Source organism: Eublepharis macularius, chromosome 4, assembly GCF_028583425.1.
Source record: "Eublepharis macularius isolate TG4126 chromosome 4, MPM_Emac_v1.0, whole genome shotgun sequence".
NCBI classification, from domain to species: domain Eukaryota; kingdom Metazoa; phylum Chordata; class Lepidosauria; order Squamata; family Eublepharidae; genus Eublepharis; species Eublepharis macularius.
Window position 1 is genome coordinate 151639895 of NC_072793.1, and position 111894 is coordinate 151751788.

The 111894-nt window shown below is 44.8% G+C and overlaps 3 protein-coding genes across 5 annotated transcripts; 2 read left to right on the plus strand and 1 right to left on the minus strand.

The window, feature by feature from the left end:
- Positions 1 to 650: 650 nt before the first annotated feature.
- LOC129329209 (peroxisomal acyl-coenzyme A oxidase 2-like) lies at positions 651 to 46054 on the plus strand. Its single transcript, XM_054978667.1, has 15 exons — positions 651 to 733; positions 2021 to 2200; positions 6777 to 6939; positions 10709 to 10860; positions 12979 to 13086; positions 13957 to 14076; positions 15065 to 15180; positions 16099 to 16271; positions 17371 to 17533; positions 18980 to 19170; positions 19719 to 19880; positions 21699 to 21804; positions 24168 to 24385; positions 42838 to 42970; positions 44794 to 46054. The coding sequence occupies exons 2-15, from the start codon at positions 2041 to 2043 to the stop codon at positions 44854 to 44856; spliced, it is 2028 nt and encodes a 675-aa protein (XP_054834642.1). The 5' UTR covers positions 651 to 733; positions 2021 to 2040; the 3' UTR covers positions 44857 to 46054.
- A 3578-nt stretch (positions 46055 to 49632) lies between these two features.
- On the plus strand, positions 49633 to 80451 carry LOC129326958 (peroxisomal acyl-coenzyme A oxidase 2-like). Of its 3 annotated transcripts, XM_054975294.1 has the most exons (16): positions 49633 to 49817; positions 50581 to 50832; positions 52605 to 52783; positions 56230 to 56392; positions 58308 to 58459; positions 60542 to 60649; positions 62172 to 62291; positions 63262 to 63377; positions 64323 to 64495; positions 65640 to 65802; positions 67648 to 67838; positions 68430 to 68591; positions 70044 to 70149; positions 74197 to 74414; positions 76195 to 76327; positions 79166 to 80451. In XM_054975294.1, the coding sequence occupies exons 3-16, from the start codon at positions 52624 to 52626 to the stop codon at positions 79226 to 79228; spliced, it is 2028 nt and encodes a 675-aa protein (XP_054831269.1). In that variant the 5' UTR covers positions 49633 to 49817; positions 50581 to 50832; positions 52605 to 52623; the 3' UTR covers positions 79229 to 80451. The 3 variants fall into 3 exon arrangements, with proteins under 3 accessions (XP_054831269.1, XP_054831268.1, XP_054831267.1); XM_054975293.1 differs by lacking the exon at positions 50581 to 50832 and having other exon boundaries at positions 49633 to 49821; XM_054975292.1 differs by lacking the exon at positions 50581 to 50832.
- A 2665-nt stretch (positions 80452 to 83116) lies between these two features.
- KCTD6 (potassium channel tetramerization domain containing 6) lies at positions 83117 to 107169 on the minus strand. The gene is made up of 3 exons (XM_054975295.1): positions 107101 to 107169; positions 86718 to 86824; positions 83117 to 84860 (listed from the first exon to the last, which is right to left on the minus strand). The coding sequence occupies exons 2-3, from the start codon at positions 86742 to 86744 to the stop codon at positions 84174 to 84176; spliced, it is 714 nt and encodes a 237-aa protein (XP_054831270.1). The 5' UTR covers positions 86745 to 86824; positions 107101 to 107169; the 3' UTR covers positions 83117 to 84173.
- Between the last annotated feature and the right edge of the window lie 4725 nt (positions 107170 to 111894).

Sequence of the window (111894 nt, forward strand, 5' to 3'; positions counted from 1 at the left end):
GTGGCTAGGGACACAATATGGGAGTGTACAGTCAGTTTGGCGAGATCTCAGGTAAAAATCTAGAGTATCTGTGAGGATCTATGCTTTTGAACAACATTTTTATGGCATGGCAGCACCATGAAGCAGGGGATACATGTTTGTTTTGGAGCTGCCTATACAGTAAGACATGATCCACAATATGGCAGGGTTATTTTGTTTCAAAGTAAATGTCATATGAATTCATGAGGATCTGTGCCACATTTTTTTGGATCTGTGTTTTTTATGTTTCAGTCTGTGCACCTGGCTGTGATATGTCATTTGATGTTTCATTTGTGGTGTCCTGTTTAAAAAACTACAGGATCCGTGAGGATCTGAGTGGATCGTGGTTTTACTTTCTTCCCCAGAAAACATCCCAACAACTTGTAAACAGAAAGTACAGCCAAAAAGATCCCACCCAAAACGCGCCTCGCTTTGCAGCCCCGACACAGGCAATCCAATTACTTGCCCGAAGCGTAACTGACGGGCCCAAAGAGACCCCGCCCTTGGACTCTCTGCTCCACATAAGTGCAGACCGCCGCTTCCTACTCCCCTGCTCCCTCCCCTATCGTCGTGTAAAAGCGAAGCGACCAATTGAAACAGGAATCCAGGAGGAGAGCTCCGCAGGTCCCCCGTTGCCTCGCAAGGGTGTTCTCCCGAGTTGTGCGTTCGGCCGGCTCCGAAGCTTCCCGGGAGTGCCGTTTGTGAGAAGCGGCAGGTAGGCGAGTTTGTTCCCTGCCTTTATGAATGAAGGAATGGCTTGCCCTAGGGGGCTGGTTGCAGTCCTAAGCGCAGTTTCCTGGGACGGAGTTCCATTGATTAACGAAGGATTTCGTAGCCTAGGATTTGCCCCCCAACTGTAGCATTAGGCATCACTCCGGGCCAAGCTACACATGACGAATGACACTTGAACGGCAAGTGGATTGAGTGGAGCGCAAGTGAACAGGGAGAAATACACTTGCCATTCAAGTGTCATTTGTCATGTGTAGCTTGGCCCTCAGTCTGGCACTTTATAGTGAGAGTAAAGAAGAAATTTTGAGGCCACCACCATTAGTGCAACGTTTCATAGAGAAATGTCAAGGGGAGGGGGAGTTCCATTTTACAGTGTTGTGTGTAGCAGGAAAGGGTGCCAAGGGCAACATTCAGAAGGAACTGTTACAAAAGGAGACATTCTGGATTTATCAGTTGGACACCTTGGCTCCCTGGGGGCTCAGTAAAGGGTGGGATATATCATGTTATATTTAAACTTGTTGGGATTTTGCCTTGCTGATAGCACTATATCTTTCAGGCACATGAGAGTCGGTAATTGCTTTGATCAGCTGGAAAAAGCAAAAACTCATCATCGGGTAGCAATTTTCCCCAGACCAGTTTGGCTAGGGATCCTGACGGTGTTTTGCCATCTTTTGGGCATGGAGCAGGGGTCACTGAGGGTGTGGGGAGGATAGTTGCAAATGTCCTACATTGTGCAGGGGGTTGGACTAGATGACCCTTGAGGTACCTTCCAGCTGTATGATTCTATGATTCTTAAAATGTGATTAACATCAGTTCGTGGTAAAGTATGTGGCTGTCAATAGAAGCTGCATTCCTTAGGAGATGGAGTGAGTATGGTTTGGCTTAGTACACCTGATCATACCTTGTATTAATAAGACCAGACATTGAAATGTGTGTATATATGGACTGCCCTCTAACAATTCTTCACCGTTCTCCATGTTGTACAAACTTTGTCCATTGGCCAATGCCCCTGCATTTTATCTATCTTTATTTCCTATGCAATTATATCTAACCTTCCCTCATTATTCCAGCCAGTTTTCACTTGCTTATATCTCAAGAAACTCCATCAGTTATTTGATAATGTAATCATGCTGTAGTCACAATTCATTCCAGTCCTTGTTTTTCTCCAGTCCCCTTCTATATTTTAGAGTGATTTTTTTTCTTCTTTGTGAGACATCAGAAGATATTCAGATAAAACAGTAAAATAGCCGTATTGATGCTGTCACTGTTCCAGGTGTCCTTTGACTGTTTAAAATGGCCTTGCGGAATGTCAACAAGCATTTGTGGAATTCCAGTGGACAAGACGTGAACCCTGATCTTGACATTGAAAGGAAAACTGCCTCCTTCAGTGTAGAGAGGCTTACCAACATCCTGGATGGAGGTGCTGAAAACACCCAGATCCGGCGGGCAGTAGGTAAGTACGCAAATCCGAAGGAATTTAGCGTCTGCTTGATGGAATCTCACTTGCCAGTTAACCTCTCCTCCTTTGCAGTGATGTACCATGAAATATTTTTCAAGCTGAATAATTATTTTTATTGGCAGCAGCAAGCAAAGAAAGGCAACAGCCAAAAGCTAGAAGTTAAAATGTGGGTTATTGTATTCCACGCAGTGTGCTGAGGGACTGTGGCTCAGTAGTAGTTTTTTTTTTTAATTTATAAATTTTTATGTATTAGTACAACACAAAAAAAAACAAACATGAGAGAAAAAGGGGGGGAGAAAAAAAACAGTGCTGGCTACAAAAACGCTTGGCAAATCTATACATAGGTATCTATAAAAGATTTACAAATATCTACATATAAGTCCATACACAGTTGCCTTCTGTATGCGATACGTTCAAATGTTGATGAGTTTATAAGGTCTTCAATCCAGTGATTTAGAGGAGGTGGGCTTTTGTCTTTCCAATGCTGAAGTATAAATCTTTTAGCATCTGTAAGGGCACAGAGGGTCCATTTCTGTTGACCATTGATTAGATTCCAAAAGACAAGCAAGTAATTTAACAGAGCATTTAACAGCCTCAAAAATAAATGAGTTTTCTAATACAACATTAATATGAGTAATGACTTCCTCCCAAAAGGGCTGAATGACAGAACATGACCAAAGCATATGCTAAGGGATACATTTTGTGAATTACATTGTGCTTAAACCTTTAATAAAAAGATGCTATGGCGTTCAATATACTCTAAACATAATCTTTTGCTGAATAAGTCACAACTTAAGATCCATAGTAGCAACAGGTAGATATTTGGCTTAAGGCCTTATCCCATTGCTTTAGCAAAACTGGACACTCCAGATCATTATTCCATCCATCTCTAAGACTCTGTGTATCATATTTATTAACTGACCTCAAATATTTATATACATTTATTGTAAATTTTACTTTTTGTATTGATTAAATAAGGATCTCCAAAAGTGAGGGAGATTCTGAAGCACTCAAAGGTGCCGTACCATATTTGGACACCAACAAATGTTTCAATTGTAAATATTGCCATTCAGCAGAAGTTGGTAAATCGTATTTGGACCTCAGTTGGAAAAATGACAAAAACTCATCATCAGGTAGCAATTTTCCCCAGGCCAGTTTGGCTAGGGATCGTGACGGTGCCTGCTATCTTCTGGGCATGGAGCAGGGGTCACTGGGGGTGTGGGGAGGGGAGGCAGTTGTAAATTTCCTGCATTGTGCAGGGGGTTGGACTAGATGACCCTTGAGATACCTTCAAACCGTATGATTCTATGATTTTTACCTATCAATTGATCCAATGTAAAAATTCTTTTATCCATCCAAGCCTTCCATAAGAAAGATTTCTTCTCATTTTTAAATCGGGATTTGACCATAAGTGGCTTAGTAGTACAGCACCTAACTTGCATGCAAAAAGTTGCAGGTTCAGTCCCAGTTGCCTCCTGTTAAAAGGATCAGGAAGTAGATGTTGAGCAAGAACCTTTACCTGAAACCCTGGAGAACAGCTGCCAGTCAGAGTAGATAATACTGACCTTGATAGACCAAGGGTCTGACTCAGGAGAAGGCAACTGTGTGTTTGTGTGACTTAAAAGAATTTCTATCACCTCTAAAGAAAACCTTTTACTCATGATTGAAGAAGGTTTTAAAAAATATGTAGGTACTCTACACAGAATTTCGGAATCAAAGTAAACTTTGGCCAGAGGTCTTTAGAGATCAGGTGAAGAAGTTCCAATTCTTATCTCTTCCTGTGGCTCCTGTTGTTGTGCAGTTTAGGTTTGCCACCTATGAGTTGGGAAATGCCTAGAGATTTTGGGGGGTGAAGCCTGAAGAGAACGGAGTTTGGGGAGAGGGACCTCAGCCAGGTATAATGCCATAGAGTCCGCCTTCCAAAGCAGCCATTTTATCCAGGGGAACAGATCTCTGTGACATGAAGATCAGTTGCATTTCGGGGAGGTCTCCAACTACCACCTGGAGGTTGGCAACCCTAATTCTCAGCCACTTGGCCCTTGCCACCTTCCTTCCATGTAGAGAAAATTTCTCAAGTTTGGACATGTTGGTCTCAGAGCCTTGTCCAAAGAACTGGACCCAAACCTAGCAAAGACCCACTGTCCCATGCTTAGAGCAGTCGTAGAAGGCTAAGGGTATTGTAAAAGAATCCTCCCTTTGTTTTTTTTTTTATGAAATTTTTATTGGAATTAGAATCATTTAATTTCACATTACAATCATTTCCTGTTTCAGAATCCTCCCTTTGCATGCGCTCTTAGGTTTAAGGGGCTAATGAGGGCTTTTCCATGAGGCCCCCTAAAATCCTGAGACTGATCCTGATTGCACTTGGCACTATGCATGTAAATTAAAGCAACTGGAATAAGTATGGCTGGACTAATTCATTGTGAGTACGGAAGTTCTGTTTCCTTGGCACAGAAGTTGACATTTATTTCAGTTCAAACTATTTCAGTCAGTCTTGAAATAATAGTGGTCACCAAGAGTGGTTAACTTTAGTAACACATCTGTTGAGTTATTCTCCTCCTTTTCTGTCTGGACTGTAATCCTCTCCATAAACATAGGTAGGATCAGGCCAGGGTGTGGATCAGCCAGAAATTCCCACTAGTGGAAAGGAATTTATGTCTGCAAAGCATGACTTTCTCATTCCCTGGATGGGACACTCATAAGGGGGGAGTTAGAAGTCTGCAGCAAGAGTGGGGGATGGGCAAAAAATTGTCTCTCTTCATCCGTGGAAATAGCACGCTGGATCAAACCCCAAACACTAAGCCACAGTTCGATGCTTGCTTGGAATCCTGATTTTTAGGCAACAAAATTTATTTATCATTTTGTTTACCTCGGACATCACAACAGGTGGCAACCTGTTCCAAACTAAACAGTCCTCAATCTCTACATGTGATGGAGGATTCCTGGCTCATTTGTGACACATTAATGCATGAAGCTGCCTTATACTGAAACAGATAATTGGTCCATCAAGGCCAATATTGTCTCCTCAGATAGGTAGCAGCTCTCCAGGGTCTTAATCTGAGGTCTTTCTCCTCACCTGCTACCTGATCTTTTTAGCTGGAGATGCCAGGGATTGAACCTGGGGCCTTTAGCCTGCCAAGCAGATGCTGTACCACTGAGCCACAGACCCTCCTCTTCCTTGTCACAAACTAAGGCATAGCCTGAATACCACCTCACAAATTTGAGGGAAAGTCTTGGAACATACATTTACGGCCCTGTAAACTAGTGATACACATCATAGCAGAAGTGTGTTCAAGTACTTCTGTCACACTTTAGAATTCCCATCTGTCTTCTGTCTTAAATTGACAAATACTTCCTAAATTATATAGAACTCTACTTGGCAAGTTGGATACAGCAGCACCAGAGACAGAGGAATGGCAAAGGATGAAGCGAATTCCTCCCTTTTGAAGCCACATGTTACAAAGTCCTCAGTTCCCCTGCGTGCCCACTTGTTCTATGTTCAGGCCTTAATTCCTAGGGGCATGTGGGCCCAATTCAGATCAGGACCATGGTACATGGGGAGAGAAAGTTTAAGCCATACCACCCCCTCCACTGCTTTCCCAACTTGAAATGGCCATGGGGGAGCCACTATTTGCCCTGTTGGGAAAACTTACTTGCAGCCATCAGTACATCCAGATTGGATTTGCACACGCCTGGGAAGTAAGTTCCAAGCACAGAACTCTCAACACACGTCTGATCAACATGACCTGTGGTGTATACCTGACGAGCAAGAATTGCTCTCCATGCAGAGTTTCAGCTGAGACCTGGAAGGACGGGGCTGTGTCCATCTTGTGCTTTCCTTTCTACATGATGTTAGTGGAGTTTTGCAAAACTCTATGGGTGAGCACAGGAAAAGAATTGTGTAATCCCCCATTGGACATCACTGATTTTTTTCATCTTTGTGACCAAAAATGGGATAGCAGTACAAAAGTAAGCCACTGAATAACTCAAGAGGAGGAATGCTTCAGTATTCCAATAATTCATTTATTTATACACAATCCAAATTATGGTGGCTAGAGTGATGGCCTAGGATCTGGGCAATCCAGGTTCGATTCCTCGCACTTCCATGGAAGCTTGCTGAATGACCTTTGGCCAGTCACACACTCTCATTCTTCCAGAGGAGTTAGCCGTGTTAGTCTGTAGTAGCAAAATCAAAAAGAGTCCAGTAGCACCTTTAAGACTAACTTGGTTAGTCTTAAAGGTGCTACTGGACACTCCCATTCTGACTTACTTCAGGAGATAGCTGTTACGATAAACTGGGTTTTAATTTATGTGCAAACAACTTTTTACTCCATAATGTTTCTTAAACTTCCTTCATATTTTAAAACAGTGGCTGGTGGGAAGAAGGTGCTGTAGTAGATAAAAATATTCAGAGGAACATTTTACTTCAAATACCCTGTGAACCAAATTGAAGCAGAGGCACTTCCTACAGTAGAGCCACTAGCGGATGTCTGTGCAAATATAAGTCTGCTTGCCAGCTGGAGATTCTTTGGAATGGCTTTATTTTTTTTTTGGTCTTGCATATTTTTAGATGCAGTGCTCCAGAATGACCCCGAATTTAACAGAGAAAAACAGTACTTCCAGAGCCAAAATGAGAGATATGAAGGTGCTGTCAGGCGATCTGTTTACCTGTCCAAGAAAATGGAAGAAATGGGATGGGCTGAAGATGGACTCGAACGGAAATATTGCTTTAGGTGATGTGAAAGAACACTCCCATGCCAAAGGAGGGTGGGGAACCTTTAAAAAATATCACATGCTGTTAAATGATGTTGTCCATCTTAAAGCTTCTGTTTTCAGCTGGACTAGATGAGATGAAGTAGGAATTCTCAGAGAGGAAGAGGTGCCCCCTTCCTGTAGTGTGGGATGCAGTGTAGGAGGGTTGCTGGATCCATACCTTCTTCCTTTTTTACAGCATATGTAACCTCTCTTTGTATGGGTCTATGGGGCTTAGGAAGCAAACATTCATTCAATTGTAAATTTTAAAACACAAACTCAAAAGTGCAGCCATACAGAAACCTTTAACCAACCATGTTTTTGAAAACTACTCAAGGTGAACAGTGCAGCTTGTTGGAGTCCACTAGCTGATAGAGTCCTTGGTCATAATCCTTCCAATTTGAAATAGTTGGAATTAGAGATGGGCGCGAACCACAAAAATACCGAACTATGAGGTTCATGGGTTTTCACAAACCAGGAACCACGAACTGGCACAAACTGGGGCAAAAATGGCCTTCCCACCCCTCGCGGGAGGAGGGGGAGGATGCCAGTGGCCCACAGGGCAAGGTAAGTATGGGGCTGGGGTTGGGGCTGGGGGGGTGGGGTGGGGTGGGGTTTGGGCAGTTTAAAGGGCCTTGGTGCTTGCAAGCGGCAGGTCCCTTTAAACTAACAGTTGGCAGGCGACCGGGGTGGGGGCCTGCCCATTTTGGATGAGGTTCGCTCCCCCTTAAAGAGCATGGTTTGCAGGTTGGGGGAGGTGATTAGAAGGTGGCCTTCAGATGGAGGTCTGCATCTCTCCTATGGTACAAAGGCCTTTAGACGACTTGGGTTGGTTTTCCAGAGAGGCCCATGTTGTGTATTGCTGGAGCTTGAGTCTGAACGAAGGCACCTGAGGCCTACATGGCTATTGGGTGTTTTTGCACTGGTAATGGCCAATCATAACTGTTGCCTTATAATTCAATTGCTGTGCTGTAAATAGTTACTTTGTATATAATTCATGCAAACGAAGGATTCTAACTACTTGCTTTGTATTGGTTGTTGCTAAAAAGGGGTGCGGTTTTCTTAAGTATAAATTGGCTCCTTTTGAGCCTGGTTTCAGTCTGTCTGCTTCCAGTCTTCAATAAAGTTGTTGTTATGAGTTGTTAATTGCAATACTTAATAGCCCATTCCTTGAAAACCATGAGTTGGTCACTGCTGTCTGTGTTCTGCTCAAGTACAAGTCATGGAGCAGAACCACAAGTGACAAAAGGAACAGATTGGACACTTGTCAGCTTCCCTCAAGTTTTGATGGGGAATGTAGGCATCCTGGTCTCGCAGCTTCGCTCTCTGACTGCTGTCCAATGGACTTTTCAACTGTCACTTGTCCAACATTCCGCCAAGCTGCCTACATTTCCCATCAAAACTTGAGGGAAGCTGACAAGTGTTCAATCTGTGCCTTTTGTCACTTGTGGTTCTGCTCATGATCTTTGTGTGGAGCTTCCTCTTGAAGAATGTTCAGAATTGTCAGTTAGTTCCAGTTGTGGCAGCCATGAACCTGTGTCTGACATACTCTCTCAGCCTAATCTTCCTCACACGGCTGTTGTAAATACAAAAAAATAGATGAGGGGAGGAAGGGGGAGACCAAACTTTAATAGATAGAAGAAAGGTGGGAATAACACTTTGACACCCCCCTCCCCGGTACTTAACTGCTGGATAAGATAGTTGGAAAGTTTTGAAGTGTAATTGGTGCATTAATGATACTAAACTGCCATTTTTCATCTAAGGTCAAATCCACATTCACCCATTACCCGCATGTTTATCAGATATCTTCCGTTTGCCTCCAATCCGCGATTTTTTCCTCTTCGTTCACATTCCTGCTTCCAATCCGTCTTTCGCGTGCGTCCCTCCGGTCACATGGCTGCTCAAAAACTGCTTTTTTGGGCGGGACCTTTTTTTTCCGCCCATTTTTTAAATATTTTTGAGCGCACGTTTCCGTTATTTCAATCTTGCCTTATAAAGAAACATCATTGAAGATAATGATGCCTCTCTTTCCCCCACTGACAGCACTGATGGCTCTCTCCCATTTCTTTTTTGGAAATTTGGAAGCATGTGGGAAGCTTTCATGGGCATTTCCTATGCAGGACAGTTCAGTGCCTGAATTTTACTGAAGTTTCACTTCATTGGAGTGTCATTATTTTGATATTTCATAATTTCGATATTACAGTAATATAAAATAAAAAAAATAAAAAACAGTTAAAAAGGAAGTTTCACGAGTCTGTTCTGAGGATGGATTCACCCCAAAATGATTTTTCAAACTACCAGATTTGATTCAGAAACAGCATAATCAATAAATCCAATGCTATGAAGTCAAAAACAGTCTTTTGCAGACTACGGCGTACTTGCAAGTTGAATCAGCCAATAGGAACTCTCGGAACGGCCGGAGAGACAGGAAGGGGGGTGGTTTTTAAAAAAACCGCATAAATTGCGCATTGGCCCGTTCACGGCCACCATGAAACTCCTGTTGAAAACCTGTGACCACATATTCGGGAGAAATGCGAATGAAATGCGTCTGTTTAATGAGGTAATGTGACCGGCACTCGGGATTGCGTGAGGAATGCGGGGAACATGCAACTTAGAATGAGTAATGTGGATTTGCCCTAAATGTCAAGGATCAATGGATGTTTAGAATGGGTGTTTGAAGGCAGTTATGGGCCAGTTGAGCACCTGTAACCTGAAGCTCCCTGGAGCTATTTTAGAATGGGAAAACAGCACTGAGACAAAGGCCTTAACCCTTCCCACTGTAAACTTGATCAGATTCAGGCCCCCGCAAGCCTGATAATTTAATGTGTAAACTTAAAAAAAACGCCAACACCTGGAACCACCACGGTTTCGTCCAAGAATAGCAGCAGAGTGAAAATGGTGTATCCAGAAATGCAGTCAGGCCAATTTCTGCTAGGCAGCTTTGGGAAGTATTACAGAAGGAGAGAAACTGCTACTGTTGAAATTAAATGAGTTATAAATTTTGTGATAAGGAGATAAACTGGTTGGACTTCCCAGTCAGAGGCAGGCACTGACAGGTATGCTAGTGAGAAAAAATGTTCTGATTATAAGGTCCCCTTATGAGGCTCTCCTTCATATGTTATGTTTTTAGGTACACTCAGAAAAACTGTTTTCTGCAGATTAAGCCATTGGTCAAAGTGCAAGAGCAATGCAAAGTTCTTTCGTGATTAGAGATACACCTAAAAACAAAAAATTAAGGCTTATCCGGCTGCTGCTATACTCCGCCCCCTCCCCTTTTGGTATTGTCTAGATAAACCCAATGCATGAATTGATGTGCATTTTTGGTTCTTACCAGCAAAGCAACATGCAGTGTATGTTGGACCGTGCATTGGATTTGTCTAGATGTGGGCCTCCCTGTGGCATCTCAAAGGGCAGTGCAGGAAATAGGGTGCTGGGCTGGATGGACTATTGGTCTGACTGAGCATGGCTACTCTTCTATTCTTATGGCATGGAACACCAGTGTCGTGCTGCCTCTCTTGTAACAATTAGTGTGATAAACGTTTGTAAAGCCAGGCAGCATATAGAAATGCTCGTTGGAGAGGCATGATTGGCAAGCTGTTCCCATTGCTAAGCTGAAATACATTGCTGAGATGCCATTGAAAAGGCAGAAGTGTAACAAGCTCCCCACCGAGCCACTTTACGATTGCTGACTGTATAGACTGTATGCTTGGGGCCAATGTCTGTAATGTAATCTTTATGTCCTTTTGGCAGGGCACTTGGTGATGACTTGGCATTTACTGTGCACAAAGTCTTTATAAAGAGCATTCTGGGGCTGGGCACAGATGAGCAGATCTCCAAGTGGATCCCCTTGGCGAAAAAGCATCACATTGCAGGGACATATGCCCAGACTGAATTGGGACATGGTAAGTATATATGAACCACTTGCAGCTTTCCAGAGCTTTTGCCTACAGATCCATCCAAATGTGTTCGCCTCTTGCACACTCAAAAAGTAAGCATACAGCTCCTCTCTTACCCCAAGAGAATGAAACTGATACAGACCAGGCTGAAAGGAGCAGGATTGTTTCAGAGCTGACACCGAAATGCAGTCATTCTAGCAAGGAAGCATCTCCCAGTCCTGTGGCCTGCTTGGCATAGCAGTTTTGCCAGCCCTGATATAAACAAAAAATTGAGGAGTATTGCAGTACTCCTCTGATATAAATGCATTGACCTGCTGAGAAAATAAAACCAATGGCAGTGCTCTGAAATCCAGTTTTACTGAACTGCTTTTGAGGGTGGTTGTGAAGATTAATTGCATGCCTTATAGCTTTAGGAGGTAGATAATGGTTCTTGCTGTGCATTTTTTTACCCTGACCTTTTTCCAGGGAGCTCAGGGAGATGGACACGATTGTCTTCTCCTCTGTTTAATCCTCACTGTAAAACCAACGCTTTAAAACCATGTGGATGCCCACGTGTGGTACAATCACTGTGCTATATCAACCACTCACACCAGGATGTTCCTGTGTGGTCAAAACTGTCCTTGGAGGTGAATGATTGCTGGAGTGCAAAAGTAGTGCAGCATCTGGCATGTGGATAAAGCCCAGATAGATTCAGCTGAAAGATGCTGCTTGGATTCACTGGAGTTGATCTGTGGGCAGAAGGATTTCATCCCATGGAGCACGACTTTCTCACCTCATCATGAGCATTTCAGCGGGCACTTTGGGCTGCATTGGGAAGGGGGTGGCGAGGGAGTGATGTCCTGCTCACAGAAATCTTCCCACCCAGAAAAAAATCCAAGCCAGCGGTTTGCCCAAAGGCATCATGGGAATGTTCTGGTTTTGAAGGGGAAACTGGAATTTGACTCCACCTCTCCTGGATTCTAGTCTTACATTCTAACCATTATACAATACTGTCTGCACATTTTTGGAGGAGTAAAAGACAGAGAACTGTTTCGCATCGCTTGATAACGCATCCCTGGCTAATTGGGTTACTTCCAGGGTGTTAACTGCCACCGTTGAAAAAGTAATGTCAGATGATGAGGAAAGCTGTGTGTTTAATTTGTGGGGAAGGCTCATTAACATGTAAATTAGTATTATGTAGTGGATAAATTATTTGAATTGGACCAAAGTATCTGCATTCAAATTTCTGTTTACATGGAATGTCATATGGAGTGGAAGGAGATGTAACTTTTTTAAAACACTGAGAACACCCTTATTCGACTACCTCTTGTGTATTTTTGTATCCTTGGTGCTGGGACGAGGTCTGAAAAACCAGTTCTATAAGCTAGCTGTTGGGAGGACACCTATTGGCTAACACCAGTAACGTCATTCCCATTCTTCTCTACCCACCCCGAGCCAGTCTCCAGAACAGTCTCCAGAATGTTTCTATGCCACCCCTCCAGAAAAACTGCTTGAGGTGACTCACCCAACCAAATTAAAACTGACCCAGTCAGCAGGTTTTTTTAAAAAAAAAAAACTTGTCCGAGTCTTGCAGCTATCAAAATAACAGCATATCAGCAGAAAACAATGTAAAGGTTGCTTAAGGCCACCATAAAAGAAGACAGAACACAGTCCAGAGAGCTCAGTGGTTTCTTTATGCTGCAGAAGCTCAAGAGTGGGTTTTGTTGTTTTTTTGGTGTTTTGTGAGATGCATTACTCTTGGCGACTAATCCCTGAAAAGATGCAGTCAGAAACTCACTACTAGGAAATGTTCACTCATGTTTGACCATTTTTGCACAAACATTCAGGAAAACCTCTGTAAAAATCAAGCTGGTGAATGAGGTCCAGGGTAGATGGGATCAGATGCACACTGAGTGATTTTTCAGTGGCTCCAACCCTGGTCATTGTTCAACATCAGAGAATGCAGCATAAAGCTACTTTGAACTGAGATGCCTCCTAGGGTGCAGCTCGAAAGAAGTTAGCCCCTGTCCTGGTGAGCATCCGGGCAGGAGGGATTGTGGATCTTGCTAGTGGCTGCTGAATCAGCTGTTGGTCCTGGAACACTCTGAGAAGTTGAGTCTGTCTCAACTTTTTGTTTCTGTTAAGGAACATACCTTCGGGGTTTGGAGACCATGGCCACTTTTGATGTCACCACTCAGGAGTTCATCCTCAACACCCCAAAGATCTCTGCCATGAAGTGGTGGCCAGGAGACTGTAAGTTTCAAATGTATTCAATGTTCCCATTGTTAGTATGGTTTTCTTGGTTTGCTTGTTTCTCCAGTGCTTGGGAAGTGTTATAACTTTATAAATATCAAAGTGGAGCTTTATCAAAATAGAAGGTCAGAATTCTTATGGAGCAGTGATGGCCAATGTCTGTGGGTTGCTCTGTTTGGATTTTCTGCTGTCTTTTGGGCAGGGGCTGTTTCCAAGTTCCTTTTAGCACAGTTCCAGGGTCCTCCCATGCACCCATGAACACACGCGTGCACACATGAAACTGCCGTATTCTGAATCAGATCCATGCCTATTCTGACTGATAGCAGCTCACCAGGGTTTCAGATTGAGGTCTTTCACATCATGCACCACCTGGATCCTTTGAAATGGAGAAGGCAGAGATTGAACCTGGGACCTTCTATATGCAGAGCAGATGCCATACCACTGAGCCACAGACCCACCCTTGCCCCATTTTCTGTGCCTGTTGAAGCTGAATGTTCTGGGAGATTTATCTTCTCCCTCCTCCCATGAAACAACACAAATTAGAAACTTTGGTGCCACTTGGGCTGAGTCATAAATATCCCTTTTGCTGGGTGTGGGTTTCCTAGTTCCGGAATTTTATCAGGACATTTAGTTGTTTCTTGGCCTCTGTCAAGAAACACGGGGATAACGGTAGCCGTTCAGCATCATTCTTTTAGTCAGGTTAGCTCTCTAAGCCCGTTATAAATCCCTTGGTCTCCTCTTTCTAATTACCAGCTTGCATGACTGCTTCAACTGCGAAGCTCTTGACTAGGGTACTGAGGTGTGAAAATGCTGACTCTCTTTTTAAGCAAAGTATGTCTTCTTTCCTGCCCCCTTGCCTCTGCGTTGCAGTGGGGAGAACAGCGACTCATGCAGTGGTTTTTGCGCAGCTTTACCTCAAAGGAAAGTGTTATGGGATGCATCCCTTCATGGTGCAGATCCGCAGCCTCCGAGATCACTCGCCAGCTCCAGGTGACTGACACCACAGTGTCCTAAAACCATCCCTTTCATCCTTTCAGTGCAATCCTAAGAAGAGTTATTCCAGTCTAAACCCATTAAAATCAATGAGCTTAGGTTGGAGTGACTCTTCTTAGGATTGTGGTGCTCAGCCACCAGAATGCTGCACTCTGTCTCCAACACCACTTTCTGTGTTTGTGCGGTGTGAGTGCAGAATGCACACTGCACTATTGTCAAATAGTAGTGCCATAACATTTGGCTAGAACCCACCCTTGGAAAATGCAGCTAAACCTTGTAAAGCTCTTCTAGGACCAGGAATCTGGCCTAAAACATCAAAAAGGGCCCTTTTTCTCCAGATTGGCTTCCTTCATGTTCAGTAAAGCATGTCTCTTGGAAACAGCAGTCTAAAGTGATCACCTAACTGTAGCTATAACTGCTCTGCATGCTGTTTCAATCTGCAAGCTCCATAGCTTATTGGATCTGATGCTCTTAGAGCTGATCCACATTGATCAAAAATCCTTGTGGCAGCCATGAGGAATTTATAGACTGGGAGTTCCCTGCTGGGAACTGAATTTCTCAGCAGCACAGGCCTGATTTGGATCCAAACCATGAGGCCCAAGGAGAGGGGATTTAAATTCCCCCCTCCCCGCACCATTTTCCCAACCTGAAATGGCCCAGGGAGCTGTTCTTTTCCCCACAGGGGAAATGTAAGGTGTACTGAGGGCTATACATGAGTTTCCCCAGTGGCGTAAATAGGGGCTCTCAGGGGCCATTGCAAGTCAGGAAAAACAGCAGAGCTTAAACTCCTCCTCTATCCATGACATGGTCCCCACCTGAACTGGGGTCATGCTGGTCTGGGAATTCAGACCCTAACAGGGAACTCTTACTACATGTTGGATAGCAATATGTCTGGCAGTTACAAGGTCTTATATCCTGTGGAATGGTGTTGGGTGTGACGTAACACTTAGATTTACATAATCTGTGTGTTTTGTTTCTTCCTCAGGAGTAACCGTAGGGGACATCGGTCCCAAAATGAACTTTGAGCAGACTGACAACGGCTACCTCTTGTTGAAGAATGTTCGGATTCCAAAGGAAAACATGCTGGCCCGGTTCTCTCAGGTGCCCTTGGGCAGGGGAAGCAAAGGCCTCTGGCAGGCAATGTTCACATTCGGGGCAGAATTTCACATGGAATCTGTCATCTGGCCAAGAATTGGGATAGCTTGTGAAGATTCCTGCAATCTTCCTTAAAGTACCAAGAGTCTAGTCCTCACGGTTGCAAAGCGACATTTGAAGTCCTGTAGGCAGCATCTTGCAAAAGCTTCAGATGGTTACAGACTAGTGTCTTGGCACACTGGCTACCTTGTGCAACATTCTCCAATCATCTGCCTTACCCACACACTGCTGCTGCCCTTACCCTTCCTTGCAAAACTCTACAAATCTAGTTTCTGAAAGAATCCAGTATGTCAGCTTTTGCATATTTAGATAGCAATATTATATGCAAATAACAGATCAAAACATGTTTATGTGCCTGTTTAATTCTTTTGATGCTGTATGTTGTGCACTCTCCCACCCCTAGAGCTGAGTCACCTTTTATTTTCCGCTTGTAGTATCACTCCCACAAGTGATGCCTGTGCATGTCCCAAGAGAATGTGTTGTAGAGTCACGTATAGATGGTACTGCATTTATGAATCATGAAAATGTTATGCATTCAGAACCAGGCACGGCCGTTGCTTAGAAGGTCTGATTGGCTGAAAGATAGCAGGTTGAAGACATTCACTGTATGCTTACGTATGGCTGAAGAAGACAGACGTTGGCTTTCTTTTCAGATGCTGCCTTTATCTTGCTTTCTTCTCTAGAGTAATTAATTGCAATCATCCAGGTTATCATTAGATTTTGTAAGTTCAACAGAGGACTTTGCTGCTTTTCAGTGCACATCTGTTTCCCCTCCCTTTTGTGTTTTTCTTTGTAGTTTCCTCCTCACGTTGTTGCCTTTCATCATTTTCCTATTCAACCCCCACATCTCCCCACGAATTCCAGGTTCTGTCCGATGGCCAGTACATCAAACGAGGATCTGAAAAGATTAACTACTTGACTATGATTATGGTCCGTGTGGACATTATCCATGATGAAGTTGTAAACACTCTGATGAAGGCTTGCACTATCGCTGTCCGATATTCCGTGGTGCGCCGGCAGTCAGAGTTAAAGCCTGGGTATGGTACGCGAAGAGGGTCTAGCCCGCTAGAAGGATGTGTAATTTTCTGCTGTTGTGGTTGTTCCTATTCTCTCTTCTCCATTTGGAAAAAAAAACTCCTTGTTGATCTTAACACCAGTTTGCTTTCCTCCCTCAATTCATTTGACTTGGATGGGGAAGGAAACTTCTTACTGAGCTGATGAAGCTGCAATTATTTGATCTTGAGCAGGCAGCTGGAAAAAGACCTGGGATCTTTTTTCTTTCTATCTAACAATAATTATCTTGGCATTTGGAGCAGCATATGTGACTAACCTCTCCTTAGCTCCATGTTGTCCTCACAACACCCATAATATACATCTTTGTCCAGAAGTCGGAGGCCCATGGATCAGTGGCATAGGATCTGCTTTGCATACAGAAGGCCCCAGGTTCAATCCCTAGTATCTCCAGGTAAAAGGAACAGGTAGTCAGTGATGTGAAAGACCTCCACCTGAGACACAGGAGAGCCACTGCCAGTTTTGAATAGACAGTACTGTCTTTGATGGACCAATGGCCTGATTTAGTATAAGGCACCTTCAACTGTGTTCAAGTTGGTACGTTATAGGAAACCAAGTCCTTCACCTGGGCACTGTTTCCCCATCATTGTCACTTAGCAACCTTGCCCCACCCCTTTCTAAGAGAGGACTACTTGTATGCTTGTTTTTAAGGAGCTACAAACTGTATCTGGTGCTTTCCACCTCATTTTGGTGCAGAAAGTTATTTGCCTGAAATAGCCCCCACATGAACAGTAACAGCAGGGGGAAGGAGGCTAGTTCTGAAAGGCAATTCTCCACTGGGGTTTCACATAGGATGGTGCTGTTTCAAACAAGTGGCTCCCTATGGGCAAGTAAGTGGTAAGAGTCACCATCATGATAAACAGTGATTGGAGAATTTTCCTATGCAGGATATCCTATCGGTTGGCTGTTCTTTCGGTTAGGAAGCTGGGATTGGTCAGTCTCCCAAGCTTTGAAGCATTGCAGCATAAGTCCCTTCTGCCTGCAAAGGAAATCTGCAGCTCTTTCAGCCAACGATTGCCATTCATCGTTCCGTCTCTGACAACCCATCGAACTGTCTTCCCACAGGGACCCAGAGCCCAAGATTCTGGACTATCAGACCCAGCAACAGAAGCTGCTGCCTCAGCTGGCCACAGCCTATGCCTTCCACTTTGTGTGTGACTACTTGCAGGAAATCTTCAACAGAGGCTATGCAGAAACTAAAGAAGGAAAATTTGATTTACTACCAGAGGTAATGTGAAGGGAAAGCAGCATCCTGTTACCCTTGGAAAGCTGGACAAGAATGACTTACCTTGTCCATTGGGGGCAATAAATTACGCAGGTGTGTTTGTGCGGCTTGAAAGATCCCATGAGAATTGTCAGGCTTTGTTTCATCTGTTCCCCTCTTCATCCATTGCAGAAGTGGTCCTCTGCTGTGTAGTGATTTTCAAGGTGCTTCTTGACTCATTAACAGACACTGATCTTGCCTGAGTGAAAGCTCCTAGCACCAGAGGAATGTGCTCCACAGCAGAGGGCTGCCTCCACAACACAGTGGAAGGGAAGCAAGGCATAGGATCCAAGTTCTTGCTTTTGAAGAGGTAACTTTTTTGTTCTTGTGCTGGCGCAGATAAGTTTAAAAGCACAAGAGTAATCTGAGGTGGTGGATCAGTTTCTTAGAGCATGCCTTTTTAACTGTTAAAAATTAAACATGCAGGCAAGTTTAATTTCAGTTGACTGTGTGGACTGCCTGTGCAGTGATGCTGTGCTCCAGGGTATGTGGGATGATGGCCACACTCAGTTGTCATACACAATCACCGTTAAATTGACATGTGCCTAATCCTGGGTAGTGTCAGGCTTGCATGTGTGCCTCCTTCCTTCCCTCTCCTTACTCATGTAGAGAATTACAAAGGAATCCCAGATAGAAGCAACTCGCAGTTCTCCATGATGCATGAATGTATGGGGCAAGGAGGGGACTAAAGGGGTTCTTAATCTTTTTTGTGTCATGGACCCCTTTAGCTGTCTGTTGCAGCCTATGGACCCCTTCTCAGAATAGTGTTCGTAAATGCATAAAATACCTAATTTCAGTTAGATTCATGAAAATAAAGATGTAAAATTTTCCCTACCAAGTTCAAGGACCCCCTGAAATCTAAGGGTGAGGCTTTATTGTGGGAGGTTAATTCCAGTTAATGCACATGCTTGTTTTTGTATGTTAAGGTTAACCAAAGTTAGTTTCAAAGATTTCTTCATTACTCTGCGCACAAGGAGGGAGGAGCAAGGCAAAAGTTCGCAAAAAGCCAGATTTGTGTACCTCTTGATTTAACATTGATTTCATGTAACATTTGAACACATCTTGTATGAAAGCTGTGGCTGTGGTTTTGGCTGCTGCAAACCTGCAAGTCATCAGTGATGTTCAGTCAACAGTTGCTGCACATGGAAAGCATTAATAGCAGTAGCGATGATGATGATGATAACATTTTTTAGAGTTGTCGGTGAGTCTGGGGGACTTTTAAAAGTACTTGATTTTTGTTGGATCCTGTCGAATTTTATTATTTATTTATAGTCTGTTTTCTCACAGTAGGAAGGTAGAGCCTTTTGACTGTAAGCAGAGAAACTATACCAATAGGAGAATGTTGTTGAAGGGAGCCTTTATAGCTTCTCATTCAAGAAATGCTGAAATGTCTTTTTGCTCTTGTCACAGCTTCATGCGCTCGCTTCTGGCATTAAAGTGATCACCACAGACTACAGCTCAGCAGGTGTAGAGGTGTGTCGGAGAGCCTGTGGGGGACACGGGTATTCTCTCCTCAGTGGCCTGCCTTCATTGTACACTAAACTGGTTGCATCATGCACTTATGAAGGGGAAAACACTGTTCTCCTCCTGCAGACAGCCAGGTAAATTCATTGAAATCTCTGCTGTCAGAACATTTGTTGTCTGTCTTCTATGAGGGAAGGGAAAGCTGTACTTTGGCTGAGACTAAAACATCACACAAGCTCCAAGGATTTGTAATATTTAGGAAGGAAAGTTACATAAATAGTTCTTGTTTTTTCTGTAAGAGTTGGGATGGAAATTGGGATTAACAAAAGTATATAATGAGGTAATAAGTGCGTACTTCTAAACCATGAGCTTCTATAGTATTGCAATCTTTCTCTGTGTAGCAGAATACTAATTTCTCCTTAATAAAGAAGATTAGAAATTTCCTGTTCCCAAAGAAACACAAGTATTTCCCAAGAATTCTGCTTTAGAGTGTGTATACGACAGTCATGGCTTGCAGGTTCTTATATGTCCGTTCTCATCCTCCTTTACTAAGAAATTACCCAATTATCTATATTATCAGCTTAGAGTCTTACCTGCATGCCTGCTTTTTTAAAGAGTTATGCTTTCGAACATACTTTCGAGCTGGTGAGGTGAAAAATGATGTGACTTGTTAATCTGCCATCAGATTTTTGGTTAAATGCCTTGGGATAGCAAAGAGTGGACAACCCATTCCTTCATCAGCTGCCTACTTGTCTTCCACGGTCTCTGAGAAGTGCCAAGCCCAGGAAAAAAGAGATTTCTTCAATCCAGATGTTTACACTGAAGCATATAAGCAGAGAGCCTTCAGGTGGGTTTAAAGACATCCTGTCTGTGTTTGTGTTTGGGCCCATCCTGTTCTAATGGCACAGGGATCCGTGACACACCAGCAGAGCAAGAGTTGTGTAATGAGGAGTGGGGGTGGCCTTTGAACTATGCTACTGTCTCTCTATGTAACTGACTTCACGGGATAGTTGTGAAGGCTGAGTCGCTGCCCAGGCCCCTTGGAGAGTCAGGCAGGTTATTCCTGGAGTTAATAATGAATGTTAAAGGGACCATTGTTGTGTTTTATTTTTGTTAACGCTAGTTAAAGAAAAGCAAACAAAAACTGAGGCATAAGAAAACTTCCACCTGTATATCACCAACTAATCCAAATAAAAAGTGTTTGAACAAAGCTCAGCCATACTCTTTAGCATAGGAGAAGAGGGCCGGTGCATTGAGACCAACTATCTAAAACATCTCTTTATGTGCCTAACTACTTTGAACTTTGTAGCAAGGAGACAGTCAACAAGTGTCCCCTCTAAGGCTTCCTTCCTTCACTTTACCCTTGTCACAACTCTGTGAAGTATGTTAGTTGAATGGGAAACATCTCCTCAGTCAGACTTGAACGTAGATCTCAAACTGAACATGGAAGCCTGTAAAACCACTGGTGCAAGTTGTCTGTGGTGATCTGGCCTTGCCAGAAGACAAGCTGCTGATTTCTGAGAGTCAGGGAGAGGCTGCTGATGGGCATTGTGCTTAGACATGTGAGACCCATGTTCAGTTGTCAGTCGCATTGGCTGGTCACACTTTTGTCAGTTTGACTGGCCTCATATAGCTGTGTTGAGCCTAAAGGCTATTCTGAACTGCTTAGAGGCAAAAAGGACACAAAAATGAGCTGGTGTGGTCTAATGGATGGAGCGTTGGACAAGGACTAGGGGAGTGGTTCAAATCCACACTAAGCCATAAAGCTCACTGGGTACCTTGTGGGGGTTGCTTGTGGGGGGCAGTTCTGTGGAGATTACTGTACGCTTGGCCTGGTGATCACATGCACCAGATGAAAGTGGCAGAGTTCTGAGGTGGTAGGCTAAATCATGCTACTTTAGACAGGGTGCACCAAATCTTGAATTCTCAATTTTAATTTCCTTTAAAATCCCTATGAGTAGAAAAGTAGCACTTCAGAGAAAATTTTAATGCAGCCCTCTCTCACACATGATGGCCTTTTTTGTAACTTTTGTGAGAGTCTTCTGCATTGCGGGAGCATTCACCACTGGTATCAGCCAGAAGTGATACCATCTAGAATTCTACCACCTCATTCTGCTCTCTGTATATGCTGGGCTTCTCTTTCTACTGCGATGGGCCTAAAAAAGGAAACAAATTACAAATATGTTTGAGAGTTGTTATGGGCAGTTTTATATGCCTCACACATTTTTTGTCAGACTGTGGTTTATTAAAAGTTGCAATCCAGACTATCTCTTGCAATTAGACATGAGTCCATTGGTTTCAAAAGATTTTACTGAATATAAACAACCATTATAGTCCACTGGCCAAGATGCAATATCTTAGCTGGTACACGTGTATTGTTACGAATGAAGGAAAAGGTTAAGGTACAGAGTAGCATAGCTTATCAAATCCCATCCTCCCCCCACAGTTCTCAAAACAAACGGCTTGAAGCTGAGAGAGTGAAACTTTCCCAAGGCTGGAAAGACTGTAGTCAAAACATTCCTCTTCTTTGAGATAACTGTTACTGGACTGCTTATCACCTGCAAAAGAAGAGCTTAAAACACTGACAGGATTAAAATGGACTCTCTCTGGTTAGATCACACAAGGAACTTATGTCAGACCTGACATTTTTCACCTCTGCTTCCAGGAAGGTAGAAAATGCGGCAATCAAACTTCAGACTCTGATTCAGTCGGGAACGGCACAGCATGAAGCATGGAACTTGTGCTCTGTACAACTGGCGCAGGCTGCTATGGTTGGTAATACTTTTGTTGCATCGCTCACTTTTATTACATCCCATTCCAAGCATGTCAACCAAATATTAATAAGCTTGTTTTAAGAGTTACAACCAGTCCTATCATGGCGAATTAGATTTACCTCTCCAACAATGAATTACTTTGGTAAATATTAATACTATTGAGGTCAGGACACTGTAGCACAGGTAGACCAGGTACAGCTTAGATTTCAAAGTATTTAGAGTATTTTAAATGTTAACTTATACAAGGTTTTCCTTTTCAGTCTGGACCATGTAGATCTGATGTTTTTATGGTGCAAGATAAAAAGTGAGATGTCTGCTTTCTGGGGACTCAGGGATTAGTTCGTGCCTGCATGTCCATCATTTTCCTCCTGCCCTTGTTTAATATAGGCTCGGCAGCTGACTATGCAAACTGCTTCAGGTGGAAGAACAGTGTGTTTGTGTTGTCCTTGGATAAATGTTGGGGGGCAGGGTTGGTGATGTTGAGATCTGTGAATCGCCACAATGGGCCATTCACACATGCAAGCCATCACTAGTGGTTGCATTCCTCCAGTTACAAGCCTGAAAGTGTGAACTTTCTCTTAACAGGGTCACTAGGCCAAGCTGGTTGCACTCCTGCATCAAGCAAAGAGCCTTAGGCAGTAAAGCTCATTCGGTCATTGTACAGGGCAAGAGCCAACCATTCCTTTGCACGGAAATTTCTGAGCTGATTCCAAGTAGACCAAAAAGCAGAAGAAACAGTCTCTTTGATAGTCAGAACTGGGAAATCCAGCAGTAGTACCCTTGAAGATATATACAACTTGCCCCAGTTGTTAAGAGTGTATAGTGTGGTATAGTGTGGTAAGACCCGTGATAGTATTTCCTGGGCGCATACAAGGATAAAGTTGGCATCTTGATGTTGTATAATATACAATAAAGTTGTATAATATTATTTCATTGAGTCTGCGGTAACAGCCAATAATTTAAACATAGCATCATAAAAAGGAGTAAGAAGCCTCTTCTACCTGAGGTAGAAACTTGCCTTTTTAAAGAAAAAACAAAGAAATATGTGGGTCAGTTGTGAGTAGGGGTGAGCCATCCAGGATTTGGGATTTAGCTTTATAGCCGGATTTATGCCAATTGGGTATAATCTAGCTATGATAGATCACATAAGAGAATCTGAACTCTGCTGGGCCAGATTATTCACCTGCAGGCAGCCACAGCAGGCAGCTGCAACAGAGATGGAGCAGCAGCAAGTGAGAGGCGGTGGCAAGAATGGAAGAAAGCTCCTCGCTGTGGCAGGAGAGCAGGGCGGGGCAGGGGAGGAGGCAGCAAGCAGACTGAATTCCCATCCCGCCCCTTTACCTCCATTCGAGCTCTAAAAGAGCCCTTCAAACTGCTGCTGGCCACCTTTTAAATGCCACAATTCCGGTGAGCCCCACCCTTCCCTTTGCTTCAGCACAGGCTGAGGTTCTTTTACATTGGGGTTCTTTGGTTGGACACTGGTCCTCCTTCACTTCGGCTCTGTTTAAATTTGATGGGAATGGCTTGTTTGGGGCTGGCTTTTGGCCAGGGGTTGCCTTTGCTTAAGATTCCCCTTTGCTTGGAAAACCTTGGAAATGTTTCTCGCATAGGAAACAATGGAAAGTGGCTGAGATCAGCTTATTCAAGGACCCAAAGAACTGGACCCCAGGGTTCAACTTTCCTGGAACTTGGGGGGGTCTTTAGTGGACAGGAAGGAGTACATTCCTTGTAAATTTGGTGGGATTTGCTTGAAAAATTATTCCCCCACCCTCAGCCCCCCCCCCGAGAGTTTTCCCCATTATTTTCCATAGGGAATAGTGGCTGGATAAATTAGGGATTTTCTAACCAGAGTAGAGAATCTTACTCAGATTTCAGGGATACTGAATTTCTTTTGGTATTCTTGAACTCTGGATCCAGCTCACCTGGATCTTTTTTTCATGCGCATTCCTACTTGTGAACATGTCAAAAAGCAGATTTTTCTCTAACTTTCCAATGTATGTGTACATCCAATATAGCCCATTCCTTGATGACTCGGTGTAATCTGATGTTACGGGTTAATTCCTCACAGGCAATAAGTAAGAGCACCCCTACTTCAGTACAAAAGATACATATCTATCAGGTTTCTTTTCAGTCAAAGGACTTTGAAGTCCTTTGAATGGCAGAAAAATAATTTTATTTGGAAAATGACTTTAAAAAAAACACAGCTCTTCTGATATTAATCTTAAATGTTTCTTTAAATTCTCTGTTTGAGTCCTTATTTTACTCCATTATGGCAAATGAGCATAACTGTTTTTAACAGAGGGAGTTATTCTGCACAGAAAACTAAAAGCATCTGTTTGTTTGTTTGTTTGTTTGTTTAGGCTCACAGCCACTACATTGTAGTGCAAAACTTTGTCAAAGCGCTAGAGAAATTTGAGGAAGAATTTCACATCCAGAGGATCCTTAAGCATCTCTGTGACCTCTTTGCATTACATGGGATCTTCTCCAATATGGGTGACTTCCTACAGGCCGGTCACCTGTCTGGGAAGCAAAGCGACATGGTGACCGAATCTTACCTGGGTCTCCTGGCTGTCATTCGGTGAGTTAAATACTCTTCTTGCCCTCCTGCTGAAGAATTTTCCTGGGTCAAATTTTGTCCCATCACAACAATGCCTCCTCCAACTCCAGTTGCTCTCCAAGGCCTCAGGCTAAAATCTTTCCCATTCACACTATGAGTCTCTCTACCCGAGACAACTTACACAAGGACCTTTGGCTCAGTCTTTTTAAACTGTGCTTCCTGGCTAACATTGCATCTCTCTACATTTGAACGTCCTTGTGTAAGATGTCTTGTGTAGAGGCTGTACCTGAGAAGCTCTTAAGTCGGGATCCCAGAAATAGAACCTTGAACCTTCTGCATTCAAATTCTACCATTGTCATATGACAATGAACTAGGACAGTCACTCAGTCAAAGTGCATCCTAGCAGACTTGTAGCTTTCCAGCATTGCCCTTCCTCAGACAAGATACAGATGGTGCTTGTTGCAGGAAGCCCTGCAACAACAGGGAAGGGTCTGAAGCTCAACAGTAGAGCACATGCTTGGTATATAGAAGGTCCCTGGTTCACATGCTGACATTTACATTTGAAAGATCTCAGGTGGCAAGGGAAGGGTCTGATTGGGAACTTGCCGATGGGAACAGACAATACTAGTTATCATGACAGTATAAGACTCAAAACAGACGTGACGAAATACCTAGATTCAACTCGTGTTCTCTTACCTAAAGGTTTGTCGGGAAGTGTAGGCGTCCTTGCAGCTTAAAGTTTAGCATTTACAGAACAGCAGGGAGAGAAGTGCAGGTGTCCTTGCAGCTTAAAGTTTAGCATTTACAGTGCAGGCGTCCTTGCAGCTTAAAGTTTAGCATTTACAGAGCAGCAGGGAGGGAAGTGCAGGCGTGGGACGCCTTTCCTCCCACTCTCAAGGTGCATCACGGCATTTTCCCTTCCCCTCACCCGGCCTGGCCCTGCAGAGTGACGCCTGGCTGCACCGGGAGACTTTAAGCTGCAATGACCCCCGCACTTCCCTCTCTGCTGCTCTGTAAATGCTAAACTTTAAGCTGCAAGGACACCTGCACTTCTCTCCCTGCTGCTCTGTAAATGCTAAACTTTAAGCTGCAAGGACGCCTACACTTCCCGACAAACCTTGAGGTAAGAGAACATGAGTTGAATCTAGGTATTTCATCACGTTTGTTTCGGCTTTAAGTCAGACTCCTACATTTGAGTGGCTTTGAGCCTGGTGTTTATACTTTATATCAAAATGGCATTTTAACTTTGTGGTCAGTTCTTTTGTGTCTCTTGTCACTTATCAAGATCTTGGCTGTTTTTCTCTATTAAACAGGCATCCAAGTATCTATTTTTGAAGGGTTATATCATCCAATTCATATTTTGGAAGGCACGAAAGCCACAGCCCTTCCATTTAATGATGGAAGTAGCTCTATCAGTACCATCGGGGCACTTTAATTTAAAATGGAGCTGTGTAGGCTTTTAAAATAAGAGAGAAATATTCATTTAAAAGCTTTATCAAATCCATTTCAGTAGGGAGGATGCGTATGCCATTGCGCCAGCATCATCAAACACAATGGCATTGATGGATAAAACCCTTTCTATTTGAGTGTCATTAAATTCAGAGCTTTAGGGTTTTCTTGAAAAGGGACACAACTTCTGCGGTGTTGTTTTGTGTTTTGTTCTGTTTGGCAAGAGGGCAAAAGTTAGCCCTGGACTATGTATTGTCGAAGGCTTTCACGGCCGGAGAACGATGGTTGTTGTGGGTTTTCCGGGCTGTATTGCCGTGGTCTTGGCATTGTAGTTCCTGACGTTTCGCCAGCAGCTGTGGCTGGCATCTTCAGAGGTGTAGCACCAAAAGACAGAGATCTCTCAGTGTCACAGTGTGGAAAAGATGTTGGCAGGTCATTTGTATCTACTCAGGAGGGGTGGGGTTGAGCTGAGTCATCCTGTAAGCATTTCCCAGGGTGTGGAATGCTAATGGCGGGAGGCTTCATTGTATCCTGAGGAGGTTCTTTGCACATCAAGCACCAATCCATATGCAAAAGAACCTCCTCAGGATACAGTGAAGCCTCCCGCCATTAGCATTCCACACCCTGGGAAACGCTTACAGGATGACTCAGCTCAACCCCACCCCTCCTGAGTAGATACAAATGACCTGCCAACATCTTTTCCACACTGTGACACTGAGAGATCTCTGTCTTTTGGTGCTACACCTCTGAAGATGCCAGCCACAGCTGCTGGCGAAACGTCAGGAACTACAATGCCAAGACCATGTGTTGCCAAGTAGGCCCCCTCCCCTGCTTTGAAGCCTGCCATGAACTGTGCTAAAGTTTCCTGCATCACTGTTTTACTGCTGCACCAAAGATTGCTTTGCACGTGTGTGTTCTGGTACACGTGTCAGTTTCCTGCCTGCGTGTCAATTACCTTGCTGCCGCTATAGACTGTGTAGTTTACTGACTCCATGTTTGGTTAACTGCACAAAGGACTCTCTTTCTGGGCAGCCCTGCCCTGACCTGTATCTGGACTTCCCAGTGTGTGTTTGGACTCTGTTACAAGTGTGCCCCGTGCCTGCATTGCCATCTGCCACGGACCGTGCCTGTTCCCTGCTTTGGACTGTGTTTTAAAGTGTTGTTCCCGCTGCCTCCATGGAAGCCTGCCTCATATGGGCCCAAGCCGCTGCTAGCAGCCGGGCGCCTGCCGGGGAAACCTCCAGCGAGCCTGGCTAGGCGCTCCCTGGTCAGTTCCCGTCTGGAGCCTCCCGCGGGCCGGTCCCCGAGCTTGCCCTCGCTACCGGGCAGCCTGCTATCCAGCCCCAGCTATGCCCAGCCGGCATCCATGTTCTCAGGCACCCAGAAGACCCAGAGGAAGACTGCTTTGAGAAGCCATTTCGGCGAAGCGGGCACACCACGTCCGCAGCGAGAGCCCCTCGCCCCGCTCTGCATATCTTAGGAGCCGCCCCGGAGAAGGAACTAAGTGCCGACCATCCCAAGCACTTAGAGAATGCATCTCAAAGAAACCTCCGCATTACAAAGCTGATGACATCAGGACAAGCCCTGTCCGCTGGAAAATCCTTTCAGCCCACTTGGATTTCCCCCTCCCTCTTTTGTCCTCTCTTCCTGAGGTGTCACTTATCACAATCTGATTACCAAAGTGGCCCATCCAAGCCATTCAGTAGCCCATTAGACCCTTTGTTTTAATCTGTGAGAACCACCAAGTACAGCACCAGCCCCAGGGTACGTTTTGGGGTATTTAAGCTGGTCTCTCAGACCACTCGGGGCTCAGGCCATTCCTATCCAGACTTCCTTGCTGTCCGTCTGTGGTCCCAGTGCTGGCATTGGGCCACCTCGCTGTTGTGTCTCTGCTTCGCTTCAGGATAAGTGAGTATTCCCCCTATCATCGTTGGGAACCAGCTAATGCGAACGTCTCTGTATTTCCTACTCTGTATTTCTTAGACCTTGTATGTTCTTTGTATGATTGTGCAAGCTAGGCTTACGCTACACTCAATACACGTGTTTGGACCTTACTCCTTGTCTGCCTCTTTTTCACTAGAGTGTCTGGGATCGGGACCTCCGTAAACATAGGTTATGATCCTCGCTTAATATTAATAGTTACAGACTGCTACAGCTAATTCCCCATTATAATAAAGAGCAGTTCTGGTAACAGTTTACTGGTGGAGAATGCGGGCATAACCCAGTTCGTGTGAATACACGTGAGTCGACACGCGTGTTTTCAGCGAACTGACTTAGAGGAAAATTTTCCAGACCTCAGTGTAAAGAGCGCAATTTTAGCTCAGGGAATTAAAAGTGTGAGTGTGTGTGGCTCTAGCGAGCATTTCTATCTTGTGGGTTGGCTTTCCCCCATTTCCTCCTTCAGCCAGCTTTGGACTACTTGCCTTTTGTGGTGCACCGCGAGGCCCTCCAGCCGTTATAACCGGTGTACTGTGGGTGAGAACCTCCGAACTGGTGAAGTTCCTGGCCACCTTCCGGGCCGCCTAAACGCGTCTATGTGGGTGGGATCCCAGAAGTAGGCTCTATAGATTTATATATATCCTGAAGCAGCACATATAAAATTCTTTTCCGCCCTCCCCCGTCTCTCCTAAGCCCGTCCAAACCCCGTTCCTGCCAGCACTTAGGCTTCAATCCCCGCTCCGGAGGAAACGTGAAGGGATCGTTAGTCCGTTTGGTCGTTCAGTCAGTTTAGCTTTGGGAATCTAAAGCCAGGTTCCTGAAGCCCCGCGGCAGCCGGCCGCACCGTGCTTAAGAGTTTTAAGTTAGACTCTTGGGCGCTTTTCCGCTTGCGAGTTTTAAGTCAGACTCGTGGGCGCACCCCGCTTGGGAGTCAGTGGGACTCTTGGGCACACTTTTGCTTGGGAGTTGTTAGAACTCTTGAGCGCACCTCGCTTGGGAGTACAGTAAGCTTTACTCCTGAGCACTTTTGCTTGGGGACTTGCAGAGGCAGTCCTTGAGCGCTTTTAGTCTTTTGGTCGAGGTTTGGAGACAGTTTAACCGTTTGTCTCTGAGCACGAGGCCTGGGGACACTTTGAGTATAGTTCTTGGGCAGAGAGCTTGAGAGCATTTGCAGCTTCTGAGCAGAGGCTTGGGAGCATTTCAGTTTCTGAGCAGAGGCTTGGGAGCATTTCTGGTTGCCTGAGCAGAGGCTTGGGAGACCCCCTTAATTGCAGTTTCTGAGCAGAGGCTTGGGAACACTTTTTGGTTTTCTGAGCGCATAGGCTTGGGAGACCCCTGAGCTTTGGTTTTCCGAGTAGAGGCTTGGGAGACCCCTGAGCTTTGGTTTTCCGAGTAGAGGCTTGGGAGACCCCTGAGCTTTGGTTTTCCGAGTAGAGGCTTGGGAGACCCCTGAGTTTTGGCTTCTGAGCAGAGGCTTGGAAGCATTGAGCATTTTGTTCTTGGGCTTAGAGAGCTTGGGAGCACCTTCTGAGCCAGTAAACTTTTCCTGGTCCCGTGGCTTGTAGGCAAGCTTGAAACGGGAATAGGAATTTTCCCTTCTCCCCCGGTGGAGAAGAACCGAGTGTAGGACCCTTAAAATACCCTGTAAACCCTAAAAGTAGAACCTTAAAACCCCCTGGTAAAAATCCTTGAGGACCTGAGGGAAGGATAAACCTCCCAAAAGGAACATAGAGAGGAAGAAGTTGTTAAAACCCTTGAGCAGCTTTAATCACCCCACCCCTGGTGTCACTGATCTACTCTTTAACCTCCCCCGAGATCAGCCTTAAACTAAAAAGTAAAAATGTACCGGGCAAACCCCACCGTGCCCCGCCTGGAGAAGTGGCTAGTTAAGAAGGGAGATTGCCCTTGGGAAGCAGGTTCCTTCAAGGGACCCGACCCACTCCAGATAGTTAGAAGTGCCTTCCAAGATTTTTGTGAGAAGGAGAAACCCAAGTCGAGCAAGAAAGACAGATACGGAGCTTGGGCACTTTTCACTGCCTTACAGGACAGCATGTCCCTGATAAATAAATTACATATAGCGCAGGAAGATAGTGAGCAGGAAATAGAGAAGCTCAGATTAGCCCAGGACAAAGAGAGGAAGGAGCTAGAGGAAAAAGCCAAGCGAGAACAGGACGCCCTGCATCTAGAAATCCAGAGTCTCAGGGCCAAGCTAGTCGAACAGGAGAGAGACCATGAGGAAAAAGCAGTTGAGTGGCGCGCTGAATGCGTCAATTTCATATTGGAAAAACAAGGATTAACCACTGCCCTTCAGGACGCCCAGCACAAGGCTGAGGCGGCCACCGCTCGTGCCGACATGGCTGAGCATGCAGTAATCGAGGGACAGGAAAGAATTGCTAAGCTAACCCATGCTGCCCAGTTCATGGCAGAGCACAATCACTCTAAGGTAACCTCCGCTGACCACTCCGCTTGTAAGAGGGAGCTAGAGGCCCTAAAGCAGCACCTGGGGATGCAGCAGGCCGTAATTTCCGCCGTGCATCCCGCAGCCCTCTTGGCCCTCCCCGAAGGTAGTACCGACAACTGGTCGCCTCCTTCGCCCCAGCCTGCGGAAGCCCCACAGCCCCTCCACCCAATAGCCACCAAGGAGATTGTATCCATGGACGAGGATGGCAGGAAGACAGACCGGGTCGTTAAAGAAACCCGCAATTGGAGGCCCGATGAGCTCCAAGCCATAGCAGATCGTATGGGACCCCTAAACCGAGACACGGCCATCCAGTGGTTCACCCATGTGACCACCTCCCAGCCCTCCGCTAGTGGTTCCGATGTAGCCCAACTGGCTCGCCAATGCGCCGCCCCTGAGATAGTTTCGGCCCTCAATGCCTATATTTCTAACCGACGGCTAGCCACCCGCAGTCAGTACGGAGCAATTAAAGAAATTTGTGCATTCCTGTGGCCCACCAAAAGCTTGAAAGCCCTGTATATTGCAGAGTCTCAAAAACCCGGAGAGGATCCAGAGGCATATTTAGCTAGGAAACAGCTTCTTGCAGAGCTAGCAGATGAAGTAGATTTAGATGCAAGCGATGTACCCGACTTTGACGAATTAGAATTCAGGAGAGCAGTCTTAGATGGACTCAATAGTACCACCCGCCTGGCACTAGCAGGAGTAGAGCCCGGGAGCATCTCATGGGGAGACCTGGAAGCTCGCATCAGAAGCATTGCTGGCCTGTTGCGAGAAACCGGCGCCATCCGCCATGTGAAGCCCCTGGCCTCTCGTAGGAAGGAGAGCGAGCCGATAAGTGCAGTCACCTATGCCAATCATGGCCCCCACTCTCAGTACCGACCACAGGGACGCAGCCCGTATCCGGAGGCAAGGGGAGGAATCCTGAGGGGAAGGAGCGGCAGCTTTAGCCGGGGAAGAGGACCAAGGGACTACCGCCCGGGAGTCTCCTTTGCGCCCGCCCCGAGTTACAGTTCCTCCTCCCAGCAAGGACCCCACGAGCCCCGACTACAGGATGCACCCATAGCCCCTTCTCACTCGCGAGCATCGCACCCGTACCACCATCAGGTCTACGCGCCGCCAGATCAGTCTAACGCTTGGGGAGCATCGCAGGGCGACCACGAGGGTTACCGGGACCGCGGCAGCACGCCCCAGTCCAGGGACTCCCTCCGTTGGGAACTATGGATGCGCCTCAAAAACATGGGAGCGAACATGGAGCTATTCGATGGAAAGCCCACGTCCGTTCTAATGAAGGCGATCATGGAGTGGGAAGACCAGCAACAGCCCCCAGTACCTCCGTCAGCGCCCCCGTTACCGCCAGACCCTCCCTTCTCGAGTCCCCCGATAGCTGCGGTCCGGGAACGCCCGAGCCCCAACAACCCCTTTAGAGGAAGCGCCGCTGCCACCGATCAGGGTGCAGGATCAGAATAGGGTTGCCCCGAGTCCCAGTCTCCCTCCGTGGGCATAGTTGCCAAGCTAAAGCCGGACACATGGGGGAGACCGACAGTAAAGGCAGGGATCGGGACTCCCGGGGAAAAGAAGAAGCCTGCCACTCTCCTTATAGACACCGGAGCTTCACTTAATATACTCCGGCCCACCTTAGTCACGAAGGGAACTCAGACCCCCACAACCATGCAGCTCGCCGGTTTTGGAGGCGGCACGCAGGAATCCCCGGTCTGGCAGGATATCCCCCTCTCCGTTGGGAACCTGGCCACCCGGATTTCGGCATGCGCAAACCGGGGAGAAGATGATGGACTTTTGGGCATGCCATTTTTCCGTGCCGAGGGACTGACCATTGACTTAGCAAACGGGCTCCTGTGGCGCATCCCGGGAGGCCCAGACTTTGTCAATGCAGTCCATCGATGTGCAGCCCTTAAAGCCCCCCTTCCTCTCGCCCCCATCACAGGAGACCCCTGGGTTCAGGACTTTCCTGAAGTATGGGTGACGGACAAAGCCGAGTGTGGGATAGTGAAGGGCGCCTGCGTCCTGATTGAAGGAAAGGACCCCCCTCCCCAACGACAGTACAAGTACCCAGCGGAAGCTGAGGCAGGGATAGCCAAAACTATAGAAGGACTCCTTGAGTGGAACGTCATACTCCCGATGCAGTCCATCTGCAACGCCCCATTGTGGCCAGTTCTGAAAGCAGATGGAGTGACCTGGAGAATGACGGTCGACTTCCGTGCCCTGAATGCTACCACCCCTCCAGTTGCCCCGGTTGTGGCCAAGTATAATGAGATCCTAACGGCCATTGCCGCGGGGTCCCGGTTCTACTCAGTCATAGACCTGGCCAACGCTTTCCACTCCATCCGGTTGCATGAGTCTTGCTGGTACAAGTTCGCGTTCACTTTCCGCGGCCAGCAATACGCATTCAAACGGACACCCCAGGGATTCCACTCCAGCCCCAGCATTTGTCATGCCCATGTAGTTCAGATGTGGGAACGCCTCCAGCCTTCCTCGAGGCCCCACGTACTGAGCTACGTGGATGACATTTTAGTCCACGCCCCCACGGAAGAATTAGCCCGCCAAATCACCAGGGAAGTCCTGGAACTCCTCCGCGAGACTGGGTTCAAGGCAAGCAGGGAAAAGGCCCAATTGGTTCAGACCAGCGTCAAGTACCTGGGTCTGACCCTGGGACCCGAGGGTCGCACCCTGGACGCCCAGCGAATGGAGGTCATTTCCAAGCTGCCTGCGCCCACCGATGTCCCCTCCCTCAGAGCCCTTCTAGGAACTTTTAACTTTTCCCGAGACTTCATCGAGTCCTTTGCGGACAAAGCTCGCCCCCTTTATGCTCTCCTCAAGAAGAACACTCCCTGGGAGTGGGGACCGGAGCAACAGACAGCCTTAGCCGAGCTAAAGCGCAGCCTGGCCGCAGCCCCGGCCCTAGCCCATCCAGATGTCACTCAGCCATTCTTTATCCAGTTAGCAGTATCAGACAAGAGCATAGGAGCCACGCTCACCCAGCAGCAAGCGGGAACCGCTAGAGTAGTAGCCTATGCCTCTCGCAACCTAACCGCAGTAGAAGCTAAGTTTAGCCCATGCGAGAAAACGTGCCTTGCCCTAGTTTGGAGTCTGACCCACTGGGAATTTATCATGGGAGGTTCACGTACAATAGTTCAAACCACTCACACGCCTCTCAAATATATTCTGTCTGGAAAGATACAAGACGGACAAGTTTCAAACGCCCGCATAGCACAGTGGACCCTGGCCCTGGTCAACCGCGGAGTAGAGTTTAAAAAGGAGACCACCGAGCCACCAGCCCCCTATGGCCTATTGGTAACCGGGACCGAGCACGAGTGCCCCCTGGACCCGCCACAGCAGGTTGTTTGGCCAGTCACTTGGGGAGTCCCGCTAGAGGAAGCCCGACAGAACGGCTTCACATGCTGGTTCTGTGACGGCTCCTCCTTTCATGTTGGAGGCTCCCCTCGGACAGGCTACGGCGCCGTGCGAGTGAGCGACGCCCATACTCTCAAAGGTCCAGCCCGCCCCCATTCCAGCCAAGCGGCTGAGGTGCAAGCGCTTCTGGCAGTGCTCGAGTTTGAGCCCCCAGAAAGCCCACTTGCCATTTACACAGACTCGGATTGGACGGCCAAAGCCGCCACAGTCTGGCTCCCGGTATGGCAGAATCAGGGGTGGAGAGCTAGCGATGGGAAACCCGTAGCCCACCTACAGCTATGGCAGCAAGTAGCAGCACTCCTCCAGTCCCGCTCAGGCCCAATGCAGGTGACCCATGTCAAGGGACACCAGAAGACGAACTCAGAGACCGCTTATTGGAATGACCAGGCAGACCTCGCAGCCAAGGCAGCCGCCACTGAAAATGCGCCCCTACTGGAACCAGCTACCGATTGTCCCTTACACCCTGTCACCACTCGCGCACAAGCCCGCAGCCAAGCTCTGGGAACCGCAGGAACACTAGACCTAGCACAACTGCAGCTATCTGACCCAGAAATAACCGACCTCCTAGTCGCAGGAAGGGATCAGACAGGGAGACTCATGATCAGAGAAGAGGAAGACATAGTTTGGGCAGTAGATGCAGCCGGCGAACGCCATTGGGTAGTGCCATTGGAAGTTAGGGCCGACCTAATCCAGTTCGTCCACGAGCAGGGACACCGAGGCAAGGACCTGACTCTGGAAAGGGTAAAAGAGGTTGGTTGGTGGCCTGGCATGCGCACCGAAGTAGCGCAGTGGGTGGACAACTGTCTGTCCTGTGCTATGGTCAATGCAGACCCCACCGGACCTAGAGCTCCCCTCCAGCATCAGAGAATTGACGGACCCTGGGCTCGCATACAGATTGACTTTATCGGCCCCCTTCCCCCCACTCCTCGTGGCAATCGCTACTGTCTCACTGTCATAGACCCCTTCAGCAAATGGGTCGAAGCGTTTCCGTGCAAACGCAACAATGCAGCCACCACAGCCAAACTACTGTTCAACAATGTCTTTTCAAGATGGGGCATTGTGAGAGTCATGGACTCCGATTTAGGCTCACACTTTATCGGAGAAGTTACACAGGAGCTTTGTAAAGCACTGGGCATCCAGCAACGTTTCCACATAGCCGGCCACCCTCAAGCTTCAGGCGCCATAGAAAGAACCAACCGGACCCTCAAGGAGGCTCTCCGCAAGATGGTTCGCTCCTCCGGGAGAGACTGGGATGAAAAACTCCCCATAATCCTAATGGCCATTAGAGGCACCACCGCAGTTCACGGGCTCACACCCCATATGGTAATGACAGGGCGAAGGATGCAGCTCCCGGAAGCCTTCTGGCTAGATACGCAGCTCCCTTCCGATATGCAGCCCGTAGTGATTAATGACGCTTGGGTCCAAGACCTGCTCTCATCCATACACGCCGTCCACATGCAAGTGGCCCAGAAGTTGGGCACAGCTCAGAAAGATATGGACCGCAAATTAGGATGGGTCAGGAACCCCAGGCAGTGGGAGGAAGGACAGCTCGTTCTATACAGGAAGTTTTCGCAAAAGGCGCACTCACTAGCAGCCAAATGGCAAGGCCCAGTCCCCATCACGAAAAGAGTCTCTCCCGCTGTCTATCAGGTAGCTATCCAGAGGAAGACAGGAGGCACTTGGCTAAAATACTTTCACGCCTCTCAATTAAAAGAATGGAAAGGGAAGCCGCTCCAAACCGCCCCTCCTGTGTACGACCCTGGGGGAACCGCCACCAGCCCAGCCCCCCTCTGCCCAGTGATTCGCCAGACATCCCTTCACCCTGGGCCAGAGATACCCTGTGTCCCCTTAGACCAGACCTTTGTAGCCTTACTATAAAAGAAACAGTAGAATATGTAGATGTAAGTGTGAGTGTCAAGAGTTTTCCAATTCTATTCTTTAACTTCATTAGGCGGGCCCCACAGTTGGGACCCTTAGGGAAAGACACGGCAATCAAAGCCAAATAGGACCACCACCAAAAGTGATTCTTAATTGGATTGTAAGCCGCATGTTCGGGAAAAAAATTGCACAGGCAAAAGAGATTTGCTGTGTAAAAGTGGTTGGAGAGGCGTTAGCCCAGAGGTGCATACATTCTTTCGAACATGGTGGAATCACCAAATAAGGTGATCCCTGTATTCGAAAATATATCACCCGCCGTGCTGGTGAAGATCCCGCATCTACGTAGATTCGGGGTCTCACCTGCCAGACCCACGCTTTCGCATGATGGTCGGCTTTGGCTTTGAGGGCCGTGCCTCCCCTGGAAAAGGTCCCCCAGGAAGCCCAACATCCCTCTTTTACTAATGTTCATATTCGTCATGGTGAGTTGCTATACGGCGCCACCAGTTAGTACGCTTTAGGGCAAAGGTAAAAGACCCGCCATTAGTTTGTAAATATGTTACCCCTGGAATGTGTTATTGAGGTGCGTTCGCCACGCACAAGGGGCAGCGTGCCTCATTTACATAGCCAAGATCCCCCGCGCCAAGATGACCCCCGAACAACCCAGACCCAGCGGCGCCGAAAGATCTTCGCCGCCTCCGCCTCTTTTCGATACACGCCGCCGAGCGCCCTCGGCTCCACTTCGGCCCTTTCCGCCAGCAGCCGCCCGCCCCACGTAATCTTTTCCCTTGCCCGTACCGCACAAGGGAAAAGAAGGGGGGGAGACATATTGAAGTTATAATGAAGCCCTGCCAGGCCTTCCAAGTGAGGGCAACCCGAAAGTACCCCAGACCCGTATGCTTCTTGCTCCGTGTGTTTTTCTTTTTGCTCAGTGCATTTTTCTTGCTCAGTGTATTTTTCTTTTTGCCCGGTGTACCTTTTTTTGAAACCAGAAAATGGGGCCTCCCGAGGGAGTCCCTCCAAAAATTGCTAGTCCTGCAAACATATGACGAAAGCCCATTTTTGAAAAATTAAAGCGAGGGCCCCCGTCGGCAGCAACCCTTATAGTTAATGGAAGCCGCTCTTTAGTTTTCTTTTCCTTTTAAAACGGCAAGGCCAGGCCGAGCCGGACCGATGGCTCTCAGCCCGCAAAATAAAAATAGCTCGCCACCGAGCAAGGGGCACCTGGAGGCCACATAGTCTAGGCACCCAGGGACCCCTGGGGCAAGTTTGCATAATCCCGCCTAACATACAGCCGACCCTAGCTCGACGTAAAGATGTTCCCCCTGAAATATACATGCTATAAGAAGAAGCCCCCGCACAGGAGTTCCCCAGAGCAACAAGCTGGAAGGCTCGCTTAGTGCCCCCGGGACTTCTCGTTCGAGCCCCACCTAATAGACAGTGCTGGCAGAAAAACGCCCTCCCTTTTCTTTTTCCCTACTTCACCTCACTCATTTATTTTTGCTGCAATGAACTCAGGGAACCTGTACTTATATCTGCAGGTCTCCCCAGGATATTTTCACCACAAAAAGGAAAAGAAGGCCAGGAGATGAGGCACCTGGCTACTCTGTGTTTGCTCGTGCTGGCAGGCACCCTAATAGAGGGACGCCCGTCCAAATTAATGCCCTACCCCCACTGGAGATGCATCAATACCCTGGCAGGAAACGAAATGATGGTCTGCAAGGTTGTACAGCAGATCAATATGACCACCCCCACGGATCGCACAAACTTCCGCAGTTGCGAAGAGCAGTGGATCCGACCCCCAGAGCTCGTTATTTTATGTGTAGGAGTAAAAACTATGTCCCAAGAATTAGTGTGTTACTCGCCTACTGATACAGTTTCACCACTTGCTCCGATTCCATGTATGTTCCTTCCCCGTATCAGGCCAGCCCCCACCGCAGTCCCGGTGGTAGACAAATATACCACCCCTGCCAACTTCGAAACCTCGCCATTTGTCACTGAGGCTTTCGGACCATACTGTGAAGTTATTCTAGTGTCGGCCGCAGTATGGAAGGCAGGAGACCCCTTTAGAATGACCATCCTACTAGGCACTACTACCACTGAATCTGCATCAGTCACTGTCACGCCCCCTTCAGGCACAGTTCTCTCCTTTGCTATAGAGCGCTGGGAGAACTTGACCTGGATTGTGAAAGAGGAAGACCTAGCCAAACATGGCCCACCCGATTGGATTCTGGTTCAACAGACGCCCGAATGCCAAACCAAGCCCCTAGTAGAGAAATTTCACCGGCTTGGGCTGCTCTTTGTAAATTTGACTCACGAACCAGGCAATTATTCCCTGCTGATCCGGACCCAGGAGACCCACACCATCCAAATTGACCCTTTGATTGCTAGCAATGAACAATTAAGCCAAGGCGGCACGCATATAGTGGGCTCCCATGTTTTGAAAACTGACATTCGAGAGAGAGTTCTAGTCCGCCCGCAAATGTCTTTAAAAGAGATCCGCATAGACTTAGCTGAACTAAATGCAACCCAGAGGCTGCCGCAGTGCGCTCCCTATCTGGAGGCCGGTAGCAAGGGTTGGAATGCATGGCTACAACTGTGGATCGATCCCTCTCCCTCTCTCTCACGTGCCAGACGAAGCATTGCCGACTGGACTGCTCCTGCAGCCGGAGGCTTAGCAATCATGGATTCGGTCAACATTGAGACTCTCGCTAATAAGTTTGCCCATGTCACGACTAGCATCTCTGACTTAGGTAAACCGGTGGTGCAGTCCCTAAATTCCATTTCAAATGGGCAACACGAGATCAGCTCCATTTTAGTTAACTGGGAGAGTCAAATTGAAAGAGATTTTTCTCTGCTGCTCAAAGGAACACAGTCTTTGGAACGCAACATGTCAATAGCCATGGCATGTATGCAAGCCCAACAATTAAACCAGGCTGTGGCCATGGGGCTAATTCGGCAAGCCACGGACGGGCACTTGCCCCTGGAAATTAAAAGATTGATTATGCCCAAATGGTCACCCATAGAACTGGAGCTTGAATCCTGGTGGTCTCTTGTAAATTCCTCATTCTCACCGACCACCCAGGAACTTAAATTATTTTTATTAACGGCCAGTGCGCACGAGTCATTCCATGTGTATCCAGTCGTGCCTCTGGGACTCCAAGTCAGCGACACCGAGGTCCTCTACGCCCGCCACCCCGACCATTGGGCCCGCTTCACCCCGACCGGATGGCAGCTCGTCAGCCTCCAAGGGTGCCAGCATCGAGACCAGACCGGCTTCATTTGCCAGGACCAAGCCTTTGCACCTCATCACCCCTGTGTAGCCCCGCAAGTCGACGCCCTCAACGAGTGCTCTTTTGAGGTCGTCCGGGAGAACAGCTCCGCTGTGGTCTACCTTGGGAAAGGATGTGCCTGCGTGCGAACGGCCTGCGACTTTGTGATCCTGAACTCGTTCCAGCTTAAGCCCGTGATCCCGGGAGTCAACCGCTGCTTCTGCAACCTGTCTTCGGTGGCAGCCTGCGACTTCACCTACACGGTACCGGTCTGGACCCAAGAAGAGATCCTGGTGGCACCCTCCATCTATCGTTATGTGAAGCCAGTTTCCCTTGGCATCGGTCTGGAGCTAATCCACGAGCTCCTGGCCCACCCGCAGCTCCACCGCACCCTCCAGAGCATCCAGAGGGACGGGGACACCACTGCTTTGGTTGTGTCCCACAACGGAAAGGAGATTTTGGATCTGGTCCAGCGGATTAAGACCACCGGTGAGCATTCGTGGTGGGAGACCCTCTTTGGCTGGAGCCCCACTGCCACTGGAATTTACAACTTGGCTTTGCACCCAATCATCGTTATTTTGGCCTTCCAGGTTTTGTTGTGTGCCTCACTGCTTTATTTGGGCTGTTGGAGCCGCCGACAGCTCCAGCAACTCCAACTGTCCTACCGTCTGGACCATTACAATCCAGACCTCCTCTTGCCCTAATGGTTATTCTTGGCGCCCTCCTTTAACCCTTGTTTGTTTTATTGCTTGTGCTGGTATGAACTATGCTTGTATTTTATTATGTGTACGGATCCTGCACCGGCCCCATGGACGCTCTGCCGCTGGACACCGCTCCGAGGCCCTCTTGTGGACTAGGGGGGGACATATTTCCCTGCCTCCCGAACCACGGCCCGCCTACGAACGACCGCCAGCAACGCCACCGCCATGAGGACTAGAACTGTGTGCCTGAAGCCCTTCTCGCCGCCTGCCGACCCTGCTCTGCGGATTGACGCAGACAGCAAGGGGGGGTGGAAGTGTGTTTTGGAGCACATGAACTAAGTTTGCTTGTTTCTGTAAATATGCAACCCAGTCTAGCAGCTGTACTGCGGACTGAGCCGTCTGTGATCTTTGTTGCTCTATTGTTTTATGAATTTCTTCCCATTGCTTTCATGAATTTTACTCCCATGAATTTAGCCCCGAACTAGTCCCTCTCTCTATCTATTGCAAGTGCGCCCATGAACTTTATCCCTATGAATTTGATTTTAACCTTGAATTGCCTTTTTGACCCGACTCCCTCCGCCGAGGCAGTTCTAGTCTATGAATTTGATTTTAATCCAGCCATATTGATTTGGTTTTTAATTGCAGAGTGTATTTTTCTGCCCCCATGAGCCCTTCCGCCGCCTACCCCTCATGAATTGTTTCCACGCACTTGCTTTTATTCTTGCTGCTTTTGACTTCATGAACTATTGCTTTTAATCACATATATGTATTTATGATTTTAACCACTTATGAATTAGCCTACCCTCAATGAATTATGCCATGCTTGCACATTTCACTTTACCCTGTATGAATTGCTTTTAATTGTCCCTGCTTTTAATTCTATGTATCTACTTATGATTTTAACTATCCATGAATTGATCCATGTATATTAATTACTCCTGGTTTTTAGTGCTTTTAACCCATCATGAATTCCGTATGAATTACCTTCAATCATGAATTAATCAATGTACACAATTATGAATTATTGCTATTTATATGCATGAATTGCTCATTGCTGCCTATACTACTATGAATTGCTATTACTTATGAATTATTGCTATTTATTCTGACGATTGCACTTAGCACACCCCCTGGTGTGAACCCAGAGACCTGCAGCCCATTGGCTGATCTAAATTGCACTTATTCGGTTAGGTGGTTCTCCGAACTAAATTTTTTGAGTGACGCCTCCCCCTCCTTCCCTTCCCACTCCTCTTTCGCTCGAAGCTCGACCACTGGACATTGCCGACCACCTCACCTTTGAAGTCAAGTTCGGAGACCCGCGCGCCTGACGTCCCGGGGTCTCCGAGGGGGGAAAATTTGCCAAGTAGGCCCCCTCCCCTGCTTTGAAGCCTGCCATGAACTGTGCTAAAGTTTCCTGCATCACTGTTTTACTGCTGCACCAAAGATTGCTTTGCACGTGTGTGTTCTGGTACACGTGTCAGTTTCCTGCCTGCGTGTCAATTACCTTGCTGCCGCTATAGACTGTGTAGTTTACTGACTCCATGTTTGGTTAACTGCACAAAGGACTCTCTTTCTGGGCAGCCCTGCCCTGACCTGTATCTGGACTTCCCAGTGTGTGTTTGGACTCTGTTACAAGTGTGCCCCGTGCCTGCATTGCCATCTGCCACGGACCGTGCCTGTTCCCTGCTTTGGACTGTGTTTTAAAGTGTTGTTCCCGCTGCCTCCATGGAAGCCTGCCTCATATGGGCCCAAGCCGCTGCTAGCAGCCGGGCGCCTGCCGGGGAAACCTCCAGCGAGCCTGGCTAGGCGCTCCCTGGTCAGTTCCCGTCTGGAGCCTCCCGCGGGCCGGTCCCCGAGCTTGCCCTCGCTACCGGGCAGCCTGCTATCCAGCCCCAGCTATGCCCAGCCGGCATCCATGTTCTCAGGCACCCAGAAGACCCAGAGGAAGACTGCTTTGAGAAGCCATTTCGGCGAAGCGGGCACACCACGTCCGCAGCGAGAGCCCCTCGCCCCGCTCTGCATATCTTAGGAGCCGCCCCGGAGAAGGAACTAAGTGCCGACCATCCCAAGCACTTAGAGAATGCATCTCAAAGAAACGTCCGCATTCCAAAGCTGATGACATCAGGACAAGCCCTGTCCGCTGGAAAATCCTTTCAGCCCACTTGGATTTCCCCCTCCCTCTTTTGTCCTCTCTTCCTGAGGTGTCACTTATCACAATCTGATTACCAAAGTGGCCCATCCAAGCCATTCAGTAGCCCATTAGACCCTTTGTTTTAATCTGTGAGAACCACCAAGTACAGCACCAGCCCCAGGGTACGTTTTGGGGTATTTAAGCTGGTCTCTCAGACCACTCGGGGCTCAGGCCATTCCTATCCAGACTTCCTTGCTGTCCGTCTGTGGTCCCAGTGCTGGCATTGGGCCACCTCGCTGTTGTGTCTCTGCTTCGCTTCAGGATAAGTGAGTATTCCCCCTATCATCGTTGGGAACCAGCTAATGCGAACGTCTCTGTATTTCCTACTCTGTATTTCTTAGACCTTGTATGTTCTTTGTATGATTGTGCAAGCTAGGCTTACGCTACACTCAATACACGTGTTTGGACCTTACTCCTTGTCTGCCTCTTTTTCACTAGAGTGTCTGGGATCGGGACCTCCGTAAACATAGGTTATGATCCTCGCTTAATATTAATAGTTACAGACTGCTACAGCTAATTCCCCATTATAATAAAGAGCAGTTCTGGTAACACATGGCAATACAGCCCGGAAAACCCACAACAACCATTAGCCCTGGTCTCATAGTGTCTAGCTGATATAATCCATAAACTGCTTTGTTCCTACCTGTTTGTAACAAGTTTCCTTCTTTCCTTGTATATTTTTTCTCTCTCATCAATCAATCAATCAATCAATCAATCCATGGGCAATGTGCTTTCTTCCATACCACCCCTTGGGCTGGATCCAGCTAGATTTTCAGTCTTTCCCAGTTCAATGCGGCTTTTGTACAGGCAGGTCCCATCACCCTCATATCACATCACTTTTTTTCTGTTGGTCAAATGGGACTCCTCTTCCTTTTTTCACCAGCAGAAAAGCTGGTCACGTCCAACTCCTTGGCTGAGAGATGTTCAGGGGTGGACATATTCTGCAATTTACAGCCATGTCATATGAGCTTGGAACTGAAGTGCAGGCACAACATTCTGTATCCTGAGAATATGTGGTTCTTTCTTTCCTTAAATCAAGTTCCTAGTCCTTAAAGATGGTTGGTAACATCTCAAAAAGTGACTGAACAGGATTTCGGATACTTCTAGGAGGGTGAATCTCCAGCGCCCTACAGAGTAAAATGCTTCCTTTGCTCCTGCAGGCCGGATGCTGTTCCACTAGTGGATGCTTTTGACTACTCTGATGCAAATTTAAATTCAGCCATTGGAAGTTATGATGGTCGCGCCTATGAGCGGCTTTTTGAGTGGGCGAAGAAGTCTCCAACCAACAACCAGGTAAGAACACAATTTCCGACATCTACAGGTTGCCAAATGTTATTAAATTCAATATTTTTTTACCTGAATCTGAGGGGGAAAATTCATAATTCCATGAATTCTGAATTGATTCTCTAATTCTGTTCAGCTGTTTCTTAAAAATTCAGCCTTTTTTTTCTATGGGAAACTCACTCTGGGGCTATCTGGTGGGCTGGACGTGTGTGTGTAAGTTTTCAACCAAACCACCAAATTTGGAGGGAACCTACTTCAGACTGTCTATAAAGAACCCCCCCCCCCGAGTTTCAGGAAGATTGGACCCTCAGGTCAATTCTATGGGCCCCTAAAGAAGGTGCCCCCAGCCACTCCATTGTTTCTTATGGGGGGAAAAGTCAAAGCTGAGTACCACTGTGCAAACTGAGTTCATTCTAGAGAAAGCCGAACAGAACCAAATTGAAGCAAGGGAATGGAATCTCCCAGGAGCCAAAGTAAAGTAAGTGGATCAACATCACACCATAGAATCACACTCATTCCACCCAAATCAAACACTGTTGCAGCTTAGTCCAACAGAAGCAAACTGAAGCAAGGGAATGGCATCTCCCCTCTATAGGGAACTGTGCACATCCTTACAAAGGAACAAACCTCTCCACAGTGTTTCCTTTAACTGGGAATTAATTGCTAATCTCACATTAAAGCAGGTCTGGGTATTCTTTTAGTGCAGGTCAACGCAGCTACTCACCTAGAAGTAGAATGAACTATGCAAAACATAGGTACTTTTGTCCAAGTAATGTCTTTTCCTTAATGCAGAATGTTGAGTTGTTTTACTCCAGGCTGCACGAAAACATCATCATAAATTGTAGGTTGACCAAATGCCTGTTAGCAGTAACATCTGAATACAGGCAGTCTATCAAACCAGGATTTATTGATTGGCACCAAGCTAGAATTTCATACTGGTCTGTTAATGTCCTGCCTCTTTAACAGAGGCTGAATGGTGATGTTGTTTACCTTCATGTCATAAACAGCTACCTATTTGCACACATTAACAGGGCAATCCTAAGCATAGTTGCATGATATATACACGTTGTTAAATTCTGCTCCTTTTGCTGCAGAACTTGAGTTGCACTGGTGCAGAAATGAGTAAGGTTTTTTATTTATATGCTGTATTGCAGAGTACGTGCTCGTCCAACAACTCTGTCACAATGCAGACACCATGTTTCTAAAGACAGGCAAGTGGGATTATTTGGGGGAGACCAAAGAAGGAAGGAGGGCAAGAAGGAAGCTGCCATAGTCCTAACAAGGGAGCCTTGCTTGGGTGAAGGTTTTGGCTACAGCAGAGGCAGCTCAGGTTGCAGAAGCATCAGGACTTGGTGTGGATATGAATTGAGGAGAGGGAACCAATAAAGGTGGCTCTCAGTTTAGATGCCAGCTGGGCTGCTGCCGTCACAGTTCCTCCCATATCCATCTGGGTACATATAAAGGCTATGGTTTATCATCTTTGAGCATTAAGTTCTTGGGAGGTAAGGAGCCAGTTGTTGCTTGTCAACCGAAGAAGAAGACAATTCCCGTGGCTACAGGGTTTGGGGTTTTTTTTACCCACATCTAGCTCCACAATCTGGAGAAAAATCTTGAAGGAATGCACTCAGAGAAGCAGGGTTACACTGAAAGATCTCTCTCCAGCTGGATCAGGGCAGTCTTCAACAAGTTCAGTTTGATATTGAGCAGAATCTGAAAAGGAAATACAGTCTTGGAAGATCTTAAGCAAACTAGTTTCTGTGTTCTGTTCTGAGTTCAGAGATCTCTTCGCCATCTCTTGGCCAAGTGTCATCTGGCTCCTTTTCTCCCAACAGGACAACAAGGCCTTCGAGAAGTACTTGAAGCCACTTTTCCAGAATGCCCTGTCAAAGCTATAAAAGACGGGGACGAAGCCAAGGAAGCTCCATTTGCTGCCGCCCTCAACATAACACCAGCACTTATGCAAATACTACAAAGATGGCACTCTGAACGTGACATTATCTAATGAAAAGAGCTTGACTCTTGAAAGCTTATATGCTGGAAACCTTGTTTTGTTTAAGGTGCTACTGGATTTGAATCTTGCTGTTCTACTGCAGGCCAACATGGCTACTCACCTGCAACATGACAGTGATTTCTTACATAGAAATCGCACAAGTTTAAGGATTTCTTGCACTTATGTAAAACATGATTTGTATTTTTGCTATATAAATAAGTCATGTACCCAATTGCCTAAAAAGTAAGATACTTAAAAGCCGCATGATAACCTTTTAAAAACAGGCAAACCTTTACAAATGGTAGGTTTCTGGAATCCACCTCGTAGCCTTTAATGGATGAGTAGATGGGATTTAACCTGTTGATCCTGCTAGATTCTGAAAATCTCTCAGGTTGTTCCAATATAATTGCTGCTGGTAGTTAAATTCACACACACAAACTAGCAGACATACAAAAGAACTAAAAGTAACCTGCCAAACTACATATTGTCATGCAGGTTCGTCTGGATTTGTAATGGTTTTGCAAATAAATTGTTATCCAGCTGGTATAAGAAAGCGAAGGGGGAGAGTAACATTGTTCAGTGGTACAGTGCAATGAGAAAAGTCCCAGACCCAATTCTTGGCAGTCCCTCTCCCAGACTGACTACATAGTGTATCCTAAATTCCTTGGAATAATAGGCTAAATAAAACTCTCAGGTGAGCAACCTCAAAGGGTCATTACCATAAATCTCAAAAGGGCTGCTTCTGGTAATAGTAATAATCTGGTATTGGGATGGGTGCTGGTGGAGCCAGACACCACTGCAGCTTGGCTGAGGCAATCAAATAACTTTTTTAGCCAAGGCAAGTCAAACCAGGGCCTTTGTTTTTCTCACACTCAGCTGCTCCAGTGCTACAAGGCAGCTCATTGTAGCTTTAAAAATAAAATACAGCTATGTACAACTAAAGGTGCTGATACTGCGTGGTTTCTTTTTGACTAGACATCAATAGGTGGCTGGTTTAAATACTCAAGGCACAATGTATTTAGGTAAAGAATTTTAAGCATTGGTATTTTGAAGCAGAGACTGCCGTTCATATATTAAAACAGCTGTAATAGTTGCTAATAAAGATCTACTGTGCAACGTTTGTGTTATATTGCTGAAGCTACTTAGGGGGGTGTATGGGACATGCATGGACAAAAGCCATGTGGAAGTGAGGCTGCAATAAGGAGGGATTGAGCAAAGCTGGCTGGATCCAACCCTGCCCCAGGCAGAAGTCTTGACCCGGTCTCAGCAAGACCACACTGTCTCTCACAATTCTAACTCCACCCAAATTCTAAAAGGGATTAGGGATCATGTGTGGAAAGAGGGGACGAGTGGTATACTCTTGAAGAACAAAGCACATCTGTTACCCAAACAGGCCTTCTTGTAAGTAGGGGGAATTAGCATGCAAGGAGAAAGCAGCAAGAGAGGGTAACAAGCGAGATCCTCCAACAATGTATACCAGGTCCCTTCCCAGAGGAAACTGACTAGGTGGGTGTTTTCCAAAGCAAAGACTCTTTATTTAAAGGGGAAATTCAAACACAACGCTAGAGGGAGACCAACAAACTTGCCTGAAGGGGGAGTTGCAAATCTTAACTTTCTAAACTCCTCTCATGGTCCCACTTATTTTTTGAAACTAAAAAGTTTCTTCATGGTAAGATGTCACAAGCCTTTGATCATTTTCTATACATGGTTCCATGGTTGTTTTGATGGGGTGATCAGAACCATACACCATTTTCTGTAACCTGTGCCACAGCTTGTATAACATGCTGGAAAAAACCCCATCAAGAAGGCAGTTTCCTGGGTTGCTGTCCATCTGGTCTCGGATGATGCGCACCTGGAGAAGGGCCTCCAAAGATGACTGGAGTGGTAGGCAGTCGTTCAGGTATGCTGGCCCCAAGTCATAAACAGGGCTTTGAAGGTCAATTCCAGCACCTTGAAGTGGGCCTAGAAGTTAATTGGGAGCCAGCCAAGATGGAACAAGGCTAGAGTGATATGATATTTATGGCCCACTCCAGCCAGTATTATGTACCTACTGTAGCTTCCAGACAGTCTTCAAGGGCAACCACACTATGCGTGTTGCAGTAAGCTAATCTAGACATTCTACTGCTATGGGCAGTTCTGTTGCTGGCAACTGGAAGGCCCAGTGCCCCAGAGCTTGCTAGTACAAAACCTCTGAAGAGAAAAGCTTGCTTGCCCCATTCCTATTACTGTTTTCCTCTGTCATTCATAACTTTCTAAATTTTCCTCTCACAAAAGGAGCTTTGACTCTGGAAAGCTTAGAACTTGTTGATCTTTAAGGTGCTACTGTATTTGAATCTTAACTTTCTAAACTGCTTTCATGATCCCACAGCTTATTTTTCACAACTAAAAAGTTTCTTCATGGTAAGACGTCACAAGCTTTTCAACATTTTCTGTACCTGGTTCCATGGTTGTTTTGATGGGGTGATCAGAACACTACATAGTTTTTTGTAACCTGTGCCACAGCTTTGTATAATACACTGGGGAAATTCTTGTTAAATATTTGCCACTATATTAATTGTATTTGTGTTACACGGCAACTGTAAGAGGGTATTATTTTATTTATATAAAATTTATCCAAACTAGTTCAAAACCAGTTCAGAGAGGTTGAAATGGTTACAAATTGTTTTTTAATCACCAGCTGAACCAGACTTCAGTTGAAGAGGGGGGACTGTTGAACCAGAACTGACTCCACATTCCAATCTCTGGAGAGTATGTCCCCATTTCACAAGGTCGGTCCAAACTTTGTCCAGCATAGGGAGGCCTATGAATGGTATACTGGGTCACTTAAGGTTTGATTTAAGTGTGACAATGTCAGAGACAAAAGGTTTTTTCCATGCATTTTCCACTCACATATCACATTTAAACCTGGCTGCTGGCTGTGCAAAGCAGATAACTAGGCATGCCTAGTTACCATGCCTGAATGGATGTTATGTTGGTGTGCTAGCTAAGCACAATATTGCTAGTTTGCACAGGTGGTATCCCAGCTTGACCAAATGCTGTACAAATGTCAAGTCCCAGTGGTGTGATCTGCCGCCTTGCCAGCATCACATTTAAAGCTAGCCTAATTTCCTGCAATGGCAGTGTAACACCCACCCAGGCTATGGATCTTTGGCATGCGGCTACACACATGGCTGCTGATCCCCCCTCCCCCATTTCAATGAAATATTTGGACATAGGCAAAGCCACACAGGTATGTTCTTTTGTCTCATTGCCCTATCTAGCATATTTGGATCCCACCATTCCTCCAAAGAATTCAGGGTTCTCCCTTCCATGTTATCCTTATAATAACTCAGATCCTGTAAGGTAGGTTAGACAGATTGAGTGGCCCAAGATCTTCATGGCTTGAGTTGGAATGTCCACTGTTACATTATCATATCCCTCACTCTCTATTCTAGGACTTTAAAAAATACTTTTGTTTATTTTAGTACTCTTTCCTCAAGGGGCTCAGGGCAGTGTGCACTGGTCTCCATTCCAATGGTCTTACAACAACCCTGTGAGGTGGTTTAGGCGACTATGTGACTAGCCAAAGGTCACCCAGCAATATTCAGTGGCAGAGTGGGGATTGGCACCTGGATTTCCCAGATACTAGCCCCCAAACTCTAACCACTACACCATGCTGTAGCATCAAATTTTCATTGCAAGTTGTCCTGTAATCGTTGCAAACAAAAGTGTTATGTACACTGAGGCAGAAAAACCCAAACACATCCACACATAAGAAGCTGTAGCAATGAATGCCATGGAGTAAATTTTGTAAATCAAAGTTTTCAGAACAATTAAGAAATTGGAAAAGGCAGCTAAATTATTCCTGAGAGGGTATATATAATGTTTAGTTTAGTACACTTTCATCAAGATTATCTCTAGACTCATAAGAAAAGGAGCCACTTTTCATAAAACTTGAAGGCATAGGTAGATGTCATCATGCCCTTTGTTTGGGTGGGAATTTTATCTGCTGTCACAGTCTCCCGGATTTTACCACAGGGAGCTGAGCTATCTGCTGGTAAACATGTTCTCGCCTGACTAGAGGGATCTTCCACATGGATGTATTTGAATATTGCTGTTTTGGCATAAAAAGAAATGGAGAGTTCCAAGATCATCTGAAAGCTATATTTAATTAGAGCCCCTCTTCTCAACAATAGGCAGCGATACATAGGCCCTAAACATGATAAAAGGGGCCTCACTTTTCATACTTTTCTCTGAAGGGTTCGTATTTGTATCAAGCCTTTGTATGAAAGAGTGAAACTAAAACGACCTGCATGTGTTGATTCCTATTATGTTCATACATAAAGCAGAGCTGAGGAAAGAAATCTATTGTTAACGGCTAAAGAGAGGAGAAACTAGTCCCTGCCTCCCTCTTTACCCTGTGCCGTTCTGTCGGTTTGACTGACCAGGAGTCCAGTACGCTCTTACGGTCTAGGTAAATACACGGGATTCGTTCTTCCCGTTTCATCCAGCCCTTTTAAGCAACCAGAAAACATCCCAACAACTTGTAAACCGAAAGCACAGCATTAAAGATCCCACCCAAAACGCGCCTCGCTTTGCAGCCCAGACACAGCCCGTCCAATTACCTGCCGGAGCGTAACCGACGGGCCCGAAGAGTCCCCGCCCTTGGACTTTCTGCCCCGCACACGTGCAGACCGCCGCTTCCTACTTTCCTTCCGCCTACCGTCGTGTGAAAGGGAAGCGGCCAATGGAAATAGGAGTCCAGAGGGGCGTACGCAACGCCGAAGGTCCCCGGTCGCCTCAAGGGCATTCTCCCGTGTTGCGCGTCGGGCCAGCTCAGTCTCTCTGAAGAAGCTCTCCGGAGTCGCCGCTTGTGAGAGGCGGCAGGTAGGTGCGTTTGTGTCCTGCTGCCTTTATGAATGAATGGCTCGCCCCAGGGGACCGGCTGCAGCCCTAAGCGCGCTTTCCTGGGAGGGAGTCCCACTGAATAACGGAGGCTCTCCTAGCCTGGGGTTTGCTCCCCAAGAGTAGCGTCGGGGCATCAGTCAGAAGGCGAGCATGAGGTGCGACTTTCTGCAGAACAACCCCGCGGAGAAATCCTAGTTTGAGCGCCGAGGGTTGCAAGTCTCGGCGCGCTTCCGAGGGGGCAGGGTAGCCAACAGGCCTGGAGAAAAAGAGCCCTATCCCTTTAACAGAAGCATAATATCTGGATAAAGGCAGTTGAGGCTTTTCATGGTGTGGAGGTAAACAAATCGCCTGATAAATAATATCCCATTCATTTTTCTCCAGGTAGTTGGCAACTCTGGGTGGGAGTAAGTTCCACTGAACTTTGGCAAGTTCAGTGGAACTTCCGATTAAAGAATTCAAAGGCTATAAACGCTATTTCTTCCAATACAGTTGAAGAAGTGAGCCCTAGGCCTGTTTGCTTAGGTTGTAAAGGCTAGGGGTTAAACGTATAAGATGTCTCAAGGTTATGATCTCGTAGCATGCTACCTGTGTTTTGGGGTTTGGGATATGAAAGGTCTACACCTGGCGTGCTGTTGAAACCTGTTTCCTGTGCGTTTCTTGTCATCTCTGTACTTTTTAAAACATTCATTCTGAACCTGGATTTCTTTTCTTTTGCCTAACCCCCCTATGTATGTTTATACAGAAGAAAGCCCCTCAGAGATCAATGGGACACTTTCTAGGCTGAAATGCTATGCCTAGTTCTTACTCTTATTTATATGGAAGCCATCAGTATTCACAGAGAGGTTTGGCTTGGTCTTTGCTTAAAAATTGGAGCGCTGTTTGGGGAAGGATCCATATGACATCACCCTCTAATCGTTCATGTTTTTGGTGTCCTCAGGACTCTTTGTCAAAAGATTTGATTCATTACAAACTTTTCTGAAAGAATGCAGTCCAGGTATGTTAGTATGGTGTCTGGACAGGGAAGTGAATGTTTTTGAAGGTCTCGAGCATGTTTGGTGTCATTGTCCTTCCCCTCATAGCTACCTTTCCCCCCAGCTGTAGCACTATAGAGTTATAGCCATTACTTTTGAGGTTTTTTAAGCCCTTTGGGGTTACAGGAGGGAAAAACTACAAAGCAAATGGTGGCTGATAGAGGAAAGTGCACATAAAATGCCCACATGGATGCGCTGCTGCCAACCTGAATGCCTCTGCAGTGGCCATGAATGCAGAATGGAGAATCCTCACTTCGTGGAAGCAAGCAGTAACACCATTCCCTAAAATCTCAGTCTTCGGGCAAAACCTCATAGTTTAGATCCCTAGACATGTAACTGAGCAGCAAAAGTAGTTAGGTATATGGATCAGGGTGACAGCCCTGAGAACAGGGGGTAATTTTCCCCTGTGCCATTTCCCAGATCAGAAATCCCACTCCCAGTCTGCTTTTAAACTCCAGTAGGTAGAAAAGAAAGGTATCCCTGTTGTGCATTTGTCCCCACCCCACCCAAGGAATTTCTGATCAGGGGAAAACATATCCACCCCCCTCAATACCAGGCTGCTTTTCACAGCTCAGTTAGACACCTGAGAATCTAAAGACATCTCCAGCATTGTAAGTGGTTTGCACATAAGATAGATTTTAAAGAAATACCTTCATTTACAAAAAAATCAACTTGAAAATGCACATTCAGTGTGTATGAAAGGAAGAGCACATTCTGCATTTGGTACATGAAAGATTACATTGGCTTCTCCAAAAATTTTCCTGGATGTTTGTTAACGCAGTATATAATATGTTGCACAAGAGCCTGTAACGTGGTAATTCTGCAGTACAAAGGTCTGAGTTTTGCAATAGAATGTCATAGTTAGGTGTGGAACAAAGTGGTGGATATGCAGTCAAATAAGGGGAAATCATAATAACTGGATAAACATCAGACTCGCAGAAGTATCAAGTGGAAGTCAGGGGCGGGGGGAAGCATTTGCTTTGGCAGAAGTGGCAATGGGAATTTCCTCTCTCACTGCAGCCCCCCCTTCCTATGCCTTCTTTGTTACTAAGGGTCCCTTGATCCACAAGATATTATTTGCTTCATTTACACCCTGCCTTTCTCCCTGTTGGGGACCCAAAGGGGGCTTGCATAGTTCTCTCCATTTTATCCTCACAACTACCCTGTTAAGGTAGGTTAGGCTGAGAGGGTGTGACTAGCCCAAGATCGCCCTGCAAACTTCCATGGCAGAGGGGGGATTCAAACCTGAGTCTTCCAGATCCCTAATTGACACGCTTAACACTACAATATACTGGCTTTTCAAAAAAATTAAACCTCTTGGTCTTACTGTCTCCTTCAGACTTTAAAAACCAAGCAATTACCAAGCATCTGTTAGAGCACAGCATGTGGCTGGTGGGCTGCAACTGGTTGGTGGGTTTCCAATCTAGAGTCTGCTGTTCTTTACAGTTTTCCATCTTGTATAAGCTTTGTCTAGTTAGCCAATACCCCTGCATTTTATCTACCTTTATTTCCTGTGCAGTTATATCTAAATCTTCCTCATTATTTACTTGCTTATATCTCAAGAAACTCCATCAGTTCTTTGATAACGTAATCATGCTGTCTTCACAATTCCTTCCAGTCCTTCTTTTCTCCAGTCCCCTTCTATATTTTAGAGTGATTTTTTTTCTTTCTTGTGAGACATCAGAAGACACTCAAAACAATACAGTAGCCTTATTGATTCTGTCGCTGTTCTCAGTGTTCCTTGACTGTTTAAAATGGCCTTGCGGAATGTCAACAAGCATTTGTGGAATTCCAGTGGACAAGACGTGAACCCTGATCTTGACATTGAAAGGAAAACTGCCTCCTTCAGTGTAGAGAGGCTTACCAACATCCTGGATGGAGGTGCTGAAAACACCCAGATCCGGCGGGCAGTAGGTAAGTACGCAAATCCGAAGGAATTTAGCGTCTGCTTGATGGAATCTCACTTGCCAGTTAACCTCTCCTCCTTTGCAGTGATGTACCATGAAATATTTTTCAAGCTGAATAATTATTTTTATTGGCAGCAGCAAGCAAAGAAAGGCAACAGCCAAAAGCTGTTATTGTATTCCACACAGTTTGCTGAGGGGCTGCGGCTCAGTAGTAGTTTTTAATTTTTTTACATTTTTATTTATTACTCACCCCCCCCCTTAAAAAAAAGCAAACAGGATAGAAAAAGAAAAGAAGGGAGAAAACGGTGCTAGCTACAAAAAAACTATTGACAAATCTGTACATAGCTCTCTATAAAAGATTTCCAAATATTTAAATATAAGTCCATGTGCAATTGCCTTCTATATGTGATACATTCAAATGTTGATAATTTTATAAGGTCTTCAATCCAGTGATTTATAGGAGGTGGGCTTTTTGTCTTTCCAGTATTGAAGTATAAATCTTTTAGCAACTGTAAGGGCACAGAGGGTCCATTTCCATTGACCGTTGGTTAGATTCCAAGAGACAGGCAAGTAGTTTAACAGTGCATTAACATCCTCAAAAATGAGTCTTCTAAGACAAAATTAATATGACTAATAACTTCCTCCCCAAAGAAGTGAAAAACTAAACATGACAAAAGCATATGCTTAAGAGAATTTCTCATGTTTGGACATGTTGGTCTCAGAACCTGGTCCATTTGAATAAAAAGCCTTTTTGAATATTTTGGTTTTGTATCGTTTACAAAAAGCCAGGAGAGTGGGGGCTCTTCTGACTTCCTCAGGCAGGTCATTCCACAGGATAGGGGCCACCACAGAGAAAGCCCGTGTACGGGCTGCTGCTGACTTCACCTGTGTGCAGCCTGGCACCTGCAGGAGACCCTGTTCAGATGAGCAAATCTGCCGTGGAGGAACATAGGGAGGGAGGCGGTCCCGTAGGTATGCCGGACCAAAGCCATGAAGAACTTTGTATGTAATAACCAGTACCTTGAACTGAGCACGGTAACTGATGAGTAGCCAATGGAGCAACTGTAGGATGGGAGTGATGTTCATGCTCCTGCTTGCTCCTGATAACAGTTGAGCTGCAGCATTTTGCACCAATTGGAGCCTCCTAGTTAACTTAGATGTTAGAGCATAACCACATAACATAACCACAGGTTGCGTATATGGCTGTTTTTATTTACCAGGGACAGACCTTATATTCTGATCTCTAGTAAAAATCTCTCCTTATGTTGTCCCTATTTCCCCTTTTGTGCAAAAGTGAATCCACTGAGTTCAATGACTCTTGCTCCAACTTAGTTATCCTGGGGTGAAAAACAGAGTGCCTCTTATCTGGACTGTAATCCTTTCCGTAAACATGAGTAGCATCAAGCCAGGGCATGGATCAACCAGAAATTCCCACTGGTGGAACGGATTTATGTCTGCAAAGCATGACTTTCTCATTCTCTGGATGGGACACTCATAAGGAGGGAGTTAGAAGTCTGCAGCGGGAGAGGGAGATGGGCAAAAATCGGTTTCCCTCCATCCATGGAAAAAGCACACTGGATCAAACCCCAAACACTAAGCCACAGTTTGATTTGCTAGCTTGGAATCTTGATTTTTAGACAAGAGAATTTTTCTCATTTTATTCACCTTATACAACACAGCAGATGGTAGTTTGTTCCAAACTAAGCAGTCTTCCATCTTCACATTTGGTGAAGGATTCCTGGCTCATCTGTGACATATTAATGCATGAAGCTGCCTTATACTGAAACAGATAATTGGTCCATCAAGGCCAATATTGTCTCCTCAGATAGGTAGCAGCTCTCCAGGGTCTTAATCTGAGGTCTTTCTCCTCACCTGCTACCTGATCTTTTTAGCTGGAGATGCCAGGGATTGAACCTGGGGCCTTTTGCTTGCCAAGCAGATGCTGTACCACTGAGCCACAGACCCTCCTCTTCCTTGTCACAAACTAAGGCATAGCCTGAATACCACCTCACAAATTTGAGAGAAAGTCTTGGAACATACATTTACGGCCCTGTAAACTAGTGATACACATCATAGCAGAAGTGTGTTCAAGTACTTCTGTCACACTTTAGAATTCCCATCTGTCTTCTGTCTTAAATTGACAAATACTTCCTAAATTATATAGAACTCTACTTGGCAAGTTGGATATAGAGGCACCAGAGACAGAGGAATGGCAAAGGATGAAGCAAATTCCTCCCTTTTGAAGCCTATTCCACATGTTACAAAGACCTCAGTTCCCCTGCTTGCCCACTTGTTCTATGTTCAGGCCTTAATTCCTAGGGGCATGTGGGCCCGATTCAGATCAGGAGCATGGTACATGGGGAGAGAAAGCTTAAGCCATACCACCCCCTCCACTGCTTTCCCAACTTGAAATGGCCATGGGGGAGCCACTATTTGCCCTGTTGGGAAAACTTATTTGCAGCCATCAGTACATCCACATTGGATTTGCACACACCTGGGAAGTAAGTTCCAAGCACAGAACTCTCAACACGCGTCTGATCAACATGACCTGTGGTGTATACCTGATGAGCAAGAATTGCTCTCCATGCAGAGTTTCAGCTGAGACCTGGAAGGACGGGGCTGTGTCCATCTTGTGCTTTCCTTTCTACATGATGTTAGTGGAGTTTTGCAAAACATTATGGGTGAGCGCAGGAAAAGAATTGTGTAATCCCCCATTGAACATCACTGAATTTTTTCATCTTTGTGACCAAAAATGGGATAGCAGTACAAAAGTAAGCCACTGAATAACTCAAGAGGAGGAATGCTTCAGTATTTCAATAAATCATTTATTCGTACAGAATCTAAAATAAGCATGTTATAATGGCTAGAGTGATAGACTAGGATCTGGACAACCCAGGTTCGATTCCTCGCACTGCTGGAAGCTTGCTGGGTGACCTTTGGCCAGTCACACTCTCTCATCCTGACTTTCTTCAGGAGATGGCTGTTAAAATAAACTGGAGGAAGGGAAAATGATGTCAGCTGCTTTGGGTCTCCATTGCAGAGAAAACCAGGTTGCAAATATCTAAATAAATAAACAATCCACTAATGAGAGAACACAAATAGGTGCAGCAGTGATTGGGGAGGGCTCTATGCTAAACAGGCTTAGTGTTCACAATCCAGTGAACACTTTCATATATGCCACGTGCAGGGGGGTTTATTTGTGTGCAAATGGCTTTCTACTGCATAAAATGTTTCTTAAACTTCCTTCATTTTTTAAAACAATGGCTGGTGGGAAGAAGGTGCTGCAGTAGATCAAAATATTCAGAGGAACATTTTACGTCAAAAACCCTGTGAACCAAATTGAAGCAGAGGCACTTCCTACAGTAGAGCCACTAGTGGATGTCTGGGCAAATATAAGTCTGCTTGCCCGCTGGAGATGCTTTCATCATGGCCTTATTTTTTTCATATTTTTAGATGCAGTGCTCCAGAATGACCCCGAATTTAACAGAGAAAACCAGTACTTCCAGAGCCAAAATGAGAGATACGAAGGTGCTGTCAGGCGATCTTTTTACCTGTCCAAGAAAATCGAAGAAATGGGATGGGTTGAAGATGGACTCGAACAGAAATATTGCTTTAGGTGATGTGAAAGAACACTCCCACGCCAAAGGAGGGTGGGGAACCTTTAAAAAACACCACATGCTGTTAAATGATGTTGTCCATCTTAAAGCTTCTGTTTTCATCTGGACTAGATGAGATGAAGTTGGAATTCCCTGAGAGGAAGAGGTGCTCCCTTCCTATGATGTGGGATGCTATATAAGAAGGTTGTTGGATCCATACCTTCTTCCTTTTTTAGCGCATAGAAGACACCATTTTTACCAGAAGCCACACCTAGTGAAATGAAGTGTAGAGCAAGGAATGAGAAGGCTGCCCATTTTGGATGAGGTTTGCTCCCCCTTAAAGAGCAGGGTTTGCAGGTTGGGGGAGGTGGTTAGAAGGTGGCCTTCAGACGGAGGTCTGCATCTCTCCTATGGTACAAAGGCCTTTAGACAACTTGGGCTGGTTTTCCAGAGAGGCCCATTCCTTGAAAACCATGAGTTGGTCACTGCTGTCTGTGTTCTGCTCAAGTAGAAGTCATGATCTCTGTGTGGATCTTCCTCTTGAAGATTGTTCAGAATTGTCAGCTCCAGTTGTGGCGGCCATGAACCTGCGTCTGACACCCTCTCTCAGCCTAATCTTCCTCACACGGCTGTTGTGAATATAAAATAGATGAGGGGAGGAAGGGGGAGATCAAAATTTAATAGATAGAAGAAAGGTGGGAATCCCACTTTGACCTCCCCCCCACCCCGGTACTTAACCACTGGATAAGATAGCTGGAAAATTTTGAAGCGTAATTGGTGCGCTAATGATACTAAACTCCCATTTTTCAACTAAATGTCAAGGATGAATGGATGTTCAGAATAGGTGTTTGAAGGCAATTATGGGCCAGTTGAGCACCTGTAACCTGAAGCTCCCTGGAGCTATTTTAGAATGGGAAAACAGCACTGAGACAAAGGCCTTAACCCTTCCCACTGTAAACTTGATCAGATTCAGGCCCCCGCGAGCCTGATAATTTAATGTGTAAACTTAAAAAAAACCCAACACCTGGAACTGCCACGGTTTGGTCCGAGAATAGCAGCAGAGTGAAAATGGTGTATCCAGAAATGCAGTCAGGCCAATTTCTGCTAGGCAGGTTTGGGAAGTATTACAGAAGGAGAGAAACTGCTGCTGTTGAAATTAAATGAATTATAAATTTTGTGATAAGGAGATAACCTGACTTGACTTCCCAGTCAGAGGCAGGTACTGACAGGTATGCCAATGAGAAAAAATGTTCTGATTATAAGGTCCCCTTATGAGGCTCTCCTTCATATGTTATGTTTTCAGGTACACACAGAAAAATTGTTTTCTGCAGATTAAGCCATTGGTCAAAGTGCAAAAGCAATGCAAAGTTCTTTTTTTCCTGATTAGGGATGCCCCTTAAAACCATAAAAAGTCTTATCTGGCTGCTGCTATTCCGCTGCCACCACTGCCCCCCCCATTTTAGTATTGTCTAGATAAACTTAATGCATAATTTGATGCTATTCTGCACATTGTCTGCCCCTCTCATTGTTGGTTCTTACCACCAAAGCCACATGCGATGTATGTTAGATCATGAATTGGATTTGTCTAGATGTGGGCTTCCCTGTGGCATCTCACAAGCCAGTGCAGGAAATAGGGTGCTGGACTGGATGGACCATTGGTCGAGCATGGCTACTCTTCTTATGGCATGGCACACCAAAGTCGTGCTGCCTCTCTTGTAACAATGTTACAAATGTTTGCAAACCAAGGCAGCATATAGGAATGCTTGTCGAACAGGCACTATTGGCAAGCTGTTCCCATTGCTAAACTGAAATACGTTGCTGAGATCCCATTGAAAAGGCAGAAATGTAAACTGCTCTGGGCACCTTTACGATTGCTGTATAGACTGTACATTTGGGGCCAATGTCTGAAATGTAATCTTTGTGTCCTTTTGGCAGGGCACTTGGTGATGATTTGGCGTTTGGTGTGCACAAAGTCTTTATAAAGAGCATTCTGGGGCTGGGCACAGATGAGCAAATCTCCAAGTGGATCCCCTTGGCAAAAAAGTATCACATAGCAGGGACATATGCCCAGACTGAATTGGGACATGGTAAGTGTATGAACCACTTGCAGCTTCCCAGAGCTGTTGCCTGAAGATCCATCTAAATATGTCCGCCTCATGCACACTCAAGAAGTATGCGTACAGCTCCTCTCTTACCCCAAGAGAATGAAACTGATACAGGCCAGGCTGAAAGGAGCAGGATTGTCTCAAATCTGACACCAAAATGTAGTCATTCTAGCAAGGAAGCATCTCCCAGTTCTATGGCCTGCTTAGCATAGCAGTTTTTCGAGCCCTGATATAAGTGCATTGACCTGCTGAGAAAATAAAACAAATGTGAATCAGTACTCTGAAATCCAGCTTTACTGAACTACTTTTGAGGGTGGTTGTGAAGATTAATTGCATGCCTTAAGCAATAGCTTTAGAACGTAGATGATGGTTCATGCTGGGCATTTTCTACCCTGACCTTCGTCCAGGGAGATCAGGGAGGCGGACATGGTTCTCTTCTCCTCTATTTAATCTTCACTGTAAAACTGATGGCTGGATGCCCACATGTTGTACAATAACTGTGCTGTGTCACTCATTCACTATTGAATGTTCCTGTGTGGGCAGGACAGTCCCTGGAGGTGAATAATTGTTAGAGTGCAAAAGTACTGCAGAATCTGGGATGTGGATAAAGCCCAGGTAGATTCAGCTGAAAGACATTAGATTGTCTCTTTATATGAGATGAATTTCGCAAGGACACTCAAGTGAAAGGAGATGCAGTGTTAGCTGGGAAGCCAAGTTTTAAAAGACAGATCTGAAGGCTCTGTCAGTTTCATCTCTCTAGAGCCTGCAGGGCAAAGATCACTCCTCAGAGGGTTTGTTTCCTCTTTGCCTCCCTGAAGGCTTTGTCAGTTTCACCTCCCCTTCAGGGAGGAGGAGAAGAAATAAGCAAACCCTCTGAGGAGCGATCTTTGCCCTGCCAGTTCTAGAGAAATGAAACTGACAGAGCCTTGCAATCTGTCTTTTAAAACTTGGCTTCCTGGCTAATATTGCATGTCCCTTTACTTGAGAGTCCTCGTGTAATTTGTCTCCTATAGAGAGACTCCCAGAAAGATTTCATCTCATGTAGCACAACTTCCTCACCTCAGTCTAGCAGCTATCAAAACAACAGCTTATCAGCAGATGACAATGTAAAAGTTGCTTAAGGCCACCCTAAAACAAGGCCATAAAGTCCACAAAAGATACCAAAAATAACCAGTTAAAAGGTGGGATAAAAACTTGGGTTGGATGAGTTTCTGCTGGCAAGAAAGAATGTGTTTCTAAATTGTGTGCGCATTCTTTTGTAAGGTGAAGATGAACCCTGCTCTCTATATATTATGCTGCTTTCATTATTTTTTCAAAGGTAGACAGCACACCTGAAACATGAAGGAGTAACACTAATGGCTGCTTCGGCCATTACCTGATACATATCTGTGTAAGGAAAGTTGCAAAGCTAGGATCATGCTGTGGGTAAAGGATTGAAGTTAAAATGTTACATCTGCCTTCATTCTCGCTTTGGGCAAGACATTTTTTTCTTGGTCTGAAGCTTGAACCCAACACACTATTCTTAGATTTTTGCTGATCTCAGTCATACACCGGTTTTGCTTTGTTCATCTTATTCAGATTTATGCACTGAAATATGGTCCACTCGGGGAGAGCTCAGTGGTTTCTTTATGCTGCAGAAGCTCAAAAGTGTTTTTTGGGTGTTTTGTGAGATGCATTACTCTTGGCGACTGTAATCCCTGAAAAGATGCAGTCAGAAACTTACTACTAGGAAACGGTCACTCATGTTTGACCATTTTTGCACACACATTCAGGAAAACCTCTGTAAAAATCAAGCTGATGAATGAGGTCCAGGGTAGATGGGATTAGATGCACACTGAGTGATTTTTCAGTGGCTCCAACCCTGGTCGTTGTTCAACATCAGAGAACGCAGCATAAAGCTACTTTGAACTGAGATGCCTCTTAGGGTGTAGCTCAAAAGAAGTTGGGTCCTGTACTGGTGGACATTCAACCAGGAGGGACTGTAGACCCTGCTAATGGCTGCTGAATCAGCTGCTGGTCCTGGAACACTCCGAGAAGTTGAGTCTGATTTTTGTTACTGTTAAGGAACATACCTTCGGGGTTTGGAGACCATGGCCACTTTTGATGTCACCACTCAGGAGTTCATCCTCAACACCCCAAAGATCTCTGCCATGAAGTGGTGGCCAGGAGACTGTAAGTTTCAAATGTATTCAATGTTCCCATTGTTAGTATGGTTTTCTTGGTTTGCTTGTTTCTCCAGTGCTTCAGAAGTATCCTGCTACATAAAAGCTGAACCGTACTGGAGACGACTCACTTTTTATCCTGGCATAGGCACACTGAGGGTCCTGTGGGTGTGCCTGCACCAGGATAAAAGGTGAGTTGTTGGTGCAGCCCAGCCGTTGCAGCCACTGCGGGGCCTTAGGAGGGTTGCACCGGGCATCCCTGCCACCTGCACCAGGCCTAGGAGGGGCCATGGAGGCAGCGAGGTCACACTGGGGGGGGGCATGGTCCCACAGCAGTGGCAACAGCAGGACCCAGTGTGGCGGCAGCTCCACAGCAGGCCCCGAGCAGTCCAGGACAGCGCGATGGGCCCTGGAGTTCTCCTGTCGAATCAAGCCTATTTAGAGCCAAAATTGGCATGTTATGGACCACAGTACCCATTTTCTAGAGTCCATTTTTTGAGTGGCAGCAGGAAGGCCTAGTGCAACAGCCCGTCAGGGCATAAGGTGGGGCAGGGCAGCAGCTAGAGCCTATTGTATTGTTTCACACAATGGGGTCTGGTGCTAGTCACATTGTAAATATCAAAGTGGAGCTTTATCAAAAGAGTAGGTCAGAATTCTTATGGAGCAGTGATGGCCAACATCTGTGGGTTGCTCTGTTTGGATTTTCTTATTTATTTATTTTATTTATATCATATTTGTATTCTGCCCTCCCCGCAAGCAGGCTCAGGGCAGATAACAACATTAAGAACATTTAAAGCATTCCATATTAAAACATTTAAAACAAATTCTGTTGCATTTTGGATAGGGGCTGTTTCCAAGTTCCTTTTAGCACAGTTCCAGGGTCCTCCCATGCACCCATGAACACACGCGTGCACACACGAAACTGCCGTATTCTGAATCAGATCCTTGGTCTGTTACAGTCAGCCATGCCTATTCTGACTGATAGCAGCTCACCAGGGTTTCAGATTGAGGTCTTTCACATCATGCACCACCTGGATCCTTTGAAACGGAGAAGGCAGAGATTGAACCTGGGACCTTCTACAGGCAGAGCAGATGCCGTACCACTGAGCCACAGACCCACCCTTGCCCCATTTTCTGTGCCTGTTGAAGCTGAATGTTCTGGGAGATTAATCTTCTCCCTCCTCCCATGAAACAAAGCAAATTAGAAACTTTGGTGCCACTTGGGCTGAGTCATAAATATCCCTTTTGCTGGGTGTGGGTTTCCTAGTTCCGGAATTTTATCAGGACATTTAGTTGTTTCTTGGCCTCTGTCAAGAAACACGGGGATAACGGTAGCCGTTCAGCATCATTCTTTTAGTCAGGTTAGCTCTCTAAGCCCGTTATAAATCCCTTGGTCTCCTCTTTCTAATTACCAGCTTGCATGACTGCTTCAACTGCAAAGCTCTTGACTAGGGTACTGAGGTGTGAAAATGCTGACTCTCTTTTTAAGCAAAGTATGTCTTCTTTCCTGCCCCCTTGCCTCTGCGTTGCAGTGGGGAGATCAGCGACTCATGCAGTGGTTTTTGCACAGCTTTACCTCAAAGGAAAGTGTTATGGGATGCATCCCTTCATGGTGCAGATCCGCAGCCTCCGAGATCACTCGCCAGCTCCAGGTGACTGACTCTACAGTGTCCTAAAACCATCCCTTTCATCCTTTCAGTGCAATCCTAAGAAGAGTTACTCCAGTCTAAACCCATTAAAATCAATGAGCTTAGGTTGGAGTGACTCTTCTTAGGATTGTGGTGCTCAGCCACCAGAATGCTGCACTCTGTCTCCAACGCCAGTTTCTGTGTTGGTGCAGCGTGAGTGCAGAATGCACACTGCACTATTGTCAAATAGTAGTGCCATAACATTTGGCTAGAAACCACCCTTGGAAAATGCAGCTAAACCTTGTAAAGCTCTTCTAGGACCAGGAATCTGGCCTAAAACATCAAAAAGGGCCCCTTTTCCTCCAAATTGGCTTCCTTCATGTTCAGTAAAGCATGTCTCTTGGAAACAGCAGTCTAAAGTGATCACCTAACTGTAGCTAAAACTGCTCTGCAAGCTCCACAGCTTTTATTTTAACAACTTTGGATCTGATGCTCTTAAAAATAATTCACATAATGATCAAAAATCCTTGTGGCAGCCACGAGGAATTTATAGACTGGGAGTTCCGTGCTGGGAACTGAATTTCTCAGCAGCACAGGCCTGATTTGGATCCAAACCATGAGGCCCAAGGAGAGGGGACTTAAATCCCACCCACCGCACCATTTTCTCAACCTGAAATGGCCCAGGGAGCTGCTCTTTTCCCCACAGGGGAAATGTAAGGTGTACTGAGGGCTATACATGAGTTTCCCCAGTGGGGTAAATAGGGGCTCTCAGGGGCCATTTCATGTCAGGAAAAACAGCAGAGCTTAAACTCCTCTTCTATCCATGACATGGTCCCCAGCTGAACTGATCAGGGAATTCAGACCCTAACAGGGAACTCTTACTACATGTTGGATAGCAATATGTCCGGCCGTTACAAGGTCTTAATATCCTGTGGAACTGCATTGGGTGTAACACTTGGATTTGTATAATCTGTGCGTTTTGTCTGTTCCTCAGGAGTAACCGTAGGGGACATCGGTCCCAAAATGAACTTTGAGCATATTGACAACGGCTACCTCTTGTTGAAGAATGTTCGGATTCCAAAGGAAAACATGCTGGCCCGGTTCTCTCAGGTGCCCTTGGGCAGGGGAAACAAAGGCCTCTGGCAGGCAATGTTCACATTTGGGGCAGAATTTCACATGGAATCTGTCATCTGGCCAAGAATTTTGATAACTTGTGAAGAATCCTGCAATCTTCCTTAAAGTAGCAAAAGTCTAGTCCTCACGGTTGCAAAGCGACATTTGAAGTCCTGTAGGCAGCATCTTGCAAAAGCTTCAGATGGTTACAGACTAGTGTCTTGGCACACTGGCTACCTTGCGCAACATTCCCCAATCATCTGCCTTACCCACACACTGCTGCTGCCCTTACCCTTCCTTGCAAAACTCTACAAATCTAGTTTCTGAAAGAATGCAGTATGTCAGCTTTAGCATATTTAGATAGCAATATTATATGCAAATAACAGATCAAAACATGTTTATGTGCCTGTTTTAATTCTTTTGATGCCGTATGTTGTGCACTCTCCCACCCCTAGAGCTGAGTCACCTTTTATTTTCCGCTTGTAGTATCACTCCCACAAGTGATGCCTGTGCATGTCCCAAGAGAATGTGTTGTAGAGTCACGTATAGATGGTACTGCATTTATGAATCATGAAAATGTTATGCATTCAGAACCAGGCACGGCCGTTGCTTAGAAGGTCTGATTGGCTGGATTGTAAACCTCAAAGATACCAGGTTGAAGACATTCTGCCCAGATGTATGCTTATGTATGGATGAAGAAGACAGACATTGCCTATCTTTTCAGATGTTGCCTTTATCTTGTTTTCTTCCTTAGAGTAATTCATTGCAATCATCCAGGTTATCATTAGATTTTGTAGGTTCAACAGAGGACTTTGTTACCTTTCAATGCACATCTGTTTCCCCTCCTTTTCGTGTTTTTCAATGTAGTTTCCTCCTTCACGTTGTTGTCTTTCATCACTTTCCTATTCAACCCCCCCCCCCACATCTCCCCACAAACTCCAGGTTCTGTCCGATGGCCAGTACATCAAACGAGGATCTGAAAAGATTAACTACTTGACTATGGTTGTGGTCCGTGTGGCCATTATTCGTGATGAAGTTGTAAACACTCTGATGAAGGCTTGCACTATCGCTGTCCGATATTCCGTGGTGCGCCGGCAGTCAGAATTAAAGCCTGGGTATGGTACACAAAGAGAGTCTGGCCCACTAGTTGGGGTGGAGCCTGCCCTCAAGTCATAGCTAACTTATGGCAACCCCTAATAGTGTTTTCATGGCAAGAGACTAACAGAGGTGCTTTGCTGTTACGTACTTCTACAACCTTGGTCTTTGTTGGAGGTCTCCCATCCAGTTACTAACCACGGCAAACCCTGCTTAGCTTCTGAGATCTGTCAAGATCAGGCTCATCTGGGCTATCCAGATCAGGGTCTGGCCCAACTAGAGGGATATGTAATTTTCTGCTGTTGTGGTTGTTCCTATTCTCTGTCCTTTTGCAAAAAATGACCCCTTGTTGACCTTGATGTCAATTTGCTTTCCTCCCCCAATTCCTTTGACATGGCTGGGGAAGGAAACTTCTTTCTGTGCAGATGAAGCTGCAACTCTTTGATCTTGAGCAGGCAGCTGGAAAAAGACCTGGGACCTTTTTCTTTCTAACAATAATTATATCGGCATTAGGAGCAGCATACATGACTATCTCTGCCCTAGTTCCACGTTGTCCAGTTTTGAGTAGACAGTCGTGTCCTTGACGGACCAATGGCCTGATTTAGTATAAGGCACCCTCAACTGTGTTCGAGTTGGTACGTTGTAGGAAACCAAGTCCTTCACCTGGGCACTGTTTCCCCATCATTGTCACTTAGCAACCTTGCCGCACCCCTTTCTAAGAGAGGACTACTTGTATGCTTGTTTTTTAAGGTGCTACAACCTGTATCTGGTGCTTTCCACCTCATTTTGGTGCAGGAAATTATTTGCCTGAAATAGCCCCCACATGAACAGTAACAGCAGGGGGAAGGAGGCTAGTTCTGAAAGGCAATTCTCCACTGGGGTTTCACATAGGATGGTGCTGTTTCAAACAAGTGGCTCCCTATGGGCAAGTAAGTGGTAAGAGTCACCATCATGATAAACAGTGATTGGAGAATTTTCCTATGCAGGATATCCTATCGGTTGGCTGTTCTTTCGGTTAGGAAGCTGGGATTGGTCAGTCTCCCAAGCTTTGAAGCATTGCAGCATAAGTCCCTTCTGCCTGCAAAGGAAATCTGCAGCTCTTTCAGCCAACGATTGCCATTCATCGTTCCGTCTCTGACAACCCATCGAACTGTCTTCCCACAGGGACCCAGAGCCCAAGATTCTGGACTATCAGACCCAGCAACAGAAGCTGCTGCCTCAGCTGGCCACAGCCTATGCCTTCCACTTTGTGTGTGACTACTTGCAGGAAATCTTCAACAGAGGCTATGCAGAAACTAAAGAAGGAAAATTTGATTTACTACCAGAGGTAATGTGAAGGGAAAGCAGCATCCTGTTACCCTTGGAAAGCTGGACAAGAATTACCCTTGTCAGTTGGGGCAATAAATTACACAGGTGTGTTCATGCAGCTTGAAAGATCCCATGAGAATTGTCAGGCTTTGTTTCATCTGTTCCCCTCTTCATCCATTGCAGAAGTAGTCCTCTGCTGTGTAGTGATTTTCAAGGTGCTTCTTGACTCATTAACAGACACTGATCTTGCCTGAGTGAAAGCTCCTAGCACCAGAGGAATGTGCTCCACAGCAGAGGGCTGCCTCCACAACACAGTGGAAGGGAAGCAAGGCATAGGATCCAAGTTCTTGCTTTTGAAGAGGTAACTTTTTTGTTCTTGTGCTGGTGCAGATAAGTTTGAAAACACAAGAACAATCCGAGGTGGCAGCTCATATCCCCATCCCCAGCCACGGATCAGGTTTATTAGCCTGACCCAGAGTATGCCTTTTTAACTGTTAAAAATTAAACATGCAGACAAGTTTGATTTCAGTTGACTGTGTGGACTGCCTGTGCAGTGATGCTGTGCTCCAGGGTATGTGGGATGATGGCCACACTCAGTTGTCATACACAATCACCGTTAAATTGACATGTGCCTAATCCTGGGTAGTGTCAGGCTTGCATGTGTGCCTCCTTCCTTCCCTCTGCTTACTCATGTAGAGAATGACAAAGGAATCCCAGATAGAAACAACTCCCTGTTCTTCATGATGCGTGAATGCAGATGTATGGGGCGAGGAGGGGACTAAAGGGATTCTTAATGTTTTTTGTGTCATGGACCCGTTTGGCAGTCTGGTGAAGCCTATAGACCCCTTCTCAGAATAGTGTTTTTAAATGCATAAAATACCTAACTTCAGTTAGATTCGTAAAGATGTAAATTTTTTCACAACCCTGGGATGAGCGGTATATAAATTGAATAAATAATAACCAAGTTCAAGGACCCCCTGAAATCTAAGGGTAAGGCTTGGTTGCGAAAGGCTAAGTCCTTTTAATGTGCCTGCCTGTTGCTGTATGTTGTGAGTGACCAAAGTTGGTTTCTGAAATTTCTTCATCACACTGCACACAAAGAGGCAGGAGCAAGGCAAAGGCTCGCAAAAAAATCAGGTTTGTTTACCTCCTGGCAAACCTGCAAGTTATCAACTGATGTTCCAGTCAACAATTGATGCACATGTCCCCCCAAGCCGGAAGTCCTCCCCAAGCCGGAAGTCCTCCGGCAGGGTTAAGGCAGGGTCATGCATTGCCACCTGCTCCGCTCCTGATCCCAGCTGGCTTAAGTGGGCAGGCATTGCCACCTGCTCTGCTCCTAATACCAGCTGGTTTAAGTTGGGGCGTGGGCATTGCTACCTGCTCCACGCCTAATACAGGGGTGGGCATTACCACCTGCTCCACTCCTGATCCCAGTTGGCTGAAGAGGGCGGGCATTGCCACCTGCTCCATTCCTAATACCACCTTGGTTAAGGTGGGGGTGGGTATTGCCACCTGCTTTGCTCCTAATACCAGCCAGGTTAAAGTGCGGGGAGGGTATTGCCACTTGCTCCGCTCCTGTTCCTGGCCTGAGCTTCCCACCATGGCATGTTTTCAGGAGCGATAAGGTGAGTTATCTAGGCTTTCCTCTGCAGCAGTGCCCACTGGTGGTGAACCAGGGTATAAAGTGAGTCGTCTGAAACATGCTTACTCAATTATATAGTAAGATAGTCCATTTTCGCACATTAGGAAAGTAGATCAATTGACTGTAAATATAGAAACTATACTAATAGGAGACTGCTGTTAAAGGGAGCATTTATAGCCTTTCATTCAGAGAAATGCTGAGAAATGTGTACTTTCGTCACAGCTTCATGCACTCGCTTCTGGCATTAAAGTGATAACCACAGACTACAGCTCAGCAGGTGTGGAGGTGTGTCGGAGAGCCTGCGGGGGACACGGGTATTCTCTCCTCAGTGGCCTGCCTTCATTGTACACTAAACTGGTTGCATCATGCACTTATGAAGGGGAAAACACCGTTCTCCTCCTGCAGACAGCCAGGTAAATTCATTGAAATCTCTGGTTCCCATTGGCTGAGACTTTTTGCCAGCCCAGAGACCAATGCTGTCAGAACATTTGTTGTCTGTCTTCTATGAGGGAAGGGAAAGCTGTACTTTGGCTGAGACTAAAACATCACACAAGCTTCAAGGATTTGTAATATTTAGGAAGGAAAGTTACATAAATGGTTCTTGTTTTTTCTGTAAGAGTTGGGATGGAAATTGGGATTAACAAAAGTATATAATGAGGTAATAAGTGCGTACGTCTAAACCATGAGCTTCTATAGTATTTTTGCAATCTTTCTCTGTGTAGCAGACTTAATTTCTCCATAATGAAGAAAATTAGAAATTTCCTGTTCCCAAAGAAACACAAGTATTTCCCAAGAATTCTGCTTTAGAGTGTGTATATGACAGTCATGGCTTGCAGGTTCTTATATGTCCATTCTTATCCTCCTTTACTAAGAAATTACCCAATTATCTATATTATCAGCTTAGAGTCTTACCTGCATGCCTGCTTTTTTAAAGAGTTATGCTTTCGAACATACTTTTGAGCTGGTGAGGTGAAAAATGATGTGACTTGTTAATCTGCCATCAGATTTTTGGTTAAATGCCTTGGGATAGCAAAGAGTGGACAACCCATTCCTTCATCAGCTGCCTACTTGTCTTCCACGGTCTCTGAGAAGTGCCAAGCCCAGGAAAAAAGAGATTTCTTCAATCCAGATGTTTACACTGAAGCATATAAGCAGAGAGCCTTCAGGTGGGGTTAAAGACATCCTGTCTGTGTTTGGATTTGGGGCCCATCCTGTTCTAATGGCACAGAGCAAGAGTTGTGTAATGAGGAGTGGGGGCGGCCTGATCTATGGTACTGACTCTCTATCTAACTGACTTCACAGGGTGGTTGTGAAGGCCCAAGCTCCTTGGAGAGTCAGGCAGGCTGCTCATGGAGTTAATAATGAATGTTAAAGGTGCAGTTGTGTGTTATTTTTGTTAAAGATAGAGTCTGAACGATGCTCAGCCTCACTTTTTAGTGTAGGGGAGGAGGGCCTATGCATTGAGACCAACTACCTACAAATTATGTGCCTGGCTGCTTTTAACTTTGTATACAGGTGACAGTCAACAAGGGTGCTCTCATTCCACCTTAGATAGGACTCTCTCCCCTCTAAGGCTTCCCTCCCTCACTTTATCCTTGTCACAATCCTGTGAGGTAGGTTAGTTGAATGGGAAACATCTCCTCAGTCAAACTTACCTCTCAAACTAAACCTGGAAGCCTGTAAAACCACTGATGCAAGTTGTCTGTGGTGATCTGGCCTTGTCAGAAGACAAGCTGCTGATTTCTGAGAGTCAGGGAGAGGCTGCTGATGGGCATTGTGCTTAGACATGTGAAGTCCACATTCAGCTGTCAAGCACAGCAGCTAGTCACTTACTGTGTTGAGCCTAAAATGCTATCCTGAACTGCTTTGAAGAAAAGAGATCACAAAAATGAATTGGTGTGGTCTAATGGATGGAGCGTTGGACAAGGACTTGGAGAGTGGTTCAAATCCACACTCAGCCATAAAGCTCATTGGGTACCTTGGGGGGTTGCTTGCGGCGGGGCAGTTCTGTGGAGATTACTGTACGCTTGGCCTGGTGATCACATGCACCAGATGAAAGTGGCAGAGTTCTGAGGTGGTAGGCTAAATCATGCTACTTCAGACTGTAGACAGGGTGCACCAATTCTTGAATTCTCAATTTTAATTTCCTTTAAAATCCCTATGAGTAGAAAAGTAGCACTTCAGAGAGAAAGTTTTAGTCCAGCCCTCTCTCACACATGATGGCCTTTTTTGTAACTTTTGTGAGAGTCTTCTGCATTGCGGGAGCATTCACCACTGGTATCAGCCAGAATAATAATAATAACATTCGATTTATATACCGCCCTTCAGGACAACTTAATGCCCACTCAGAGCGGTTTACAAAGTGTTATTATTACCCCACAACAATCACCCTGTGAGGTGGGTGGGGCTAAGAGAGCTCAAGAGAACTGTGACTCGCCCAAGGTCACCCAGCTGACCTGGTACCATCTAGAATTCTACCACCTCATTCTGCTCTCTGTATATGCTGGGCTCTTCTTTCTACTGCGATGGGCCTAAAAAAGGAAACAAATTACAAATATGTTTGAGAGTTGTTATGAGCAGTTTTATATGCATCACACATTTTTCACCTCTGCTTCCAGGAAAGTGGGAAATGCGGCAATCAAACTTCAGACTCTGATTCAGTCGGGAACGGCACAGCATGAAGCATGGAACTTGTGCTCTGTACAACTGGCGCAGGCTGCTATGGTTGGTAATACTTTTGTTGCATCGCTCACTTTTATTACATCCCATTCCAAGCATGTCAACTAAATATTAATAAGCTTGTTTTAAGAGTTACAACCAGTCCTGTCATGGCGAATTAGATTTGCCTCTCCAACAATGAATTACTTTGGTAAATATGAATACTATTGCAGTCAGGACACTGTAGCACAGGTAGACCAGGGGTACAGATTTCAAAGTATTTAGAGTATTTTAAAATGTTAACTTATACAATGTTTTCCTTTTCAGTCTGGAACATGTAGATCTGTTTTTTTTTATGGTGCAAGATAAAAAGCAAGATATCCGGATTAGTTTGTGCCTGCAGGTCCATAATTTTACTCCTGCCCTTGTTTAATATAGGCTCGGCAGCTGAATATGCAAACTGCTTTGGGTGGAAGAACAGTGTGTTTGTGTTGTCCTTGGATAAATGTTGGGGGGCGGGGTTGGTGATGTTGAGATCTGTGAATCGCCACAATGGGCCATTCACACATGCAAGCCATCACTTGTGAGTGCATTCCTCCAGTTACAAGCCTGAAAGTGTGAACTTTCTCTTAACAGGGTCACTAGGCCAAGCTGGTTGCACTCCTGCATCAAGCAAAGAGCTTAAGGCAGTAAAGCTCATTCAGTCATTGTACAGGGCAAGAGCCAACCATTTTTTTGCACGGAAATTTCTGAGCTGATTCCAAGTAGACCAAAAAGCAGAAGAAACAGTCTCTTTGATAGTCAGAACTGGGAAAGCCAGCAGCAGTACCCTTAAAAGTCATTCTGTGCACAGAGGATTGGAGATAAGAAAACACAGAGATAAGGAACTTTACTTTCTAAACCCGTAAGCACACACATACAGTAGTAATGCTACTGCTGGTTGAGAAGTGAGAGATGGCATAGCTTAATAGCAGAGCATGTACTTTGCACTCTTCCTGTTCTTACCAGGAAGAGATACCATCTAGCATTTGGTATCCCCAAGTCTCTGTACCTCCTTGGTGTCACATTCTTCCCATGGTGTGAGATGACCCTTTGATTGTTTTCCATATCCCAGCATCAAGTACAGGGTGCTTGAAAGTCCTCAGTAGGATGAGGGTGTTTGAGAGCAGTTAAAAGATAAATTTATTAAAATGAATGTGTGTTGGGGAGAGGAGTAGCCCAAAAGTGGAGTGCATTTTTCCACCATCTGACTCAGGTTAAGGCAGCTTCCGATCTTCATGTGTGTGTCTATGCAGAATTGGGAGTTTAGAAATGACTAGCTACAGCATTGGCAATAAAAATGTACTGACCACTTGTTGCTTCGGTTAACAAATGCCCTCCACCAATGCCAGGTTTGGATATTTCTTCAGATCAATTAATTGATTCAGGTGAAGGCCTTCTGAGTTCTCTAGTGTAAGGCTATTGAGAATTGCGGGAGATGTGTTTATTCTTTATTTTACTGGTTTTATTAAAAATGTTTCTAGACCACCTTTCCACCGAATTCAGGGTCCCCAAGGCAGCAAGCATTAAAACTTTTCAGTTGTTAAAAAGAATTAAAAGACATATATAGGTACACTCTCACAATATTTTGAGCAATTAAACATGAATACGTTTTAAAAAATGGAGGAGGGCTAATAAGAATTAGCGAGGCAACACCAAACCAGACATAAAAGCCTTCACAGAAGACAACACTAGAGGGAGACAGACAAACTTGCCTGGGGCACCTGAAGGAGGGCCGCCAAAGATGACTGGAGTGGTCAGGTAGGTTCATATAGGAGTAGGCAGTCGTTCAGGTATGCTGGCCCCAAGTCATACACAGAGCTCTGAAGGTCAATACCAGCACCTTGAATTGGGCCTAGAAGTTAATTGGGAGCCAGCCGAGATGGAACAAGGCTAGAGTGATATGATATTTATGGCCCGCTCCAGCCAGTATTCTGTACCTACTGTAGCTTCCAGACAGTCTTCAAGGGCAACCGCACTATGCGTGTTGCAGTAAGCTAATCTAGACATTCTACTGCTACGGGCAGTTCTGTTGCTGGCAACTGGAAGGCCCAGTGCCCCAGAGCTTGCTAGTACAAAACCTCTGAAGAGAAAAGCAAAATGAGTTGAATTCTGAAGTAGCAAAAGCCCATATAATTATATTCAAACATGTGAAACTTCACTGAAAAAATAGGTTGCTGAGTTTAAAAATATGCCTTGATGTACTTAAAAGGACACATTCACTTGCATTTAAAATCCCTGGACCTGAGATCCTACTTCCAAAACTGTACTCTGAAAACAAAGCCAAGGAAAATGGGTCATATTGCAGTCACCTGGGTCTTCTGATAAAAAGGACCTTTTGTGCAAGAGTAATTGGGAATTCTAATATTAATATTTTCTTTAGAACTAAGCGATACCTTGAAGTCCTCCTGTTCTGTTTGGTAAATGTATATCTTAACAAGTGCCAGGGAAGGGAGAACCCAGAGTTGGAGATGTGCCTGGTAACGGAGCTGGCGGCTTGGAATTAGCTCTGTAAACTTCTACCTCTGTACTCGTGTAGACATGGAAAAATTCAGACACCGCCTCCAGGCATGTGGGAGTACATCAGGGAAGAAAAGCACCACCCACAGAGGCAGGCACCCCAGTTCTCTTGCTGTTCTGACGTTCAAGATGGAGGCATTTTCTGAGATCTGAGCCCACAGCATAGTGTAGCCCTAAGCAGAGTTACACTCTTCTTAGTCGGTTGAATGCAAGTGCTTAGGATTGCACTGAATGTTTGTGGCAGCAAAAACCAAGGACAAGTTTTATTCCAGCATAGGCTTTTGTAGACTAGAGTCCACTTCTTCAGATGATTTATGAGTGTGTGTATCCATTTCCAGTTGTTTTGTGTATGAGGATGGCAGGGATTAGAGGCAAGAGGCTTTGAAATATAAGCCGAATTTGCTTTGGTAGTTTAGTGTTGAACTAAACTGCGAGATTAGACCAGTTGCCCGTCTACTTCAAGGCGGGGCAGGGGAGGAGGCAGCAGGGAGAGTGAATTCCCATCCAGCCCCTTCATCCCCATCTGAACTTTAAAAGAGCCCTTCAGACTGCCGCAGACCACCTTTTCAATACCACAGCTCCAGTGATCTTCATTCCTCCCCTTGCTTTAGCGCAGGTTGGGGGTCCCTTACATTGGGGTTCTTTGGTTGGACATTGGTTCTCCTTCACTTTGGTTCTGTTTGGATTTGTTGCTTCAGCTTGCGTGGGAGCGGGACTTGTGTTTGGGACTGACATTCAGCCAGAGGTTGCCTTTGCTTAAGGTTTCCCTTTGCCTGGAAAGCCTTGGAAACGTTTCTCACATAGGAAACAATGGAAAGTGGCTGGGGACAGCTTCTTCAAGGACCCATAGAACTGGAGCCCAGGGTTCAAAATTCCTGGAACTTAGGGGCCTTTAGTGGGCCGGAAGGAGTACGTTCCTTGCAAATGTGATGGAGTTCGCTTGAAAAATGGTCCCCCCACCCCCTCCCAGATACTTTCCCCCATTATTCCTCCTAGGGGAACAATGGTTGGATAAATTTGGGATTTTCTAACCGGATTAGACAATCTTACTTAGATTTCAGGGATACCGAGTTTTTTTGATATCCCTGAAACTCAGACCCGGCTCACCCAGATTTTTTTCAATGCACTTCTCTACATGCGCGCATGTCAAAAAGCAGATTTTTCTCTGACTTTTCAACTTACCTGTACATCCAATATTGTCCATTCCTTTATGACTCGGTAGCACTCCTACCTCAGTACATATCTATCAGATTTCTTTTCAGCCAACTAAGGCCAGAATGACTGGAAATAACCAACAAAGGAGCGATTTCTAGTATTTTAAGGACTTTGACGTCCTTTGAATGGCAGAAAAATATTTTCCTTGGAACATGACTTTTTTTTACAAAAAATCAACTCTTTTGATATTAATCTTAAATGTTTTCTTTATTTTAAATGTTCTGTTTGAGTCTTTATTTTACTCCATTATGGCAAATGAGCATAACTGCTTTTAACAGAGGGAGTTATTCTGCACAGAAAACTAAAAGCATCTGCTTGTTTGTTTGTTTGTTTTTTTAGGCTCACAGCCACTACATTGTAGTGCAAAACTTTGTCAAAGCGCTAGAGAAATTTGAGAAAGAATTTCACATCCAGAGGATCCTTAAGCATCTCTGTGACCTCTTTGCATTACATGGGATCTTCTCCAATATGGGTGACTTCCTACAGGCCGGTCACCTGTCTGGGAAGCAAAGCGACATGGTGACCGAATCTTACCTGGGTCTCCTGGCTGTCATTCGGTGAGTTTAATACTCTTCTTGCCCTCCTGCTGATAAATTTTCCTTCACATTCATGGACGTAGATCTGTCTGTGAACCACTAGCAAAATACTTGTTGTTAGATTCGTTGAAGAGGGAGGCCCACAGGTTGAAGGAATGCCTGTAGGAAGCACAAGGTATTTCTCAAAAACAGCCATTTTGTGCCACAAGTGGGAGAGTCTCTTTCTCAGATGATGGACCACTAGCACCTGGGTCAAATTTTGTCCCCTCACAACAATGCCTCCTCCAACTCCAGTTGCTCTCCAAGGCCTCAGGCTAAAATCTTTCCCATTCACACTATGAGTCTCTCTACCCGAGACAACTTACACAAGGACCTTCGGCTCTGTCTTTTTAAACTGTGCTTCCTGGCTAACATTGCATCTCCCTACACTTGAACTTCCTTGTGTAAGATGTCTTGTGTAGAGAGACTGTACCTGAGAAGCTCTTAAGTCGGGATCCCAGAAATAGAACCTTGAACCTTCTGCATTCAAATTCTACCATTGTCTTATGACAATGAACTAGGACAGTCACTCAGTCAAAGTGCATCCTAGCAGACTTGTAGCTTTCCAGCATTGCCCTTCCTCAGACAAGATACAGATGGTGCTTGTTGCAGGAAGCCCAGCAACAACAGGGAAGGGTCCGAGGCTCAACAGTAGAGCACATGCTTGGTATGTATGTTTGAAGGATCTCAGGTGGCAGACTGGGAAGGATCTGGTTGGGAACTTGGATAGCCTCTGCTGACGGAAATAGACAGTACTAGTTGACGTGACAGTATAAGTCAGACTCCTACATCTGCATGGCTTTGAAAGGAGGAACCTGGTGTTTATACTTCATATCAAAATGGCATTTTAACCTTGTGGTCAGTTCTATGACGTCTCTTGCCTCTTATCAAGATCTTGGCTGTTTTTCTTTAATAAACAGGCATCCAAGTAACTATTTTTAGAAGGGTTGTTTCTTCCAGGTTCATATTTTGGAAGGAACGAAAGCCGTAGCCCTTCCATTTAATGATGGAAGTAGCTCTATCAGTACCATCGGGGCACTTTAATTTAAAATGGAGCTGTGTAGGCTTTTAAAATACGAGAGAAATATTCATTTAAAAGCTTTATCAAATCCATTTCAGTAGGGAGGATGCATATGCCATTGCGCCAGCATCATCAAACACAATGGCATTGATGGATAAAACCCTTACTATTTGAGTGTCATTAAATTCAGAGCTTTAGGGGTTTTCTTGAAAAGGGACACAACTTCTGCAGTACTTTTTTGTTTTGTTTGGCAAGAGTTCTCATAATCTCCAACTTATAAAACCACAAACTGCTTTGGCCCTACCTGACATACCAAGTTTTACTTCCATCCCACCCCTTGGGCTGGATCCAGCTAGATTTTCAGTCACTCCCAGTTCAACGTGACTTTTGTACAAGTCCCATCACCCCATATCACATAGCCTTTTTTTGGTGGTCAAATGGGACTCCTCTTCCTTTTTTCACCAGCAGAAAAGCTTGTCACGTCCAACTCCTTGGCTGAGACATGTTCAGGGGTGGACATATTCTGCAATTTACAGCCATGTCATATGAGCTTGGAACTGAAGTGCAGGCACAAAACTCTGTATCCTGAGAATATTGGTTCTTTCTTTCTTTAAATCAAGTTCCTAGTCCTTAAAGATGGTTGGTAACATCTCAAAAGATGACTGAACAGGATTTCGGATACTTCTAGGAGGGTGAATCTCCAGCGCCCTACAGAGTAAAATGCTTCCTTTGCTCCTGCAGGCCGGATGCTGTTCCACTAGTGGATGCTTTTGACTACTCTGATGCAAATTTAAATTCAGCCATTGGAAGTTACGACGGTCGCGCCTATGAGCGGCTTTTTGAGTGGGCGAAGAAGTCTCCAACCAACCACCAGGTAAAAATAGCATTTCCGACATCCACAGGTTGCTAGATGTTATTAAATTCAATATTTTTAAAACTGAAGGAAAAAATTCATAATTCCATGAATTCTGAATTGATTCTCTAATTCTGTTCGGCTGTTTCTGAAAAATTCAGCCTTTGTTTTCTATGGGAAACTCACTCTGGGGCCATCCGGTGGGCTGGATGTATGTGTGTTATTTTTCAACCAAACCACCAAATTTGGAGGGAACCTACTTCATACTGTCTATAAAGACCCCCCCCCCCGAGTTTCAGGAAGATTGGACCCTTAGGGGCCAATTCCAGGGGCCCCTGAACAAGGTGCCCCCAGCCACTCCATTGTGAGTCCCACTGTGGCAAAACTGCCATGGCCAAGGCACATTCCCAAATTGGAATCAAATGCAAGCAAGAGAATGGACAGACAAGAGTAGGTCCCCAGACACATTTGGTGTAGTTTGCTTGAAAAATGCCACCACCAAAACAAAGGGAGAAGATTACACTTCCACAATAGTTAAGTACACACCAATACAAGGAAGTGTGCCAACACAGCTATTATTATTATTGCAGCACAAGTAAATTATACAATCAATATAAACACAACAGTTTCGATTCCATTCAATTCAATGTGGCTGCAAACTTGTTCCAATAGACTGAGAGAGTCAAGTCCCATATATTAACGGAGCCTCTTTATCACAGGCTGCAAACGGTGCCAGTTGAAGTTAATCGGTGGCGTGACGAGCTATACCGGTCTATTCCTTTCGGCTCGTTTGAAACGAGCCGAAAGGAATAGACCGGTATAGCTCGTCACGCCACCGATTAACTTCAACTGGCACCGTTTGCAGCCTGTGATAAAGAGGCTCCGTTAATATATGGGACTTGACTCTCTCAGTCTATTGGAACAAGTTTGCAGCCACATTGAATTGAATGGAATCGAAACTGTTGTGTTTATATTGATTGTATAATTTACTTGTGCTGCAATAATAATAATAGCTGTGTTGGCACACTTCCTTGTATTGGTGTGTACTTGAAAAATGCCACCCCCAACCCCCACCCCCAGATATCCCCCAGGTATTTTTATCCATAGAGAATAATGGAGAGTGGATGAGGTACTTTGGGGGGGGGCATAAAATGGGCCCCTGTGGTACATTCTTCATGAAACTTGGGGGTATCTGGAAGACAGTCAGGAGTAGTTACCTCCAATTTTAAGTGTTCAGTTTTAGAAGAAGGACGTGTTCACTTTTTCCAGTAGGTTTGCTACCTTCACAGTTCCTCCCATATCCATCTGGGTACATATAAAGGCTATGGTTTATGTAGTAGTTGGTGTAACGGTTAAGAGCATGGAACTCTAATCTGGAGAACCGGGTTTGATTCCCCACTCCTCCACTTGAAGCCAGCTGGGTGACCTTGGGCGAGTCACAGCTTCTAGGAGCTCTCGCTGCCCCACCCATCTCATAAGGTGATTGTCGTGAGGATAAAAATAACATACTTTGTAAACCACTCTGAGTGGGCATTAAGTTGTCCTGAAGGGTGATATATAAATTGAATGTTATTATTATTCTTTGAGTATTATGTTCTCGGGAGGCAAGGTGTTGCTTGTTAACCTACGAAGAAGACAATTCCTGGGGCTAAAGGTTTTTTATTCATGTCTAGCTCATGTGGAGAAAAAAATGTCCTAGCCTTTTCAGGGAAGCTTAATGGGATGTTATTAACTTTACTGCAGGGCTCATTTCAAGGGGGAACGCGCTGGAACGCAGTTCCCCAAAGAGGTCACATGTCAGGTGGCCACGCCTACCTGACTCTCGGCCATTTTGGGCCTGTTTCAGCCTGGATTGGGGCCGAAATAGCCTGGATTGGGCCTCTGATGGGTGGTGGATCACTCTCCCACTCAGCAGCGGCCCGATCCGGACCATTTGGGCCCCTTTTTGGCCATTTTCAGCCCCCCTATTGCCATTTTGGGCCAGGATTGGGTCCAAAACAGCCAGGATAGGAGATGTCAGGGGGTATGGCATATGCTGATGAGTTATGCTCATCATTGATGTTTTTATAATGTTTTTATTGTTTTAAGCTGTTGTTAAACCGCCCTGAGCCCGTCTGACGGGGAGGGCGGTCTAGAAATGCGATCAAATAAATAAATAAACAAATAAATAAATGCTAATGACTCATTAGCATGAGTTCCTCCAACTCTTTTTCTACGAAATGACCCCTGCTTTCCTGACATGAAAAGTTTCACCTGCCCATTTTGACATCCTAAGCCTCTGTTAAACAGGCAAGATTATGAGCAACCCCATGTGCACTCAGACCGAAACCGCAGTCCCACCAACATCCATATTCATTGATTCAAGGGAAAGTGTGGTTTGGGTGCCAAAATCCTAATCCAGTAAATCAGGTCAGCTGTTGACGCACTTTCAGATCTCCCTTCCCCTATAATAGCCCATGAGTTCCAGTTGCACAGTGTGTATAGTTTACTCTGGCATAGCACAGCCCTCTTTCTCTTCCTATCTAACGTAATTAGTACCGTAAGAGATGATAATACAGCATGCATGGGGGACAGGAACACTGCACATTGCCCCAGTTACTGGACGCGGTATTATTTTGCTAGGATGAATGCGCTCACAGAAGCAGGGTACATGGAAAGCTCTCTCTCCAGCTGGATCAGGGCTGTCTTCAACATGTTCAGTTTGATATTGAGCAAAATCGGAAAAGGAAATACAGTCTTCAAAGGTCTTTAAACCCGCAGTGAAAAGCGGGATTTTCCGTTTCTGTGTTCCGCTCTGAGTTCAGAGAGCTCTTCGCCATCTCCTGGCCAAGTGTCATCTGGCTCCTTTTCTCCCAACAGGACAACAAGGCCTTCGAGAAGTACTTGAAGCCGCTTTTCCAGAATGCCTTGTCAAAGCTATAAAAGACGGGGACGAAGCCAAGGAAGCTCCATTTGCTGCTGCCCTCAAAATAACACCAGCACTTACCCAAATACTACAAAGATGGCATAAGAGCTGCCGTCTTCTGCTTGCCAGAAGAGCTCATCAAAATGACTGTCTTCATCTCTTGCCTGTCAAGTCAATCAGCTTATGCCCATGAGAAGGGACAGGGTTCTTTATGTTTAAGTAGACCAAATTTTATCTTAACCATTCTCAAAGAAACTGGTAGTACACAGGTAGCAGCTTGCAGTTGTTGCTGAAGAATCCCTAGACTGGTCTTAGGACCAAGGGAATGGTTGCACATGAACGCACATGACGCTGCCTTATACAAAGTCAGATCAGTGATTGGTCAAGGTCAGTATTGTCTTCTCTGACCGGCAGCTGCTCTCCAGTATCTCACACCGAGATCTTTCACAACACCTGCTGCCAGATTCTTTTAACTGTGGATCAGATGTTCTGTCTCTGTTCCATGACCCCTCCAATACAGTCTCCTGTTGTAAATTTATGATGGCACAACCACCACTTGAGAGAGGATCCACTGTAGCTATACCACGACAATGCTCTAATTGCAAACCTCTCTGATAGGCATACAGTTCTCCCCCCACCCCTCGCCCACCCGAGACTGTCTATCAGATTGGAGGATATGACCTCCGAGGTATTTTCACACTTTAACACTCTATGACCTGCATCACCAGCAAATAAATTGTTCTCCAGCTGGTATAAGGAAGTGAAGCAGGGAAAGAAATACTGTTCAATGGTACAGCGCAATGTGGAAAGTCCCAGATCTAGTTCTTGGCAGTTCTTCTCCCAGGCTGACTCTATAGTGTAGCCTAAGCTCCTTGGAATAATAGGCTAAAAACAATGCAATCCTAAGAAGAGTTACTCCAGTCTAAGCCCACTGATTTCAGTGGGCTTAGACTGGAGTAACTCTTCTTAGGATTGCACTGTAAAACTCTCAGGTGAGCAAGCTCAAAAAGTCCAAAACATAAATCTCAAAAGGGCTGCTTCTGGTAATAGTAATAATCTGGTATTGGGATGGGTGCTGGTGGAGCCAGACACCACTGCAGCTTGGCTGAGGCAATCAAATAACTTTTTTAGCCAAGGCAAGTCAAACCAGGGCCTTTGTTTTTCTCACACTCAGCTGCTCCAGTGCTACAAGGCAGCTCATTGTAGCTTTAAAAATAAAATATAGCTATGTACAACTAAAGGTGCTGATACTGTGTGGGTTCTTTTTGACTAGACATCAATAGGTGGCTGGTTTAAATACTCAAGGCACAATGTATTTAGGTAAAGAATTTTAAGCATTGGTATTTTGAAGCAGAGACTGCAGTTCATATATTAAAACAGCTGTAATAGTTGCTAATAAAGATCTACTGTGCAACGTTTGTGTTATATTGCTAAAGCTACTTAGGGGGAGTGTATGGGACATGCATGGACAAAAGCCATGTGGAAGTGAGACTGCAATAAGGGATTGAGCAAAGCTGGCTGGCTCCAACCCTGCCCCAGGCAGAAGTCTTGACCCTGTCTCAGCGAGACCACACTCTGTCTCACAATTCTAACTCCACCCATATTCTAAAATGGATAAAGGATCATGTGTGGAAGGAGGGGGACGAGTGGTGTACTCTTGAAGAAAAGGTATGCTATCTGTACGTGACAAAGAGCACATCATGCTGAGATTCTCACTACACTCAGGGCAGGCAGCTTTTTTGGCTTGAGTGCCAAATGAAACAATGTTTACCTAAGTCAGTGTTGAAGTGCCAGCAAAGATGAGTGATGTGCTGGCCAAAGAAGCCGGTCCACTTGGAGGGTTGGCTGCAGCAACAGCTTCTGCTCTTCAAAGGTGATGGAACTGCAGACGTAGCTGGCAACTTCCCACAATTGCCTCATGTCTGAGTGCACTGATGCTGCATGCCTGTCCAGTACAGCACCACTGCGACTTACTGAAGGTGGGTCTGGAAGGAGCTCTGGTTGATGACATCACCGCTGCAGGTTGAAAGAGTCCTACAGCTGCATTACTTGCTCATCTAGAAGCAAAGACACTGCTGTGTGGAACAAAAAGGTCTGGTGTACCATCCTTTGGCCTGTGCTCCATTTCCTACCCATGGCACAGCATTACTATTGGTCTCAAGTATCGGAAGAGCCACATGGATGATGCATGAGAGCTAGCTCCACACTAGATCTCACGTTAGTGAACTCATCAACCAGCAACAGAAAATTGCCTTTCCTTGGCGCGGTGCTATCATCACCCTTGCTTGAGACTATATTGACTTAAACACCTCAAATACAACGAACTCAGAATATGTTTGCATCTATATTTGCCTTCTGGCCTGAGTTCTTACTTACAGAGGCACGCCTCTCTCTGTGCTTAAGGAAAACTGAAGCATTTTAATTTGTTACTGCTGGGGAAGCCAACTTCTCCAAGCCTATATTTTCCAGATGCCGGACCAGAGGATGGATCCACATAGCCCTCTCTTCTCCATTAAAGCCAGTATAATCTAACGGGCTGAAGAGAACACAGCACAAGTATTCTGAATGGCATAAAATCAGAGGCGGGGGTGTGTGGTGAGGTATGAGGACATTCATAAAAGGCCCCCTCAAGACACTCATTTTTTTTTTTTTACTTACCCAGAATACGAGTAAGAAATAAGATGTATATGAAATGCACGTGGAGATGCACTGCACTGCGTATTTGTTCCTTTTTAAAAAGTATGTTATTTTTTATCACAATTTGATTAAAATTGGGTACGTCCAGTAGGGATCAGACAGAATTGCCTCAAGGGCTAGATTTGGCACATGGATTGCTAGTTGGCCTTTCCTGTCCTAAGGAAAGGCTCCCTGGCTCAGTGGTAGGGCATCTGCTTTGCATGCAGAAACTCCCAGGCTCAATCCCCAGCATCTCCAGTTAAAAGACTGATATGGCAGGCAATGTGAAAGACTCCACCTGAGTCCCTGGGCAGCTGCTGCCAAGCAGAGTAGAAGACAGCTGTTTCCACACACGTTGAATAATGCACTTTAGAAATCCTTTCGAAGTGGATTTTCTGTTTCACACACGAAAACCCAATTCCAAATGATTGAAAGTGCATTATCCAACATATGCGGAAGCAGCCATTAACTGATCTTATCAAACCAATCGCCTGACTCAGTAAAAGGCATCTTCATGACATTTCCACGATCCTATTCATGTTGTCCCCTAAACCAGTTGAATTTTATTGTGACCTTCTCATTACAAAGACTGCTTACAAAATCCAGCCCTTACAAGTTAAATATTTCTCAATTGTTTAATTTTTTTCCTGCTCAGAAAATCTGCATTTTTCCATCTGTTTACTTCCCTCACTCCTACTGTTCCTAAGATAATAAAACGATCAAAACACACACACACACACACGCAGAGACTTGCAAAAATACAAATCTTATTTCCATATTTCATGTTTTTATTAGCTTCTTGGTGGCAAGCATTACACTTGGGAATAATATTGCACCAGGCATTAAAAAATAAGAGTTCTACCGGAGGGATTTTTTTTTGCATTCAGAATCCAATATAAATACTTCTAATTATTATTTTTTGTAGCTGCAGATTATATTTGGTTGCTTGATTTTATAATGCATAGAAAAAACAGTTGACAAATGTAAAATGCTGCACTTGGGAAAAAACAGGTAGAGATTTGTTGCTCACTAAATTATAATACTGCTTATTTGTTTAGGAAAACTAGATTACATGATGGTAGCTTCTTCCTCTTCACTGGACTTTTAACATTCTGGGGACGTTCCAGTAGGAAAATTGTATTTGCAAGTGCCTCCCTTCACCATCCCCGTTCATTTCAACACCGATGGCACAGGTGATTTCCCCAGAGGGTTGGGGCCCCTCTGGTTTGTTCCCAGTGGTTTTTAATAGCATGAGATGAGTTAAACACAGCTTAAAACAGGAGCTGATTTTTTTTAGCACTTTACACTGTATTGTGCAGACAACACAACATAAATGGCATCCTACTGTAATTATTCTGTGATGTTTTGTCCTTTGTATCAAAGTGTCTTGACAGCTTGAGCAGGCGCATGCATACGTTGACAAAAGACAAGAAAGGCCAGAGCGGTCAATTCTCTAGTCTGGAAGAATCAATAATAAATATTCATAACAAAAAAGGGAGCCTTCAGTGGTGCTTAACAGAAAGCCAGACCACAGTCACCAGCACACTGGGTTGGACCCCATAATACCTCAGCAGAAGATGTTGATGTTTGCTGATGTTCCAGGCTTTCTCCTCACACCTGCAGTAATGGGAAAGTTTATTCCGAGGTTGCAGGATCTACATGGTGCTATAGCCTCGGCTGTTTCCAGACGGCTTACCTTCTGCCGCTCCATGCCGCAATGCCGCGGCTCGTGCTGGAGAAAATGCGAAATAGCGCGTTTTCTCACGCGAGTTTTGCGCAACGTCGTGCAAAACTTGCGCAATATTTCGTGTTCGCCCCAGGACGAGCCGCGACGTTGCAGCATGGAGTGGCAGAAGGTAAGCCGTCTGGAAACGGCCCTCATGTGTCAGGAGGAGGAAAGGGACAAATACCCTACGTCCTCTTTGAAAGAGCGGAGCTGAAGGAAGCAGGGAATGATTGCACCATTCCTTCTCCTGACAATAGCTCTCAACCCACATGGCACAATAGCCCTGCAGCCCTCCCTCAATAGCCCTCCACGAGCCCTGCAGCCTGAATAAACTTTCCAGGGTTGGAAAAGACTGCTGTGGGAGAGGAAATCCAGAAAGATCCACAAACTCAGCAGAGGATCCAATGCAATGGTTTCTTTCAACTTCCAGTAGAAGGAGAAGTCCTTCAACCTAAGATTTCTCATGAAGCAGAAAGGAACACCTGAACTGAACCCAGAATTCTAAGACGTTTCTAAGTTTTTGGAGAATGAAAAAAAAAAGGGTTGGGTGGGTAGGGAAATCAGTCATCCGTCTTCCGTGCCAGTCTGCAGAAAGTCCAGTTATGTTCAACTGTATTTTCATTGGCTCGTTCACTCATGTGGTGGACCCTTGTATTTCGGATAGTGAAGCCCTGCTTTGTGATGTACTCCATCAGATGAACTCTGAGAGAGACTTCTTGGTGATAATCACATGGCCCAAAAGTAAAAGAAACCTGACAGTCTCTAGTGTCCATCATGTGCTTATTCCACTTAGTAAAGTAGTTGGAAATGCCTTCCAGCAATGCATGGACTTTGGTTGTGATGGTCAGTTGTGTTATGATCACTGCTACTGGGTTGGAGTATTTTGAGAGCTTGCGTGTACTGGACAGCTCCACCACCTCCTCAAACGTATCCACAGGATACAAAGGTTTGGGGTCATTAAGACACTGGATTAAGGGTTCAATCTGATAAAAATCTGCTTCTTTTCGAAGCAGGTCAAATTCTTTGAAGTCCAGAGGCAGAGTCAGCTCTGATGTCCGTAAAAAGTTAAGAACATACCGGAAAAGTGGTCCATCCCGGTCAATGAAGTAATTGCCCTGAGAGTCTCTGGCTGTGGGGAAATCACCCCTGAACATAGCCCCCAGCATTGAATCAGGATACCTGGTGAGAGTGGTGAGTGATGTCGTATACAGGTGTCCACCCACATTTAGAGTGATTGGCTCAGTCATCTTGAGGAGAAGGAGAGAGAGAAAAACAACAAAGAGAAAGTTTCAAAGCGCTTTCAAATTGATATCACAACAGGCTATCAATCTTAACTGCCATGATAACCGACAGAATTTCTTTAAAAACGAATTTCCACTTCAATTTTTCCCACATGACTTAACCAGGTGTTATTTTCAAGAACACATGGGATACTTATTAATTTATTTAGAACAGTTTATTAGCCACCTTTCTGCCTTGCAAGAACTTAAGGCGGCTTATAATATAAATAAAATAACGATCATAAAATGAATCAAACAAAGTTTAAAAATGCCATTGAGGACTGCCAATAAACATGAAAACAATGAAAAAAATCTCACAGCTCACAGTACAACAAGACCACTAGTAAGGGAGGATTGATTCAGTCTCAACAGGAAATAAATTCTATCTTTGTCCTGGCATGTTAAACCAATCTCTCCTATCTTTCCCCTCCACTCCCCTTTCTTTGTGAGTCTTATCTTTTTCAGTTTGTAAGTAATAAGAGCAGGGACAGTCCGGCTGTTATGGACATGAACTGCTTTTGGAGGCTCTATGAAAAATGGGACATCATAAAAAAAACTATGCAGAACCTTTTTAGCCCACCTTTCTCCAAAACTGGAGATAACAAAGGCATGAAGCAAAGTAGTATTTAAACCAATTTATAAACATCTTGTCTTTGGCCTGATTTAATTGTGATACTGGTGGAACAAAAGAACTTACTTGTGGGATTCGCATGCATTCAGTCTCTCATTTAAAAATGGGCCAGTGTTGCTGTGTGCAATATTAGCAGACCAAGATCTGTAGCCCGAGTGAGTGTTGTTCTGGCGTGCTAATGTTGCACTTGTAGCTACTTTGCTGATAAAGCAGCCCTATGGGAAAGAGACTCTGGATGTGAGCAAAGCTCTTTAGGCCTGGCATGTTTTAAATCAGGCCTCAATCTCTAACACAGCTGGGAAATATTAGAAGCTCCCTTCTAATTGGGAGCTTCATCAGTGCAAGTTGGAATTTATTGCAGACGACCAGGTGATAACCCATAGCCTCTGACTCAGAACAAACTGCCCCAGCTCTGGGTTTAGCTCACTCCGGAACAGCAATTTCCTTCCAAAACTTGCAGAGTGTAATTCTGCTTATATACAGTTTTAACTCAGAGCTGAGGCAACATGCTGCAAGTTGGAAGCAAAACCGTTAATGTGAGACTACCTTCTCCCCAGCCATGATCGCATGCAAATGTCCCCAATCTTCTGCTTTGAGGAAAAAATGAATGAAGGTAAAACACTGGACTAATTCTTGATTTATCTCTGGTGTAAAGTATCTATGTGTGTGTATACACACCTATACATGGTACAATTCACTTGGAAGACCTTCTGTGCAAGTCTTTCGAAGTAGAGTTTCCATGATTCTTTGGCTTGTGGATTTCTTGGGGAAGCATATCCAAAATATTTTTTTTAACACACACACAACAACAACAACAATTCGAGGAGATAGATGAGAAATCTTTTTAAAACTTGGAAATAGCTACACAATGTGACAGATCTTCCTTGACCTACACCAAAGTAGACAGGAATAAAGGTAAAACTAACAGAGGGCCTTGTAGAACATTAATGATTGGTTAAATTTACTGTAGCATAAGCTTTTGTGAGCCCAGAGCCTGTACAGTCAGGATCACTGGGGCCCCAGATTCCCCTGTGTCCTGAATTTTTTGTCTACATCTCTAGATAATGACATTCAACATTAGGCCAGCTATCTGAGGGTAGGGGGGAATGCAAAAAGTAGATTTATACTCACACACAATCAAAACCCTGGGGAAAATTCTCCAGGCTCCCAGGATGCAAAGACTGAATACTTACTATATATCCCCAGTCTCCATTATCCATCTGTTCCGATGCGCGATCAACGCAAGCCTGAATTTACTTGAAGTCGTTTGAAAGGCTGTAAATTCACCACTTATTCCTCCCTGTGATAGGAGGGGGGGGGGAAAGTATAGTAGATTAAGCACTTATAAGAAGAAAAAACAACAAGGAGAGCAATGTTTCTATCCATCAAAAGGCAGGCTTTCTGCCAGATGTCTGAGTCTTGAATTCAGCTACAAAGCAACATAAGTACAATCACTGACCAAAGAATATCTTCCTTCCCTTGACCTTCCTGCATCCTTTGCTGCTACACGGAAGAGCTGTGCCTTGCAGGCAAAATGGTAATCACCAGGGCTTTTTTTCAGCTGGAATGCGGGGGAACAGAGTTCCAGAACCTCTCGAAAATGGTCACATGGCTGGCGGTCCCGCCCCCTGATCTCCAGACAGAGGGGAGTTTAGATTGCCCTCTGCGCCACTGAGCAGCGCGGAGGGCAATCTAAACTCCCCTCTATCTGGAGATCAGGGGGCGGGACCACCAGCCATGTGACCATTTTCTCTGAGGGCCACCCACTGAGTTCCACCACCTCTTTTCCCAGAAAAAAAGCCTTGGTAATCACTATACGTGCCCGTTGCCTTTGTTAAATATCAAACAGTTGGATCTCTGAAGATGATCTGTACTCAAAAGACATTGCAGAATTTTAAGTGCGCTAAAGAAGGCAGTTTGGAAGATCCCAGCTTCCAAACAATGAATCAATGATATAGATATTCTCCTGAATTAATGGCACAAAACCCAGTTGTACATAAACAAAACCCAGACTATTTAAATAACTTCATCTCCCAGGAGGACAGAGTTTTTTAAACGGATGCATGCTAAAATGAGGAAACGAAAAATAAGCCAACAGCTAGTCATTGTTAGACTGAGGAGGTCTTGGATTGAAGGCCTTTCAGCCATGATGTCCACAGAGTGATCTTGGGCAAGTCACACTTTTTCAGCACAACCTACCTCAATGTGACACAGAATTACTGTATGAGAATTTCTCTGCGGGTGTCATTGACTAGAGAGACACCATCACTATAAACACTAATCAACAAATTTCAGATACTTCATAGGAGACATAACAGTGCAGAAGACAGCACTCAACCTGGATCATGGTGAAAAAATATTGAATTAAAAAAATTAAATCTAAAAAATAAATTTCTCACATAGTCTCATTTTGAAAATAACCTATTTTAAAATGAAATCTGTCCTTCATGAAAACATATTGGGTTGGTTCTACAATTCATTTCTGCTAAGTTGGGTCCTGCAACTTCCTTTAACTAAGCCATCCTCCATCTGAGAACATCTTGGTGGAAGAGTCATAAGATCTAACATGTAAGTATTAAAATTGAATTTATGATCTGCTCATAAAAGGCTGCTTTTCTTTGGAAAGAAAACTGTGGAAAACATATCTGTCAGACTGACAGCACAATAATTATATGATGGCTTGATACTGGGGGTCAGACTGGGTGGATATTGGGGATCATACTTATTTTATGCCTAATAACCATTAGCTAATCTCTGCAATTTTATTTCTGACTCTACCTACCTCAGAAGATGGACATTTACCTCTCACCTCACAGAGAACACCAGTCTGCTCTGTAACCACCAGTCTTTGCTTCTGATTTTTAAAAAATTTCTAAAGGTGAAAAATTTATATGATCTGAAGAGAAAGCAGAGTATTTTTTAATTATTTTTTTTGTGGAGTAGGGGCATGGCTGTTCTATGATGAAGGGAAAAGGGACAGAATATAGCAATAAGGACCCTGAAAAGAAGAAGCATGTTCTAGGGCTGATTCTAACCAGTCCTTTACTATAAATGGGTGCAGGTTGTAAGGAAGGCCCTGTTTGGGTCACAGGCATTAACTATGCAATCCTAAGGGGAGGTGTAGAAAATACATAGGGAGAAAAATAAGGCTTGCGCAGGCATAAATGACCCTTATGTGAGCGTAACCCCCCTTTCACTGGAAGCCACCTGAGGCACACTACCTCAGATGGGTTGCCATCGGCAGGCAAGTTTGGCGGCCAGTCGAAGGCATAAGTGCAGTACAAGAGGGGGTGGGGTGGGGGGCAGGCCAAGAATTAGTCGGCTTCCAAAGCTGCTTCAGGCCCAGGAATGCCCCCTACAGTGGCAGAAAGTTATGCCACAAAAAAGGAGGCATAGCCCATAGGCACCCATTGAACGGGAAAACTTGGACCATCCTCCCAGCATCCGGCCCACCCATGCGCCCCAAAGAAGGCATAGGATGGCAACTACCACAGGGACCAAACCACATGCACTTCTGGGGTGGGCGAGCCCCCCTCCTCATGCCCAATCTGCTGCCCACACACCCTACATAACCTCCAGCTGCGCTCATGAACTCAGGTCCAGAGGCTCTGCCCAGCGTCCAGAGGCTCTGCCCAGCAGCCTCCTGCTGTGGAGACTTTGTACGCAAGGTAAGGGAGTGGGTACACACGGTGGCGAGTCATGAGTGCACTGGGGGGACTTAGTGGAAAATTGGGAGCACTTTGCACTCGCTCAAGGGAAGAAGAGCAAAGTCCAGAATGTCTGACTAACAAGAACCATCCAAGTCCCCTTGCAGATTATCTGACTCTAGAGTCCCAGCTCCAGAAGGTGCGAGGGAGCTCTGACAGGTAAGGAGGAGGCAGGGCAGCAACTACCCTGGCTTGTTGATTTGTGCCAGCTGCCCTCCTCACCTGAACCGTCCCAAACACCAGCCTCTGTAGGTGAGGCTCCCCGGTGGGAGGCTCAGCGGCGGCAGCTGCCTGAAAACTGCTCTTGATGTAGCCATTTGAGGGGGGCATCATTTGGGGGCTCTGTTAAGACTCCTTCAGCTGAGGCCCCTCCCAGCAGAGAAGGAAGTGCGGCTGCAGGTTGGGTTGACAGGGTGTTCAAAACTGCTGATAGGGGGTGCTCAGCCCCTTGACTTTCTCCCTCACAGGATAAGACCATTCTGATGCACAGTGCTTTCTCACCAGAGGGTCCTGCATCATCTTGCTGTGGGATGGAGCTGCCACAGCTGCTCTCACCCATGGACCCCCTCCCAGAATGTGGCAGATGGGGCTGGGGCTCGGACAGGGCTAGGTCTCTTGCCACACATGCCTCTTTCCCTTGCAGGCAGGTTGCAACTCGTCTGGGAGACCAAAGAACATGGCTGTTCCAGCCCCCAGTGATCCTCTGCGAGTGCCATTCAGGTCCAGCCCAGGGAGCAGTTTCCCATGGCAGCTTGCATCTCACCCTCGCCCCTGCAAGGGCAGGACAAGGGATGGATTTTGCAGCTCTGACTGCTGTGCAAACTGCCTTTGCTCCCTTTCCAGCCCAGGGACATTTGCAAGAATCACATCCAGAGAACCTCTTCACCTTTTCCAGTTTAATAAAATGTGTTGAAAAACAACAAACTGCCTGTCTGTTTGGTTGCTTCCTGAAAATGACAGTCCCCCACCCCAAAGCCCTGTCGGGATGTCTTTTCACACACCCTTGCAAATGTTTCCTGGTTCAGGGATGGGCTGGATGGGATAGGCTATGCTGCAAAAAGGAGCAGGTGTCAAGTGCTGCTTTGGGGCCCCGTCCAGCTTCCCTGCCCCCTTCCCCCCCTCAATATACCTTCAGGCAGTGGGGTGGGAACTGAAGTGCAGCCCATGAATGTCTGGCGGGGTGGGGAGGGCACCACCGACGACTTTCATTCTCTGACAGATAGAGCGGCTGGCATCTGATAAGCCAGGCAGATAACTGCTGCATGTGAGAGAAGCGGGAGGTTGCTACTGGGAAGTGGGGGAATGTGGAGTGACATCTTGGGATCTCTGGGCTTCTCCTGCAGGAGGATGGACCACCCTCCTTTTCGCTGTTTGTGAAGGCAGGGATGGACTTGGGAAATCTGGCGTGGGGAGGGGGTGGACGACAGCCCCCGGAACAGTTTCTCTGCTCCCGCAGGCCATCAGTCCACTCTGGGGGGAAGAGTGTCACCCCAGGACCGGAGCATGGCTCTTGTGGTCCAACCCATGTTCTCGCATCTTTGTGATGTAGTGATGTGTTCAAATGGCGGCAGCGCAAGTCTGTGGGCGCTTTTCACTCAGATCACCTCCAGTGGGCCTTCTGTCCTTTCGTGTGGTTTCCAATGGGCATTCCTGTCACTCACTGAAGGACACCGCCCCCCCCCCCCCGCACCTGCCTCTCCAGAACCTGGAGGTTGATCCCAAATGCTGCAGGCTGCAAGTGTGACTCTCACCAGGTCCTGCTGCCTTTCTGGTCCCACTTTTCAGGGAGGGGGAACCTGTTTCTCATGGCAGTGGCAGGATTTGCAGATATGTGGAGCTGTAGCCACTGGCCTGGCCCTCATTAGAAATGGGAGTTGGATGGGTGAGAGGGTGGGTGCCCTGTCCACACTTTCAGCGTTACCTCTGTTCCTCCCTAGCAGGGATGACTGCTCCCTGGTGGAGGGGGTGTTGGAGGGCTGCGGACACCACGGCCTCCCAATTGGCTGTGCTGCTACCTGCCCCTCACCCACCTGTCAGGGGAGCGGTGCGGCCATTGGCTGGGGTGGGCGGGGTTGTCAGGGGAACGGCAGGCGGGTGCTCTTGCTGAGCTGAGCTCTCGCACCAGCATGGCTCTCCTGCAAAAGTCCATAGGGAGTAGCAAAGCAGTGCCGCTTTTACGTCGATGCGTGGGCAGGGGCGCTGACTCAGGGCTTAGGATTGGGCTGCCCGTTAACTAAAAACAAACAAAATATTCTGTATCGGCTACTAGAATATTCTTGTTTTGCACACTTAAAAACTAGTAATGTATGCTCTGAGGATAAATAAAGGATTCATTTAATTTTAAATTCCTATCTTTATTGTTAACCAATTAGTATGTGTTTTTATTTAGGAAATATTTAAGTCCCAACAAAATGGAAGTGCTAAAGGTGGGGAGGTTTGACCCAGGAACCAGGATCTCTCCTGTTGTGGATGGAGTTGCACATTCCCTAAAAGAGCAGGTTTGTAACTTGTGGTTGCTGCTCGAACCCAGACCTCCTGCTGAATAAACAGGTGGCAGCGGTGGCCTGAGGCACCTTTTACCAGTTTCAGCTGATAGGCCAGTTGTGGCTGTTCCTGGGTGGGAAAGATTTAGCCACTGTAGTGCATGCCCTGGTAACACCTAGATTAGATACTGCACTGCAGTTGCAGAATGCTGACTAGAGTGAGTTGCAGGGACCATATCAATCCAGTCTTGTTCCAGCTATACTGGTAGATAAATTTGCTTCCAGGCCCAATGCAAGCTGCTGGTACTGACAGTTAAAACATTTTTCTTATGGTGTTAAGTGAACTTTCTTACTGTTCTCTGTTTGTTATTGTTATAATTGTAATTTGGGAAAATTGAAAAAGTTGAATAAAATACTTTTTATTTTTTAAAAACCCTTAAGACTACTTAGGGACGGCGTATCTGGACTGCCTACTGCCATATGAACCTACCCAATGTCTCTCTGGCCATCTTCAGAGACCCTGCTTCAGGTACCCCCACAATCTGAGGCTAGATGAGTGGCTGGCAACCCAAGACAGGGCCTTGTCATTCATGGTAGAGAAACTTCAGAACTCCTTCCACCAGGGAGATTCATCCATCTCTATCATTGTCTTCCAAGTGCATACTTTTTTGCTTGCCTTTGCCTTACTGTTACTAGCCCTCTGCCCTGTTTATGCGTGTTTTATGTATTTTAATGTTTTATTTAATTGTTTTAAATATCTTAAATGTATATTTGTATTTTAAATGTTTTTTAATGTTTGAATGTTCGCCACCTTGGGGGACACTGAATTGCATATAAAGGTAGTATAGAAATGTTTTAAATAAATAATACATGGAGAATTCTGATTTAAATCAATCAATTCACCCTGATTTGGACAAGGAATGTGTATATAAATCCCAGAGCTATTTGATGGATGGCCTTGGACACTGTTTTGGTTTCTCCCTCAGTAAACAATTGTTTTTATTTTATATTGATTGGGTGTAACCCTCTTCTGAAGTAGGAATTTACTGGACTGCAAGGAGCAGAACTACACAAATAAAATGGGATTTACTCAGTCTCGTACATATATAAACTGATTTTTGGATGTGGAACAAAATTTACTGCTAGCTTTTAACAGCAGTCTCACTCACAAAAAGGTTATTTAAAACCAATTTCATTTTTTCACATCCCCATTTCACACACAGCTTCATTCCAAATGAGGAGATATTTACACCATATATTTAAACTGGCGTAACAGACATTGGGGCATCTCCATAGACTTTCCAGAGCAGGACTTTCCCATTTCCCCCTCCCTCTTAAGTCCACTGTGCCCCCCCCTTTCCCATTTTGTCCCTAGTGAGTCAGCATCACTTCCCTTGGAACAGCTTCAAGGGAAAAAGTGGAAGTTTACAATGGGAGGGGGGAAATCAGTGAAAACTGCTGCCTCCTCTTCCGAAGACTTAAGCACCGTGAAGTATTCAGAACTGTGGTTACATACATGGCAATCCCTTATTCCACGGAACTTCAGAAACTCTGTTCTATGAAGGGGGCTAAAGATCTTTAACACAGAATTCTCAGCAGCCTCATCAAAAACATTTCCCAAGATTCTTTCAGACAATTAACCACAAGAGTTAAACTGATATAAAGCTGTTGAGAGTCAATGTGGTGCAGTGATAAAGAGTGCTGAATGAGGATTTGGGGGAGAAATAATTTTTTTAGCTATTGCTCCCCAAAATTAAAAGTGAATGTCTCTGACTGATAATAGGAACAACAACATCTTCTAGAAATCTGGTATCAAAAATGATCCTAGTTTCTTTGCTTTTTTTTAGTAATAAACACTCCAACAAATCTATTCAGATATGTTAAAGGCTGTGCTACCGGAACACTAACATGCTTATTCTGATATATTCTTTTCTACAGTCATTCAGTAAAAGAAAAGAAAATGTAGAAGTTTTGTCTTTACAGTCATTAGTTACTATGGATGGCTCAAAACGGAAAAAAAGAATTTGCTCTTCAGCTTCAATAGACAGCAAAACAGGATCTTCGTCAACATTTTGGAAGAATGTGGCTTTCAGTTCAAGGGTGTAATATAATGGGTTTACTCAATAAGTCAGCAAGACATTTGGAAAACAGCAGCTCAGCCACAACATGCTCTGTTATCTCCCAAAGGTAACTATAAACCAATCCAAACAGAGATCCACATTTCCAATGCAAAGCATGAACCCTCCACAATACAAAGAAATGAATCAATGTAAACTGAATACTTTGCTAGAAATAGCAGTGCTGCTGCCATTTCATTAGATGTAAACAAAAAAAAATACTTCCACACCTTTGAAGAAGGCAGCTTGATATCCCTTCACAGAGGAATGAGGGGAGAAGATAAGCAAAAACCATGATTATAAAACAGTATCCCAGTTGTAGCTCTGCTCATGCAGTGGAATGCTTTCATATCATAACTTCTTCTGAGTACTAAAAACAGGGAATGCTGTATCACCCGTCAAATGCCCTGATTTCAACAGAAATGTCAAGGCAGGGCTGGAGCCTGAGGCATCTGTACCTCAATTTAAATTATGAGCGTTCTCTATAAAAGAGACCCAGAGGTCAGTTGTTGGGGTGAGGGCTAGAAGAGGGTTTGGGTTGAAATCTAAGAGCAGCAAGCAAAAGATATGACTGTTGACCAGTCAAAGGAAGATGGCCAGGACCTTAATCTTTACATCAGGTCTGGACGACTCAGAAGTCTCTCATTGCCCCACCAGTTGTACAGACGGGTGTTGCATGCCTCTGACTGATGTTGTATGCCCCAGTTTCTTTTTTTTTCCTGAAAGGAGCCTGTGCGCACGTAGGCCTAGTTGTCACTGAGATGGCAAATCTGTCTGGGCTGCATCACTTCTGACAAGGGCCTCACATGACTGAATGTTTCTCCACATCCCCCCACCCAAATGTTTCCTCCACATAGAAACCTAGTATATGAGGGAGAAGGCTAGGTTAGAAACATATTCTTTAATGTACTAGTTTATTTTGTGGACAGGTACATGCCCTGACTCTCCAAAAGGAAGCTCAAATTCAACAAAGGTGTGGCATGAAAAGAAAAAAAAACCCTGCATGACCTGCACAGTATTCATTCACTGCAATGAGAAGGGATTTTCTGTTGTAGAAACAGCCATCCCCTTTGTGAGGGACAGCCACACTTTCAAGTAGGTGAAGAGGATACACCTAATGTTGACAAGAACAGGTCCAAATATAGGGTTACACACCATTTTCTTTAAAGAAGAATAAATACCCATCAACAACATAATTCTCAAAAATATATCTAATTTTCAACATGTCTATATCTGTGGATACTTAAATCTACGGACTGGAGGCATGAACAGACAAGATTGACCTTTTAACAAACCTGAAAAACACCCCAGGTTTGCAAGCAAAGCTGGAATCTAAAACACACACACACAAACTGGAGAGTTAACCCCCCTCAATAACAGAAGCAGTGCCTGTAGCTTTGTCCTCAGCAGCCGTTGCTAGACAACCACACAGTATTGCCAGCCTTCAAGCCTTGGTCTCTGTCAGTAAAAAGCAGGGGGTGAGTGCATAGTTCTTTCAGCCTTTTGAGGAAGAACTTATTGGGACCATGCCCCCCAGCAACCACTAGTCATGATTTGCATGACTTACCCAGGGCTGGCTGCTTGCTGTTCAACAGTTGCCTCACAAAAGTCAATGCAGTGTGGTGGTTAGTGTTTTGGACTAGGATCCAGGACTCACAGATTCAAATCACCACTTTGCTTTGGAAGCACAGTGGGTGACCCTGGGCCAGTCATACATTCGCAGCCTAACTTACCTCACGAGATTGTTGTGAGGATAAAATGGAGAACAGGGGGGAAATATAAGCTGCTTTGGATCCCCCACTGCAGAGAATGGTGTGGTACAAATGAAGTAAATAAATAATAAATATAGTTGGCTTTCTTAAAGGACAGAAAAAGCAGCTTAAAGGTTTAAGCTTTATCTAAAGCTACTGTTTCTGAGGACATGACTTATGTCAAGATAACCAACTGTGAGAAACAAATCTAAAAATTCACTGCGGGAAAACCATATGTATTTATGTATAAATAAAGCTAAGGAAATTATCATTGGATTACATAAAATACATTATTGGCATTTTTTTTACACTATTGGTGTTGGCTGCACAACTGTGATCATTGCATTTCTTTTTGAAAGGAAAGGAAAAGAAATAAACAGTCTGCATGAATCAGTTTGGTTTCTCTGACTAGCTACCATTCTGGTGAATAAACCCCAAGGATTGGGAGGGTGACTAAATCACCACCCTTGGGAGGGGATCAAAAAGGTGGGTAGGGAGAAAGATTTTACATCTTCCTGTGTCTTCCACAGCAAAATATACAGCATTCAATCATAAAGCTGCTGTGCAGCCCCAGAATGAATAATTTATTAAAGCAATTAGCTCCAGCCGGCCTCTTCATACCCCGCTCCTTTACATACATAAACACCCTGAAAGGCACAAACAATATATGTCTCATTGATTTAGCAAAGGTCTCCAAAATTGCTAACCATGCAGAAATCTGGTTAAGAACTGCTCATCAGGAACACAGTAATGCATAGTGTGACACACTGCACTTTTTAAAAAGCTTAGAAGTGCTGTACAAACAGCTGAAGGGCTGTTATGGGTTAATTCTTCACAGAAACTGAGAGCCTGGAGTGACAGGCTACTCCAAGGAATCTGATTGGGTAGCAGGAACTGAACAGAAAAAGACTTCGAAAGTGGATGCTGGAAAGAGGGGAGTCCAATTTCAGCCCTAGCTGAGAGAAGTCGAGTACTGACAGTTTGGAGATTCAGCCCTGACTGAGAGCAGTTTAACACAGACAGGAGATCTGGGGGGAAGTTGACGAGGAAGTTTGAGAAGTAGGCGCAGACTCCCATTCAGGTTAAAGAAAAGGGATAGATCTTCTAATGGCCCTACCCAGTCAAACTGGAAGTCAGTTCTGTAGAGTGAAGAGATCCCTGGTCTGGCGTGGTTAGAAACTGCCTTAAGGGTCAGTTAAAAACTCAAGACAAAGTACTGGTGTATCAAGAGAAGAGGTCTGGGTATGGGAAAGAGGGTACCAGCCTTCTTAAAACCAAAAGAGTAAGCGAATAAAGAAAGTGTACTAGAGTGATTGGGAAAACGCTAAAACAAATGCCTCTCAATATAAAGATTTAAGTTAAATGTGAAGAGCTTAAAAAACCCTCATTAGTTTGATGCCCCCTGAGCCCGCAGATTGTGGGAAAGGCAGAATACAAATTGAATTAAATAAATTAAAATTAAATTAATAAGTAGTCTGAAACCTAAGAATTAAAGTCTAGACATGTACTGATTTTACCTCAGAGTTATCTATATTAAGTTACCACAAAAAATGTTCAACCCCTGAATTCATTTGACCTTTCCCCTCTATGTTAAATAAAATACTTTATTTTTGAATTTCAAAATGCCTCTAGTGACATTTAAGTTGTTTAAAGCAAAAAGGGGGAAGGGGGGCCATCATACATAGTATCCAACTATTGCACTCCATGTGAAATAGGACGCTGCCCAGTTTTTAAACAAGTGAGCAGCCAACTTGGTTCCACAGCATTAGCTTTGAAATTGTGCAAGAGGGAGGTGTGTGGACCCTGGAAGAATCTTCTGCCACTGCAAGACATGTAGCTCCCTAACAAAAATTGTGCCCCTTCAAGACAACCCAAGTGCATAGGTACTGTGGAATGTTTAATTTATGTTTATTTTTACATTATTTCTTGTCTGCCTTTCTCACTGAGACTCAAGGAGGATTACACAATGTGAGTCAATATTAGAAGATATGGTCCTCCAGAAAAGAACCAGAGGAGTAGACCATCCACCATAATCTCAGCAAGTAGTCTGTTTCTAAGGGTGAAGGTCAGAAATAGAGAAAATGGAACAAAAAGGACAAGAATTTATCTGTCACAAAACATAAAAGCAAACTAGGTACATATACATATCTGGAAAGATCACGAGACCTCAAAATATCGCACCAGGACTTAAGACAGGAGAGAATATGACAGCATTCATTCTCTCTTCCCTTCTCTGAGCTGTCTACCACACTTTCACTTTCCCCCTCTCAAACACTGTTGGCTGAAAGCTACTGTAGAGATCTAAAAGATCCCTTATAATTTTCAGAAAATTATCCTCATTGATTTCTAGACAGCCAGGGAATGGGACAAATATCTGATGCTCTACTACCCATAGCAGTAGTCTTGCAAATTAAAAAACACAATAGAAATTGCTAGCCTTGCTTTTAAACTGGAATTGTTTTAAGCTTATTATAAACTGCTTTGGATAGGCTTGTAGAAAGGCAGTATATGAACTGAGGAAACAATAAAAAGCCTTATTCGCTTTTAGCCTGCCACGCATCTCTCTCTCCATCTCTCTCTCTCTGCTAGACAAGTTTGTGCCACACCGAAGGACAAAAGAAGAGAGAGTAAACTCACCCTCAGATTAAAAAAACAAACATTCCTGCCCAGTTAATCCATCATGAGATCAACTAGGTACCAGCATGGTGGTCAAGTTGGGTTGGACTAGGATTTGAGAGACTTGGTTTTGAATTGTTCTGACACGAACTTGCTAGTTCTCTCTCTCTCTCTCTCTCTCTCTCTCTCTCTCACACACACACACACACACACACACACACACACACCTCTTTCTCACACACACACACACATGTACGCGCGACAAGGAAATTGCTACACCCAGAGCTCTTTGGAGGCGAGCAGGGCGTTTAAAATGTGCTAGACCAATGGTGATTTAAAACTGGAAATATCTGTATGTGCTGTAAAATTCAAGGAGCCCCAAAATGTGATGTTGGACCTAGTAACACTGGCCCCAATCCACCTAAAGTTACGTATGGTTTGAAAGCAATGGGACTTCGGTTAGACACAGCTATCTTGTTCCACTAGTTTCAATGGGACTGACTCGCTACTAACTTAGTTGGATCAGGGCCAACATTCCTATACATAACAGACACCTACTCATTTGAAGCTGGCTTTTAAAAATGCAATTCTGATGCTAGGAATTTAAAACATTTTTGTTGCCCATATTAATTAAAAAATAGTGTAATCCTATGCACAGTTACTTCAGTCTAAGCCTATTGCAGTAACTCTGGATGGCACCGCCCTGTAAAAATATTAAAATAAAGGATCAGGAATCTAACACCTATAATTATTGGTGGGGGGGTGTATGAAGATGACGTAAGTCATTCAAGCTCCTAAAATGAGATTCTTATACCTTAACAGCGCAACCCTAAGCAAGTATATTTAAAATCCTACTGAAGTCTGTTGAATGGGTCTTTATCCCAGGAAATTATTCTTAGAATTGCACTGCAAGTATCTTGAACACTGCAGGGATATACCCTTCTAGGTGAACTGAAATAAATGGGCCTAGAAAACTGTAACTCTCTTTAAGACTACACTGCAAGTATATTCTCAAAATGCCACAATGCTAAGTACTTTGACGGATGTTGACTCCTAGAAATCCAGTACTTTGTGCCAGATTGAATAGCTTGGATTGAATTGTTATGTGAATGACTTTAATACTTCCAGAGTGATCTCCCAAAGTGACATTCATATGGTTTTATTTCTGAAGGGACAGCTTATGAGATTGTCATTTAATGGTTCATACACTTCCACATAACCTTTTGGGAGAATGAATTATCCCAACCTGAAAATACAACTGGACAAGCGACTTACTACATGAATCAGGGCAACGAAGGTGATAGGAGAGGGTTGCCTTGCACTGAGTCAGGCCACTGACTCCCAGTCTCAGGAGTCAAGGAAGGCTTTCCCAGCCCAAGATAATGTTGACAAAGGATGTTAAGTATTGAACTTGGAATCTTATATGTACAAAGCATATCATCTACTACTGAGCTACCATCCTTCCAGAATTATAGGTCTCTCTATTCATATCCTCAGAAGTATCTCGGCTTTCTAGAACTCTGAAGACTTTACAGATTTTACAAAAATGGGGATATAAAATGATTTTTTAAAAATTTAACTAAAAGAAGGCCGTAACTTTCATTACACAATTTCATGCTGTCCGCTTTTCAAGCTGTTCCCAAACTGACAATTACATCCCATTATACCAAGTACTCTACCTCTAGTGCTGAGATATTTTATATATATATATATATATAACAGATGGAGCATATGTCCTAGCTTCAAGGAGAACTGCAGCTCCATTTGTGCTAAATTTCTCCTCTTCTGAACATGGACAGAATTTGGCACATTTCTATACACCAGGAAAAAAAAGATTTTTAGAGGGCTTGCGTTAGAAGAAGAGCATAAAAAATCAGGGAAAATTCCAAGCACTATTACAGCAGGATGGTATTCTTCCTTAACAAAGAGCAGTCATATCTTTAAAAGGAACTTTTTAAGTGGCTCCCTCTTTTATTTAGCATCTCGCCAATATCAGTCATTTCTAAGCAAAGGCTCCTCTTCTTAACCTGACAAATCTACAGTGCATTACGCAACAGTAAATGTAAAATCTCAGGCTTCATTTACTTGTTCAAAAAAATAGATACAAAGAAACAAAAAAAAGTCTTGGATTTTGCTGTATAAAAGCCTGCCATCTATACTTTTCTACAACAACTTTCTTCAAAGGAGCTCAAGGTGTCACACATGGGGTTAGATTGTGTCAAAAAGATCTGAGCACACAAGGGATGAGGGAGATTATCAACTATTTCTCCCTCCTCTGGCAACCTTCCAGCTCCCTCCTCATGCTCTTTCAGGGGGATCTTGCATCCCAGTTTTTGAGGGGGCAGCATTTTGGTCTGCAGTATGAGGTGGTGATGCATACACAACCCAATGTTCTCCTTGACTCCATTTTATTCTTACAACTACACACTGTAATTGGTTGTCTGAGAGAGTGTGATTGACCAAAGGTTGCACAATGAGCTCCACAGCTGAATGGGGATTTGAACCAAAGCCTCCTTGATCCTAGATAACTCACCACTACATGACATTGGCAATCTGCTCTAACTTCTAGGTCAGGAGGTAAATCACAGTCCACTGATGAATGACTGGCCAGTTTCCAGTGGACCACTGGCCAATGTTTGCTGAATTATCTGGCGGATAACCTAGTGTCTGTATTGAAGAAGGGAGCTTTGACTCTCAAAAGCTTATACCCTGAAAATCTTGCTGGTCTCTAAAGTGCCACTGGACTCAAACATTGCATTTGGCCACCTGCCTGAAACTAGTGCCCATAGATTCCTGGGATTTCTACAAAGAATACTGGACTAGGCAGATCTAGGCCTGATTCAGAAAGGCACTTCTAATGCTCTTAAAGCAAAAGTACATTCTTAAAATTTATCACAACTCAGATTAGCTATGCCCTTAGTGTTAGGAGAACCTATGTACACACTCTCATTTTGATATTTAAAAATACATTGTGAACTATAGAAATTCTAGTTAAAAACTACACAAAATTGATGTCAGCCTCTCCTGTCAGATAATACCAGTGAATTTAATCCCAACTAACTCGTAGTATGCTTTCCAAATCTTTCACCAGCTCTATTAATATAATGAGAACTTTGCTCTGAATTATCCATCTACCTATGAAGCCCAACAGTACTATCAAACTCAAACTGAAATCTAATATTTTTGTTTGTGACACATCAGCTTTTATAAAATGTATCTTATTTTCCCCCTCCAACAAAACCTCTTGAATTATAATCTAATATCTAAAACCAAACCAATAATTGTTACTGTTAGTTTTAAAGAACTCGCCAAGCCTTGGCTTGTAACATTATCTTTAAATACTGTTCTTTTAAAATTTCTACTTTTCACATTTATACTTGAAGAAAAGATCTGAACTAGGGTGTGTAGTGGGGTTAGAAAGGAGAACCAGATTCGAATCCCTACTCTGCCATGGGATTTTGCTGATTGACTTTGGTCCAGTCACTCTCTCAGCCTCAAATGACTTCATAGAATTATTGTGAAGATAAAATGGAGGAGAGGAGGGGAGAGAATTATGTATGATACATGAGCTCCTTTGCGAAAGGACACATAAAATGGCACTAAATAAATAACTCTGTTAAACTTAAAAGTTTCTGCTACTAGCATTTCAGTCACTGGCCCAATAAAAGTTATCAGCTGATCTATTTCTAAAGTACTTTCTCAGTACTTTGCATTTTCAAATTCTGCAATAAGTACCCAAACCTTGTGCCCAGATAAATGATACAATGTAGGAAGTGTATATTGTTTACTTAATTTGATGCCTTTTTTCCTGATGCTATTCAGAATTTAGACATGATTTTTCATTTCATTTCATGTAAGGCTTGAAGCTTGGTCTTTAAAAACAGAAACAATTCTACCGATTTCCCAAAAAACTCAGTGTGTGCTGAAGTTTCCAGAATTCACTGGTTTCTAGGCTTTGGCCACCTCTCACTGTTAGGAGCCTGATTAACACAATGTAGATTTCTAGACCAACCTGCAAGCACAATGAATTGAAGGAAGAATAGGAAGTAGTGTTTTGAAGACTGCACTTAGTACCTCCAAAAAGCTATGATCTCGGACTCAGAGCTTGCATGCAAACATTGGCTTGAATCCACGAGTGTGTGTTCATGGATAGAAGAATTTCTCATTTCCTCGCTCCTGCTGCAGCCCAAAACACACCCCACCTTTAAATACTACTTCTGGGTTAGAGGGACCTCAAGGAACAGCATGGAGGGTGTTTTAAGTTTCACTGGAAGAAGGGAGGCAAGATAGTTGAATTCTGTCACTAGAAATCCTTCTATCCATGGAAACATTCCAGTGGATCAAAGCTACAAAGAGGCAGATAATGCAAAAATTGGATGAATTTTTCTACCCACAGCTTAATGCAACAGGAACCTACCAAACTCATACAATATGTATGAGATACACTCAAAAGCCACTCCACGCATCTGACAGAGAGCTGTGGTTCTTGGAAGCTTATGCTACAATAAAGTTGGTTAGTCTTAAAGGTGCTCCTGGACTCTTAGCTATTTTGCAACTACAGACTAACATGGATAACTCCTCTAGATCTCTGACTCAAAAGACAGCAAGTCTAGAATAAGAAGTGATATTATTGGACACACGTATGTGTGTGCAAAGCCTTGCTTGACATCATGAGAATACAGTTTGTTTATATCTCTGAAGAGATTTGCCACTTTTCAGGTTTCCAAAGTCTGTGAGATCCAATTGCAATTTTTGTTAGTTCTGGGACTTCCCCACATTTAGCCACCTCTTATGAAGGCAGAAAAACAGGATATAAATTTTTTTAGACAAAAATAAGTATCATCCAGATTCAAGAGATGGAAACAGATTTGTTTGATGTTCCTTGAAACTATGGGTGCCCCCACTGCAATGCTGAAGTTGGACAGGAAACCAAGATGAGCACAGAAGCCAATGGTCAGAGTGACTGAGGAATCCACTCCGCTGCTGAAAGACCTGTCCTTGCCATCCTGCCACTGCTGTCTGTAGGTGAAAGAAAGGCAAGACGCATGACGCTTTCGGTGCATGCTCCCTATGAATGAATGCTAGCAGTAAAAAAAAAAACCACACGCACCCACATTTGTTCAATAGGAGCTCAGGACTCACTAGATGGGGCTCCATGACCACCTGAAGCTTCAACTCATGGTGTGAAAAGCACTGCTATAAAGACTGGATCTTTTTATGATTGAGAAATCAACAGATTACAGAACAGAATGTGAAACGTCTTACAGGCTGAACTGGATCTTGAGTAGTTTATTTACAAGAATTTGCCTGAACTAGCAAAGGGCCAAGCAACAAGCACTATAAAAACACACAATCCCTAAACCCAAAATAAGGTTCATCTTCATCCTTCAACACCACTACCAAGAAAAAACGAAACACGCTTGGCTCCTAAGGCACCATTCCACAGGGGGGGGACACCAATTTTTGCCCATTCCTGCCTCCTGCTGCAGACTTCCACTTTACTCCCTACATTCACTGTTCCTGGCGGACCACTGCACAATTGTGAGGGGGGAAGCAGGAGGCAAAGACTCTGCTCAGAATCCAAGCTAAAGGTTCACAACACACTGGGAGGCTACAAGCCAAGAAAGGCTGAAGAGCAGGATAGATCATAATGAAACTAGATTTGGAAGAGAGAAGAACTTAGGCACTTTCTTGCAGTCCCCCCCACCGCCCCCCCCACAGAACCCTGTGGACTTGACTAAACATCTGCAAGATTTCATCATTAATTGTATATGCTACTAGACATTTCTTCTTTCTCCTCTTCACAGAAGATGCTATAAATCTTGGCATGCCTAGGAAAGAGCTTAGGTATAACCTATCTCTCAAGAACAAAACAGATTTTAAAAGGTCTGACCCCTTCATCCTATACATATTTGCTCCAAAGTAAGCCCCATTGATTTCAATGGAAGCTACTTCCAGATAAGTGTGCTCAGGAGCACAATGAAGTTATTTAATATTTATTAAGAATGGCTTTGTTCAGACATCACATAAAATCATGGTTTAATTAAGATAACTATTGCTAATGTAACTGTCTGAATATGGGCCATTCAACTAACTATGGTTAGTTATGATGCAAAAAATCAGGAGTAGAAGCCATGGTTTGAAGTTGGTTTAATTCAAATTAGTCTTAACCATGGTTTTGAGTGACATATGAATGCTGACATCCTGGTCTCCTGCTCAGCTCTGCCCTCAATACACTGCAGTCTGTGACACAATCTGTGGGTTGGGGGTGGGTGGGTGAGCTAAACCAGCATTAGTGAAGCAAACCAAATGATCCTCTGTGAGATGAATCCTCATTATGCAACTATCCGTGGTTCAAAAAAAACCAACACCGTTTCACATTATGTCTGAACCCAACAATATATTTATACTGTCCTTCCACCCTGAAATAGTTCTCCACTGAGGTTTATAACAAATTAAAAACTTATGAAAATACACTAAATCAATAACATAAAAAAGAGAGTAAGAAACCCATTATCAACATCCTAAGGCATTTTTAGAAACCAGTTCACAGTTAGCAGCTAGTTTAATTTTGATCCCAAGATCCTCTTTGAAAGGAATACCTTGACCAATTAGTGGCTCAGCAGTAGGACTGGACCAGGGTGATTTTCCTTTGAAGGGTATTCCATAGTCATTGCTATGAAGAACAGAATTTGAGTCCAGGAGCACCGCAGAGATCAGCAAAACTTTTCGTGATATATTATTTCGTGAGTCAAAACTCACTTTGTCAGATCCTCTGACAACAATGAGTTTTGACTCGTGAAAGCTTATTCCATGGAAAATTTCTCTGATCTCTGAGGTGCTATTGAACTCAAATTTTGATCTGCTATTATAGACTAACATATCTACCCACATGAAACACTTACCTCAAGAAAGCTCTACTACTAATGACCATCTACTATAATTCAAACAGTGAAGGCCCAGGGAATAGGCCCTCCAACAACCACCACCTCAGGACCTGGACAGGTCTGGGGGGGGCGCTATTTGAGCTACTGTAATCCTGGATCATAGGGCTTTAAAGGGCCCAACCAGCGCTTTGAACTGGAACTAACTAGCAACCAGTACAGAAGAAACAGAATGAGAGTAACATGCTTCTGATGGCATACCCATGTCAGCAATATTGCAGCCGTATTCTGGACCAGTTGCAGTTTCCAAATACTCTCCAAATGCCACCCCAAGCACAGCATAACAGCCTAATGTGGATGTCGCAAAGGTCTGTGTGACTGTGGCCAGATCTCTTTTGTCTAGGGAACGGCACGGCAAATTAACCAATTAAAGTTGGTAAAAAGATATTCCTGACCACAGCCGCTATTTGGTCATCCACTACGGACATGGAACACATTCTAATCCCCAAGCATCCATTCTCACAGCAAGAAAGAGACTAAGAACAAAAGCTATTTTTTCTCCTTCCGAAAAGAAATAAATCATGTTGTGCTCTGTTACTCTTCATTCATCTGGAACAGCTCTCAATTTCCCATTCTATCCCTGTACAATCTCAGTAATGTGGACAATAAACACTGCAATAAGATTGCATTACAAACTTAGAAAACAGCTCAACAGAAACAGTACAAGACATAAGAAATGCAAAAAACAGATTACAGAAAACAATGCAGGAAAAACAAGAAATGTACACAATAACAATAACAATAACAATGCCACAAACTACAGCCTTAGTAAAAACATCCTCTTGAGTTTTACCATGGCCTTATTATCTTTATAAGAATTTCCTCCTAAAGAATTATGTTTTACGCAAGTTCTATGGTATGACAGAAGTGTAGGAGCCCTTCTGTTCCTAAAACCAAGGATCACACCATGGGGCAATGACCAATCTTAGCTAATTAGGAGAAGTATTAAAAGGGCCTTGAATTGGCATGAAGGAGAAAGAGACTGTTCCCAGGGCAAAGTGCTGTTGGAGTGATGGAGTGTTAAATTTGCATCCACCAGGGTGATCAGGAGAGTTCTCCAAACAGGCAAAAAGCTTTGCAGACACATGGCTGATAAAGGGAATGAAAATAATGTCGTATCTCATCTGGTGAGATTCAATAAGATATGTTATAAGAAGGTTTTTGTATCACATCTTGTACTGTAACAAAATGGTTCAAAGAGATACATTGATAATAAAGAGACAGGGGCTGTAGACTATACTACTATGCACTGTATGTTGCTGTGAGTATGCTCCTACCAGGTAGTTTCAGCATTGTTTAACAGGTCATGTTTAATTGCTTATGCTCTGTTTCAGCATTATTTTTCAGCTCTTTACTGATTTTCTGCTTGTTTCCAGTTTCTGTAAATTTACATTTCCATGCCCTATTGCATTGTTTATGGAATGCCCCAGATGTTGATCATATGGACTTACATGGTGTAATCCACCTTGAGTCTTAGTGAGAAAGGTGGACTATTAATAACACAAATAAAATAAAAAAATCAATATGTACTGAAACAGAATGCTCTCCTTAAGCATCCTTACTGTGAGAATAACATAATGCTTGAAGCTTACAGAATGGTCATAATCTATTATCATCAGATACCCCCCCCCCCAACAGCTACCGTAAGAAAGAAGCCAGGCACCCTGAGCCCCTATCTCGTTCTTCCCTCTCTCGCCACCCCTTTCTCTTCTGACAGGGGAACACCAGGCATCCCAGCCACACATTCTACTGCTCCCTCAAAAAGAACCCAGGCATCCTGCCTGGATAACCTGTCCATGTCTCCTCTGCCTCAGAAGAACACAGCAGTCCTGCCTCTCTCCTCCCGCCTTCGAGGAGAAACCCAAGCGCCCTGACTACACCACCAGCACCCACCCGACCGAGATGCCCTGGCTGTGGCCCCCTTCCCGCCATTTTAAGCCCCAACCCCTTCTACTCACTCAGCGCTGCGGCTTGAGAGGCTCTCCCTTTCTTAAGCGCGCTCCCGTCTACTCCAGGGCTGAGGAGAGGCCGGCGGCGGGGACAAGCGAGCGCGATTCCGGCTGCGTCCCTAACTCCTCCCCGGCACCGCCTCCAGATCCTCCCAACTCAGTCCAGCCTAGTAGGGAAGGGACGAGAGGAGGCATCTTCAGACTCCCCGTGGGCTTGCGGAGAGTCGCAGTGTTGTGCGTCTTTGTAAGGCTTCCGGAACGGCTTCTAGCTAACAAAGGTGCCAAAAAGGATCGGGTGTCGTGCGTCCCGATCCGAAGTGTGCTTGCTTGAAAGTAAGTCCCACTTAATTCAGCGGGATTTACTTGTAGGGAAACATACATCATGAAGCAGTCTTACAAAACAAAGGCGAATTGCAGTGGTTGAGCATTAGCAAATGTCTTAAACGCCAATAACTTTATTTTTTTGAGCTTCTGGGCAGAACATACAGGTTGTGTGAAACGTCGATCAATCGCTGCTATTGATCACCGAAATCTATTAATCATAGATTAAAATGCGGCATTTGCGGCTTCAGTGCTGCTCTTCACAAATTGTGATTTGGTCGATGGCTCTATCTCAGTGCATACTGTGTAAAATGAGCTGAGGATATTTGAGTCTTTATTGTAGTTTCACGTTCTGTTTGTTTTAATGGAGTTGTATTATTTCGGATCAGATTTTCGAAAAGAAAAAAGTTACACACTAAACCTTCAGAACAAACAAATGTAAGTAAAGTAATTGAGGCTTGGGAAAGATTGTCTTCATTCAGTACCTCTGAGCATCACTTGCAAATATTTGTGTGTGTTTAATCATACATAATTTAATACCAACAGAGTCTAGACATGGTGTCACATATCTAATATGTATGTTAACTTGTGAGCAAGTCCCATTTGAACTGGCAAGTAAATATACATCAGAAGTAAGGGCCTAGCTATACATTAGGTTTTTCCCCAGGTTCTTCTCAGGGACCTTTGCACGCTCTCCGCTGGAGACTCACAGTTCCCAGTCTTACAGGACTTGGTTGAGGCCAGGATTGCAGCACATGAGGAGAAATTATTTTAGCCTGAAACATCCCTGGGGGCTATTTGCTCAATTGGGGGCTCAGCATGTTCTGATGCAGTATATGAAGGTTTTCCCAACAAGGCAAATAATACTCCCCTGGGGCTATTTCAGGTTGAGGGAAGACATAAGCATCTCTGTCAGCATGCTACAACCTCAATCAGAATCTGATTCCATACTCATGGGAATTGAATTCCCAATGGGAAATTCACGACTTATTTTTATTATTAAAATATTTATATCTTACCTCCCTCGTGAGTGTTGGCATGTTGCAAGTCTTAGTTAAATCATTACAATTTACATTGCCTGGTCCCCTACGTGGACATGGTACTGTGTAAGTCAGAACACCATTTCAATATTTCCAGTTTCCACCGGCCTGATGTTCAGGGTATGACCTGTGTGTGTGTGAAATAGTAAGCTAAGGAGGTGCCTTGGAGAAAATATGATCTAATTTTCTATGGAAAGCTTCCAGTTCACCAAAACATTCATAAATGTTTGCCGCAGGAGGGCAATAGCCGGCAGAAGTAAACAACATGCTTTTAGGGATTATTGACCACAGAGCAGCTTCGTTGACTTGAATGAGCAAAATGAGAACTGTACAGTTGCAAACATGCCCACCCACACATTAATTCCCACATTATGGGCCTCCTTTTTCTTTTGATATGCTTGCTCCTGTCTTGGCTAGAGACTCCAGCTTGTACACATAGTGCACAGAGGCAACTATTTGATGAGGTGAGACAGTCTGCTCAGGCAGCAGATTTTAGGACATTAAGGGCAGCAGAGTAGGAGACGGATCTCATCCACAGAATACAATCAATCTGTTCTCTTGCACAAATGTAGCTGAAATGAGCACAAGCTAAACAAAAGCACTGTTTCATGAGGAACAAACTACTCAATGTTTTTGAGCTAGGTCTGAAACTATCTTTGTTAAACCTCAGGAGAGCAGTCAGTTGGGTTTGTTTTCTAAGGTTCACTAGGGTAAAGCCTGAGAACTACAAACCAGTGACTGAAGTTGCAGGTAACCACATTGAACCAAATTAAAATCCAAAAACAAAAACTATGTAATACCTTTTATTAGAACCAACCAAAATAATACACAGTGGTGCAAGTTTTCATGTTCTCCAGAACTCATCACCAAGATAGATGTTAATACTTTTTAAAACATCCAGACTGATAAAAGAGTTCTGGAGAACATGAAAAGTTGCACATTTTGTTTTCAAACCAGCGTCAGTGTCACCAACTGCATAAGCTTTTGCACAAGTGGAAAGGATCATAACTCTTGGGCCTTCTGTTTTGGGTTGCTATTAATATTATCATTTGCAAATAGGGAATGAATGATAACTGATTTCTGTTAACATGTGTGTTTATATTTAGCTAATAATCATAACCTCTCCAGTACGGTCATTGAAATGTGCTCTGATTATTCTTTGCATCAATATGCAAATGACAACTGGATACTAGCTGAATTAATGAGCCCAATTAGAATAATCTAATCATCAGCTATTTGTGCACATTCTTTTAAATTACAACCCCCAAATGTTATTGCAGATTATTTCTTCTTTCCTTTTGTCCCCCCTTCAAAACATAATTCTAAATTTGGTGGCTCAAAATCAAATAATTGGTCCTTTCAGTTGGATAGTATACAAAAATACCCATTTACAAGATGCGAGGAAATTCAAATTGATCAAATTAGTTATTTTAAAATGTGGTGTTGGAGGCAAGTTTTATGGATCACTAAAAACAAACAAGTGGTTTCTAGATCAAATCAAACCTGAACGCTCCCTAGAAGCTGAAATGACTAAACTGAGGCTGTCATACTTGGGTCACATCATGAGAAGACAAGTTTCATTGGAAAAGACAATAATTCTGGGAAAAGTGGAAGGCAGTAGGAAGATAGCTTGACTCAGTAAAGGAACCATGGCCTTTAGTTTGAAAGACCTGAGCAATGCTGTTAATGATAGAATGTTTTAGAGGACATTATTTCATAGTAAAGAGTCCAGTAGCTCCTTTAAGACTAACGAACTTTATTGTACAATAAAGTTGGTTCAATAAATTGTACAATAAAGTTCAATAATATTGTACAATCAGGGCCACTGAGGCAGGTCCAGCAGCCACCTCAAGCACTGTGGAGCCAGAGGGGGCGCCGGGGGGGTGGGGGCGTGCACTGCGGAGCTGGCAGTGGAGGCGCTGGAAGCTGAATGGGAAGGCTGGGAAGCCACCCACATGACTCCCCGGCCGCCTGCCACGCCTGGCTCGCAGCTGCTGCAGCCTCCCAGCCCTCCCACTCAGTTGCCCCATGCTGCCGTTGCCGCCTGCACACAGCTGCGGGCCAGACGCAGCAGGTGGCGCGGGGCATGCTGTCTGATGATGTCACACGCAGTGACATCATGCAGTCTGGGTGCACACGCAGCAACAGCCCTGAAGCTGCCTCCAGCCTCAGGTGCCAGAAACTCTGGCACCAGCCCTGTGTACAATAAAGGTGCTACTGGACTCTTTACTATTTTGTGACTGCAGTCTAACATGGCTAACTCCTCTGGATTATTTCATAGGATTGCCATAAATTGGAAGTGAATTGACAGCACATAACACAGAGAGAGAACTAAGGCAATAGGTCTCTTCAGCAAAAAACTATCTTTTATGATTAAAAGGTCTGGGCATGTTGCCTAAATATATGCTATTTTATTTATTTATTTATTTATTTGAGCACTGCTGTGTCTTTTTTCTTCCCAAAGGATTCCAGAGCAGCTTACAGAAATTTGCATACCAAATTAATACTATAAACAAGCAAGACAAACAGACATATCCTAGGAAAGTTGTTGTCATTCATTGGACTGGTGGACTGGCTGGCTATCATAAGTCACAAGCTGCAGACCAATAGCCTTTCAGCTGGTGCTTCTAGCTATGCCCAGGTTTAGGTACCTGCAGGCAGAGGCGAAAATAAAGTCAGTCCCAAGTATTATTCAGCTGCTGCAAGCAATCTCCCAAAAATTGTGTATAGGATTGCTGAAAGGTTGCTTTTGGGTCTGAAGAGATGGTACTTAAGGTAATTCATAGTGATATCCAAACACAAAGGCTGTATAATTCTTTTTATTAAGGCAAACACAAGGTAGTTGTGTAAGGTTCAAAGTACTCCAAGATTTTTTATCAGGCTAGGCGTTTAAAGGGTGGAGGGGATCTCATAAGCTGTGATCTTAAGAGCTTAGTCATAGGAAGCTGGTGTGTGTATACATAAGGCTTGCTCAAGACTGCTAAGTGAATGAGTCCCCCCCCCGCCCCTTTCCTAGAAAACTGAGATGCCATTATGGAGATGAAGAGGGGGCTCCCTATCTATTCTTACAAGTGATTCACTGAACCCCTGGAGTATACTTGCAGACACCAGTTTGAGAAACATTAGAGTAGAGCACTTTCTGTTGGCTCCATCCTTCTATTCCTCAGTTCTGTCTCTGGGCACATGGCCCCAAGTTGCTTCATCCTTTGGCCAGGCTTTGCTCCTGGATGGGTAGATTTTTCCCTTTGGCAGCACTAGGTGGAGGCTGCTATGGCTAAGAGTGACTTCTGACCACCCTGCAGTGTCTTCTAATGCCTCTATATTTATATAGGTAGGGGTTCTGAATCTGAGAGTAGCTTATTATAACCCAGAACTTAGTGGGTTGCTTATTTGCTAGGTAGAGAAGGGGGTTCAGTGTGAAGAGTGACAAGGCTGCAATTTA

Bases quoted from the DNA above. Each gene is read 5' to 3' on its own strand.
- LOC129326958 (XM_054975293.1), top strand. From the start codon at position 52,624: ATGGCCTTGCGGAATGTCAACAAGCATTTGTGGAATTCCAGTGGACAA. The intron at 64,496-65,639 runs GTATGGTACACA...GTCTTCCCACAG, and splicing joins CAGTCAGAATTAAAGCCTGG to GGACCCAGAGCCCAAGATTC. The intron at 68,592-70,043 runs GTGGGGTTAAAG...CTCTGCTTCCAG, and splicing joins TATAAGCAGAGAGCCTTCAG to GAAAGTGGGAAATGCGGCAA.
- LOC129329209 (XM_054978667.1), top strand. From the start codon at position 2,041: ATGGCCTTGCGGAATGTCAACAAGCATTTGTGGAATTCCAGTGGACAA. The intron at 6,940-10,708 runs GTGATGTGAAAG...TCCTTTTGGCAG, and splicing joins GAACGGAAATATTGCTTTAG to GGCACTTGGTGATGACTTGG. The intron at 13,087-13,956 runs GTAAGTTTCAAA...TCTGCGTTGCAG, and splicing joins GAAGTGGTGGCCAGGAGACT to TGGGGAGAACAGCGACTCAT.
- KCTD6 (XM_054975295.1), bottom strand. From the start codon at position 86,744: ATGGATAATGGAGACTGGGGATATATA. The intron at 84,861-86,717 runs GTAAGTATTCAG...CTTCTCCTCAAG, and splicing joins ATGGAGACTGGGGATATATA to ATGACTGAGCCAATCACTCT.